This window comes from Helicoverpa zea, chromosome 29, assembly GCF_022581195.2.
Source record: "Helicoverpa zea isolate HzStark_Cry1AcR chromosome 29, ilHelZeax1.1, whole genome shotgun sequence".
In the NCBI taxonomy this organism is placed as follows: domain Eukaryota; kingdom Metazoa; phylum Arthropoda; class Insecta; order Lepidoptera; family Noctuidae; genus Helicoverpa; species Helicoverpa zea.
Genome location: NC_061480.1, coordinates 3,626,295 through 3,748,693, shown reverse-complemented (window position 1 = coordinate 3,748,693; position 122,399 = coordinate 3,626,295). Strand labels below are relative to the sequence as shown.

The following is a 122,399-nucleotide window of genomic DNA, read 5'->3' as shown; positions in this document are numbered from 1 at the left end:
AGTGCGCAAACTTTGTCAACCTATAGTAAAGTAAGTTTTATAGATACGTATATTTTTATTTTGTCGTGTTTTAGTACAAAAAAGAAAAGTTATTGATATCGAAAGATGTTTATTTTGTAACCGATTGTACGGTCACAGTCGTTATAGTAGGCGCGCTGCAAAGCGAAACCGGTTAACTGACGCGAGCGCTGCTCCTAGCGCGTAAGAATAGTTGGTATCCATATTTTGCTGATTTTAGGGCGGACAAAAGAATGAAAAATTTTTTTTTTACTCATGATGCAGATATGTTCTGTTAATGATTCTGGACCACCAGTTTTTTTTTTGCGCACTGCTTAAAATTAATTCCTGTATATGTCCTAAACATTTAGTCACTTTTAGTGATCCAAAACTCAAACATTTTCGGGCTTGCTTCACTTTACAGGTGTTTTTATTTTTCAACAATTTTTTAGTCTTAGCAAAAAGGTAGCGTCGTTTTTAAGTTCTTTTATTAATAAGAAAGTAACTTCTAGTTTCCATGGACTTTCTTATTTACGGTACTACTTTAAGTCCCAAAATGTTAATACACAGGCGCCAACACCAACATAGAGTCAAGTAATTTTTGTTTTGAGTTCTAAAATATTACAAAAAATTTCGCGCTCGCTTCGCTCGCGCAATCAGAAGCCTAATCTACCCATGTTTTTGCATTCACCAACCAGCAATAACTTATGTACGATTGGGCTACATTTTACGTAATTTTTGCTTTGACTTGTTAACTATAAAAAAAAAATTCGCGCTCACTTCGCTCGCGCAATCGGTAACTATACTACGGTACTAACATATGTCTCAGTTTTTCGTATGGGTTTGAGTTGCAGTTGGAGGGCGCCGTGGAAATCTCGCCCAGGGCGCTGGTAGAGTTAAAACCGGCACTGATGTGCTTCCCCTATAATCTACGTTAATCCTCCTAAGTAGAATCCACAGAACAGTTCAGATTATCCCGGGGACTGAACCCGAAACATTTTATGCCGATGTGGCTCTTGCAACCACTAGACCAACGGGGCAGTTGAAACGATATCCATATAAAATAGTAAACATGTTTTAGAAATTGATCGATGCTATATTTCAGTATGATTAGCCTCGCGAGGCAGCGGGTCAGCTACTTACACGCCAAGATAGATGTAATGAAAACAGCATATAACATGATGTAAACATCTCGCGATCTTAAATAGTGTTCCCGCGGGACGCGCCCGACTGCCGAGATATCGCGAGATACGCTCGTCTTACGCTTATATCATATACATGCAAATAAGACTACATAAAATAGTCAAAGTCAAATGTTTTTATTTCAAATAGGCTTTTGCAAGCTCTTATGAAACGTCACACTAGTTGCACGGTTCCAAAAAGTTGGTCTCATGCTGAAGAGCCGATTGATGAACTCGTTCATCGGAGAGTCCGTCTTGTTATGATCTCCCTCCGGTGGTGTCGGATTGCCGTCCCATCGTGATATGAGAGTGAAGTAATCTGTGCACCAAATTGAAGGAATTGTCCAAGCAAATGCTGACCATTATTGTTATACAATATTTGACTCGTAACTTTCCAATATCCGTATCAATAAAAAATAATGACAATATGTTTAGCTGTAAAAATACCTAAAGTTCTTACATAATGTATAAGTTCCACAAGTGGCGTGTGTCGCCATCACGTGACGTTCACGTAAATAAGTTTGATTTGTCTGTGTCGTAACGTACGGCGCACATACGTAGATTTGACCAATTTAGGCGGCCAAAAATATTTTACAATGTATTTCGTTTTTTCTATCTTTATTTTATCATTATTTTATTATTTATTTTATTTAAGCATTGTATTTTGATAATAAGCATGTTTTATTGAAAAAAACCGTAAATATCTTTTTTTAATGTAGAGTATCATATATTTTCATTTTAAAAGTAGTTATGATATTTTTTATTATATCTATTTCAAAATAATATGTAATGTAGTAAAAAAAAATTAATATTTTTTTATTCCTCACTTTCTGCCTCTGATATATCAGACTCTGTGTTTGATTCAGCTGGTAGTAGCATATTTTATTGTTTCAGGGCAAAATAATCTTGTTTTGATGTTTTTTTTTTGTTGGTCACATTTCTTCAGTTTCGTATTTCTTTAGTTTTCCTTCGTTTAGTCCTCTCACTACAATCTTTAAGTGATTTAGATGGCCGCCCCGGTCGATTTCCAACACTTGTCGGGCGTTCAAATGTTCTGCTTAACCAATTCTCATTAGTTTTAAGGATTTTTTTTACAGTTTCAGTTTCTTACTTTCGTAGCTATTTTAAAATATGCAAATCTTTGTTTAAAACTGCTTATATTATCAGGTGTATCACCCTAATAGGTCAAAAGTTAGTTTCCTAGGTAATTTAGTTTTTCTTCCAAATTAGTCAGATCTTGCTATTGTATTTTATTGTAAATATAACGTAGGGTCACTATTTTTACGCCAGAGGTACTCAAAACAAAAAAAAAATGCACTTTGTGACATTTTAAAGAAAAAAGTATTTTATTTTTGTATGAGCTTCAAATCTTAAAAAGCCTGTAAGTCGGACATCCGCAGCTATCCGCAGCCAAAAAATATGTCGTAAGCTAGTTTAATATGTCAAATATCTAAAACTAAAAAAAATGTTACGCGGTCGAACGCGATAATATAACAAAATTGTGTTTAAACAAGAAAATTACTAAAAAAATATTTTCATCCCACCATCTCGGAAAGAGTAGTTTTACCCTTTGATATCTGAGCGCAAAAGTCGTTTTTATCCTCTAGAGCGGCAAAGTGATTTGAATTTAGAACAGTGGTTCTTAACCGGTGGTCCGCGGACCACTGGTGGTCCCTGGAGGCATTCCAAGTGGTCCGCGAAGCTTAGCTTCGCGACGTTGCTATACGTTATCTAACTTAATTTTTATCGACTTATAATTGCGAGCGGGGGTTTTCGCATGGACGTATATCGGGTCTGTCGTACCTAGTCCCCCCATTCATAAAAATGTATGTTTGGGCTACATTTTACGTAATTTTGGTTTTGAGTCTTAAAAAATAATTAAAATTTCGCGCTCGCGTATTCAGAAACTGTATGCCCTTGTTTTTGCATTTGTCAAAAAACAAAAAGTTAAGTACTTTTGGGTTTACATAATATTTGGTTGAAGTCCGATAAAAATTTCGCGCTCGCTTCGCTCGCGTATTCAGAAACTATATTATGGCCCTTATTTTTGCATTAGTCAACAAACAAAACGTTAAGTACGTTTGGGCAAAATTTTACGTAATTTTTGTTTTAAGTCCGAAAAAAATTTCGCGCTCGCTTCGCTCGCGTATTCACGACATGACCTTGTTTTTGCATTTGTCAACAAACAAACACTTACGTACGTTTGGGCTACATTTTACGTAATATTTGGTTTAACTCCATTCAATTAATTAAGAAAACGCATTTGGAAACTACACAGGCAACTTTTTCTTTATTTGCATTTGCTTACCTACACAACTGCCGACATGCGTTTAGCTTTGAGTTTGAGAACTGATCCAAAAATTCAGTTTTTTTTTTTGATAAATAATAAGGAAATGAGTGCTAATTTAGGTAAACCGACGAGGTGGTCCCCGGCAAAGCAAACTTTAGTTAAAGTGGTCCCTCATGTCAAAAAGGTTAAGAACCACTGATTTAGAACATCGTGTATAATCTCCATTTGTGACAATCTTGATAAGACTTTTCAAACAAATACATATTAAGCAAATAAAATACTGCTTAAAAGAATTATTCAATAAATTAAGTATTTTTTATTATTGTTTTTACATCGATTTTTAATCTCGTTTCATTTTTAAACTGAGTTTTCAAATAAATAAACTTTAATAGGTACTACTTCTTTTTAATTTGATACTCTTATGTGCGCGCCATTTTATTTTTTGCATTTAGTAATTTCCTCGATGAGGTGGGATGAAAAGTTACGTGTTGCACTCGAGTGCAAAGATTTTTCACCTTGTGCTCTTTTGATTCCCTCGCTATCGCTCAGGGTTCTAATTATTGAAACACTCGCTACGCTCGTGTTTCAATTTTAGAATCCTTCGCTTGCTCGGTCATCAAAATTGAGCCCGCGGTTAAAAAGCAACTTTGCACTCTTGTATAACAAATAACTATTTGCTTACACACCCTCTTTTAAAATTGAAATAATACTATAAAAAATTAAGTGATCACACTTAAAATATATTAAAATATAATAACTGTTACCTACACAACTCGAATCCATCATAAAAGTTGCTTAATATCAATTAGATAGCACAAAAATAATTTTTCTTTAATACCGTCTACCGAGATCTCTAAAAACGTATAACGTAAAATTTGCACTAAGGTCAAGTTCCAACTCCTGGTGCAAGCGCATATCGCATGTTTGGTAGGTAGATGTGGTAAATTCTTATTGCTGGGGTATTCCTCTTTCCATTTTACCCACAATTTGATGATAACCTTTATTTAAAAAAAAAAAGACTTTTGGCCAGCTAAATTGCTCAAATCTACGTTAGTGCGGCGTCTGCCTCGTTGGTATAGTGGTCGCAAGCGCGGCTGCTGTGCTTGGGTACCGGGTTCGATTCCCGGGTCGGGCCGAAATCGCTTTGTGGGTTTTCTTAAACTTTCACAAAGCAGCTCGCAGTCTGGAAGATACCGCGGCCCTACCTAGCACATAAAAAGGCCTATGACGGAACACGACGGTTTTTAGTCAGTAAGAGTCTGACACTCCCTCACCGCTGCTAACCCACAGCGGGAGGGGTCATTTGATGATATGTGACGTCGTTAAAAAAAAAAAGTCTGGAAGTTGGTGATTGATTCACCCGTACATCGGAGAGCACGTAAATGTCGGTCCTGCGCCTGATCTCTTTCCGGTGGTGTCGGATTGCCGTCCCATCGGGTTATGAGAGTGAAGGAATAGTGAGTGCACCTGTGTCCAAGCAAATGTTTGTGCACCATAACATGTCCTGCGCAGCTGGCTGATCTCCTTAAATGAGAAGAGCCGCCGTGGCCGAAATCGGCCGTGGACGCCATTATAACATAAGTACGGCGTCTCACTGTGCGGCCCGTGACCCTCGCGCACTCTACCTGCTGAGTGTCAAACGACGCACACCACGTGGAGAATCAGAGTGTAGCTTCCTGCCTGTACTATGGATCCTTATTACCTACAAAAATCGAAAAGCCTTAAGCTGTAAACAGAAAGCAAGGTGGTTGGCGCCAATCTACTAGTAGAGCTATTACTAAACAGTTTCATTTACACGTCAAATTTTTTTATAGAATCGACCAACGTCGATGTAGGGGCTGGTGGTAGGTCGGCACCGACTACCAGGTTTCATTTTTTATACGGTCTTAGGACGCATACCTAAGCTGTTTTTGTATAAATCTCCGTAAAAAATTTATGAGCAGGCAGGATTCATATCTTTATAGGTACAGTCTGTGTATGTCTCTCAAAAATATTCTTGATGTACAGGTGTTCAGTTTGCAATACAATTGCTACAATAGGCATCATTTCTGCAGCATTTAGTGAAGTGTCGTGATGAGGCAACACTGACGCCTGCCTACTGGCGAGTGGCGAGGGCCGCGCCCGCTTTCTGATACTTACTAATGTAAAACTAAACTATTAATTGCGATCATTCGTGCGGATGTGTGAGGATGGACCTGAATGCCAAAGGTTGTCAGATTAACTACAAAAATCCCTCACAGAACCTGCTGGGTCCCCTAACTCACACCTTAAGAACAAGATAAACCTATTTTATAAGTTTTTCACACTCACTGATTAAACGAAGAAACTACCTAGTTGTTTTGATCGCAGTTCGGCACGCGGCACGGTAAGTACTTACGTAGTATTCTTCCATAAAGAATTGCATGAATTTCTAATAAGCTTCTTCTCCTTGTGTGGACTTCCCATCCGCTTAAGACCTACATCAGGCGAGACACGCAGCGGACATCAACATTATGCTGAACTGCCTCATTAAGTACAGGTACTACAATCAGTTGATAACTGACACAGAACGTGATTGACCAGTAATTTATTACCTAAACACACGTAACCCTTTACACAAACTGAATTAAACCTTATTGGTGATGATTAAGGCGCAATATGCAGTAGTTTAGCTGTCATTTTGTAGCATTGGTAGTAGTTCTACTTGTGTCTCTATTAATGAGTACTTATCGACAACTTTTAATTAGTAATTACCGTTGTGCTCTATGAGTATAACTCGAGTACGCAATGTGGATTTCATCAGGCTTGTACTGTGTCACGCATACGTTTCCTCATGTAGGCATAATTTTAAATTTTCGTCAAACTCACAGACAGACTGCATTACTTTACAAATCGGTGCAGAAGTATCGAAGTCATTGCGTAGTAACTGTTAAGTAATCCGTGCAATTAAAGTACAAACAAACAATCAGTAAAGGTGGGAAAACTTCAGATTGGTTTTCGTCACTAAATTATTTCTCAGAATAAGAAAAGTATCGTATTTACACCAATGTCTGTCTACTACCAGCTGAGAGCTGTAGGGGCTTACATAGGTAGGTGACAGACAGTTGTCTCTGAGGCGTAGCGCGTGCTACGCTACGATTTGCTACGCGTGCTACGAGCAGATAATTTTTGTCGTAAAAACAGTTCAAACTTTTTTTATTTACTTTCCTAATTATTGCGATTACAAGAATAGCAACATTAATTTGCATTGCATAAAAGTTGTCCCACACTTTGGATAAGAAGTATTAAACATCTGAATCTGCTCAGCCGTCATAGAGAGTGTAAACTCATCGTCACATTAGCAGGATTTGCACATAGATTTTAAATAGGTTCGCGCTCTGCGCTTAGAAGATACGTGGGAGCGAGAAACTATAATCAAGTGCAAATCACCCGAGAGAAAGAGACAGAAAATGAACATTTTCGTGAGTAAGAGGCCATAGCGTCCCGGCGTTTTGTACGTGGCAGTGCAATTTGTGTATTTTTATGCTCATTCTTCGATTGTTATTAAGAATATTACGATTTCCAATTAAGGTCTCGTGTTCTGTACATGGATGCAAAGTTACAAGGCGAAATAATCGGAATCAATACGCTTTTCACTTAAAAATACGATTTTGTCAATTGAATTTTTCGAAACATATTTCGCTTAATTTCGGCCAGTAATTGGCTCAGAATAAGATATTTTCAATATTATTTTATTTCCTTGACTTTAGGCTTAATTCGCGAAAAAAATGTGTAAGAAAGCAAATCATTTCATTACGCTAGTGCTTGACAAAGCTGTGTGGTCATGAGTATCGATAAACACTTGAATCTTTTTAGGGTTCCGTAGCCAAAATGGCAAAAACGGAACCCTTATAGTTTCGTCATGTCCGTCTGTCCGTCTGTCCGTCTGTCACAGCCGATTTACTCGGAAACTATAAGTACTACAGTGATGAAATTTGATGGGAATATGTGTTGTATGAACCGCTACAAAAATATGACACTAAATAGTAAAAAAAAGAATTGGGGGTGGGGCCCCCCATACATGTAACTGAGGGATGAAATTTTTTTTTTCGATGTACATACCCGTGTGGGGTATCAATGGAAAGGTCTTTTAAAATGATATAAAGTTTTCTAAAAAACATTTTTCTTAAAGTGAACGGTTTTTGAGATATCAGCTCTCAAAGTCGTAAAAAGTATGTCCCCCCCCCTCTATTTTTATAACTACGGGGTATAAAATTCTAAAAAAAATAGAGGTGATGCATGCTAATTAACTCTTTCAACGATTTTTGGTTTGATCAAAGTATCTCTTATAGTTTTTGAGATAGGTTGATTTAACTGTAATTTACGGAACCCTTCGTGCACGAGTCCGACTCGCACTTGGCCGGTTTTTTACGTGATAGTATGACATACACTTCTTAAATATTATTGGATGGAGGTATTCTTTGGGGCACTATTTAGGGGGCGTCAAGAGGGTTACTTTATATTTTTTTTTTAATACCTACCCTTAATTTTGGGCCTTTGAAAATTTTTGATGTAATATTTATTGGCATACATTATTAGAAAGTGTCATTCTTGACCAACACGATGCAATAAAAAAATCGGGGACACGATACCTACCTCAAAAAATAAATTTCGTCAGTTTTGCCCACTAAGAAATAATCGATAATAAAAAGTTTTATCGCGGACAACACTATTTTGCACTCACACATAGACATGCACCCACACCTGCACACATAATTTTTTCGACATGTCTCTAAGCCGCCTTTGTGTATCTTGTACATCCTACACTTCTGGACACATCTATTGGCCCACTTTAGAGTTTAGGTTTTGATGGCCCCTACCGAAATATGATTGCTAGATTGAACAAAAACTGATGATGCAGTTTTAAACCTGATACATTTTACCTTCTTTTTGGATCGTATTGTTTTAAATTTGAATTCAGAATACCATACGACATGGAGCTACGCCTAGCAAGTCGGATATGTGCCTCGTTAATGGCAATTGATTTTTGAATAAAAAACATGTTTTATCAAATAAAGGTTTAATTTAATAACGCGTGTTGCCTCCATGGGCATCTACCACAGCTCTCATACGATTAGGCATAGAGTTTATCAACCGCTCTATGAAGTTTTGAGGGATCATCTCCCATTCCTCTTCTATGGCAGTTTTTAACTCCTGCATCGTCTGGGCAACTGGCTGACGAGCCCTAACACGTCTTTTTAGCTCGTCCCACATGTGCTTAATGGGGTTCATGTCTGGGCTTCTGGCTGGCCAGTCCATAACTGTGATATTCACATCCCGAAGATATTCCCTGACGATGCCGGCCGCATGGGCTCTTGCATTATCATGCATAAAAAGGAAATTTGGGCCCACATAGACCGCGTATGGTATCACGTGAGGTCCTAAGCACTTACGAATGTACCTTTCAGCATTTAATGTTGGCAGCCGTGGTCCAGTAACAACCTCAAGTTGAGTTTTACCGCTCGCGGATATACCGCCCCAGACAGTCCTTGAGCCACCGCCATAAGCGGTTGCTTGTTGCTCTCTTCATAGCAGCATTGTGCGAAACGCTCTCCCTTACGTCGGTAGACCTTCTTCCTTCCATCATTGCCATGTAACACAATTTTAGACTCATCAGAAAAGAGTACACGGCTCCAATCTTGCTGCGTCCAATTTAAATGACTGCGTGCGAAATGAAGGCGCGCTGTTCGGTGGGCTCGCGATAGTTTGGGCCCATTAGCTGGCTTGTGTGGTAACATATCGCGTTCTTTTAACCTTCTCCGAACAGTTCGAGCGCTCACAGATACTCCGTGGAAGTCGCGAAGTTGTTTTTGTATCTCAACGGAGGTAAGGTGACGATTTCTCAAGCTGGTCGTCACGATGAATCGATCCTGCCTTTCAGTTGTGACCCGAGATCGTGGCCTTCCTTGGCGACGAACAAAGCCGCCTGTCTCTAGGTACCTCCGATAAACATTTCGGACCGCAGGTCGACTTAAATTAAGTTGAGCACTCACGTTTATTTGGCTGTGTCCGCCCTGAATAAGTGCCACAGCTTGGGCGGCGACTTCTGGTGAAGTATCCATAAATTATTGAGAGAACCTCACCTTAATGTTAAGAATAAGTAATGTTTGTTGCAAAACCAAAGATATCAATCACTTTTTCAAGATTTAAATCCAAGTAAACCAATAAAACTAAGTTTTCTTAGTAATCGATTGTTTGATATCAACAAGCAGGCTCCAAATTGTCTCTTGTTTCTTTAAATTCTGTATTCGAAATTCAAAAAAAGACTATTGAATGAAATTGTGAATGTGCAAGGTTCAAAACTGCATAAAAACCTTTTGCTCGACCTAATATAAAAATTTAGCTAGGACCAAACGAAACTGAAAATACAAGGTGGGCTAATAGATATGTCCAGAAGTGTATATCTATGGATTGGATTTGCATCTGGTTCAAATCTGACTTGTCTGTTATGATGTTTGAGTTAACTTCGAAGGATTCAGTTGTTTCTATTATTCTAAAAGTACAAATAACGTGTTATCATTATAATTTTATTAAAACGGCGTCACCCGTGACAATAGAGCACTTCACTGATGAATATACATCGATTATCTATTATGTAGAACATATTACACGTAATATGGCATTACATACACTTTATTGTTTTAAAAATTCACAAAAAAATTCTACTGCGCAGAGAGCGCATGCGTCGCGTCGCCGACTTCACGGCGGCAGAATTACTTGACGATGTATTACAATGTAATATGCATCGATTCAACAGAGATAGATCACCTCCAATAAGTACACAATACGTATAGTTTAGTTTGACGATATAATTTTATCAGTATATATATGACGTGGTAGTGGTATGTAGTAGTGTTAGGTGCAGGATGCGTCTACCGGCCGCAGCCGCCGCCGCCGCACTTGGACTTCTTGGGCGGCCGGTACGACGACGTCGACGCGCCCGCGCTCAGCGGCATGTAGTCTGAGGAAGAGACAAATAATACAATTTAGTCAGTCTTGTAAATATGACAGAACAGGAAATATGGACTATACAGGGTTATTGGTAACACACTAGCAACCTTGCAGGACTGTATTACTAACGTCATAAACTACAACTTTTGTTCTATGACTTTTATAAAACATAATACATTTGCCAAAAACAAACCTACAAGATTTCATTGTTCTATCTAACACATTTCAACTCTATTTTGCTATAGTGATAAAATTTGCACGCCCCCACCATTTCTTCACCAACTAATGGCCCGATCGAAACCAGTCGAGCGATTAGTCGACCTTACGAGTGTGTGGACGAGTCGAGATTATCACACATTACAATGAATTCGTTTGGCGTAGAGGGTTTGCACTTTTAGAATGAATGCAAGATCTTTACCTACCCACGCCTCCCGCGCACTATTCTCGTACCTAGTCATACTTTTGAATTGGTAACAAGTCAAATAAAAAAAATATCGTCTTCTTCATGTACTGTGTGCCTCGGTGGACAACCACTATCCCTGATGGCATGCCGGAATTGCCCGTAATCTCGTAACCGCTGTGTGGCGGCTAGCATTGTTACTCAGCGAGGTGTAGGGATGTTTGGGAATCGTATGGCGTATTGGCGACAGGCTTCCGAAACATTGTCATCACACCTAGCAAGCATTCGCACCATTTCCGTGTACTCGACATTTGAATATCGATACGCCATACTGTAAAGATAATTTACGTTCGCACAACCGAATTTCGCTACAAGGACACTTATGACGCGGCGCGGGCGCATAAAAACGACTGACGGCCGCTCGTAAATAGGTCAAGTTCAAACGCTCCCCCGCCGTCGCCCGAGCCCCGCTCCCCTCCGCTGTCTTTTGTACTACTGTTTACTAACTAGCGCTTTCTTTTGCTTCCCATAGACTTCGTAAATTTTAGAGCGTACACTTGAAATATTTTAATTAAAATTTTGATGAACTAAAAGGACGATGGGCGTTTTGGTACCCTGTCCAACAGTGTTGATTCTAGTACCATTGAGTAGGTCTTGGCAAGCCAAAAAATGTTTACTATGACGACTAGTCCCAATTCCTTGTCCATTTCGCGTGACATCGACTAATAGAATGTATAATGTTCATAAATCATCAACGTAGATGTAGTTCTTAAATCCAACTGTATTGAATAAAAACTGGTAAAGTAACAAAAAAACAAGAATTTGGCCTTCTTAGAATGTTTGCCTGCACACTGCTTTAAAAAAAGTCTGTGCGCAAACCTTTGCAGTTCACGCAGAATATAGCTTATGTATTTGATGAAAGTCTTTCAGTATTTACAATCAATTAATGTTTAATGATTATCGTGTTTTAATAACAGGTTTTTTTTTAATTTCATATAATGTGTAGGTACATGGAAGCCAGTATGTTTAAAGATAGTATGTAACTAAAATGATTAGTTGTGTTTTCAGAAATGTTTTGAACTTTTGTCAAATCAGATGACGATTGTGTTTCCGTAGTATGACTCCATAGACTATTACAACCTTTAGATTATAATAGAGTGTATCTCAAACAATTTAAGATGTCTATTAACTGAGTTTAAAATTATTATACTGACGACATATGCCTCTTAATGAATTTGCATATATGGATGACATACTTGTTTCTATGTCGATTTAATTTTTATCGTTACTCGGATCGGACAGCTAATTGAGGTAAGCCCCATAGTTTTTATTATTGTTCACGTAAATACCTTTCTAATGATATATCATACGTTACTGTTGGAGCGGGTACCAAATCCCATACAAAGTGCCCATTGTCCTTTGAGAATTATTTAAAGTCGTAGAACAAAAGTTTTAGTTTATGATATTAGTGATACGGTCCCGAGAGGTTGCCAGTGTGTTACCTATAACCCTGTATAGGTATTCTTTTTCGACATTGTAATACAACGGCGGCTCTTGCAGATCACTTTTTAGGGTTCCGTACCCAAAGAGTAAAACGGGAACCTATTGTTTTCGCTCCTCTGTCCGTCCGGCCGTACGTCCGTCCGTCCGTCTGTCACCAGGCTGTATCTTATGAATCGTGATAGTTAGAGACTTGAAATTTTCACAGATGATGTATTTCTGTTGCCGCTATAACAACAAATACTGAGAACTATAATAAAATAAATATTTGGGGGGACTCCCATACAACAAACGTGATTTTTTTTCTTATTTTTGTTCGATATATGTCATGTTAAAGCTCGTTATTTCATTCTTTCTAGCTCGAACGTAGTGTTTTGGACTAGTTAAAATTGTTCAACATTTAAAAGTAATGAAATCTGAGAAAAATGCAAATTCACATACCGTCTCCCTTCTCCCCGAGGCGCTGTCCGGCGCCGCCGTACTTCTGCAGGCGCTCCGCGTTCTCCTGTCGCTTGCGCTCCTCACGCTGCAAGCAAGTTCAAGCAAATGTGTATTAAATTCGTATTCATTCACACATTCTTGATGAAATGTCATATTGATGTAAACTAAAATCGGACCAAACTATCCCTTTATTAATGTTAATTTCATCTTAAATATGCTTACAGTCGACTGAAATTACATCAGGTTCTATCACACCGTCATATAAAAGACGATGAAAGTTATTAGTATTAGTACCTGCTAGTACTAATAACTAGTAGGTAACTAGTAGGTACTATAGTTCGGCCATTCAGAGAATGCGTTCCTGACACGTCGCGATTGAACTTTTTATAGTAGGTAACTAGTAGGTACTAGTACTAATAACTAAAGTCATTCTAAAATTATAATTAGAAGAGGAAACTACTAAAGGATTTTTTAAAAATTATTTCCCTATGGGAAACGTACAGTATTGCCGAATAACATAAGCTATATTATATCCGGGTACAGTCAGTTGAAACGGGTGAAACCACCATAGTCCCCAGGCCGGCGAACAAATTTTTTTTTGATACATATACATTTAAGACTTTGTGAGTGTCTTCCTTACGATGAGTCCGACAAACTTTTCGAATGCGCAAATTTTGGTGCCGCTGCGTTTTTTAATGCTTGACTCCTGGAATTGTCGATATGACGTCACTATGACTCTTCGTACATACAAGTTTCATTTTTTGAGATTCGTTTAATAAAGTTAACTAGAAAATGGTGGTCAACTTGTCCGATAAAGATCGTGCTGCGTTTCGAATGTCCACCATCCTGAAAATGTCGGTATAACGTCACTACGACTCTTCGTACATACAAGTTTCATTTTTTGAGATTTGTTTAATAAAGTTAACTATAAAATTGTGGTCAACTTGTCCGATAAAGATCATGCTGCGTTTGGAGTGTCCACCATCCAAAAAATGTCGATATGACGTCACTGTGGCTCTTCGTGCGTACAAGTTTCATCTTTTGAAATATGTTTAATAAAGTTACTTTCAATATTGTGGTAAGCTTGTCCGACAAAGATCATGCTGCATATGGAGTGTCCACCGTCCGGAAAATATAGATATATTTTAAGATTTGGTATAAAGTACTGACAATTGGTGGGAAGTATGTTAGTAGTAAATGTTGCATTTAGAAAGTCGTTTCGAATGATATATGTATCATTACTACAGGAGGGATTTATTAACTTGAAAACACCTATCGATAAAATAATCTTATATAAGCTCTAGCTTCTGAAATACTAACAATTCGCCGAAGTTTTTTTAATGTGAAATGTTGCATTTAAAAACGTCTTTTGAATTATGTATAGCTCATTACTACAGATGGGATTTATTTAATTGAAAACTTCTATCAATAATTATAATTTTAAATAAGCTCTAGCTTCTAAACTACTAACAATTTGTCGGAAGTATGTTAACACGAAATGTTTCATTGGGAAAGGTTTTTCAAATAATATATAATTTGTTACTAAAGAAGTAATGGATTAGCTTGACAGAACCTACCGATAATATAATCTTAGAAAAGCTCTAGCTTTTAAAGTACTAACAATTTGTCGGAGTTATGCTAATACAACCTTGCGCTTAAAAAGATCTTTTGATTGAAATATGGCTCATAACTTCAAGTGAGATGTTATTCCTTAACACAATGTAAAGTATCAATAATATGCCTTAGGTCAGTTATGTCTTCCAAAATACTAAGAATCGGTAAGTGGTATGCTAAGACGGAATATAGCGCTTAAAAAGATCTTTCGATTGACATATGGTTCATACCTAGAGGTGGGACATTATTCCCTAACATAGTAAAACCTATCGATAATACGCCTTATTTGGGCTATATCTTCTAAAATACTAAGAATTGATAAGTGGTATGTTGAGACAAAATATTGCGCTTAAAAAGACCTTTTGATTGATAGTCCATTAATAGATGTGGGATATTATTCCTTAACATAACGCACGCTTAATCATATACTGACATAACTAAAAAAAGATGTTTTTCAAGAAATCGCTAAAAACGATTTAGCAAACCTGACTTACCTTACAAAATGGCTTATTGCTCAAAGAAAATAACTTTATATAATAAAGTAATGTATTGTAGGGATAGTTGATAAAGTGAGTTATTGTATTTGAATATAATTTTAAAGAAATATAGTTTTTTTTTTACTATAAATTAATCGGTTAAAAAAATTGTTCCTCAAGATGCGTCAGTTTAATATAAAATATATAGTTACATTGATTTAATACTGGTGACACATTTTGAAATGAGTCCGTGTTTTGTTTAATACATAACTAAAGAATATTCATTATTAAGGTATGGGTCCTTATACTATGAAGTATGATTTTGATACTGGTGACATATTTTGAAATGAGTCCGTGTTTTGTTCAATGTATGTTCTTATTATTATGATCCCACCCAAAACAAAAATGTGAAAGACTGCCAAGTTCGATAATATGGGAATGCTTCGCCTATAAAAGAAGTGAGATCTGAATAAGTACCAAGTTCCATACACATACCTCAGTTAAAAATAGTTACTTTTTAATGATGTTACTTGGAAAGTTTTCATACACCTTGTTATAAACCTACTAAACGCAATGAATCAAGTATTTAATTTTCTATTAAAACTTGCCAAGTAACATCATTAAAAAGCAACTATTTTTAACTGAGGTATGTGTATGGAACTTGGTACTTATTCAGATCTCACTTCTTTTATAGGCGAAGCATTCCCATATTATCGAACTTGGCAGTCTTTCACATTTTTGTTTTGGGTGGGATTTCATTTATTTTTGTAAGGTTGTTTATTTTATTTTTTTCTTATGATGAAGTTAGTTAAAGGAATGTCTCATTTATACTATCTTTTAGATTTTTTAATATGCACTATGTTTCTTACAAAGAAATGAACTAGATTAACTAAATGGACTAGATTTACCAACTGACTGACATGACATGTTATCATATATTATGTTCGTGGATCAAAGTTACACATTCGTTATTTTCGAAAGTGATTCACACTTGGCCGTTTTCAGATTTTTATTTTACTTCTAACTACACTATTTTACTTCTAACTAAACTAAATACAAACCATTCGAAGATATATTATATAAATATAGATCAATTTAGTTCGTTTTAGTTCCTTAAGGGTATAAATTTACACCGGGTATAAAACACCTTCATTATTTTGAAACCAACTCACACTTGGCCATTTTCAGATTTTTCCCTTTACCTTGACATAAAGACCTACCTCCACGCCAAATTTCAAGGCAATACGACCATTGGAAGTGGTCTAGGTTTTTGATGAGTGAGTCAGTGAATCAGTCAGTCAGTGAGTGTATAGTAAAAATAGCGATTTTCTGACGTCAATATCTCAAGACCTACAATAGGTATATTAATGAAATTTTGTATTTTAGATAAGTGAGGGGGTCTCAATAGATACTAGAAATTTGATATGCGTAAATAAAATAGATTTTGAGTTACAGGGAGGTCGAATTTGGCCCGAAATGGTTCGTGTAATATAACCCACGGCCGGTGTGTCGCTTTTTTTGCTCGAACTTGGCGGACACACTACCGTGTGTCTAGATAATGAGTCATAAACTGATATCTGTCTCTGTCTCGTAAAAAAGTTTGCCGAAACGATTGAGTTCGAAAAGGACAGATATGGGTCTAACTCCGCCTAGAAAAAAGATATCGAAAAAATTCCGAGATCGGCCGAAAGAAGGCGTTAAAATAAACTTCTTGGTACACTTATTTAAACTTTGATCGAAACACTAATCGGTCAGTATATGATTAAGCGTGCGATAAATTTAAACTATCAAAAATACGTACTACTTAGTACACAGTAGTACTTAGTACAGTACTTAGTCAGGCTACTTTTTTTAAAATAGTAAGAATTGGTAAGTAGTATGCCAATTTAATATACTTAAATAATGCACGTGAATATTTAAGTCAGAAATTGACAAAAATAATAAACTTCTTTCAATTGTAATATTTTTTTCTCATTTTCTTCGTCGAACTGACTATTAAACTCAATGTATTTGTCGGACAAGTCCATATTTGCATTTAGAATAATGTTATCTATCATTGTTATTCTTGTCCGACTTGTATGTATGGGGAGACACAGTGACGTCATATCGACATTTTTTGGATGGTGGACACTCCAAACGCAGCATGATCTTTATCGGACAAGTTGACCACAATTTTATAGTTAACTTTATTAAACAAATCTCAAAAAATGAAACTTGTATGTACGAAGAGTCGTAGTGACGTTATACCGACATTTTCAGGATGGTGGACATTCCAAACGCAGCGGCACCAAAATTTGCGCATTCGAAAAGTTTGTCGGACTCATCGTAAGGAAGGCACTCACAAAGTCTTAAATGTATATGTATCAAAAAAAAATTTGTTCGCCGGCCTGGGGACTACCAGAGTCGGCTAGTAAGCAATAACAGGAACCTAAATTCAAACTTATTTATATTTGACGTTCATAAGTGCTTGTAATAGCTTAAATGAAACAAATGATTTGAGGTTGACAGTACAGCTGGCGTGACTCACCTCCTTCTGCAGCTCTAGCGCCCGCTGCGAGGCCTCGGCGAGGCGCTGCTGTTGCAGCTCTCGAGCGCGCTGCACCGCCTCCATGCGAGCGAGGGCCACGTCCGGGTCTGAGCGGGGGACACGTGGTCTTAGTATGGGAGTATAAACACATATTGCACCATTGGTGCTGTCACTGTCACTTTTGAAAAAAAATGCAAAAATTTGTTAAATATCTAAAAATTATCCTAAAGCATCCTTTACTTGGTGCGATAACATTACTTTAGTAGCAGGTACTCAAAAGTTGTCACTGTAGTTTCCCTCATTATATTCTTTATTCATTATTGTTTGAGAAGTCAAAGTTTTAAATGCTTCTCCTGGAAAACAACATTTTTGCATAAGTGACAATATACATATGAGCAATAAATAATGTATGTCTCTATTGTTATTAGATAAGTGACTTCTAAAGTAAAAATGATATCTCTTATAAGAACAATAGATATCTATTCTATAAAAAAATAAAGTTGTTCATTTCCTTGATGCCCAACTCAGGAACTCGTCTATTCCGATTTGAAAACATATTTTAGTATTACATAGCCTATTTATCAAGAAAGGCTGTGAGTTACTTCTATTTACAAGTGTGGTTCGTTTTTGTAGTAAGGTCAATAATGTTTTAGTGTAGGCAAGTGAAGATAAATAATACTAAAACATATATTTTAGAGCAAAATACAAGATCCATAAGATGTTAGTAAAACAATACTTAACCAAGTGTTAGTTAAAATAACTTAAATTATTGTGCATACGTATCCAATGGGCTAGCATAGGGCTGTCCCATTTATCGCACAATGCATTCAGGATGCTGTGCGAGCTATCGCGTACTCTCCCCATGGTTGAAGCGCATCGCTTGCGGATAATCGCATGAAAGCCATCGACCCTAGCCTCGGCTAACATCCTAGAAGCACTACAAAAACGCCTTGTATGCCCTTTGCGTGTATCTGACCCACAGACTGCACGTGTAAAATGATTGGCAGTATGCTCTGAAAAGAGTTATTTTAACATGTTTGGAACAACGCGCAAATCTGCGGATCAACATATTAGCTCGCCCAGCCAACGCCCTGCGCTCCCTTTCCATATCCAAGTCATCATTAAGATCATCAGTCACCCAATGACGCAGGTACTTAACTTTTGTTACTCGGGCTAACGGAGTATTACCTATAGTTACCTCTGGTACGTTAGTGTAACATTCGGTACCTGCCTTAAAAATCAATAACTCGCATTTTTTTTGCGTTGTACCTGAGTCCGTGTGCTACCGCGTAGTCTTCACAGATTTTAACAAGTCGTCTGAGGGCGCTAATTGATGGACTCAGCAACACCATATCGTCAGCGTAACTGATGCTATTAATGCAGACTCCGTCTATGTGACAGCCGATCTTGGCGTAGCTGAGCTCAACAATCAGGCGATTGACGTAAAGGTTAAAGAGACGAGGCGAGGTAATCCCCCCCTGCCTCACCCCAAACACATACAAACATAAAACAAATACAACACATGTTAGTATTGTACATGAACTCACTCTTATGATAGACAGCATCCTCGCGCGCCTGCTGCCACTTGTCATAGAGAGGGCGCAGCTTGTGCAGCGCGTACAGCAGCACGGCCGCACACCCCACCAGCACCCAGCCGTACGATGCCAGGAACTGCAGCACTGGAACATACATACAGGGGCCTTATTCGCTAACTCCACTGACAGCTCGCAGTTATCATCATTTGGTAAAGTATACATCGGTAAACTGTCAAACCGCTATTTTCTTATTTGCTAACGCCAGTTACCAACTGCGATGACGTCATGAGCACCGACAGCGTCTGATGTCCACCGTAGATCATTTTGACAGCTGTTTCTGTATCGATGAACGTTAAATTGCGATTTCGTAAGCCCAGCGGGCAATGAGTGGACATCAAATTGACAGCCACTGACATTTTTTTAAATACACTACAAATAGCAGTGTTTTATGCCCGATTTTGGTAATCATCACTGGGATGTCTATACTCTATTGTTGCATCAGACATATAAGATTTCTCTAATTTTGCGAATACGATAGAAATATAAACCCTGAGTCGTTCCTTTTTTAATAGTGTTATTTTTAATTGTATTATTTTAATTTGTTTTATCTTTTTTGTGTTACAGAATGTCGCGTGCATTTTTGCTGGCATTTGCGGACGAAGAGAGAAAACGAAGTTTGTCCAGAATCCAGAAACGTCGACTGCGGGATTGCAACAATTCTCTGGATTTACCGGAGAAGGAATTCATGGCAAATTTCCGTGTCAACAAATCAGGGTTTCAGCAAGTTTTGGCAGAGTTACGTCCATTTCTGCAACGTGCTCAACGAAACACTGCTGTTGCAATTGAGCTAAAAGTATGAATTTATAACCTAAAAAGTTGAATAAATACCAATCCTACTTATAAATATGAAAGTTTGTGAGAATGTAAGTATGGATGTATGTTTGTTACTCAATCACGCAAAAACGGTTGGACAGATTTGGTTGAAATTTGGTAAGTATGTAGAAAGCCGCGAGTGGAAGCTAGTATTACGTAAATTAATAATGTTATTCTTAAACACTGAAATGATGATGGAGTAATATTAATAATTATGATGATAAACTTTGTACCTAACATCAAATTTTGTTATGTGTAGATATTGGCAGTCCTAAACTTTTATGCAAATGGATCATACCAACGAAGCTCCTCATTCATTTGCAACATGTCTCAACCTACATTTAGTAGGTGCCTACATGAGGTAACCGATGCTCTCAATGTACGGGACGTGCTACTCAAGTACATAAAGTTTCCTTCCACTCAACAAGAACGGGAATCCACCATGAGAGTGTATGTTAGCTATATATTATTTTAATCATATATGTAATTGTTTTCTACCTTATATGTAATAAACATGAAATAATGTATTTTTCAGGTTTATGGAAAAATTTGGATTCCCAGGAGTTATTGGGTGCATTGATGGAACCCATGTTGCTATAATAAGGCCCACTGACCATGAAGAAGCTTTTTTTAATAGAAAACATTATCATTCATTAAATGTTTTGCTGGTGAGTATTAAACACATTTTTTAATGTTCTATCACAATTTTTTTTCTTACTGTATAATCAATCAATACTTTTTAACATATATGTATAAAAGATTTTTATTTTATTTATTTAGGGACAATTAACAACCACAATATACAATACATACTAATAAATTAACAATAAGGGTGAGTGATAACAATATTGTGGCCCACTGCATTATCCTCATTTTAACAAAAATATTAGGTAATGAGTGCCACCAAATGAGCATTATTAATTCAATAAATACTATACATAGCAATGGTATTAAAACATTACAAATAAATAATTAATTAAAATAGGTACTGCAAAACGAAACAAAATCAAATCACCATCATAATCACAATAATAAACAATAAAATTATACAAAATCCAATTTAACATTAAAACAATACAGCACAAAATCAAGTCATATTAAACATCAAGATCATAATCGTACATATTCAATTCAATATAATGATAATAATATTATAATCAAAGAGTAATATGTAGGTATAAAATAAATAAATTCAATTTAATTCAACTTCCAATAACAGTTTCATTACATCATTCTTAAATTTGGACTTAGAGCATACAAAAATGTCAATATCAATAAATGCTTTATTGTAGGTATCTACCATTCGACGCATAGGGCAGCGTAGACCAGAATTTGTACGACAATTATTTACAAAAAAAGATCAATGATAAAAGATCCATGTCAAGTTGTTTGGTTTTGGCACTTGCGCTGATGGCTGACTGTACAGTATGTTATACCTATCTATTGCAGATTTGTGATGCGAATTTGCAAATACTGCATGTTGATGCATCCTATGGAGGTGCATCACATGATTCATTTGTGTGGAACCAATGCTGCATTAAATCTCACCTAGAAGGATTGGAAAGATCTGGGGAGCATTGTTGGCTATTAGGTATATAAATATTGGATTGTATTTGTCAAGTATTTTCAAATAAAACAGGTATTTTACTTATATTACTGAAATTTCAGGTGATTCTGGATATGCACAACGCCCTTGGATGATGACACCTATATTAGAGGCTGCTGTCGGTTCACCAGAGGAACATTACACCACACTGCATTGCAAAGTTCGCAATACCGTTGAGCGTTGCATAGGTGTATTAAAGAATCGTTGGCGCTGTTTATTAGCACATAGGGTTCTTCACTATGACCCAGTGACTGTGGCTAAAATTGTGAATGCATGTGTTGTACTACACAATATAGCAAACATACACAATGTTCCTCTGCCGGAGCCTGAGAGTGAAGAGTCTGACTATTTGGAACAGAGCCAAATCTCCCAACAGATTAGAGCTGCAGCAAATCTAGATAATTCAAGGACCAGAGATATTCTAGTCCAAAGATTATGGAATACCAGGACTAATTTATAAACTCTTCCTGGCATTATTAATGGTTTAAGAATATTTATCTATTTAGTGAGTAATACTTTAAAATTATTTATTAAATTTTTCAAAACTATATAAGATAAATAGTGTAATTTTAAATGTTTAATCAATGCTTTCTACGCTATTAGTGCAAGTATAGTTTTATATCGATTACCTAAATTTATATATATTTTTATTTTTTTCAGGTACAAATCGCGAGGCGCCCCCAGACCCAGACCCAAAACCCTGAAAATCGGGACATTCGGCAACACTATGTGTAAGAACTAAAGTTTAAATATTTACTTAAAACCATTTTATTTGATTGGGATGACTGTCGTTAAAATAACTCATTTTTTTTTCTTTCTTCACATGTGGCTTCCCCGGCGACCACGGGCATGCGAGGTGCAAGATTCCCAGCACTTCCCCACCAAGGCGAGCTGAACGAGCCGCAGGATGCGGTACCTATTTCAAAACTTGGCTTACCAAGTAACATTATTTGAATTATATAATTTAATTTCCTCTTAACATAGTTGCATTAAAATAGTTTTATATAATTTATTCATTCAATACATTAGCTTCACTTGCATTGTATAACTTTCTCAGGGATAACTAGCACTATATGAAAATTATTGTAAAAAATTGATTTTTTTTAAAAGAGTGTCTATGGAGTTTCTTGCCGGTTCTTCTCCATGAGACCCACTCCTTGGAACCGTGCAACTAGCTTGACATTTCGCAAGAGCTTTTCTACTTGTGAACTTTTATGCGCCTATTTTAAATAAATAAAATATAATTTTAGTTTGAGTTTGAATTACCAATAACCAGTCTTACCAAGGAGTTTTGTTTTAACTGAGTTGATCAGGTAAGATAGGCAGTAGCTCCTAGTAAAATGAATAGGGTAAGTACCTAAAATAAAACTAGTTAAGTCTTATAAACGCTATTTATTCTTAGAATAAAAGGTACAACATTATTTAAAATTTCACTTAATAATAATTATTCTAATTAAAATCTTTTTTAATATAAAAACTAATTAACAATCACAACGTAGGGTGTAGACATCCACTTACAAGGGGTCCTATGGGCATGGGTAAAACCGCTGACGTTTTTAAACATTGGACCCAAAAGATAGAGGGGGGGGCCGCGGAGGATACATTGTTTGCAACATTCGGAACGACAACTAGACCAACGCAGTAGGTAATCATTCCCGGTTTGTTTGCCGGCGGTAGTCGTCCCGAATGTCTCTTAAAACCCCAAGCATCCCCTCCACTGCTTCTGTGAGTCGGGTCTCCACCTCTATTCTCCTCAATTCCAGGTCATAGGCCCAACGAGGTATTGACTCCTCTCTGCGAACTGAAAAAATAATATTTGTGACTATTTTTCTTTTTGGCTTACATGCATATATCGGGTGTGTCGTTCATAATCACATTAAATGAAATGCGTTAATATACTGGTTAATATATGTCGATTAACACAAAGAAAAAAGAAAAATACGTAAAACTAAAAAAATGATTTTTTCAAACAAAGTAAATGGAATAAAAATGTGCAAAACTTAGAACACCATATAAAACAATCATTACAAACAATTGAAATTCTCCCTTGAAACCTGACAGCTGTCAACTGATCAAAACATACGATACTCCTAAATTTATCTCTGCTTTACACATGATGTTGTAAATTATAAAAACGAAAAATGACTCCTGTGGTTAAACCACTGAATGGATTAGGTTATTTTTTTTACAATTCGCCATAGAATATCATAAAGTATATGCGATATGATTTAATGTGATTGTGAACGACACACCCGATATAATAGTAGTATAGTAGTAGTAAAATTATCAAAATTTTTGTTATTGAAATAAAATTATTAACCATTCGCTCGTCGTGGTCGTTGACGCTGGCTCGGGGTTGAACATTGTGGACCATCTCTCTCAGAATTCCCTAGAAAAATATATATAATTACAATGATTTAACTACAGGATAATACACCTTACAATACAATTACTACTACCTAATTACTACTTGCTTATCGCTAGGCCTAGTAAAAATAAAATAAAAAGCTGTTTTTTATTTATTAATTAAGAAGTACTTACTAATAGCAGCCTCACTGGATAGTGTGGGCTCCACAGCCCCTGCAGCAGGCATCTGCTCCACAGCCTCTGCAGCAGGCGTCTGCTCCGCAGCCTCTGCAGCAGGCGTCTGCTCCACAGCCTCTGCAGCAGGCGTCTGCTCCACAGCCTCTGCAGCAGGCATCTGCTCCACAGCCTCTGCAGCAGGCATCTGCTCCACAGGCTGTGTCCCCTCTAGAAGGCTGTCGTCAAGCCATTCAACCTCCATTATCTGCTCATCATAAGTAGAGGTTGAGGGCTTAGGAGGCACCGGAGGCTGTGAGGTGTGTACAGCCACAGCTCCAGACATCGATGGCTGGGAAGTTGGTGGGTCACCAAGTGACAATATCTGAAGAAATAATTTTCTTTTCAATATGCGTAAAGAAACCACATAACATCCTGACAAATAAAGTAGTAGTTTCAATGAAGCGGATGACAATAAAACTTAAATTATATTTATATGAAATTAAACTAACATCAATGGGCAAGCGCACACCAGGCAATCCCTCAACCACAACAGGGCCTAACAAAGCCAGCACCTTTTCCTCTATATAGTTAAGAGGGACCAGCCTGTTAGGGCCTCCACCAGTCGCAGATGTGCTCCTCCGCATGTCTGCAGCTTTTCCTTTTGTTTTTGCTTTGAACTCTATCCAATACTTGACAAAAAAAACAGTTACTGGTTAGTTACACATGCAAACAATGTTACATTCATTCAGTGACAAAAACTTAGAAAAAGCAAAATAAAAAAAAGTTATCAATGAGTTACTATTAAGTTTTACAGATGCAAAGTAAGTATCCAAAATTAAAAGCAAGTGAATATTATGAGATATAGTCGTGCCACCATACAAACATGCTAAAGTGCTGTTTTTTAAATAAAGAAGTAAACGTACTCGGCGCCATTGGTCCGGCGTTTTAGTGGCTCCGCTGCCGACACAGTTAAGTGCCACCGAAATCGACCGCCATGCTTCTCGAGTGTCCCGCACTCCCTGAGGACCTGGCGGAAAGCGGCCCAACGCTATGTCGCGATGGGAATGCGCAAACTCTAGAAGCAGCTCCATTTGCCTCAGTGACACTTTCCTGCGTCCTGGCATTTTAAACCTAAATAATAATAAAATGGTGTATCAATTATTGCTTTGCATGCAAAACAGGAATTTAAGTTGTTTAATTCACAATAACTACAATACTCACAATGTTCTCAGTTAAAATATTGTTCAACCACACGGAACTTTAGACACCAAGTTCACACACAATAGAAAGCAAATACTGAATTTTACCGAGACAGATTGTTTTTAAATGTATAACACGTTGAAAATAAAGCGTTCTCTCAAACGTAGTAATGTAATGCTAATAAGGTATTTCCACCTTAGCAGTATAATAGTCGATAAAAACTAGAGTTGTCAAGAGTACCCCTGCTAGTCACCATAGTTTTTACGTTAAGCACCGTGAAAAGATATCCACTGATGTCCACTTCATGCGATACTAAATACCGATGTTTTGGAATTGTCAGTTGACATCAAAGTTCGGTTGACAACTGAGGCCAGTTGACAGCTGAAAATCCGAAAGTTAGCGAATAAGGGTACAGGAGTCACAGTTGAATTGTTGAAATACTAAACATAAATAGGATTTCCGAACGTTAAATTAGTTCTTAAATTAGCCACTGTGGCGCTGTCAATTGTGTTATCCGACATCTTTTTTTATTCACTTTCTTGTACTTCCGTGCTCTCTGGACATTAAACCGTTCTTACTTAAACTCGGCATCTTTTAATTATTTTCCCTCAGGTTATGGGCCGTCCCATGCCTTTAAATATAATAGTTTGATATTTAATGTCCATAAGTAAAAGTATAGTAAAATATTTCGCGAATTATCTTACTGCACGCACGTGCATCGTTCCGGCAACATGGCTATATCTCACCTACAAACTATTCCACGTGGAGATTTGCTGCAAAATCGTACCTAGAACACGAAGATTTATGGGAATGCATTGATCCCGGCACAAATATTGACAGCAAAAAAGACGTGAAAGCCAAATCTAAGATTAATTTGTTGGTGGAACCGATAAACTTTGTGCACATTGAAAACGCTAAGTCGGCGAAAGAAGCATGGTATAACCTACAAAAAGCTTTCGAAGACTCCAGGCTGTCGAGAAGAGTGGGTTTACTGCGGGATCTCACCAACACGCCCTTAGATAGTTGCGCCAGCGTGGAAGATTACGTGAATAAGATAATGAGTGCTGCATACAAGTTACGAAATATCGGTTTTGAAGTTGGAGATGAATGGTTGGGAACGATTATGCTGACCGGTTTACCAGAACATTATAAACCAATGATTATGGGTCTAGAAAGTTCAGGCGTAAAAATTTCAGCAGATTTCGTCAAGACAAAGCTTTTACAGGAGGTGAAAGTTTCCGAGTCTTCTGCATTCTTCACAAAGAAACAGAACAGCACTAGCAGTACAAAGCCAAAAGGAAAAGGTCCCCGTTGTTACAATTGCAACAAATATGGCCATTTTAAAAGTCAATGCAAGGTAAAAAAAGGTGACCAAAATAATTTTTCTGCAGTTTTTTCAGCTTACAGTACAGTGACTGAAGATGACTGGTATATCGACTCAGGTGCCACAATGCACATGACAAAACGAGATGCCTGGATGTATGATTTTCAACCACCTCCGATATCTACAATAATGGTGGCGAACAATGATGTTGTTTCTGTTCAAAAGATGGGTAAAGTAAACATACAAACCTATGCAGGTAATGATAAACAACAGATCCAGGTGAGAAATGTTTTATATATTCCTGAATTGAGTGCAAACCTGTTGTCGGTCAGTCAATTGACAAAAAATGGCTGTAAAGTTGAGTTCACTGATGTTGGTTGTAATATATTTAACGCCAATAAGATTCTGGTAGCAACTGCGAGACTGACCAATAACATGTATAAACTGAACACTGTTACCGGCAATGCTTATGTAGTTTCAAGTGAAAATAAAACAGATATTTTGACATGGCACAAGAGATTGGGACATTTAAATATGGCAGATGTAAAAAGATTGGAGTTGTGTGCTGAAGGTGTGATTATCACTAATAAAGATATTAACAACATTTGTAAAATATGTTGCGAAGCAAAACAAACAAGGTCACCGTTTCCACAGTCTGGTTCGAGGGCAACTGCATTGCTAGAAATAGTTCATACCGATTTATGTGGTCCGATGGAAACACCTTCTCTTGGAGGTGCAAAATATTTCATAACCTTTACAGATGACTATTCCCGTAAGGTATATGTGTACCCTCTGAAGAACAAGATGGATATTAAATCAGTTTTTGTAAGATTTAAACAGGAAGTGGAAAATGAATTGGATAGAAAAATAAAAATACTAAGAAGCGACAATGGCACAGAATATTGTAATAAAGTGTTCTCTGATTTTTTAGCAGCTTCCGGCATCAAACATCAAACCAGTACTCCCTACACACCAGAACAGAACGGGTTAGCGGAGCGAATGAATAGAACGCTGGTTGAACGAGCAAAATGTATGCTATTTGAAGCAAAGCTGCATAAACATTTTTGGGCAGAGGCAGTTGTCACAGCAGCATATATCATAAACAGATCTCCATCACGAGCTTTGAATGAGGTAACTCCCTATGAAAAGTGGACAGGTAAGAGACCAAACATTTCACATCTGAAGATTTTTGGCTCAAAGGCTATGGTACATATTCCAAAGCAGAACCGTTTGAAATGGGATCAAAAGTCTCGAGAATTGATGTTTATGGGTTACTGTGATAACACTAAAGGCTACAGATTGTATGACTCAGTAACTAAAAAGACAATTACTAGCAGGGATGTGATATTTATTGAGAAAAATACCCATAATGTGACATCACCATCACCACAAAATATACCACATCTAATTAGTATTCCTTCTGATAATACACAGGGTACTGAAACAACATCTGCTGATGCCATCCCACCGAATGAGACACTTGATGCTACATTGTCACCCTCGAGTGCTGACACATCCTTTGACAGTTGTGTGACTACTACAAGGACAGATGATGAGACATATTATCCCAGTACAAATGAAGACAGCGATAGTGAAAATAGTTGTACTATGAACATCACGTTAAGGTCACATCAAAGACAAGGAAATAATTTAATGTGTGCCCATCTATAGTTCGGCCATTCAGAGAATGCGTTCCTGACACGTCGCGATTGAACTGACGACGTAATAACATTCATTGATTATTGATATAATAATGTTGTTTTAATGCTCCTCAATTGTTAAAACGGTAAACAACCAGCAAAAATATTTTTATCGTAACTGCAACGCCATTGCAAAGTTACGTCGTCAGTTCAATCGCGACGTGTCAGGAACGCATTCTCTGAATGGCCGAACTATAATTACAAATCCTGTAACTGTCAAGGAAGCTTTATCAAGCACTGATGCTGAACATTGGAAGGCTGCAATGGATGAGGAGTATCAATCCCTATTAGAAAATAGTACATGGGAACTGACTGCCCTTCCAGCCAATAAACGTCCAATACCATGCAAATGGGTTTTTAAGAAGAAAACAAATGAAAATGGAGAAATAGTAAAGTATAAAGCAAGGCTAGTAATTAAAGGTTGTTCTCAGAAACCTGGAATTGATTACACAGAGGTATATTCGCCAGTTGTGAGGTATGCTTCTCTAAGATATTTGTTTGCATTATCAGTTAAGTATGATTTAGAAATATGTCAGTTAGATGCTGTATCAGCTTTTCTACAAGGCGACATAGAAGAAGAAATTTATATGATGCAGCCACCTCAGTATAGCAATGGTGACCAAGTATGTCGACTAAAAAAATCCTTATATGGGTTAAAGCAAGCAAGCCGACAATGGAACAGAAAATTAAGTTCAAAACTGAAAGGACTAGGTCTAATACAGAACAAATTAGATCCATGTATCTATAGCAAAGTTGTAAGCAATAATGATATGGTTTTTTTAGCTATATATGTTGATGATATAATTTTATTCTCTAATAATAAAGCCTCTACAGATTATATCAAGGAAGAGTTACAAAAACAATTTAAAATAAAGGATCTGGGAGAAATAAAGTACTGTATTGGCATACATGTAGAAAGAAACAGGAAGGAGGGAATTCTATATCTAGACCAGAAGAAGTATATACAAGAAGTTCTACATAAATATGGCATGTCTGATTGCAAAGGTGTTAAAACTCCAATGGATACAAATACTAAGTTTATAAATTCTGAGGAAGACAAAATTCTACATGACATTCCGTATCAAGAGATTATTGGGTGTTTATTGTATATTTCACAAATTACTAGACCAGACATAAGTTTCGTTATAAATATGTTGAGCAAGTACAATAATAAACCTCAAATGTCGCATTGGTTAGCTCTGAAGAGAGTAATGCGTTATCTAAAGAGCACTGAAAACTATAGAATGAGATATAAGCAGAATACAGAGGAGAGTATGGCTCATGGTTACTGTGATGCAGATTGGGCAAGCTCAGACGACGATCGGCGTTCCTGCACTGGATACACATTCTTGTTTCAGGGAGGATCTATCAGCTGGAACTCTAGACGCCAGCCAACTATTGCACTTTCAACAACTGAAGCAGAGTATATGTCGTTGTCATCGTGTGTACAAGAAGCTATGTGGCTTAAACAATTTCAAGAGGAGTTTTGGCCTCAACTGAAGGATGAAGCAATGATAATTTATAGTGATAATCAAAGTTCTATAAAACTTTCAGGTACTGATGGCTATCATTCTAGGACCAAGCACATTGATGTAAGGCACCACTTCGTGCGTGATAAAGTTGCTGAAGGGCTCATTGATGTGAAGTACATGCAGACCAACATGATGGTAGCCGATTCACTCACCAAAGCGTTGCCGCAATCAAAGTTGGAGTACTGCTCATCCAAGATGGGGTTGATTTATGTTTAAGGGAGGATGTTGAAATACTAAACATAAATAGGATTTCCGAACGTTAAATTAGTTCTTAAATTAGCCACTGTGGCGCTGTCAATTGTGTTATCCGACATCTTTTTTTTATTCACTTTCTTGTACTTCCGTGCTCTCTGGACATTAAACCGTTCTTACTTAAACTCGGCATCTTTTAATTATTTTCCCTCATGAATGCATCAAACATGAGAGAAGTGTCATTGTATGTGCTATGCAGCTAATCTTATACATACTACTGCTGTTCATTAGTCTGACTAAGACTCGAGAATGGCTGGACCAGTTTAGCTTATTTTGTTTTTAAAATGTTCATAGAGGTCCAGGAAAGGATTAACAATACGAAGTTCTCAGGAGCAGCTAGTGAATAAATAAATTGATGTTATTTATTATGTATGTTCTATGTAAACTGCCTCGTTGGTCTAGTTGTCGCAAGTGCGGCTGCTGAGCACGAGATCCCGGGTTCGATTCCCGAGTCGGGCCGAAATCGCTTTGTGGGTTTTAGAAGACTATCACAAAGCAGCCAGGAGCCTGGAAGTTGGTGATTGATTCACCTGTGCATCAGAGAGCACCTGGTCCTGGTCCTGGTGCACCAGGTCCTGCGCCTGATCTCTCTCCGGTTGTGTCGGATTGCCGTCCCATCGGGTTATGAGAGTGAAGGAATAGGGAGTGCACCTGTGCGCAAATGCTCGTGCACTATAATATGTCCTGCGCAGTTGGCTGATCTCCTTACATGAGAACAGCCGCCGTAGCCGATAATCGGCTAGGAGGACATCATCATCATCATGTTCTTTGGGATCAAAAATAGAGGAATAAACATTACATATTGCATTTTTAGCAGCTTGGAGTAGTACTATTTGAATGATGTGTTGAAATTATTTTAACTCTGTAGTCAAATGCATACAATCCATGTCAATGATCAAGCTTCGTGCCCCATTGTCATATTTAATGGAAACATCCCTGCACATATTTTCACTTACTATGTTCATTTTAAAGTTTTAATGACTACAATAAAAATTCCTTATTTGATTTTCAGAATGCTATTCTTGTTATCAATGCAAACTGTACATATATACTACAGGTATACGTATATAGTACATGACTCACGCTACATGAAAGGTCAATCAATATTGCTTTAAATGGTCATAACTTGTACACTTTCAAAAAACATCTACTGGCATTGCAGAACTAACTAATCTGAGGAAACAGACAAATGGAACAGTACATACGGTATACAAAACTGTTCTTTTCCTATACTTCTAGTATTATTATGAAGGATATTATTGATGAAAAAATAATAATTTAAAAATAAATTTATCTAAAACTTACGTAATACATTTTAGTCAACGCAAAGAAACTTCACATATGAACATAAGTTATAACAATCAGATAATACAAGAGGTAGATAATACTAGATTTCTCGGGCTAATAATAGATAAAAAACTCAATTGGAAAGCACACATTGAGAAGATTTGCAAAAAAGTAAGTCAATCATCCTACGCACTATATAAACTAGCACCTACAGTAAATACAGAAACCCTAATAATTGCTTATCACGGTTTGGTTGCGTCTGTTCTACGATATGGCATTATTTTCTGGGGGAATTCGGTAGACAAAGAGTTTGCTTTTAAGATACAAAAGCGTTGTATCCGTGCTATGTTTGGTCTACAAGTCACAGATAGCTGCAAACCACTCTTTATAAAACATAATATACTAACATTACCATCTTTGTATATTTTAGAAATTTGTGTTTTCGTCAAAAAGAATCCGCAACTGTTTCCTCTTCAGTCAAGTATATCTCAACGCAATAGGCGTAATAATAATAGACTATGCTTGCACAGCGCCAAAACTACCCTCATGTGGAGAAGTTTGTTCTGTATGGCTCCCAAAATTTATAATAAAGTACCAGATAGATATAAGTTATTAAATATTAACCTATTTAAAAAAAGACTAAAAAAACTTTTATGTAAAAGAGCATACTATAGTATAGGTGACTTCTTAAAAGATAATATTTAATATACTAAGTTTTGTAGTAATATTTGTAGTTTGTATTGTAAAGCAAGTATTTGTAGATTTTAAGTTCAATAAATGTTTGTAAATTTGTTATAGATTCTAGATTTTAAGTTTAATATATGTAAATTTGTACGCCTGACATGGCAAAACATATTGAAACCATAAATACTATTGTAACACCTTTGTAACATATGTTTTAAACAAATAAATTTATCTTTATCTTTATCTTTATCTTTATGAATTATAGTTCGGCCATTCAGAGAATGCGTTCCTGACACGTCGCGATTGAACTGACGACGTAACTTTGCAATGGCGTTGCAGTTACGATAAAAATATTTTTGCTGGTTGTTTACCGTTTTAACAATTGAGGAGCATTAAAACAACATTATTATATCAATAATCAATGAATGTTATAATTTTGTGCCAAACTGAGTGTCAAATAACTTGGTAAACAATATTTTTCTAAATCTATACTGCGCTATTACAAGGTTATGTCAGCGGTTTATATTTTGTAGTGCTGTGCTAAAAATAACAGGCAAGTATCGTAATCTGTTCTTATACAGTTATAATATAAAATAATACGTTTTGATTTTCTTTTTAAGAATTGGAAAATAATGGACTATAAGACTTAATTATAACGTTTATGAAATATAAAAATAAAACTATGACCAAACCGCATTTTTATACTTAGATTAAAAATGGTAACCCCAAATGGCGTTATGGGCCGCCATTTTGTGACGCTAAAACAGTCGTCCGTTGTCGTTTCGTGCGCATAGACCACGTTTTTCAAGTGTTTTCGATCTGTTTTTATTTGATTACCCGGCTTTTGTTAGACCGAGATATCAGGATTGATTCTGTTATTGATAATAATATAATTATACATGTAGGCGAAGATGATGATGAAGACACCACCTCCTCAAGCAAATCGGAGTCTGATTAATATTCTGTTCGCACATTCAATTCAATGTACTTGTAACAAAGAATAAATAAAACAATTTTATTATATGAATATTACCTTTTTTTGGTTTCCACTTAAATAACTAAAATATAAAACAAATGATTCCGCCAATTTAAAACGAAAATAATCTTAAAATAATGCGGCGGTTCATTTTGAAGGAACGGTAACGAACTCAGTGTTATGTTGTGCCCATCACTAGTCGTGACTAACTGATAGGTGTCAGGAACGCATTCTCTGAACGGCCGAAGTATAGTAACAAAAAAGCATGTTGTACCGAAGCTGACGGGGTTGATGACCCACGCGGACGCGGGCTCCTCCTCTGCCATCAACTCTTCCTCATAGTGTGCTTGGAGACCCATGACCACAGCGAAACCTTCCCTATCGCACAACACAGGATATTTCACAACTTTAACACCCACACAATAATAGTCCGTGTAGAACGACAGAGAGCTTTGAACTAACAAATGTATTCAAATATTTGAGATTCAACGTATTACTAATGAAAATGTATACTTTCAGAGTAATTAATTAATTGTTTGTCGAGAAATTCTATTCTATTCTATTCTATTTTTGTTTCTGGCAATCTCTGCCGTCGATGTTGATGTCGACGATTCTGCCACTGACAAGTGATATGAGAAGCAAGTAGGTACGATAACAATTTTAAAAACTGAAAGGAGAAAACTTTGCACTTATTGTAGAACTTGTTGCGTTAGTAGGACGGCACTGAAACAAACACATAAATAAACTTGATATATTGTTAGTACATAGAAGTATAAAACAAAACATATATATACACAGAAATAAAAAATAAAAATACCACAACCACATAGGCAGTGGCCTAAATTGACCAAAGTCTACAATTTAATGTTATTTTGGAGGATAAAGATCAATAGGATATGGATCAGTTCTGGAGAGGAAAATGTTAAAAGGGAAGGGAAGTTGATTGGTACAGGAATCTTTAATTTAATGAGGCGGTTATATAGGTCGAAGGATGATGAGTTTATAGGGCAGCTGAAAAATATGTGCTCCAAGCTACCTTCATCCAATCCACACTCACAGAGAGACGAGTCCTGTACACGAATTTTGCGCAGAAAAACAGGTGTGCAGCAATGTCCTAAACGGATTCTGCTAAAAACCGATATCACGTGCTTAGGGAACTTTTTAAAATGGTAATACCAGGGCTTACTTTGAATTAAGGGTTGTATATTAAAAAAGTATTTACCCTTTTTACTGCTGGAAACGTTCCAATACTCTTGCCATGCAGTCTCAAGATGCGCTTTTGGAAGGTTCAGCAGGTCATACCCTTGAAGGGAGAAGTGCGCAGGATCGGCTGTAACTGATGTGCAAGCATCTTTAGCCAGGGCGTCCACACATTCGTTACCCTTGATACCACAGTGGCTAGGTATCCATACTAAATGGACCTCTTTTTGTTGGATGCTACAAGATAATAGGGACTTTTTAATGCTAAGGATTATTGGGCTTTGGAGTTTACTTTTAAATGGATTTTGGGAAAGGGCTTGTAGGCAGCTCAAGGAATCTGAAAAGATAACCCCTGAGCTGATATCGTGGGATTCAATGAACAGGCAAGCTTCCAATAATGCCACACACTCGCCTGTAAATACAGAGGACTCCTTTGGACATTTAAATTTTAAAATAATTTTAGAATTTTGATAGTAAACCGCAGCACCTGTGTTACTGCTTGATGTTAATTTGGAAGCATCAGTAAAAAACCTCTGAAACCCAAGCCATCGTTCTTCCACCACCGCATTGAAGGCAGAATTAGCCGAAGGGGACTTTTTGGAAATACCGACATTATAATATATTTTGGGAGTAAAACAGAGGACTTCATAAGAAAAGTTGAAGAGAGGTAATCTGGGGTATTGGGATATGGGGCAATTCAAATTTTGCAAATGGCGAAACGTTTTCAAGATGAGTGGTATTTCTTTGTGTTCCCAGTACTTGGAAGATCTGCACAAAGAATCTAACTCTTTAAGTTTAGGGATGAGGGGATGGAAACTTTTGGGATACACACGGCATAGAAATCGGGAAGCTAGATATTGCCTCCTCAGGGCTAAAGGAGGTTCGGCGCATTCTACCTGCAAGGCGTTGACGGGAGAGGATTTCATGCAACCTGAGATGATTCGAAGGCATTGAGACTGGAGCCTATCTAATACTGCCAGAGCACCCCTGTTGCAAGGGATCAATACAAATGAGCCATAATCTAAAATGCTGCGGACTAACGCGTTGTATATCAATTTCATGGTGTAAGGGTGAGCCCCCCACCATACCCCAGAAAGGACTTTTAATATAGATATGACCCTTTCGCACCTTTTCACCAGGTAAGTTAAGTGCTCAGTACTAGTCAATTTAGAATCAAGGTAGACCCCTAAAAATTTAGCCTTCTTAGCAACAGGAACGCCCTGACCTTGGATTTTTATAGAGACCCGAGGGATCAGACGCTTCCGAGAGAAGATTACAACCGAGCTTTTTGGAGCAGATAGTGTTAGACCACGATCTAGAAGCCACTGGTGCAGAGAGTCCAGAGAAAGGCAGAGTGATGAAGCAGCGTCCACAATTGAAGCATTGGTTACATAGAGCGCCAGATCGTCGGCGTATTGCAAAATGCAGCAGTCTCTGTTTAAACAGGAACCAATGTCAATTGTGTACAGGTTGTACAGTAATGGGCTAAGTACAGAGCCTTGGGGAAGACCCTTCCATACGTATCTTTCCTCAAATACCTCACCCTGCACCCTCAGCACCAACGACCGCGACATAAGGAGTCCGCATATGGCTTGTATCATCTTGACCGGGAGACTCAGCTCTTGCAGTTTCTGCCTGAGAATGGGAAGAAGGACACTGTCATATGCGGAGGAAATATCTAGGAAGGCGGCTACAACCGATTCATTTTTGGAAAAGGCTGTACGAACATCAGTAACTAATGTTGCCACGCTGTCCATTGTGCCAAGACCCTTCCTAAAGCCAAATTGATGGCTCGGCAGTAAGTCTCTAGATTCGACCAACCACTCAAGTCTATTTTTAATCAGATGTTCAAATAATTTGACCAAGACCGAGGACAATGCAATTGGTCTAAGGCCATTCGGATCATCAACATTTTTGCCGGGTTTCAGAAGAGGAATAATGATTTGAATTTTCCATTGATCAGGAACCCAACCAGAAGAGTAACAGTAATTTATAATGTTTAAAAAGTATGATTTTGCGTTTGAACTAGCATGAACTATAAATGAATACGGAACGCCATCAATGCCCGGGGCAGAGTCCCGAACATGACGAAGCACCGCATTCAATTCATCCATTGTAAATGGTTCGTCCAGAGGGTCATCCACTACACCCACAGGCGGGTGATCAAATTCTGTAGGCAAAGGGACGTAGGCTGGAGCAATTTTATTAAAAAAGGATTCAGCGGTTTGTCTAGTAATGGGGGAGGATATTGATGGAGAGCACCCACGTCTGAAGCGGTTTATGCTCTTCCATACTGCGGACACTGGAGTGGAGGGAGAAAGAGAGGTGCAAAACTTAACCCAACCACGACGTTTCTTCTTACGAAGAAGCCGTTGGGATCGGGCATAGACTCGTCTGTACTGTAGTAAGTTTTCGTTGTTCATCGCTCCATTGTACCGTTTTTCGGCTTCTTTACGTTCTCGAATCGTGGCTGTGCAATCTGGATCCCACCACGGAGGTGATGGAATTATGCTTTTGGCACCGTTACGCAGGGGGAATGTGGAATCAGCACTGGAGGTTATAGCTGACACGAATGCCTCATAACAGCTCTTAGCATGGTGGTGACCAGAAGAATGAGGGAAAGCAGAAGTTAAATTTGGAAGAAGACTAATTTTCTCCTCCAATAGAGAAGCAAACCTTGACCAATCCGGTTTAGATAGGTTGTACTTCAGAAGTGGAGGAGAACTTTTCTCTAGATAAGTTTTATTTAATAAAGTAACAACAATGGGGTAGTGGTCGCTACCATGCGTAAGAGCAGTACATTCCCAATGGAACGATGCCGCCAACTCTACAGAACAGAATGTGAGATCTACACAACTCTTTTGTTGCCCAGGAAGGGATCTACGGGTAGGACAACCATCATTTAAGATGCACAGGTTTAGGTCATCGAGGATTTCTACTAAACCTTCCCCAAACGCATCACAACGGTTGGAGCCCCACCTAAAGTGGTGGCAGTTGAAATCTCCCATAACTAACATAGGCCCATCTACATTATTGAACACGTTTCTTAGTGAGGCTAAAAAATTTTGACGGGGGTGGGAGATATAAATAGACATTACTGTTATGCCCTCGAATTTAGCTGCAACAATGTTCAACTCACCATCCAGAACCGGAAGGGAGAGGGTCGAGAGTGGTACTCTATTGTTAATGAGGAGAGCCGACCCTCCATATCCATCAGACCTATCACATCTCAAAATATTAAAGTGTGGCATGCGAAAGCTAAGGCTCGGGGTAAGCCAAGTCTCAGCGATGGAACAAGCCAAGGGCTTGTATTTATTGAGAAGGAATATGAGGTCATGCTTCTTATGAAACACGCTCCTCACATTCCACTGTAGGAATACCTGGCGAGGCGCCATTCTTAATATTTAGTAGGAGAGTAACAAGTTGATGGGCGACGTTGGACGGTATTTCAGAATTATTTGAAAGAATAGTTGTAAGTACTTTACTAAGAATTTCAATAATAGGAGATAAATGATTGGAACCAGCGAAGGGGTTATTTAGGGCGCAGCCATTAGGCTGTGAAGGTGGAGGAGAATTTATAATGTTCTGATGAGCAACTTTGTCGTAAGAAGGTGAGAGGGGAGCGTGGGTCTTCGGCTTTAAGAAAACTGTTTTACGGTATGACTGAGATGATGATTTTGCAGCATTTGCATAATTGCGAGAAACAGGTGGGATTGTTTTGCTGACCTCAGCATATGAAAGTGATTTCTCAGCCATGATATTCTTTATAGCTTTCTGTCTACCAAGCTCCGGGCATGACTTGCTATTCGCATAGTGATTTCCAGAGCATAGTACACAGAAGGCCTCGCCCTCAGAAATGTTGCAACCATCACCAGGGTGATCGTGGCCACATTTACTGCAGCGTGGTTTCGAGCGACAAATAGACTCCACGTGACCGAACCTGCAGCACTTGCGGCACTGGATGGTGGGGTAGACATATTGGGAAACTGGAAGAGAAGTATAACAACAGTATATCCTTGTTGGTAGGACTTGGCCATCAAAAGTAATGACACAAGTTTCGGTAGGCTTAAATTCAGCTATACCATCTCTAAAGATTTTCCTGCTAATACGACGAACCTTAAGAATTTGTCCACATCCAGAGGGCACAGTGAGGTAATTCATTGCTTCTTCTTCTGTGAGGTCGGTAGGCACACCAGTAACCACACCCATGCGGGTTATGTTAAATGTGGGAATCATGGCAACATAACTATTTTTTGAAAGAATTCCATTTATTAGAAATGAATTAGCATCCTGAGGGGATGAAAATTCGACAGAAACTCTGTTCCTACCTACTTTCTTGACGCCATCACGAACTATGTTACCAATTCTGTTGTTCACCAAGAACATGCCAAAAGTTACAGGGTGTAATGTGGTACCTGCATTAGGCTGGGACTCCAAGCGTGAGACATGTACGATGAACGGAGCTTTATCGGTGGCAGAGTATCTATTGCGACCTATTTGGTTTCTCTGCTGCTTAGACGGAATGTGATTCGGCGCATTGTTTTCATCTCCAGAACGTTTCCTACCGTTCTGGTGAGATGAGGATTGGGAATCGGAATGGGACGGGATTTGGGAATCCGCGATGCTGCAAACAACATCTGCGAATTGGGAAAGTGGATAGTTAGGGGATGGCGGCGCAAGAGAGATGTCAGGCGGATCAGGGTCAGGCGGTTTATTGCGGTCCATATTAGTAAGACTTACTTAAATTGGCGGAAAAAAAAACGTTCACACACAGAAACACACACAAGGACAACACACAAAAACAAAAACAAGTCACAAAAAGGCACTAAATCACTCAAAATAAACAAAAATTCTAGACACACGTGCTAACCAGAAACACTCTGTGGCGAGAATCCCGAGAAATTCTAGAATGTATTCAACAATTTTGCCTTCGATTGTGATCAAATGACGTGTGTCATTGTTTGTAATATCAGCTGTCAGTGCTGTCACTGTCACGGCGACCGAAGTCACTTGTTTGTACGTGGGATTCTCGCCACAGAGTGTCTTTGGTTAGCACGTGTGCCTAGAATTTTCAGCCGTTTTAAGTGTTTTGGTGAACTTTTGTGACTTAGTTTTGTGTTTGTGTGTTGTCCTTGTGTTTGTCTCCAGTGGTGTACTGTTATTTCGGTAACTTACTAGTTGTTTATAAGCATAATGGATCAAAATAAACCTCCCGATCCCGATCCTCCCGACATCTCTGCATATGCTCCTCTTTCCCCCAACTATCCGCTATCCCAACTCGCTGATGTTGCTTGCAGCATCGCGGACTCCCAGACCCCATCAACCTCGTATACCAGGAAACGCTCCGGAGATGATGCTAACATTAGCGTGTCAACCCCGCCATCCAAACAACAAAGGAACCTAGTTGGCCGCAGCAGGTACTCAGCTACTGATAAGGCACCTTTTATCGTTCATGTCTCTCGATTGGAGCCCCAGCCTAACGCCGGTACCTCTCTACACCCTGTTACTTTCGGAATATTCCTACAAAAACATAATATTACTAACGTTGTCCGTGATGGTGTTAAAAAAGTTGGTAGGAACCGTGTGTCTGTAGAGTTTAAATCCCCTCAGGATGCAAACTCATTTATTATCAACAGCATTTTACATAAGAACTGCTATGTTGCCTCAATCCCCACTTTTAATATAACTAGGATGGGAGTTGTGACTGGTGTTCCCACAGATTTAAATGAAGAGGAAGCCCAAAAATACTTACAGGTCCCTTCAGGTTGTGGTGAAATCCTGAAAGTTCGTCGCATAAGCAGGAAAGTAGTTATAGATGGAGTAACTGAATTCAAGGCAACAGAGACATGTGTACTTACCTTTGATGGCCAAGTATTGCCTCAAAGAGTTTTTTGCTGTTACACTTCCCTTCCAGTTCAGCAATATGTTTATCCCACCATCCAGTGCCGTAAGTGCTGCAGGTTTGGTCATGTGGAACTAGTGTGTCGGTCCAAGCCTCGCTGCAGTAAGTGCGGCCATGATCACCCTGGTGATGGTTGCAGCACTTCTGAGGCGGAGGCATTCTGTGTGCTCTGCTCAGGGAATCATTTTGCAAATAGCAAGTCATGCCCGGAGTTGGGTAGACAGAAGGCCATTAAGACGGTTATGGCTGAGAAGTCCCTTTCATATGCTGAAGCTAGCAAATCTGTCCCACTTGCTTCTCGCAATTATGCGAATGCTGCAAAAGCAGTTCCCGCCCCCACTCAGTCATACCGCAAAACTGTTTTCCTTAAGCCAAGGACCCATGCCCCTCTATCTCCCTCTTATGATAAAGCTGCCCATCAGCAGATTATTAACTCCCCTGCACCTTCACAGCCTGATGGCTGCGCTCTGAATAACCCATTCATTGATAGTAATGTTTCCTCAATAATAGATATACTTATTAAACTTCTATCTACAATCCTATCCACCAATAATACCCAATTACCGTCCAACGTTGCCTACCAATTAACTAACCTTTTATCAAATATTAGAAATGGCGCCTCGCCAAGTATTCCTTCAATGGAATGTGAGGAGCGTGTGGCATAAAAAGCACGACCTCATATTCCTCCTCAACAAATTCAAGCCTCTGGCTTGCTCTGTAGCTGAGACTTGGCTCACCCCGAGTCTCAGTTTTAATATACCACTATTTAATATTCTCAGATGTGACAGATCTGATGGCTATGGAGGGTCGGCTCTCCTTGTTAATAATCGTGTCCCCCTCTCCACCTTGTCCCTTCCGGTTCTGGATGGTGATATGAATATAGTTGCGTGTAGAATCGAGGGTATCACTGTTTTATCGGTGTATATTTCCCATCCTCAGCGTAGGTTTTTAACCACCATTAGGGACATTTTGAATAGCATAGTAGGACCTGTGCTCGTCATGGGTGACTTCAACTGTCACCACTTTAGATGGGGCTCCAATCGTTGTGATTCGTTTGGGGAAGGTTTAGTAGAAATCTTGGATGATTTAGACCTTTGCATCTTAAATGATGGTAGCCCTACTCGTAGATCCCTTCCAGGACAGCAAAAGAGTTGTGTAGACCTCACATTCTGTTCAGTTGAGTTGGCGGCATCAATTCATTGGGAATGTACTACTCTGACGCATGGTAGCGACCATTTCCCCATTGTTGTAACTTTAATTAATAAAACTTATTTAGAGAAAACTTCTCCTCCACTATTGAAGTACAACTTGTCCAAACCTGATTGGTCGAAGTTTGCATCTTTACTGGAGGGGAAAATTAGTACGCTTCCAAATTTAAATTCAAGTTTCCAAGATTCTTCTGGTCACTGCCATGCTAAGAGCTGCTACGATGGCTTTATCTCGGCCATTACCTCAAGCGCAGACTCTACCTTTCCGTTGCGCAACTGTGCCAGAAATAAAATCCCGTCACCCCCGTGGTGGGATCAAGAATGCACATCGGTTATTAAAGAAAGAAAAGAGGCCGAAAAACAGTACAATGATGCGATGAATAGCGTCAATCTTATACGGTACAGACGAGTGTTAGCTCAATCTCGACGGCTTCTTCGCAAGAAGAAACGTCGCGGTTGGGTTAAGTTTTGCACTTCTCTATCCCCTTCCACTCCTATTTCAGCAGTTTGGAAGAGCATTAATCGTTTCAGGCGAGGCTGCTCCCCATCTATCTCTTCCCCTATCTCGAGACAAACTGCTGAATCCTTTTTCGACAAAATTGCTCCAGCCTATGTTCCTTCTTCCTCAGAACTTCTGCTCCCGTCTGTAAATATTTTGGACGATCCTATGAATGAACCATTTTCGTTGGAGGAACTTGATGCGGTGTTACGTCATGTTAGGGATTCCGCCCCAGGCATAGACGGCATACCGTACTCATTTGCAGTTCATTTTGGTTTTGAAGCAAAAAAGTATTTTTTAGGAATATTAAATTATTGTTATCAATTTGGTTGGGTTCCCGAACAGTGGAAAGCTCAGATAGTAATTCCCCTTTTGAAGCCCGGCAAGACTGCTGATGATCCGAATGGCCTTAGACCAATTGCTTTGTCCTCAGTGTTGGCCAAGATATTGGAACATTTAATTAAAAATAGACTTGAGTGGTTGGTGGAGTCTAGGGATTTACTGCCGAGCCATCAGTTTGGCTTTAGAAAGGGGCTTAGCACCATGGACAGTGTGGCAATTTTGGTTACTGATATCCGTACAGCCTTTTCCAAAAATGAATCTGCTGTAGCCACTTTCCTTGACATCTCTTCCGCATACGACAGCGTCCTTCTTCCAGTTCTCAGGCAAAAATTGCAACAGCTGAGGATTCCGGGTAAGATGGTACAATGTATATGCGCACTCCTCATGTCTCGCTCTTTGATGCTCAGAGTGCAGGGGGAGGTATTTGAGGTGAGACAGACGTGGAAGGGCCTTCCCCAAGGCTCAGTTCTGAGCCCACTACTATACAACCTGTATACAGCAGACATTGGCTCCTGCCTTAATTGTGACTGCCACCTTCTACAATACGCGGACGACCTAGTGTTGTATGTAGTAAATTCATCTATTGCGGACGCTGCCTCATCTCTCTGTCTCTCCCTGGACTCTCTGCACACATGGCTTTTGAACCATGGTCTCACGTTATCCGCCCCAAAAAGCTCGGTAGTGATTTTTTCCCGAAAACTACTGATCCCTCAGGTCTCAGTTAACATTCAAGGACAAGATATTCCCATAAATAATAAAACAAAATTTTTAGGCGTTTTCTTAGATTCAAAATTATCCGGGATTCACCACTTTAACTATTTGATCCAAAGATGCGAAAGAGCAATCTCCATCTTAAAAGCTCTCGCTGGTGTCTGGTGGGGGGCCCATCCCTTCACTATGAAACTGGTCTACAATGCCTTAGTCCGCAGTATCCTGGACTATGGGTCACACTTGGTGATTCCAAGCAACAAAGGTGCCTTGGCCGGTTTAGATAGGATTCAATCTCAATGCCTTCGAATCATCTCAGGTTGCATGAAGTCGTCGCCTATTAACGCCTTGCAGGTCGAATGCGCGGAACCTCCTCTAGCCCTGAGACGTCAGTACCTTGCTTCCCGTTTCCTATCCAGGGTTATTCCCAAGTCGTCCCACCCCCTCATCCCAAAACTCAGAGAGCTTGACACTCTTTGTCACAGCTCCAAATATTGGGAACACAAAGAAATCCCCCTATTCCTAAAAGCATACCGGTTTTTTCAAAATTTAGAATCCCCCATTGCTCCATATCCCAGACTTCCTCTATTTAATTACCCCTATGAAGTACTTTGCTTCACCCCTAAAATATTCTATAACATTGGCATATCCAAAAACTCCCCATCGGCAAATTCGGCCTTTAATGCGGTTTTGGGTGAACGATGGATTGGGTTTCAAAAGTTCTTCACGGATGCTTCCAAATCAAATGGTGGCTGTACTGGAGCCGCGGTTTACTATCAGAACTCTAAAATAATTTTGAAATTCAAATGTCCGAAGGAGTCTTCTGTATTTACAGGCGAGTGTGTGGCACTATTGGAAGCTTGTCGTTTTATAGAGTCCCATGAGATTAGCTATGGAGTTATCTTTACTGACTCCCTTAGCTGTCTCCAAGCCCTATCCCAGAATCCCTTTAGAACTAAACTCCATTTTCCTATTGTCCTGGATATTAAAAAGTCCCTTTTCTCCTGCACTAGGCAAGAGAAAGAAGTTCACTTAGTCTGGATTCCTAGCCATTGCGGTATAGCGGGCAATGAATGTGCCGATGCATTGGCCAAAGATGCGTGTTCATCTGAGTCTGCTGACCTTGTACACTTCTCCCTTCAAGGGCATGACCTGCTAAACCTCCCTAAATTGAGTCTTGAGACCTCGTGGCAGGAATGCTGGAACATCTCCAGCAAAAAGAAGGGTAGCTCTTATTTCGCCATTCAACCGGTTGTAAAACCAAAACCGTGGTTTTCAAAATTTAAAAAATACCCTAAAAGGGTAATTTCAGTCCTGTGCAGAATACGGTTAGGTCACTGTTGTACACCGGTCTTTCTGCGCAAAATTCGGGTGCAGGATTCATCCCTCTGCGAGTGTGGACTGGATGAGGGTACCCTGGACCATATATTTTTTGACTGTCCTAACAACTCATCCTTTGATTTATATGGTCGTCTCCAAAAACTTAAAATTCCTCTCCCTACTAATTTCCGTTCCCTCTTATCCCACTCCTGTCCAGAACTGCTCCAGATGCTGTTGATGTTTATACATCAAAACAATATTAAATTATAAACTGTGGCCTATATTTAGGCCTCAGTTTGTATGGTTGTGGTATATGTATGTTATGTGTTACTAACATTTTCTTGTTATTTTTATATATGTAAATGTATTTCTGTTTGTTTCAGTGCCGTCCTACTAACACATTAAGTTACACAAGATCGGCCACAGCTCCGTCTTAAATCAATATATAATTATTATTTTTATTTTTTTTTCATTAAAAGCACTACTTGCTTGTCATCCCACTTGTCATTGGCAGAATCGTCGAATTGACATCGACACGGATTGCCATATCCAAAAATAGAATAGAATAGTTTGTACGTGTCCATCGAGCTTAGAATTATAAGGAGACGCCGTGTTGTTATTGACGTATCTATAGCTATATAAATATGGGCGAAATATGAAACAAACTATGCAACATAGTTCTCTCTCACTCTTTCTAAGCAGATAATTATATTTGAAAACAGGGACAACAATATTTTTGTGGTTGCGTGAAATGGTGACATTTACTTTTGATATCCTCCTGTTTGTAGGTGCGTGCCATATCTGGTACATATGTCATGGTAGTTGTGCTGTCAAATAGGTGCTCTTCGTGACTTATTTTTGCTATTTTATAGAAAATCACTCGTGTTTACTTTTAAGACTTTACTATTTCAATAGTGAATTTATCAAAGAGTATGCCTACGTGTTGTATCGTGAAGTGTGGTGCAAGTAAGCACAAAAATCAAGCTGGATTGTCTTTACACAGGTTAGTAACCAGTTTTTGCTAGATTCTACATAAACTAATTCACATTGGATAAAAAATATGTTACGGAAACTTGAATTGATGGTGAAAGTACTAATATTTAAGTTTATTTCTGTATAAAAAGCTATATTTAGAAATAAATGTTGTTTACAATAACATGTCATATTGGCATAGTGCTGTACAGTTGTCATAACTGTATCGATATAATATCCACTTTTATAATTCAGCTTTTACTAATTTTAACAACAGAAGTTACTGTTCCTAAGACACTGAGCCCTCAGAGTTGTGTATTATGTTGAATAGAACATCTCTATTTTGTTATTTACTTAAGTACTATCTTTTCATCGCGGTATTACTCGCGTTCCGATGGATCTAATTCCGTACCCGAACAGTAATAGCCTATGCCCACCGGGTAAAGTGTAGCTTTCAAATCGGTCAACTTGTTTCGGAGCCTATTCAATCCAAACAAATAATCAAAGTATAGATAAGTTCAAGTTTTGATGTACTTTAATTAAAAAAAACATTTTTTGCAGGTTTCCTATACGAAATGATTTAAGGACAAAATGGTTAGAAGCTATTGGTGAGGAAAATATTAATCCCAGACATAAATATTGGTATGTCTGTTCGCTTCACTTTGAAGATAGTTGTTTTAATAGAACACTGGATATCTTAAGATTACGTGACAACTCTGTTCCCACATTATTTTTGGTAAGTCTTAAGGTAGTTTTTTTTTTGTTAGACAAATCCTATGTAATTACATTATTAGTACAGTATATCTCTCCGTTCAATCGTTATTAAAGGAATATTCTTTTTTTCAGACACCCAAAGAATCCCCCCAGGAGTCGTCGAATAGTTTGAAAACGATTGTAAATTATTGTATTTTTTTTAAGAGAGTATCCACTTATGGCGTTTCTTGCGGATTCTTCTTCATAAGACCGAATCTTTGGCACCCTGCAACTAGTCTGACGTGAAAGAACTTTCATAGGGCTATTTGAAATAATAAATAATTACTTTGCCTGTGTTTTTTTTTTCAAAGGTATCACCCTACTGAAATGACTCCTCCCATTTGGTTGATGTTGTTGAGGTTATTAGTATCAGTGAAGTTAATGTGATAGTTAGTTCTATGACGAAGAAATTATTTATACTCGGTTATTTTTATGCACCCAGTAAGACTCGTACGTACTTCTAACTAGAATACAATATCGATATTTGTTGAATCCGGTAGTGGTACAACCCTAGTAATGGCAGCCATTTTAGTTACTACTGCAGACTGTAGGTGTGCAGGTTTTTTTCGTGACATTTCCTGTCCCTATAGTTATATGTCAATGGTACGTGTCGTGTTGTTTGGATGTCAGCTGTCAGATACAGAGCCTTTCAGTTCGGATTCTTCACGAAACAGTAAGTTCTGTATTCCGTAGGATTCTGAACTGAAATTAACAAGAAACTGAACTTCAGCTCAGTTTGGAGAATACATAACATGACTGGATGGCAAGGTGTCGATCGCCTGACTACACTATCTGCGAGCTATATCACAGGAATAAGTCGCCACATTTAGGTACTTTTGCTAGCCGCGCGGCTGTCGCAAGCCTCCCATATCCGGAGGATAGCTATATGTGATTGGGTAACTAATCATTTCATAAGTGAAGTCAATAAAAAAGCGAAGTATATTTTAAAAATATTCATTTTATTCGGTTTGGTATCAACTCGGCGTATCCGCTCACACATACCTACACAATACGTGTGGCATGGCACGCACACACTCACGCTCGTATATACATACGTACAATGTACACATCGCTTATTGTATTCACTTACACTAACATACCACTCGAACATACTGTCGGTACAAAACACGTTTCCATTGTCCCTAAATTATTATTAAGTTACAAAATTGTCGCTAGAATTCACTACATATTTATACTATTACACATACAGTGATCATATCAACGTTAAGTATTATGGAGGCCTCTACTCCGCCAGTCACACGCAACAACTCTACTCTCGCCAGTCTGTGTCACCTCTCAGGAGAACCGAGACGAGTGTAGCCATTATTTCAAAAATACGATAAAGTCGGCCACACAATGTTGTGCGTATTTGTATTTATTCTGACGTCACACATACTATAAAACTGTCTCACACTAGCGAATTCACCGCTCGGTTTGGCACCCGCGCGCGCGTTACCACGCAATCGCTCAAACCTGTACTCATCTTTGTTTAGCGTTTTAAAATTGACGCGCATAATCGAGCGGATAATCCGCTAGTGTGATACCGCTGAATGAGATAATTAAATAATAATTATTATAATAGACTTGCAACATTTTACAAAAATATTGGCATTAATAAAATTGAGTTCATAAAATAAAATCTTGTGAGCATTGAAGATATATATAAATAATAAACAATATTCAGCAAGAATACATAATATATGAAGCTCATGAAGATATATTACATGATTATTGCTTTGAATACTGAAGCATTACAACAGTTAAGACATTCAGTAAATCAATATTATTCCTGTTCTACTCAAATTAATGTACTGTTTCAGTATTCAGTTATAATGGATTCATGCATAAGGAGGTATCCCAAGTAGCATTCAGGGTTCTATATAAGATGTCTAGTCGTTCACATGTACTCTACAAGCTGTGTATGTCAGCTGTATATGAGCTGTATAGCTTGCTATAATGCTTTTATTGAACCAGTTTGGGCACAAATTAGACAGCCTTAAGTTCACTATGGCTGTACATTAGAAGTATAATAGCATTATAATAAGGCTGACTTACGGCACTATATGGAACGGCTATGAACCATCATCACACAGCCTTCACAGTTAAAATCGGACAAAAGTACTCCAGTAAGCTACCTTAAATTCACTTGTGTCCTAAATTATTTCTACATTTTAATATATTAGTTTGACAAATGTACGGAGTGCGCGGATTCGGGGCAAACTAACTCCGGCGGATTATTATTATAATATACACGCATGGTACCTGTTTTATATACTATATCATGTTAATGCCATGGGAATGCAACTTTATCGTGAAATGTATACGTATTGACAACAAAAATTTTCACGCGCCTCTGTAAAAATGCTTTATTCATTTAGAAATATTTAAAACTGGCTGAGAGGAAAATTTACATTTCCAGTTTTTGATATTTTGTTGGCATTATAATTATACTACGGTAATTAATTTTAACATGAAACCAAAACTTATTCGCTCTATCTGCGTATTTTGTGATAAATCTGCATTAATCTTGTAGTTTTATTTGGTAAACATTTTAGGTTACGTAGAACAAAATGGTGGAAATGAAATACGGCTATGTGAACTGTTATAGTCCTTCTAAGCAGCCTACAGTCCACATGTGAATCATTTAAACACTTCTGTACAGATAGTAAAAAAAGGTTATTTTAAGTATCACAAACAAGTCCTAATACTGGCTGTATAATAGTCTAAAACAAATAAACATAACAGCCTTTGGCTTTATAAAAGACCAGAAGTGTTCTATTAAAATGCTACAAGATCGAACAAGTAGGCCGTTAAACAGCGGTTGCCGTATCTCTACCCTCCTATAATGCTCTTAGTCAGAAAGCTGACTAAAGAATAGTTGTTAGAGTATTATAACACCCATAGTCGTATAAAAGTATTACTCTACACTCCTATAAGTCCCTTAGACAGGTATAGGTGTAATTAATTGCAATAATGCAGCTAATACATCACGAGTGAACAGGCCCGCCGCTAGCTGTTTGTTCGCCCGCGTGCAAAACTGATTATGCCGCCCTACGACTACATACGTTTTGTCAAAAAATATATAAGGGGGGGGGGGCGGATCCAGGGTGTCCGGACCCCCCGCCCATTCATATCCATCTTATTTGTCCAACAGAAAAAAATATGTACATGCACCGCTCTGATTGCAGAAAACCCACCTACTTTTGGATAAATAACTATTGCAATACATAACATACATTACACATAACTTTTTATTTACTTGAAATGTTCAGAGTAACCTAAGCCCTAAGCAGTCCTGGGTTAGCCCATAAGCAAACTAAGCAATTGCTTAGGGCATCAATGCAGTGCAATCATTACCCAAGTGGCCCCTATGTATTGAAAGATTGTGATTAACTTAAACTGACGCACTTAAATATCTATAACAATGTTTAAAGTCAGTAAAATACGTTATTTGGTGGGTTTCCCGTTGAAAAATTATAAGACACATTCCATATGTAAGGAAGCGCGAGCGGAGCGAGCGCGAAATTTTTATTTTTAAAGGACACAAAACAAATAAAAATCACTGTAAATTAACAAAGCAAAGTCAAAAAGTAAGATATGCACAGAAGTGAAGTGCAAGAGCCGCGAGCGAAGCGAGCGCGATTTTTTCCTTAGAGTTTTCATGAAGTAAACATATCATAAAAAGCCATAACGGACGTGCGCGAAAAATGTTTATTCGGAATTGAATGCCTCAACAATTAAACAAAGATAAAATGCGATATCTGATATGGAGCCGCGAGCGCAGCGAGCGCGAATTTTTTTGGGGATGCAAAGGGTGAAACAGTCAAAATTGATAGGAGACGACCAAAGCTAGGGCGGCTTTTTCCGAAATTTTATTGGTTTAATTTTGCCGCCCCCTAAATAGCATTTGCCCCACGCTACGCCACTGGTTGATCTTAAATCGTTTTTAAGAATCTTTAATTTTGAAAATGTCCTTTCAACAGATGTACCTAACTGAAACCGGCAGTATAAGTAATATTCTTAGCGCTATTGCTGAGTTCGGAAATATTGAAATCAAATCATTAGTAAAAAGATATTGTATTTTTTAAATATTACGTGATAACTCGCTAGATTTGCCGCCCCCTAGGACGTGCCGCCCGCGTGCTGTGCACGCGCTGCACGCCCGCTTACGGCGGGCCTGCGAGTGAACTGTAGTAATGCTTTAAGTTCACCTTGGAACTAAATGTGTACTCTTAAATGGAACAAAATGCTACTTGGGATGTACATACTACTGGCCGTAGCTTCGTTGATATCTCATAGTAACTTGTATTGGAAATATAATTTGATGTAATTGCATCATTTCATATTCATAGAGGATGGCATCATAAACCAATTATTTTGGTATCCATCAATTATTATTATTTAAATTGCGTAGTTTTAACAATATGTTGTTTCTTTATGTAGGAACACAGTAATACATATAGAAAGTTTGCAATATTTAATAAACAATGCATACTACAATACATAACCAGTACGAGTATCACGTGATCGTACGCCATGTTGACGACATGTTGATGACGTGTTGAATGAGTGCATCAAACTGTACATTCCACTGCACACTGAATTGCTTGGAGAGTGAATTACACAGAAAACTAACACATACATAAACCCTCCATCATTGATTAAATTATACTGTATGCATTATCTTGTCAGTCACCCTTACCCTAGGTATTGTGAACAGACACACACATACATGATATATGTACAGTTTATATCAGATGTACACAACAGGACAGATTGCAAATATGCCTTCACAAATACACAATATTAAATTCAGCTAATACTTACAAACTAGTTATTAACTGAACACTTGATGTTCGGTACAGAGCACTTGAACAGTTCCATTTTATTAAAATCAACAGAATATACAAAAATAGTATCGAGAAACTCGACACATACACCTTGCAGTACAGTTGCCTTCAAATAACTTTGACACTCTGAAGTTAGCTACCAGTGACTTCAAAACACTGCTTTGCATCAGTTCACTTCATAGGAAGACAGCTGTTTATTGAACTATGGAGCTAAAACATGGTATTTACCATTAACAAACCATTATTTCATGTTTTAAAGAAAATTCACAATTTCTAGTGTAACTAGATACAGCTGTATTATCCGAGCGCCCTGTACCAAATTAGTTCTGTACCTACGTACACCTGTGCGTTAAGTACGGCCCTACATCTATATGTACATATTATTTCACATTGCTTAACTAACTTGTTCTTAGCTACAGCACACTTGCAAGACTTGAGATTGCTCTCGGAACAGCTGGTTACAGCTGACTACAGTATTTATGAAATCTGCGCGAGTGTCATCGTACCGAGCTCAATGCATACATGATGCTCATAGAGCTCACTTCGCTTGTGTTATCTCATTATAAGACTTTGAGCCAAAACTATAGTCATTTAGAAGCAATGACATACATTTAATTGTCAAACATACATGATTTGTATGTTGAATAAACAATATGAAATAGTTAATGATGGCACATTCTATAAAATTATTATCATTAGATCACGGTTGAGAATGAACTCAGGTACAGCCCCTACATTACCTATAGACTTTAGTTTCAGCTCAAAGCCAATAGGTTAGCCCAGTATATTGTATACTACAGTAGAGTAAGTATTAGGCGGCGTGCACACAGCTACACTCGATACACTAATATCACAAGTGCGCCGCTAGTCTATCGATATATCACACGCGTATGTGCCTGGGGTATCAGTCATCAACGTATTTACAACACTATTGACTTCCTACACATGTCTATTATTAAATATTGAGCGGTCATTTCAAATTGTCTGTTAAAACCTACAAATTACTTGAATAAGTGATTGATCAATGTTAACTTGCGGTTTCCACAAATTTGTACACTTATTAATTACTACCACAGTTTTATCCCCATAGTTATTAAATTCGGCATTTTATTATGTTTCGTTGATAACATCACACGTATAGAACACTATGTATAATATCACGAGTTGCATATTTTGTCACTGTTAGTGTACCGCACTGCACTTGTTCACTATTAGTCCACTACGCGTCACATTGGTCACTGTAAGGGCCTGGCACAGCACTGGTCACTGCTGGACACACAGTGCCCCTAGTTGGCGGGAGAGCGGCGCCGCCCTCGCCGGGCTCATTCCCGCAGCAGGCCGCGTGCCTTGGCAGTCAGCTTGCGTACTCGGCCGCGTGACGAGATGGACACAGCACCCGCCTCGCCCGCTGTGCCCGACGTGCCCGACACTCCCGACACGCCGGGCGCGGGGCCGGCCGCGTCCGCCGCGCTGCCTGCAAGTGGTCACGACTCTGTGATATCTCCTACAGTTTGGTACGTTAGCTTATTAGTACAAGTTTCAACTCGACAGTTATGTTATTCTATTCCCTCGTATTCTTATAAACTGATCATCTCCCATATTTCATTGATGACGCAAGAATTGTTAACGAGTTCAGTGGGACGATCGGGAATACACATTTACTAAATGTATTCAATGTATAGGAACATAAAACAAAATGTTCAATTGCAATGTTTTACAACTTACTACATTACATGTTAAAATATCAAAATCAGTATTTCCAAATAAGTTTTTTCTACTTCACTTTTTATAAGTATAACAAATGTGTAATCAAAGTATATATGTACCGTTCCTGCTGTGATGCTCCCGTGGGTGATGCCTGGGCGCATGCGCGTGTCCGTTGTAGTAGTTGTGGTCGCTCGTGTGCGCGCCGCCCTCCGCCGCCAGGCTCTGTGCACAGACAGACAATATTAGCTCGGGGAACGCGGACAATAAATACGGAAAACGTGTAAAAGAGAGAATGTATAATCATATAAAATAACAACAAAAACACAGAAATATAGACAATACTATAACACTGTGTAGAAAATAAGTAAGTAAAACAAGAATGTTACTGCAAGGGTCATGGCGAGTGTGCTTTTTTATGAGAAATCTAGTTAGAAGTTAACAGCGTGAGGGAACGTCAGACTCTTACTGATCTGAACTCATCATGTTAAATCTAGTTAGAAGTTAACAGCGTGAGGGAATGTCAGACTCTTACTGATCTGAACTCATCATGTTAAATCTAGTTAGAAGTTAACAGCGTGAGGGAATGTCAGACTCTTACTGATCTGAACTCATCATGTTAAATCTAGTTAGAAGTTAACAGCGTGAGGGAATGTCAGACTCTTACTGATCTGAACTCATCATGTTAATTCTGGAGCTTTTTATGTACCAGCGCCGCGATAATTCGCGCGAGGTGTCTTTAACTGAGCGGAGTGCGGATTCCCTTGGACCTCACGCTGTGGGTGAGCAGCGGTGAGGGAGTGTCAGACTCAGACTGACTAAACACCGTCGTGTTCCGTCGTAGGCCTTTCAAGTACCAGGGCCGCGGTATCTGTTTCGAACAACCCGCAGCGCGCGCTAGCTTGCACCAGTTCGTGAGCTGCTCACCTGCTCGGCGTGGTGCCGGCGCCGCCGCGCGACGTGCGCGTGGTGCGTGCGCGCGTGGTGGTGGTGCTGCAGGCGCTTGCTGATGGCGGCCACGGAGTCCTCCTCGCTGTCCTCGTTGTAGCGCCGCAGCCCCCGCTAGCTTGCACCAGTTCGTGAGCTGCTCACCTGCTCGGCGTGGTGCCGGCGCCGCCGCGCGACGTGCGCGTGGTGCGTGCGCGCGTGGTGGTGGTGCTGCAGGCGCTTGCTGATGGCGGCCACGGAGTCCTCCTCGCTGTCCTCGTTGTAGCGCCGCAGCCCCCGCTAGCTTGCACCAGTTCGTGAGCTGCTCACCTGCTCGGCGTGGTGCCGGCGCCGCCGCGCGACGTGCGCGTGGTGCGTGCGCGCGTGGTGGTGGTGCTGCAGGCGCTTGCTGATGGCGGCCACGGAGTCCTCCTCGCTGTCCTCGTTGTAGCGCCGCAGCCCCCGCTAGCTTGCACCAGTTCGTGAGCTGCTCACCTGCTCGGCGTGGTGCCGGCGCCGCCGCGCGACGTGCGCGTGGTGCGTGCGCGCGTGGTGGTGGTGCTGCAGGCGCTTGCTGATGGCGGCCACGGAGTCCTCCTCGCTGTCCTCGTTGTAGCGCCGCAGCCCCCGGGCTCGCAGGCTGCCGGCGGCGCGGGCGCGGTACTGCTGCAGCGGCGCGTCCTCGTCGGAGGAGTAGCGCGGGCGGTAGGAGCGGTCGGAGGAGTAGCGCCGCGCGCTGGCCGCGGAGTCGGAGTCGGGCTCGCTGGAGGACGAGCTGGAGGAGAAGCGCTCGCGGTTGCGCTTGGGCGCGGCGGCGGAGGAGTCGGAGTGCGGGCGGGCTCGCTTGCGGCGGGGAGCCGGCCGGTCGCTGTCGTACGTGAGCTCCACCTCGTCGTCGCGCAGCTCCTCCTCCACCACGCGGATGTGCGACTCCGACGACGATGACGACCATGACGACGCGCCGTTACCCTCCACCTCTGCTGGAAGTCACACAAAGGTCAGTAGTGCACTTATCAACATCATCACCCTCCGAGCCTTTTTCCCAATTATGTTGAGAACGGCTTCCAGTCTAACGCTGAATACCAGCGCTTTACAAGGGGCGACTGTCAACCCAGTCTTCCGGGCACCCCAATATTCCTGACAGTAGTGAGTACCACTTATACCAGGTCAAAATACTTTTTGGAAATATTTATCAATTTGGACTAAACGGAAATAAGTTTAAGGACGCTCTCGTTTGAAAACAAATTTTAAGCTGGTGAATAGGAAAATTATTATTTATTTATTTTTATTCGTCGTACGCTACGTGCGTTATCTATGATATACAAATGCAATTTTTATTAACAATAGTAAGAAATAATAGTAAGATCGTTATGCTATAGTTACCGTCGGGCTCTCTGCTGGTGGAGGGCAGCGGCTCAGCACTCGCGCTGCTGCTCTTGCTCTTCTTGCCCACGCCCTTACCTGGAGCAGGCGGGCACGTGTCGTTGTAGAGTATGTTATGTATACATATAACAGTGTTGCAATTGAGTCAATATAAAATATGCGCTTGTGTTGACACATTGACATTTTGACAAATTATTCTAGGCTGTTAATGACGTAAAAAATATGCAAAAACTAATTCACGAAGAATTTTGAAATTTAAATGGTAATTATTAAATCTTTTTTGTTTATCAAATGACACATATATTGTTTTGTAAATTGACACTATTTCAATAAAGCAAAAATTAAGAAAAAATAAAATAATAAGAAAACAAAATCTAAGAAAAAGTATGAAATGAAAATGCACCGTACCTTTCCTATGCACATGCAGCGGCGCGTCACTGTCCCACGAGTCTCTGGGCGCCCGCGTCCTGTCCGCGCGCACCGTCCGCGCGGACCGTGCAGACCGCGCGGACCGCGTAGAGCGCGCGGAGCGAGCCGCGCGGGGCGGCGTGTCGGCGGCGAGGCGCGCGTGCACGCGGCGCGAGGTGGCGGCGAGGGTCTCTGACTCCGAGCTGTTGGACTCGGAGCCTGATGCTGAACGAGATACGCCGTTTGTGGCAGTGCCTGTAATGTTTATTGTATTTATTTGAAGCTTCAAAATAACAAACTATTAGTTCTACTAGCGATCCGCCCCGGTTTTGCACGAATGCAATGCTGATCAACCTTCCTCTTCAATCACTCTTAAAGACACCGCATCAAAATATATGTTGCATAGTTTTAAAGATTTAAGCATACACAGGGATATAGGGACAGAGAAAATGTATTAAAACTGTATTTTACACCATGTGATAAATGTTGTGTTACTTATTTGTTGTATATGTTCACTAATGTATGCAAAAGTAAAACAAAAACTACACTGAATTACTCTAAAATTCGGTGGCAAAATAATATATCATTTAGCAATGCACCATTTAACAAATCATCGACTTCTAGGCAGATACACGCAAAAGTTTTTATATTCCTTTTCTAATTTTTTTTATAAGTCGGTTTTATTTTAGTATTTATGTAATTATTTGAATATTTACCATTGATCTGTTGTCGCTTGTGTCTCCTCGTCCGCCGCGGCGCGGGCGGCGACACGCGCGCCCACAGCGCCTCGAACAGCGCGGACAGGCGGACTGTCATCGAGTAGATCTGTACATAACACAATAATAGTAACTCCTAACAACAAAAATACAATTAATTACAAATTTTAGGTTAAGTCCCTTTTGAGTACAAAATTTACAACACGTCAAAAGCCCCCATTCTTTATCTTTGTGACGACATATCTTTATGTAAATACCAGCGGTTTAACCCACAGCCCGGGGGAACCTCTGCACGAACCCGGATAAAAAGTAGCACCGAAAGCCTTCCTCGATAAATGGGCTATCTAGCACCGAAAGAGAATCGGACCAGTAGTTCCTGAGATTAGCGCGTTCAAACAAACAAACTCTTCAGCTTTATAATATTAGTATAGATTAAATTTTTTGTTGAAACAAAAAATACGTGTCTTATATTTTTTGTGGTACTCTAAAAGACAGACTAATTATTTTGTATTTCTGTCATCACACTTATTATATTGAGCATCTAGGAAGCTCCGAAAGCGAACGTCCGAAGCAGATACTCGCTTTGCATGCTTGTTTCTTCGTCTCAGCCTAGCCGAAGTGCTGTATGAGGCACACTTGTTGTATGCGCGAACTGTTAGTACTAAATCATTAAACGTTGCTACGTTATCAGTGTCGCGGACATATATGTACGTACATAGTGTAGTTGTGAGCGCTACATATCTACAGATAACAATACATTACTGACCCGACTCCTCTTATTAGTATTGTACAGCCTGCTGTTAGCGAACACCCGCCTCACATCGCTAGCGAAGTGCTCGGCCGTGGCGTACTCGCCGGCGAGCAGGCTGGCGCGCACGGTGCCGAGGTCCAGCGGCCGCGCCACCACGCGCCAGTAGTCGGGCGCCTCGCGGGCCTGCACCGGCGAGCGGAACGGCTCCGCGTCCGCTGACGCCAGCAGCTCGGCCAGGACCTGAGGGGAGGGGGAATGTTCATGACATTGTCGATCGACACTGACGTTTGCTAATTTTGACGAACTTAATCTTCATTTAAATTAATGTAACCGTTTTAACATGCAAGTACAAAATTATAATTTAAAACAGTTTTGTCCAAAATAGAGTAAAGATTACATAAACGATCCACGCTTTCTTTATTTTCATTTTTTTACACCATACAGACGACCATCATGTTTGATTTCGGTCATGTTACTATCTAATAGGTTCATATTTTTGACAATAAACCTTTTCATTTGATGTCCATATCGTGAAGATGAATTTCAAACAACCAGTCGGCCATCTAGGGGATGCCGCCATATTGGATTTGTAATCATGTTTTTAGCTACTCATGTATGGTCATTAGAACTCAGCGCGTGTGCGAAACCATCCTAATCGAAGACCGGGGATTGAATAATTTTACTTTTCAAGATCTTACATATATAGTTACAATTGAAGCTAATATAAGCGTGTTAATAATGTACAATATCATGTTGGTACTGACCCTGGCAGCTTGGGGCCTCCATGCTTGGTCGTCGTCGTCGTCGCTGGTGTACTGCGCCTGCAGCGCGCGGTAGGCGGCCAGCACGTCCAGCTGGCGCCAGTCCGCGATGCAGCGCAGCAGCAGCTCCGACACCAGCCGCGCCGCCCGCACGATGCTGCTGTGCGCCTCGTTGAACTGCTCCGCGTTGCTCGCCAGGTACCGCACGTCGAACTGCGCCGCGGCCGCTCGCCGGTAGAACAAGTTGTCGCACCGCGCGCGGATAGTGGCCAGGTCCACCGGGTAGGGCACGACGCGCGCGTAGGCGGGGTACTGCTGCAGGTCCACCGGCGCCACGAACGCCTCCGCCGCCGCCAGCGACATCACCGCGCCGATGTGCTGCGCGATGGCTCTACACGCCGCGGCGCGGTCCCCGTGCGGCGGCCACTCGGCGGGCTCGGCGCGGTACAGCACGGCGTCCAGCTCGTGCGGCAGCACGGGCACGGCGCCGCCGGGCTGCGCGGGCAGGCGCTGCGGGTCGATGGGCTCCAGGTCCCAGGGCGACAGGCGCTCCACCTCGTTGTTGTCCCAGCGCACGCGCAGCGACAGGAACTGCGCCGCCGCCGCCGCCGCCCAGCGCTGGGCCGCCTCGCCCGCCAGCCCCGCCGCCGCGCCCGTGTCGGCGCCCGAGCCCGCCGCGCTCTCCAGCACCTGCCCCGTCCACCAGCAGTCGTCGATCATGCAGCGGAAGCGGTCGCCGGGCCCCCAGCGCCGCGCCACGGCCGCGTCGTACTGCTGCCGCAGCACCAGGAAGTCGATGACGTCGGCCATGTCGTGGTAGCGCACCGTCAGCGTCCGCCCGGTCCCCAGCGCACAGGACAGGCGCAGGCACGCCACGCGCGGCGGCTTGATCACGTACTTGATGCCCACCACGCGCACCAGCTCGCACTCCTGCCGGGACACAGACACGTCACACACACGTCACAGAAACACTCAGTGACACACTCGGTATGACACTCACGTAGACGTGGGTGCGCTCCCAGGGCTTGTCGCGCGCGGTCACCTTGTACACGTCCTTCTCCGCCACCGCCTCGAAGTAGCGCTGGTGTCCCTGCGGGCGAGTACACGCACGGTACAGTATACAGTGAGGGACGACAACACGTGGCGTGAGTAAGATAAACATAGCTATACTCTATCCACGGAAGCAAGAGCTAAAAGGTAAACAAAGAATGATACTTTTTCAAGATGGCGGTATAACCCGACCGATGACAAAACGTCACATTTTTGTGTAAAATGTTCGCAGTATCTGTGATTTTGTCATCGGTCGGGTTATACCGCCATCTTGAAAAAGTGTCATTCTTTGTTTACCTTTTAGCTCTTGCTTCCGTGGATAGAGTATAGTAGCTGTACAATATAAATGTGGATGTTACAGAAATACGAGATCCTTCTTGTACATTCTACCTTAACTTTGGCATGCCAAAAATAAGAACATTTGGGATAGAATTAAATTGGATTGTATAAGATGTATATTTTATCATTTATGAATTCAGAGATTCATAGATTGTCATGTGTTCATTTTTAATACTATCTGGTATTTTGTTAAATATAATCGGGCACATACCTAGAACACTTTTCTTATACAAAGCTGTCTTATTCTCATGAACACACAAGTTGTTGGTATATTCCTTTCTTAGTGGTCTTTTCCTATTTTCTGACAAAAGATGTATATTTGATATTACAAAGACAGCTATTTGGAGACTATGTAGGTGTCCGTGCGTACCAGTCGGAAGTAGAGGCACTCGTCGCCCATCTGCGGGTGGTAGGGCGCCTTGCGCGGCGACACGGCCGTGATCCACTCGCCCGGCCGGTACGCGTCCGGCAGCTCGGCCGCCGCGTCCGCCGCAGCCGAGGCGCCGCCGGCCTCCGCCCCCGCCTCGTCGCCAGCAGCCCCCGCCTCCGCCCCCGTGCCAGCCCCCGCCGCCGCTCTCTCCGCTCGTTTCGTAGTCACCGCGCTTGGCCTACGCAGAAAGTATAAGTGAAACAGTTACGATTCACATTTACACAATTATAATCTCACGTAATGGATAACTATGACATTCAAATCATCAACATTGCTAGCATTTTTGACACTCAACATTTTTAATGGTTAATAGTGGCCTAGTGGGTAAACAACCTGTCATGTATGAGTGACTGGGTTCGACTCCAGGTCAGGCAAGTACCAATGCAACTTTTCTAAGTTTATATGTACTTCCTAAGTATATCTTGGGCACCAATGGCTGATAAAAAGGTGAAGGAAAACATCTCGAAGAAACATGGACTATAAAGTCTGAAATCAGCAACCTGCATTGAGCAAGCGCGGTGAACTGGCGATTAATTTATTTATTTATATTTAAATAGAACGGCCAAAGCCAATTACACTATTTAGCTTATAACTAATTTTAACTTAGTCATGCATCCTTCTCACAAAAATTCAAACATGCTGACATTATCACCTTCCACTCATCCGCAAACACATCAAGATCTGTGTTTGAGTTCAGGAGAGCATTAATGGCGGCTGTCGTTCGAGGAAAAGGCGACTTGGAATGTGCCACAGTACGGGAACTTGGGACATCTAGTAAGCGATGTCTTCTGCCACGACGATAATTGTCCGGGACGAATAGGTTGCATATTTCATTAGATCTAAGAATTTTGACTACTACTGTCATCTGATCGCGCGACCGTCTTACTTCTAGGGAGTTGAAATTTAAGCAGCCCAACAGGAATTTAGTGGGATACAAATGAGGATAAAATCCGTACGAGTGCTTGTAAAGGTACCTGAGGAATGCTTTTTGCACTTTCTCTAGAGCTAATATATACTGCTTCTTAAACGGGTTCCATACGCACGCACTAGACTCAAGCTTGCTTCGGACCAATGCCCCAAAAACGAGCTTGATTACGTGGGGGTTGTAGAAGTCCCGACAGTTCCTTAAGACAAAGCCAAGGCGCCTGTAAGACTCCTTAGCCGTAGATGAGATGTGGTCGTGAAAAGTGAGCTTTCGGTCGAACATAACTCCCAGGTCTTTCATGGAATCAGTTCTTGTGATGACTTCTCCATCCAGTTTGTATAGAAAGTTAACTGGTCGCCGCATTCGCCCGAAAGACATCACGTAGCATTTTGATTTATTGAACTCCATTTTATTTTCTAAACTCCACTTGTGTACGGCATCAATGTCCGATTGCAGGGCTTGGCAATCGACCTCGGATTTTATGTCATCAGCATATGAGAGGGATTTGACATTCGCAAACACATCCGGGAGGTCGTTTATCATCAATATGAAAAGTAGAGGGCCGACTACTGAGCCTTGACTTACACCGGAGCGAGTGTGGTATGGGAGTGACTCGTACGTTAATGCTCAATCCTTCTCCGTGTGTGAGGTGGTCTATACCCAGCAGTGGGACGATAAAAAGGCTGATACGTAAATGACAGAACTGGGTCACAATATAATATGAGCGCTATACTGACCGGTTGGTGGGCAGCGGCCGTCGCCTGGCCCTGGCTGGCGGCGCCAGCTCCGCGCCCGCCTGCCAGTCCGAGTACTGCGACGACGACGACGAGCTGCAGCACATAGTCACGTGAGGAGGCAATAGGGGGGAGTGTACTGTGTCGTGTGATGCTATGTATGTCTTACTGTAAAAACCCGAACTATCGTAAATCCTAAGATTTTCCAGTAAAACCTAAGATTTACCGACATGAGTTGGTAAATGTAAGAATTTATTATAAAGTTACGATTTTTTCGCTAGGTTTTACCTCCACATCTACCTACATCCCCAATACTTTTATTAATAGCACTTCGAAATAAAAATCATTTAAATAGTTAGAAATAAAGTTAAAAAATAAATAATAAATGAATATTCATAAATGTTTAAGTAATTATCGCAAAAGTGACAGTTTTGCACCGGGGGGTGCACAATATTGAAGTTCCTTGACAATAGCGTACAGTATTGTGCACAAATCGAGATGTTGCGCACATTACAAGTACCATGCAGCTTATTAAGTTTATACAATGTTAAAAAGCTTCATGAAATGGAAAATTAACAAGAAATATTTTGTCGAAAGAGGTATTTTGCACAATGCTGAGTTAGTGAGCACAGTGTGTGTATGTGTGCGCGTGTGTGTGTGTGAGTGAACCAACCTGTCGCTCTTACTGGCGGAGTTATGCGAGTTATGCGAGTTATGCGAGCTGCGACAAACCACAACACCATTAGTATTCACACACGATATTATAATAGTACATGCAATGCTGCCCTGCCCGATGCAATAACCGATCCAACCGATGTTTGAAGATTGGAGATCACAATCATTAATTTTGACATAAGCTTGATATAAATTATTAGCCGTTTTCCCGCGAATTCACTCGCGTGTAGCATACACACATAATACAGCCTATAGTTATCGGCACGAATCTTGAGCTCTGACCTACACCTGCGCAGAAGTAATTTATTGGGTCCCTTTTGTGGTATGAAGTGAGGCGCGGGGGCGGGCTAAAGCGGTGATTGGCCCGCAGTGCATCGCGTCATAACCGTCACTCGGGATTGGTTCTTTGCTAATAAATCACTTCTGCGCAGATCAGAGCTCAAAATTCGTGCCGATAACTACATATATATATCTTATTTGGGAAGAGTGTGTTTTCAACAGTTATTTTTTTCTAAACGGTCCTATTTTACTTGGGTAGAGTGTAGCTTTCCAGAAGAGCAATAATTTTTGATCGGTCAATTCGTTTCGGAGCCCATTCATGTCAAACAAATACAATCAAAACTGTAATCGTAAAAGGATGGATAGATCGGGTATTGCAATCCGCAGCAAGAAGGTAACGCTTTATCCATGTCCCATTACCAATAGATGGACAGATATTTTACATGTGAGGAAGCAAATTATTTTTTTTTAGTAATGGCAATGTTATTAATACAGATTTGTTTAGATGTTGCCAGAAATATTTTAAATTATTATAAATGATGTTGTATAAATATAAAGGTAAAGGAATGTTAGTCTGGGTCTGGGTAGAGGAGTGTGGCAGTGTAAGGGCTCAGGATGGTTCAACAGTAACACTTGATAGGAACATAAAGGTAGAGGAGTGTGGCAGTGTAAGGGCTCAGGATGGTTCAACAGTAACACTTGATAGGAACATAAAGGTAGAGGAGTGTGGCAGTGTAAGGGCTCAGGATGGTTCAACAGTAACACTTGATAGGAACATAAAGGTAGAGGAGTGTGGCAGTGTAAGGGCTCAGGATGGTTCAACAGTAACACTTGATAGGAACATAAAGGTAGAGGAGTGTGGCAGTGTAAGGGCTCAGGATGGTTCAACAGTAACACTTGATAGGAACATAAAGGTAGAGGAGTGTGGCAGTGTAAGGGCTCAGGATGGTTCAACAGTAACACTTGATAGGAATATAAAGGTAGAGGAGTGTGGCAGTGTAAGGGCTTAGGATGGTTCAACAGTAACACTTGATAGGAATATAAAGGTAGAGGAGTGTGGCAGTGTAAGGGCTCAGGATGGTTCAACAGTAACACTTGACAGGAATATAAAGGTAGAGGAGTGTGGCAGTGTAAGGGCTCAGGATGGTTCAACAGTAACACTTGATAGGAATATAAAGGTAGAGGAGTGTGGCAGTGTAAGGGCTTAGGATGGTTCAACAGTAACACTTGATAGGAACATAAAGGTAGAGGAGTGTGGCAGTGTAAGGGCTCAGGATGGTTCAACAGTAACACTTGATAGGAATATAAGGGGTTCAGGAGTCATTTGTTTTTATTGAGGTTAAGGCCTTGTCTGCACAGCGATAATTTACCGAAATGTTTTTATTGGAGATTTGTGCCAAAATAAACTGCACCGATCGTCGACTTTATTACCAAAGCTCTTTACTCTTGAAATTATTTTTATTTATTTAACCATTTATGTACACAGAAAACACATGAAAGAAGTAGAAGTAACAGAAAATAGTACAAAGGTACAGGCAGGTACTGCTTATTTCTAATGAAATCTCTTCCAGCAGATCCGAGCAGAGAAATTATTTCGTGCGATTTTGACAGTTAATGCCAGTATTTCCCTACGAGAGAAAAATACTGCTCGGTGATGTATCGCTGTGTGGGCGGACCTTTCATTAGGATGGATCAGGACTGTATACACATAGATATAGTATATACCTGGTGTCTGTGTCGGTGAGGTCGAGCGAGGAGGCGGGCTCGCGGGCGCGGCGCGGGCGGCGCTGCACCCACTCGTCGCTGGTGTCGCTGCAGGAGGCGGAGGGCGGCTCGGGCGGCTCCTCGGGGCGCGGGCGGCGCGCGGGGGCCCGCGCGGGGGCCCGCCGCCGCCCCGCGCGCCGCCGCGGGCCCCCCGCGCCCTCCGCCGCCGTGCTGATCATCAGCGGCCGGCGGCGCATCTCGCGCCGGTACCAGCTCTGTTCGAGGGCGTTCAGTTCCGCGCTGACCATGCAAATGTTACAATTATTGAGTAAATGATGGTCCCGTTGGCTGTTGAATTTTTACATAAACATAAAAAGAACAAAATAACTTATTTATACACCACAACAGTCAAAAATATTAATGATTATCTATACTAATATTATAAAAGGAAAACTTTGTTTGTTTGTTTGGTTGTAATGAATAGGCTCAAAAACTACTGGACCGTTTTTTAAAATTCTTTCACCATTCGAAAGCTACATTATCCACGAGTAACATAGGCTATATTTTATCCCGGTACGGGCAGTAGTTACCACGGGACGCGGGTGAAACCGCGGGAAAACGGCTTGTATGAAAATAAATAGAAAAAGTAGTATTTTTTTTATTATAATTAAGGTTAGTTATGTATATGTTTTCAATTTCTCAAATACTCAAGTTCTTTATTAGTTAATATTACAAGGTGTTGCATTTTATAAAATAATCACAATATGGATCTAATGGTGCACAGTTTCAGGATAGAGAGTTATGCAGTTATAGGAGTATAATAATAAGTTCTGACCATGCTTTGTGTATGTGGTCGCAGGCGGCGGGCGCGAGCGGCGGCACGAGCGGGCGCGTGCAGCTGGGCACGTCGCGCGGGTCGCCGCGCTGCCAGCTGCCCGCCGTGTAGCGCACGCCCTCCCCGCGCCACACGCCGCGCGGCGAGCGGCCCCCGGCCACCGCCAGCGCCTCGATCATCGCGTCGATGCGCGAGCGCGGCGCCTCGGCCGCCGGGATCAGCTGCGCCAGCGCGAGGTTCTCGCGGCCCGGCACGAGGCGCTGGTACTCGGGCGCGTGCGGGGCGCCCTCCACGTCCACGAGGAAGGGCGGCGGCAGCAGGTGCGGCGGCGTGTCCGTCTGCTCGTCGTGCGCGCCGCCCAGCGCGTCCACCACCACCGGCCGGTAGTCCGTGTGGAAGAACAGCTCCGGCGGCAGCTGCGCGAACAGCCGGTGTCCTCGCCCCAGCCCGAGCAGGAGGAGGTGGCCGTGCGAGTCGGTGGCCGCCACGCTGGCGCCGCCGCCCCACTTGGCGTCGAAGATGGCGCCGTCGCCGTGGCCGTCGATGCGGTTGTGGAAGGCGGCGAGCGGCTCGGGCGCCCGGGCGTCCCACACGAGCAGCTGTCCGTCGTGTCCGGCCGACAGGAACACGCCGGCGAGGAAGGGGTGCGCCTCCAGCACGTAGGCCTCGTCGCGGTGCGCGCGGAGGATCCGCACCGCCGCGCCCGTCCGCGCGCACCACACGCGGATCGTGTTGTCCGACGCGGCCGTCAGCACGAACGCGTCGCTGCAGTCCCAGCACACCATCGTCATCTGCAACGAGCACGTGTGTATATTGACTCGCTCTCGTCTGCTTGCGCTACATGTCACACACACACACTCGCGCTCACCTTGAGGCGCTTGCCGTCCTGCGTGGTGGACTTGGGCTGCAGCAGCACGTGGCGCCACTGGGTGGCGTGCAGCGTCCAGAGGGCGGCGCTGCCGTCCTTGCTGCCCGACACGAAGCGCAGGCCGCGGTGCGCCCAGGCGATGCTGTCCACGGCGTCGTCGTGCACCGGCGTCTCCAGCACGCGCTTGGGCCCGCCCGGCTCGTGCTCCACCGTGTAGATGCGCACGTGGTGGTCGGCGCTGCCGGCCGCCAGGAAGGCGCCGCCCGCCGACCACGCGGCGCAGATCATGTGGCACACGCCGGGCCGCATGCGCTCCACGTACTGCACCGGCTGCGACAGGAAGTGGCCCTCGGGCGAGCACGTCCAGAAGGCCACGGAGCAGTCGGTGCTGGTGCTGGCCAGCCAGCGCACGTCGCGGCGCGCGGGCGGCGCCCAGTGCACCGACGTGATGGTGCCCGCGTGCGCCGCCAGCACGGCGCGCGGCTCGCCCGACGCCAGGCACCACACGCGCACCAGCCGGTCCACCGAGCCCGCCGCCAGCAGCGCGCCGTCCGCCGACACGCACACGTCCGTCACCTCCGCGCCCACGCCGCGCAGCGTGGCCAGCAGCCGCCCGTCCGCCGCGCTCCACACCTTCACCAGCATGTCGTCCGCGCCCGTCATCACGTAGCGGCCCGAGCAGTCGAACACCACGCAGTACACGGCGGACAGGTGGCCCAGCGTGCGGCGCTGCAGCTGCAGGCCGGCCAGCATGCGCGCGGGGAACAGCGCGGGGCCGCCGCGGCCGCCGGCGCGCGCCGCCGCGCCCGCGCCCAGCTCGCGCGCCACCAGGCGGCGCACGAGCGAGTGGTCGGGCTTGTGCGAGGCGTAGAGCGGGCGCGGGCGCACCAGCGACTCGGACAGCAGCGACAGCCGCGCCGCCAGCCGCTCCGGCAGCTCGTCGGGCGCGCGCTGCGCCAGCGCCAGCGCCCGCGCGCACACCGTCGCCAGCCGCCGCCACCCCACGTCCGCGTGCTGCGCCGCCTGCGACCACACACTCGCCCAGTCACGCTCACATACTCTAATACCACAATATTATTGTAATATATTGCAAAAGTTTATGAAGAAGCTATTGATTTTCTGTATGAATAAATATACAAACTTCAGACACACTAGATAATTAGCCTTTCTTCCTACCTGCTCACGCTATTGGAAACCATTGAAATAATAATCACTGTAGTTTTCCTTAAATAAACGTTAATGTAATGATATTGTGTGTCATGTTTAAAATATAATTAGTTTTGTCGTATATGCATTCAGCCATTACTCTGAAAAATTGTTGTAAAACTGTTCTTCCCAAATCATTGCTAACATTTCAACAATTTTAAAATTGGTTTTGAAAATCTATATGTAGTATCATACAATCATGATGGTTTATCAAACAGCTATCCTCCGAGCCTTTTTCCCAACTATGTTGGGGTTGGGTTGTTGGGTATGTTGGGGTGGGCAAGTAATTATGAATATCTAAATAAACTACCAACAACTTTCCCCAACTTGTTTTATTTCATGTACACATATTACATCAATTAACTAATGGAAATGTGTTGTAGGTATGTGACTTTGTGTCACACACGCAGAAGTACGTAAAAATAACATGATTGAAGTGTATCTTGAATCATTAATTTGTGTTGATAATAAACATAGTTTCTGTCATCAATCAACTAACGCGATGCATTACGATAACGAGTCGTACGAATACATCAAAATATGGCGCCATCGTGCGTCACACGCGACTCGGGCATGATCGGCTGCTGTCGGCAGCGCGCCGGCCAATCACAGCCCGCGACTGCTGCAGTCGAGCGTCGAAACGAGACGGCACATGCGTACAAACCGCTATACCATGTGAAGAAAAGAGATAGAAACACTACTAATTACGACACGGCTCCTTCTCGAAAGTGCATGATATAACAATTTTTTCGCAAATTAGCTAAAAACATTAATTTTATCACTGAAACACCACAAAAATATTTTTCACGATATTCCACCGTATTTTCACGGTCATTTTGGTACATATTACAATTTAGGAAATTTTGTCGTTTTATCACAAATTCGTGTATTCCTATTCGATAAAGTGTCTACAAAACGTAAATAAACAAAGTTTGAGCGCAATATTCCGCTAAACTCACCAGTTCATCGTAAGACTGGGCGTGCTCGCGTCCCTCCCAGTCGAGTCGCCGGGGCAGCACCTGCAAGTGCCGCGAACATTACTAAAACTTTTCAGCCAAGTTTCAGCGGTTTGACAGCCGCAGCCACGTGCGTTCGCGACCAAAACAACAATATAAGCTCAAACCCGGCACTAGGAAAAGCTCAAACCTACCTCTATACTCTCGAGCTCTTTTAGCAGAGTCTGCAACAGAAACGACCACAATTACTTGGCTAATCGGTACAGGATAAACATTTGGACATATTCCGAGTCAATTTACCTTTGCAGTCTCCTTCAGGGGTCCGCCCGACAGGAATTTCGCTATCAGAAAGTAGAGTTCTGAAATCGGGAAAGCTAACATTACACGACCTCGCACAATAGACACTCACATTTTCGACTATTAATTTCTAAGCACCACACGTACCGGGAATGACCCTGTGCTCCTCGTTGGACTCCTCCATAACCCTAGTTTTTATTTCAAGGGTTAAATCTTAACTTCACATTACATTCACTATAAAATTCGAGCAAACATTTCACTTTACATTGTTGACGAACAGATAATGCAACCTTCTGTAATAATAGCAAAATGGCGTTTTGACTGTCAGTCAAGCAGTTCGTAGTGAATCTGTGTGTCGGTCCAACAGGTTCCAGAGTGTTTATGCAAAATGTTACTAGATGGCGCTACCAGTAAGAAGCATTTTTTTACTATTTATTTAATAACATGTGGCTTTAGGCAGCAAGAATTGTATTTCAAATCAATCAAAATGATTGTTCTTTGTAAAAATACCACGAATTAAAATTTATCTGAAGAAAAGGGCGTGACCTTTAACGTGGCCTCAATTAAAAGTCCTTGACCCCGGGTCGTCCAGGGACTGACCCAATTTAAATATTTTTGCTGGCAATTTTAAAGTGCCAAACGTCAAAGTGGACTGATACGCGAGTGTTGTTAAAAATCGTAGTAAAATGCATAAAATCGTAATTACAAACGATGGGGTTTGGTGTTGAGGCATGTTTTGTGTGTGAAACATTAAGTGTAAACAGTTGTGCAAGTGAACAAGTAGAGCGGTGGAGGACTTTCCCGCTGGTGAGCCGGGGCGGTGTCGGTGCCGAGGCTGAGGCCCGAGCAGCGCGCACAGGCGGCGGGCGGCCACGGTGCCCTAGCATGTGTCTCCGGTCATCGTGCTGGCCGCTCTCAACAATAATATGTAGGTGTTACCGCCTCTGTAGTATGTAGGTCACCGGTGTTTAATTGTGCGTGTTATGGTCAGTGCGTATCGATTGTTGGCTATAAATACGCGAGTCCTGGCGTCCTGCTCACTGTGGCGCACTAATCGCTCGCTGTCCGGCGTAGCACCCGTGTTACTGAATGCTCACACCAAGGGTACTGGTGGGCAATCAGTTAGAAAACATACTCTATGTAGAGTGTTAGGCAGTGTGCAGAGTTCTAAGTCTGCTGCACAGAATTGCTCAAGTTCTAATGTTTCATAGTCATTGAACTTTACTGTATTACTGCTAACAACATAAGACTGTCTAATTTCGCTGTATCTACACAAATATTCCGTTTCTTCAGTCTTCCTTCTGGAATTTTCTATGGTATCTCAATATCACATATTGCTACAACTTTCTAGAAAAGACAGCCGGCTGTGCACCCGATGCACTCTGTTTGATAATTCCAGTTGATTAACATAGTATATAAGACTGTTTTGGAGTCAAAACCACAAAAACTGACAATCTGTAGGTAAATGCGATCACTGTGGGATTATAGTTCATACTTGTGCTAATATGTGGTTGATTCTAGTTGCCCATTCCAAAAGTAGCTTCCTATGGAGAAGAACGAGCAAGAAACTCCATGGTTACTCTTTTTAAAACATAGTGGGTATTACATTTGGTATGTATAAATGTGTCAAGATTAATTCAAATGTATTTCAAATGAGTAAGTGTCAAGGAACATCAAATAACACATTTAATGACATATGAGTAGTCTTCCACTAATAATAAAACCCTAAAAACTATAAAAATAATCCCTCAATTATTCCCCTCCAGGGGCAGGCGCTGTTGTGCACTAGAAAAAAGTGCCATATAACCATTTCCTGATTCTAAAGTAATTAACAAATATGGTTTCAAAAACATCCGTAGTCCATTAATTCAGGCATATTACTCAAGAAGTCATCAGTTAGGATAGTGAGGAACCTGGCACACTTGTAGTTGTCCATTCAGCTGCAAACAAGCCACCTGTTGATTGTAAATTGTTGTTCATGTAGAACGTGAATCTTCAACAATACCCACAGTTTGCCCGTGGTTTCGCTTGCATCCCGATAACTAACTTCTTGCCATACCTTGTAGCCTATGTTGCTCGGGAATAGTGTAGCTCTACAACAGTGAAAACATTTATCAAATCAGTTCAGTAGTATTGGAGGGGAAACTTTTATTTTTGTTTAATGAGGAAACTGCACTAGGCTAAAACTGCACTAGGCTAAAACTTTTATTATATTACAGACACTTTGCTAAAACATACTAAATGTGTTGTTTTTATTAACCTTATAATATACCTATCAAGAAAGTGTGAAATATTTTCACTATCAACTAAATTGGAAATGAAATAATATATTTTGGTAGTAAACAGGAAATGATTTAGCACAAGGTAGAAATGACTTGTCACGTTTATATTTAGCGTGTAATGCATTCCACTGGCGTGGTAGTGTAGAGTGTATGTATGACGCGCGTGTCCTGCGCAGAGAGGCGAGCATGTCGGGCTCGGCGGCGGGCGGCAGCGCGGCGGCGGGCGGGCTGGGCGGCGCGCTGGGCGGCCTGGGCGGCTCGCTGGAGGACAAGGACTGCGACCTGCTGTGCCCCGTGTGCTTCGAGCTCATCGACGAGGCCTACGTCACGCGCTGCGGACACTCCTTCTGCTATGCCTGCATCAGCAAGGCGGTGGAGCTGCACCGGCGCTGCCCCAAGTGCGGCGCGGCGCTGGCGTCCCGCGAGCACATCTTCCCCAACTTCCTGCTGAACGAGCTGGTGGCGCGGCGGCGCGTGCGGGCCCGCGCCTCGCCCGCGCCGGCGCCCCGCGCCTGCGTGCGGGCGCTGGTGGCGGCCGAGGCGCGGCGCCTGCCGCTGGCCGACGTGGACGCCATGCTGGAGCTGCTGACGCGGCGCAAGCGACTGCTGGAGGCGGAGTGCGCGGCCTCGCACCACCGCCTGCTGTACGAGTTCCTGGCGGCGCTGCACCGCAACCGCGCGCATCAGCTCGAGAGCATCGCGCGCGAGGCCGCGCTCGTGCGCCGCGACATGGAGCACGTGGCCGCCGTGCTGGCCGACCTGCGCCGCGGCGCCGCCGGCCTGGCGCGGCTGCCTCCCGCGGACACCGCCGGCGACCAGGTGGAGGCAGGCGACGCGCCCGACGCCGTGCAGGCGCTGCGCCGCGAGCTCGCAGACCTGGCCGGCAGCGTGGGCGACACCGCGGCCACCACCGACGGAGGATCATTAGGTAAGACAACCTTTCAAATGTTACATGTACATAAGGAAGAGTATCTTTGACTCTTCCGGTACTATACTCATCCGGTCACCTTCACTATTTAGCAGTTATCATACACAGGGTATTATGTAGGTATATACTGGTATTCAGCTGCATCCGGTTGGACTGGAAGTTGACCCCAACATAATTGGGAAAAAGGCTCGGAAGATGATGACTTTACAATCTTTAAATCTCTGTCGTCTTTACAATTAGATCAGCTTCACTGTCTAGTAGTCATCAAACATCCCCCACATGTGTGCCTGCAATGCGTTTCAGTGGACGTGGGCGGCGGGTCGGGCGAGGAGGAGAGCTTCGCGGGCGGCGCGGCGGCGGGCGGCGACGCGCTGGCCGCGCGCTGGCGCCGGCTGCACGCGCACTTCGACGACTTCGTGCAGGTGACACTACTACATACCTGTACATACTCACCGGATCAAACTGGTTTCACTCCTGTTCATTTGTGTTACCCTATTTGATCACCCTAATGTATAAAAAAATATGATTATACATAATAATAATAATAAATAAGCCCCGCAGGGCATCTCAGGCGGATGACGGGGAGTAGCGACCCCGCGGGGCTATATATCCGAGTGCTCCAGGGAGAGTATACTGTCCCCCATCTCCGGCCTGCCGGAGTGAAGCATGACGGGGGATAGGTCTCCCGCCTCTTGGCTTGCCTTCATCGGCCGGTCAGAGTGGAGTCGCTAGAGCAGGGTTAACAGCCCACTCGGAGGGTAGGTGCCTCGTGGTAAGTGGCGAGTGGGCCGGTGATGCTGGACCCACAGGGAGCGCGTGATCTGCGTTTAAAGTCCGCCGAGGTATCCTCACCCTTCAGCCGCTCATGTACCTGTTGCCCCCTTGTTGCGATTTAGCGACTGATTCCCGGGGGCCCAGTAAGTGAGTTGGCGAGTCTCCACCTGCCATTTTTACGTGTATTTATTACATTGTTATCGGCAGGTGCCATAGTTCCCGTAGTTTCCCCATTCCTAGTCCACTAGCATCCCATCACAATAGCCCAAGTAGTTTTCATCCATAGTTAGCAATAGTTTAGCACAGAACCGGGGATTGTCCTTGGGTACATTTCTATAGTGTATACAGGGATAATCGTCGGTTTTGTGTCACCATTTCATTAAAGTTGTCTCAAAAGGGCTTCAGCGTGTTGGCTTCGGCCCCACGTTCGCCTCCCAAAAATCCGGGACTCTATAGTCCCGAGGTCTGGTAGAGACATACAATAATAATAAATAATAAATCTTTATTAGGCATTCCAGAGTATACAGTAATAATTTACAATGACAACCGCACTAGGCAAAGCCTGTACCGCGGCTATCAACAATACAGTTTCCTTAAGGACTAGTGAGATCAAAATACAAGTACAAGACTAAAAGTAATTATAACAAACAGACAATGTGTGTGTTTGTGTGCGAGGTGTGTAAGTTTGAGGGTGTGTGTGTGTGTGTATAATGTGCAAAAAATTTACATCCTCTTACCGTGTGGGTTTTAGTAGCTGTTCTACTTCGTTATATGTTAAATCATTTAAATATTTTGTAACCTTTGATTGAATTACGCGCGCCGTGTCGTCTTTAAATTTACAGATTTTACAGATTTTGTTGTATAAATAGGGAAACAAAAAATTTGAGAATCTTTGTGCAAAGGAAGTATTAACTGTGGGTACCGGGATTCTAAATATTCTATTTGTCAGCAGTTTGTTGTAAGATTCAGATTTTAATATTTGTTTATGTGTAAGACAGATAGCAGCTTTTATGTAAAGGCGGCGAATACTTAATAAGTTCGTTTCATTGTAAATAAGTGCTGTGGAATACCTTAAAGGCTTTTTTAACATAACCTTTAGCACGGACCGCTGAGCTCTTTCCAATGAGATTAAGTGTGACGCAGCAACACCCCCCCAGGTATTAATACAATACGTTACAATCGATTGGCAAAGAGCAATATAAATATATTTTGCAAGATCTGGGTTTGCTACGTCTCTTATTTGTTTCATAACATATATCAACTTTCTGACCCTAGCTGATAGAGCTGCTGTGTGATCACTAAATGTAAGTTTTTCGTCGATATTGACGCCTAAATATTTGATGGTATGAGTTCGTTGAATGAAGTTACAATTACAGGAGTTAACATTAGGTGGATTATTACAAGTACGCTCATGAATCTTGATATCAGTTGTGACCAAGGGAGATGAAACCGCGGTTTTATGAAAACATACGTATTTCGTTTTCGCAGTGTTTAACGTCAGTAGATTATCAGAGAGCCACTCAAAGACTTTTGTCATTCCGTATTCCGCGCTTCTAAAACATTCACTCCAATTAGCTTCATGGAATATTATAGCGGTATCATCGGCATAGCAAATAATTTCAGCATTTCGCAATGTTAACGAGGCAAGATTGTTCAAATAAATTAAAAATAAAGTAGGACCAAGAACACTGCCCTGCGGAACACCAAAGGACAGTCCTCTGGAGGAACTAACCCATGAATCTACTTTTAAACATTGCTGTCTTCCAGTGAGATAGCTTTGGAACCAATCAAGAGCAATACCTCTGACACCGATGCTTTCCAGTCGTCGCAGTAGGATTGGAATTGACACGGTGTCAAAGGCTTTTGCAAGGTCTAGGAAAACACCAATGCATGCCCTGCCATTGTCTAGATTATGCACAATATTATGGGTGAGTAACTTTACTGCATCCTCGGTTGAGCGTTTTGACCTGAATCCAAATTGATTTGGTGATAAAATATTATTGGATTCAAGATACTTCACTAAACGTTTATTGACCACTCTTTCTAATATCTTTGAAAATACTGGCAATAAAGAAATTGGTCTAAAGTTATTGGGACTATTAGTTTCACCACCTTTATGAATCGGTACAACTGCTGCTGATTTCCAGGCATCTGGGACTGTACCAGTAGTTAAACTATTATTTATAATAGCAGCAAGGGGACTAGTAACGTGATCCTTAATAGCTTTTATGTACTGAACTGATAAGCCATCGAGACCCGGTGCAGTATTAGATTTTAGACTGAGAATGATGCTGTTGATCTCGTCACTGTCAGTTGGTTCAAAAAAGAAAGAGGAAGAAGGAGAATTACAAGTATCTATTTTATGAGCAAGTTCAATTTGTGTGGTATCTAATTCCAATAATATTTTATTAGCAAATGATTCACCTACCGAAGCAAAAAAGTCATTACATATATTAACTGATTCATTGGGACAGCTCTTAATGGTTGTTAGTTCAAGGTTATGGGACTTTGTGGAGGCTTTCCGGTGTGTGATGTCGTTGATAGTATTCCAAAGTTCACGAGGATTGTCTTTGTGTTTTTCAAGTAGGTTAGATTGATACTGAATCCTAACTTTCCGTATTAAAGTAGTGTAAAAATTCCGATATCTAGTATAAATTATAGATTTAATATCATTTAAGGGATATTTTTTAGTTTCCAGGTGAAGTTTGTCTTTTACTAGAGAACATTTTAGTAAACCTTGTGTCATCCAGGGCTTTAATATGATCCTTGATCTAGACAGACGCATACTTTGGGAGTTTTTGTCTAATACACCCTTTACAACACCAATAAAAATGTCCACTTGTTCATTAACATTGGAAACATTATTTAAAGATGACCAATCAATATTATTCAGTTCATCTGAAATAGAGTTGTAATCAATACGTAATCTATACCTAGGTCGGGGGACCGGTTTTACGATTGATCCAGACATGCCAGTAATAATTAAATTATGATCAGTTATGGTTGAAGAACAAATTATAGTTTCCACATCTACTTCACCAGCATAGAAGACGTGATCAATACAAGAACCCCCTCTCGTTGGGAGGTTTACAGCTGGTTTTAGACCTAGTTCAGCAAGCGTACAGAGATAAGTTGAGACATCATTAGAGGTCGCGTTATTGATGTTAATATTTATATCGCCTGTAAAAATGGTGCAAGGTTTTATTTTAAGTGTGGTTATTATTCTTTGTAAAGAGTTAATAAAATTGTCAGTACTCTTAAAAGACGGAGATCTGTAAACACCCATGATGTTAATGACCTTTGGAATGCTCAGAAAAATACAGTCAGCATCGTCAATTAAAGGTTCATGGACCAGAGGGGACCAAATATTCAAAACATAGACCACTACCCCACCAGCTTTGTTCCCGTGATTAGTTGTATGGAAAGAATTATAGCCCTGGATATGTGGAACTGTTGGAGAATTTTCTAGCCAGCACTCTGTCAGAATTATAGCGTCAAAGTCTACATTAAGTCTGTTTAAAACTAGTAAGAAGGAGTTAAAATTGCGATTTAAACTTCGAATATTTAGTGTTAAAGTTTTAAATGTATGATTTTGTATGATGTCATGGCACTCCTCTGCTAAGTTTATAGAATGACATTTTATAGGTAGCGAATTATCTATACATAGCATGAGTTACACACACATAATATAGTATTTCTAACATAATATAATTCACATATTCAGTTGTCGAGTTCCCTCGCCCTTCTCTGGTCTCCATCATCGGATCAGCTCCAAACCTTCACTGTTGTAAAGTTCTATTCAATACAAATAATACAAGCCCAAACACGAGGTAGTTTACATATTCAGTTGTCGAGTTCCCTCGACCTTCTTTCGTTTCCATCATCAGGTCAGCTCCAAATCTTCACTGTTGCATATTGTTATAAGACATACACCTTATAGTCAAGTTTTTATTCTGCGCATGCCTACAACTTTCAAAAGTTGCCCTGAATTTCTCAGGGTTTCCATCATCAGATCCTGACCTGATGATTATGGGACCACCTGTGAGGTATACTCTATCAAACAAAAAACAATTTAATAAAATAGTCCATTAGTAGTTCTATGAACGACGTTTTCATAACAGCGCCTGAACAATTTTTAAAGCATTTTTTTCGTATGAAGGTGTAAAAAAAATGAATTAGAGAGTATGCCATTGTACAGTCTTCAACTGTACATGTACGTCATGCGTTTGCTGATGCAGCAGATGCGTCACGTTCTTTTATTTCATAACAATAATTATAACTGTTTATTATAAATAACTTAGTGCAATTTTAGCAACGATAGAGTAAGGAGTCGCCAACTATAAACTTTGTGTATTTTTATATTTACGTAATAAACTAACTTCAGTGATTTCTTCTCTTTGCACTCAACCAACTTAACAACAACCATCAACCATTCTACAATCAGCAAATTGTACCTAACCGTACATTTTTTGGTCCTTCGAGCCGGATGTCTCTTAATACGGTAGCGAATCGGTGCAGCTGGCCTCTCAGAAGCGAGAATCCCCAGTTGTATTGAGAAGGCGCATATACTGTAGAGAGAGCACTAGAGCACAGAGACTGTGGACACACTACGCAGTCAACTTGTAACTGCTTTGGACAACTGAAAACAACTCAGTGTTCTTCGTAGTTCAACAACTACCGGACGCAGTAAACTACGTGCTGAGACCGGTCAACTTCAACAACAACTTTAACTATTGGAAGTGTGAAGATGGACAAACTAGAGCTCCAGTCAACATGCTTCGACAATATCAAAACCTTGTGTGTTAACTATCGCAAGGATGCCTCAACTAGGAAAACGGTAGATTACCTCAACAAAAGACTATCTTCGCTAGACAATCAATGGACGGATTTCGATAGCAGACATGCTATGTTGGTGCTAGAACTAGAAGATAAGAACATCAACTACTTCAACGACGATGTTTACAACAGAACGAAAGAGATGTATTTGGCAACTAAGACGGACATAACTAACAGGTTAGTGGAATTGCAGGAACAAAAACAGAGGGTTCAGTTTGACTTAACAGGCACCTCTGATGACCTATCTGTGGAGGAGGCAGATAACAAATTACAACTTTTACTGAACAAACAAGAATGTAATTTCAACGCCATACACCGTACCATAACCAAAACTAACAAGGTGTCTATTTCAGAACAATGGGAATTAAATGACCATTTAAGTACTTTGAAATCAAAGTGGGAACCAATCGATAAACTTCACTGGGAGATAGACTTTCTATTGAAAGGATCGAATGAACAGTACTACAAGATGTTTGCGGACGTTGAACAGAAGTACGATGAACTCAAGAACAAACTAAATTCGAAAATTTGGTCGACGGCTCACTATCAGAAGTCAGCACCAAAGATCGAGCTACCAGAATTCTCAGGTAACTATGTTCAATGGATTTCTTTCAAGGATTTGTTCTTAGAAACCATACATAAGAATCCAGTGATCAACAACGCGCAGAAAATGCAACATCTCAAAACCAAACTTCGGGGTGAAGCGGAACGCTTGGTGCAGCATCTTACCATCAGCGCCGAGAACTACAAGTCCTGCTGGGAAATATTGACTCAGCGTTACGACAATCGCCGCTTGCAATTTACTGCTTACATGAACACTATGTTGAATCTTCCTGTCATACAACAACCAGATGCATTCAACATGAAAAAGATGCACGATGTCATCACAGAGTGTTTGAACGGCATCTCTAACATTGGCATTGATACATCTTCCTGGGATCCGATCATTGTGCACATCATGACTCAGAAACTGGACTCGAGAACCATGAGTGACTACATGAAGGAGCTGCAAGACCATAGGGAACTTCAGAATTTGCAGGATTTTCTGTATTTCATCGAAACCCAATTTATGGCTTATGAAACAATGAAGTCCGCAAAAAAGGGAAACTCAACAGGTCCGGAAAAACCCTCAACATTTGTTAACAAGCAAACCCCGATGAAGAATACTAATTATCGATTTGCTAGATCAAGCAACTTTCATGCGTCATTCGGAAAGTGCCCACATTGCAAAGGAAGTCACGTGCTGAGGAATTGCGATAAATTTCTTGAGTTGGAAGTGCCTAAACGGAATGACACCGTTTCAAAATTGCAACTCTGCAAGAACTGTTTATACAGTCACGGCGATCAAGAATGCAAATCAACGAAAACTTGTAGGGAATGCAATTTGAAACACCACACGTTATTGCACAATTTTGAAAGAAAACCAACAACTTTACCTAAGATTAGCAAAGGACAATATCCGTCAACATCAACTCAATCACAAACATCCAACCACTTATCCAACAGCGATACGGAAGTTTTATTAACCACAGTCCAACTGCACATACGGGCAAGTGACGGCACTTACGTCACACTGAGAGCCCTACTTGATCAAGGGTCTCAAGTTAACCTGATCACAGAGAACGCCGCACAAATATTGCGCCTTCCACGCAAAAGGATCAACGTAAGCGTCACAGGCGTTGGAACTGTTTCCGGAGATTGCAGAGGAGAACTTCATCTGAACTGTAAATCCATTCACTCCAATTACACTTTCGAAACTCAAGCCCTTATTATGAAGAAATTGACAAACAACTTACCAACTACAACTTTCAAGAAAACTGTATGGCCGCATCTAGAAAACTTAAAACTAGCAGATCCGGAATACAACGTCTCACGTCAAATCGATCTCATATTAGGGGCTGAAGTCTACTCAAATATCATCTTAGATGGTGTACTGAAAGGAAGCGAACAAGCTCCTGTTGCGCAACAAACGCACATAGGTTGGATTCTATGTGGTAAGATGAAGACTTTGAGTTGTCACGCTGCTGTTATCAACTTAAAAGAGATTACAAAATTTTGGGAAACTGAAGACATTCCCACCAGTCAGGATACATCCACGGACGACCACTGTGAACAGTTTTACAGAGACACTGTTGAACGTGCCGAAGATGGAAAATATATTGTGAAAATGCCGCTCACTCCCGATTATGAAAGTAAATTGGGTTGTTCAAAATCGATAGCCATATCACAATATTTACAGCTAGAAAAGCGCTTAAACAAAAACAGTAAACTGCAAGCTATGTATAAACAATTTATCAATGAATGTACGGACGAACGTACATTTATTTTATATACATAATTTAATCTTGATGACATCGCATAGCATTGTTCATGCGCGACCTACATTTTATATTACTTTATTTTATGTTAATTTTGTATGATCAGTGAATTAAAGACACTCGCTAATAAAGGTCGTTTCCTCTTGACAACAACCACCTCTGATTAGCTGACATCATCTCATCGCGAGATTGACATCTTATGTATCGCGGTCACACAACCCGTACATTTTGGTCCTTCGAGCCGGATCAAAATGTACGGGTTGTGTGACCACGATACATAAGATGTCAATCTCGCGATGAGATGATGTCAGCTAATCAGAGGTGGTTGTTGTCAAGAGGAAACGACCTTTATTAGCGAGTGTCTTTAATTCACTGATCATACAAAATTAACATAAAATAAAGTAATATAAAATGTAGGTCGCGCATGAACAATGCTATGCGATGTCATCAAGATTAAATTATGTATATAAAATAAATGTACGTTCGTCCGTACATACTGCCAACACAAAAGAGAACCAACTTAATTTCAAAGTACAACTATGTCTAACACTACATAAGAATTAAGTATAAAAGCAACAACACATGTATTTATGTAAGTAAAGTGCATTGATGAATATTGGTGCTATTGTTACTATTATTAGTTATCATTAACTACACTGAAGCTAACTGTTCTGTTCATAGTTGGCGATGTAGCCTTATTCACACTTGTCACACTATATGCTTTGCGCATCACTGGTGAGAACGTCTCACTATTGTTTGAGTTGTTCTTTTGCCCCGGAGATGAGATCGGCTGATCTCTGGTCACCCTGATATTCACATCACTCTCCTGTCTTGTCATCGATGCTGCTACTCCGACCCCAGGCTCAGGAACTGATATGGTGTCACCTGAAGGTTTCCGTGTCTGTGTATTGATTCGCCATTGGTTCACTTTGTACCCCATGACAATAAGAACGATCAGAAGTACAGTACCCAAGATGCCGTAAATTATATAGTAATGCGGAGTATCATCTAGTGGGCTTTCTTCCAATTTTTGTTTCTTCAAATTGGAAATCTGTCGCTTTATTTCATGGAATTCTGCCGTGTGGTTGGTAATCTGAATGATGTCTTGTGGAGTTACAGATGTATTCAAAATGTTGTTTAATTGAGATATGTTCGGAAGTCTTTCCACAGTGGGTTGAATGAACATCTGATTCATATAGTTATGATGACTATGTATTGTAAACATATCACCTTTCAAAACACAACCTTGCCCGATGGTAATGACCCCACTACCAATTAATTGTTTAGTCACTAGGCCGTCTGGGCATAAAATGCGGACTGAGCATTCCTCGCAACACGAGAATAGCCACGAGTCTCGGGTGTGTAATTTGATCCAGTTGTATGTGCATTCCTTGATTTCAGTATGACAGTACTTATTGTCACTATTTTGTGTATATTTGATTTTACAAATGGATTCTCCCATTTTTAATGTGTAAATGGGATGATTTAATGAACAGATAAATTCATTTTCAGCACGCATGGCGCACGATTGTACGTCTTGTTCTGTCATGGGTATAACTGTATCCTTATTAACATTGACTGCGATGTATTTTGATTCAGTTTGAGTATACACAGTACTGGTTCCTTTTTGCAGTGGAATAGTGATGATTCTGTCAAGTTCAAATTTATCATGGTTCAAGAGAGGAATTCTGATTTCCATTAGCAAAAGTTTGCTTGTCACCCTCGCTTTGATTTGCATTAGTCCATATAACTCTTTGCTGTTAGTCCCTGGTATTTTGAGTTCGCCGTGTATTTGACTGGCGATTATGGTGAGTTGTTGCTGAATCTGATCCGGAGACAGTAAATGTGAATTTATTCTGCCATGGTAAATGTCAGTTACGGTATCTATTAAGTCATCCTGTAAACGTTGTATGTGGGAAATTATAATATTAGCCGACATGAGTGCTGTCAACAAGGAAACTTTTTGTACCGTGGTTTGAATCTCGTTTCGAAACTGGTGCATGTCAGATGTGATACGTTGCATATGTTCAGTGATAGCGATAAAGTTTTTATTCATTACAGCTTCATTTCTTTTTATGATGTTGTTTTCTGCTTCCATTATTGACGTCTGATTTTTGAATAACGAAAATAAATGATCTTCTCTAATTTGTATAAGTTTGATGTCTTTTTCATACCTTTTGGCAAATCTTTCATCCAAGACTCCAAATAAACTATTTGCAACATACCCAACTCCATTAATCAGACCTCTTTTCTTCCTCGACGTTTGTATGTTCGTCAATAAATTGTTACGATGTGTTATTTCTTCCAACTGATGGTACAACTGTGCTGCAATAGATGTGAGCATAGGTTCCTCTCTACACGATTTGTTTATTTGCCGAAGGAAAGACTCTATGTCGACAATGCTCTGCCAATAGGAGGTCATATTATAGAAAACCACCATTTTCCATTGGTCTTGTACAATATTTATGTCAGCAATTTTGTCAAAATACAGAGAGTTCGAATTGTGCAATGACGTCACGTGTACTGTTTGTTGGAGAGAGGGAGTTACGAATGTGAGCAGTAATAGAAGAGTGGTTGCGAGAAAGTTCCGCTTGATTCTTCTCGCAGCTCTTGGTTTTATTTTGTCAGATTCTTGAGTGTTGTCAGATTCTTGAGTGTTGTCAGATTTACATATCGTCTCGTCTTCCTGTACGGGAAGAGGTGATAATTTAATAATTGGCCTTTTCACTGTGCCTGATTTTGTTTTTACAGTCACCACTCGCACATAACCATCTTTTCCGGGATGCAATTCCATTATTCGCCCGAGAACCCATTTTGAAGGTGGCAAGTTGTCTTCTTTTATGAGCACTATATCATTGATGCAAGGGGCCTTCTTAGGAATATTCCATTTGTATCTTGATTGCAATTGTTGTAAATAGTCTGAAGACCATTTTTTCCAGAATTGTTGATGCATATGTTCTGTTAATTGCCATCTTGTTTTTATTCCGCATGCATCATAAACTGTCAGGGGTGAAGACAAAATGTTTCCACCAGTTAAAAAATGTCCTGGTGTAAGATATTCATCTTCTGGATTTTCTGTCATAGCGTAGAGAGGTCTCGAATTTAAACAAGCTTCGATCTGAGTCAAAAGTGTCGAAAATTCCTCATACGTCAATTTTTGTTCTCCTAGAACTCTTTTAAGGTGATGCTTCATACTTTTTACGGCAGCTTCCCACAACCCACCTGCACTAGGCCACGCAGGTGAGTTGAAGTGCCAAGTTATGTTCATGTCAGCTATGTCATTTAAAAAGTGTTCATTGATCATCTGTAAGGCTTCTTGATATTCTTTCTTGATGACACGGGAAGCTCCAACAAAATTCGTCCCATTGTCACTATAAACATGTTTAGGAACGCCTCTTCTAGAACACATCCTCTTAAAGGCGGCGAGGAATGTTGGAGTGCTCAAGTCAGATACGAGCTCCAAATGTACAGCTTTGGTTGCAAAGCACACAAACACTGCGATGTATCCTTTTGTCATTTTTATCCCTCTGCCTTTATTCGCTTTCACATCCACGTGTCCAGTGAAGTCAACACCCGTGTGAGTAAACGGACGTGAAGGTGTCACTCGAGGTTCTGGTAGATTCGCCATCAATTGATTTTTTTGTACGTTACTAAATCTACAACACGTTATACAACGACGAATATGTTTTTTGACTGTTACATATCCGCTTATAATCCAAAACTTCTGTCGTAAATACATCAAGGTAAGTCTAGGACCTCCATGAAGTGTCGTTTTATGTGCCTGGTTAATAAGTAATTCTGTCAGTCTTGATGTTTTCGGAAGTATGATGGGATGTTTGGTGTCGTTTGTCAAGTTTGAATATTCCAGTCTCCCACCAACTCTCAAAATACCTTTCTTATCCAAAAACGGACTCAGTTTAAGTAGACTACTACTGCTTTTTACCGATCCTGTTCGTTGTATTTGTGCAATGTCATCATGGTACTCTTTAACTTGTGTCATCCGAATAAGTATGTTATATGCATTTTCTATTTCAGACGATGTCAGGTAATTATTGTCGTTAATTGTTGGTGACTCATACCTTGCCTTTTTAGTTATACGATACCGAGTATTTGTTATGAAACGCGATACCCAAGACAAGACACGTGCCGCATGAGTAATAGAACTGTATTTTTCTAATATGTTTTCAATAACTTCATATTTTAATTGTGTAGTCATTACTTGGGGATTTCTTTTGATTTCAATCTCCGGGTCTTCTATATTTAGAGTATTTTCTTTAACGTCATCCTTTAGCCACGTAGGTCCCTTCCACCACAATGAGTGCTCTCTCAGCTGGGAAGGGGTAAGGCCTCTAGTTGCACAGTCTGCTGCATTGTCAGATGATTTTGTATGTCTCCATTGTACTGCGGGAATAACGGCTGTAATTTGTTGTGTACGATTTGCCACGAACACATTCCAACGTGACGGATTCCCATGCAACCATCCAATCACCACCATGGAATCTGTCCAAGCATAAGTCTGTGCATGAATTTTATTGATTGCAAAAGTTTGTAAGACCTTTGCAACAAGTTTTGTCAATAGTAGGGCTCCACAAAGTTCTAGCCGTGGTAATGTCAGTTTCTTCTTGGCAGGCGCTAATTTTGTTTTAGCTGCTATAAGTTGTATTGTTGTCTGTTGAAACTCATGTCGGGTTTTGGCATAAATAACACATGCGTATGCCTTTTCTGAAGCATCACAAAATCCATGTATTTCGATGTCAGTTTCTGTTGTACCAATCCATCTCGGTATCTCAAGGTAGTTGATATTGTCCAAGTCATCCCTCAGTAACTTCCACTCTTCCTGGATTTCTTGAGGAACTGTATCATTCCAGCCTATTTCGGTGGACCACACGCGTTGAAATATGAGCTTTGCTTTCAATGTGACAGGCGATAACCAACCAAGTGGGTCAAAAATCTTCGATATATCAGATAACATAGTACGTTTAGTGTATGTCTCGGTTGCGCGATCTATTTTGTTTTGATATGTAAATGTGTCGGTAACCGGATTCCATCTAAGTCCAAGTGTTTTAGTAGAGTCAGCGTTCTTGAAGTCCAATACCGATGGATTTAATTGGTGTTCTGTCAAATGCATTAGTAACTCCGGCGTGTTACTCGACCATTTTCTTAAGTTAAATCCTGCTCCTTTCAACATGTCAATTACTTCCGCTTGTATATTTTTAGCCTGCTCTATGGTATGAGCGCCACTAACTAGGTCATCAACAAATAGGTCATTTTCCAAAATTTTGCCTGCAAGGGGATATTTCTGTGCGTCATCACTTGCTAACTGTTTTATCGTCCTCATTGCTAAATATGGCGCTGCTTTTGTACCATAGGTTACTGTACACAGTTGATATTCTTCCAGCGGTTTCATTAGTTGGTCCCGCCAGACAATTTTTTGCAGATGCTGCTGGTCTTCTTGAAGCATCACCATACGATACATTTTTTCGCAGTCTGCCGTGAATGCAATTTTATATATTCGCCATCTCAGAAGAAGAGACAGGATATCTTGTTGGAGCTTCGGACCACATTCCATCAGATCATTCAGACTGAACCCTGATGTAGTTTTGCTCGACCCATTAAATACAACTCTAAGCTTCGTTGTAGTAGAGTCATTTTTAATCACTCCATGATGTGGAAGTATGCAGCTTACTTTTGTCTTAGTAACACACTTCTTCATGTGACCCATATTAATATACTCGTCGATAAATCGTTTATAATTGTCATATAAAGTGTCATCGTTTTGGAACCTCTTTTCCTGCTGTTTGAACTGAGCCACTGCTTGTGGTTTGCTATCTCCCAGCTTACTTTCAAACCCTTCCTTCATTGGCAACCTTACTTCATATCTTCCACTAGGTAAACGTCGTGTTGTTGTCATGAATAAATTTTCGCAGAATTGATCTTGCTGCGTAAGATTTTTCACTTCAGTGTCAGATGGAATGTCTTCTATCTCCCAATAATTGGCAATGTCTTCTATGTTATTAATGACAACATGACAATTAAATGATGGTGTAATATTTCCCGATAGAATCCACCCCATTTTTGTCTGCTGTGCAATGGGTTCTTGTGGAGAACCTTTTACGAGTCCATTCATTATTATTTCTGAATATATTTTTGCATCTAATAAAACGTCAATCGGCTTCGATATGTTAAATTCCGGATCTGCAAGTGGAAGGTTATTGATATGCTTGTAATGAGCAGTATCAAATGAATTGTTCGGCAAATGATTAATCATTTTTGGCATAATCAGAACATCAGTATTAAATGTATAATCGTCATGAATCGATTTGCACTGAAGGTTAATTTTCCCTTTACATTTGTTTGATAAAGTACCGACGCCAGAGATCGTACCGTCAAAGTGACGTCTGGGTAATCCTAGTCTTTGTGCCGCATTCTCTGTAATCAAGGATATTTGTGAACCCTGGTCGAGAAGCGCTGTCAATTTAATATATTGTCCGTCTTTGCATAACACATGCATTTGAACCGATGGGAGTAATATCTCGTTACTGATGTCCGCTAAGTGATGAACAGTTTGCTGACGCATCTGTTGCTGTTTTCTTGGTGTGAATAGCTTGGTAGAATTTGAGGTCACATCGGGGTTGACGCATGCTTCATGCAATAATGTATTGTGTGCTGCGTTGCATTCTTTACAGCGTTTTGTGGAATTGCAGATATTTTTTTCGTGCACAAATAAACAATTTTTGCACACATTATATTTCGAAACTGTGGAAATGATTATATATGCGGATAACTAACAACTTCTGTCGTAAATACATCAAGGTAAGTCTAGGACCTCCATGAAGTGTCGTTTTATGTGCCTGGTTAATAAGTAATTCTGTCAGTCTTGATGTTTTCGGAAGTATGATGGGATGTTTGGTGTCGTTTGTCAAGTTTGAATATTCCAGTCTCCCACCAACTCTCAAAATACCTTTCTTATCCAAAAACGGACTCAGTTTAAGTAGACTACTACTGCTTTTTACCGATCCTGTTCGTTGTATTTGTGCAATGTCATCATGGTACTCTTTAACTTGTGTCATCCGAATAAGTATGTTATATGCATTTTCTATTTCAGACGATGTCAGGTAATTATTGTCGTTAATTGTTGGTGACTCATACCTTGCCTTTTTAGTTATACGATACCGAGTATTTGTTATGAAACGCGATACCCAAGACAAGACACGTGCCGCATGAGTAATAGAACTGTATTTTTCTAATATGTTTTCAATAACTTCATATTTTAATTGTGTAGTCATTACTTGGGGATTTCTTTTGATTTCAATCTCCGGGTCTTCTATATTTAGAGTATTTTCTTTAACGTCATCCTTTAGCCACGTAGGTCCCTTCCACCACAATGAGTGCTCTCTCAGCTGGGAAGGGGTAAGGCCTCTAGTTGCACAGTCTGCTGCATTGTCAGATGATTTTGTATGTCTCCATTGTACTGCGGGAATAACGGCTGTAATTTGTTGTGTACGATTTGCCACGAACACATTCCAACGTGACGGATTCCCATGCAACCATCCAATCACCACCATGGAATCTGTCCAAGCATAAGTCTGTGCATGAATTTTATTGATTGCAAAAGTTTGTAAGACCTTTGCAACAAGTTTTGTCAATAGTAGGGCTCCACAAAGTTCTAGCCGTGGTAATGTCAGTTTCTTCTTGGCAGGCGCTAATTTTGTTTTAGCTGCTATAAGTTGTATTGTTGTCTGTTGAAACTCATGTCGGGTTTTGGCATAAATAACACATGCGTATGCCTTTTCTGAAGCATCACAAAATCCATGTATTTCGATGTCAGTTTCTGTTGTACCAATCCATCTCGGTATCTCAAGGTAGTTGATATTGTCCAAGTCATCCCTCAGTAACTTCCACTCTTCCTGGATTTCTTGAGGAACTGTATCATTCCAGCCTATTTCGGTGGACCACACGCGTTGAAATATGAGCTTTGCTTTCAATGTGACAGGCGATAACCAACCAAGTGGGTCAAAAATCTTCGATATATCAGATAACATAGTACGTTTAGTGTATGTCTCGGTTGCGCGATCTATTTTGTTTTGATATGTAAATGTGTCGGTAACCGGATTCCATCTAAGTCCAAGTGTTTTAGTAGAGTCAGCGTTCTTGAAGTCCAATACCGATGGATTTAATTGGTGTTCTGTCAAATGCATTAGTAACTCCGGCGTGTTACTCGACCATTTTCTTAAGTTAAATCCTGCTCCTTTCAACATGTCAATTACTTCCGCTTGTATATTTTTAGCCTGCTCTATGGTATGAGCGCCACTAACTAGGTCATCAACAAATAGGTCATTTTCCAAAATTTTGCCTGCAAGGGGATATTTCTGTGCGTCATCACTTGCTAACTGTTTTATCGTCCTCATTGCTAAATATGGCGCTGCTTTTGTACCATAGGTTACTGTACACAGTTGATATTCTTCCAGCGGTTTCATTAGTTGGTCCCGCCAGACAATTTTTTGCAGATGCTGCTGGTCTTCTTGAAGCATCACCATACGATACATTTTTTCGCAGTCTGCCGTGAATGCAATTTTATATATTCGCCATCTCAGAAGAAGAGACAGGATATCTTGTTGGAGCTTCGGACCACATTCCATCAGATCATTCAGACTGAACCCTGATGTAGTTTTGCTCGACCCATTAAATACAACTCTAAGCTTCGTTGTAGTAGAGTCATTTTTAATCACTCCATGATGTGGAAGTATGCAGCTTACTTTTGTCTTAGTAACACACTTCTTCATGTGACCCATATTAATATACTCGTCGATAAATCGTTTATAATTGTCATATAAAGTGTCATCGTTTTGGAACCTCTTTTCCTGCTGTTTGAACTGAGCCACTGCTTGTGGTTTGCTATCTCCCAGCTTACTTTCAAACCCTTCCTTCATTGGCAACCTTACTTCATATCTTCCACTAGGTAAACGTCGTGTTGTTGTCATGAATAAATTTTCGCAGAATTGATCTTGCTGCGTAAGATTTTTCACTTCAGTGTCAGATGGAATGTCTTCTATCTCCCAATAATTGGCAATGTCTTCTATGTTATTAATGACAACATGACAATTAAATGATGGTGTAATATTTCCCGATAGAATCCACCCCATTTTTGTCTGCTGTGCAATGGGTTCTTGTGGAGAACCTTTTACGAGTCCATTCATTATTATTTCTGAATATATTTTTGCATCTAATAAAACGTCAATCGGCTTCGATATGTTAAATTCCGGATCTGCAAGTGGAAGGTTATTGATATGCTTGTAATGAGCAGTATCAAATGAATTGTTCGGCAAATGATTAATCATTTTTGGCATAATCAGAACATCAGTATTAAATGTATAATCGTCATGAATCGATTTGCACTGAAGGTTAATTTTCCCTTTACATTTGTTTGATAAAGTACCGACGCCAGAGATCGTACCGTCAAAGTGACGTCTGGGTAATCCTAGTCTTTGTGCCGCATTCTCTGTAATCAAGGATATTTGTGAACCCTGGTCGAGAAGCGCTGTCAATTTAATATATTGTCCGTCTTTGCATAACACATGCATTTGAACCGATGGGAGTAATATCTCGTTACTGATGTCCGCTAAGTGATGAACAGTTTGCTGACGCATCTGTTGCTGTTTTCTTGGTGTGAATAGCTTGGTAGAATTTGAGGTCACATCGGGGTTGACGCATGCTTCATGCAATAATGTATTGTGTGCTGCGTTGCATTCTTTACAGCGTTTTGTGGAATTGCAGATATTTTTTTCGTGCACAAATAAACAATTTTTGCACACATTATATTTCGAAACTGTTGCCAATTTAACTTCTGGTGACATAGATTCAAATTTGCTGCATTGGTATAACGCATGGTTGGTATTGCACAATACACAATGAAATACGCTAGATGTTCTAGTAAATGCTGTTTTCTTCCCAGGCACATATGATGATTTTTCCTTGTAAGCAAATGATTTAGAATAACCTGGGTTATTCATTGTTGATGTGTTCTTGTCATGTTTCTTTACAGGTTCCAAGGCTGTAAATTTAGCCTCTAAGAATGCAATAGCTTCCTCAAATACTGGTAATTTACGAGGTTCTTTCCTACCTTCCATGTAATCGCTGTATGTGTGCATGTCAAACTTTTTTATCAGCAGATGAACCAGGATAGGATCCCACGTCGTGGTGTCAATTCCTAAATTATGGATGGCGTGAATGCATTCCATAGTAGTATCATGTAATCTTCTCAACTCGTAAGAATTTTGTTTCTGTATATTAGGTTGATTAAGAAATATTTCAATTTGTTTGGTGAATAAAATTTGCTGATTGTTATATCTGTGGTTGAGAATTTCCCAAGCGGTGTCATAATTTTCGGCTGATACATGTAGATGTTGCACTAAACGTTCAGCTTCTCCCTTTAGTTTACCCTTAAGATGTTGCATCTTCTGAGCCTTTGTTAGTAGCTTATTGTCATGTATACCACCTTTAAACAGGTCGAGAAAGGTAGGCCATTGATTGTAATTTCCCGTGAAGACAGGTACCTCCAACTGTGGGGTAGAATGTTGCAGATGTATAGCGGACGACAGCTTGTTGCTTAATTCCCGTTTACTCTTTTTAAATTTGGTTTCGTACTCAGTATATTCCTTTTCATAGAACATATCTGACCCTTCAACTATGTTGTCAATTTTCCAATGCAGAGTGTCAATGTTATTCCATCTCAATTGCAGGTTACGTAATTCATCTTCTATTTCCCATTTGTTACTCAACTGCTCCATCTCAAGGTTTTGGATATACCGCTTGAACGCCTTAAAATTCGTTTTCTGTTCAATGATTAAAGCATTGAGCTTTTCATCTGGTTGCGTACCTTTGTTTTCCTGTCCGCGGTACGAAGTCAACAAGTGAAGTACTTCTTCATACGTACGCTTGGTGTCATCATAGATGTTCTTGACGAAATATTCACTCGTAATATCATCATATTCGACAAGTTTCTGATGATTCATTTCAAATTCACCCCAAAGATTGTGTAGGGTATTCACTCTCGAGGTTATATACTCTGGAGACTTCCTGCCCGCACCATCTTTTTTAAAGTTGATTTTTATAGTCTGGATTGTGGAAATAATATCCTTTTGACGAGTATAAAGAGTTTGCGCTTCCATCTCGATTGTCAGGAAAACTTGTCAAATACCGAAGTAAGAAAAACTTGTCAAATACCGAAGTACAAAAAATAAATGGAACGATCTTACTTGAGATTGTCCAGATGAGAAGGAGATACTTATGGCTGAGATGCTCGATCACTCTTCACACCAGCTGGTGCCAGGCCTGAAGTTGCTGTCAGAAATCACCGTTCACAGATGTGAGCTGCGTCAGTCAATAAGAGTCTGCTGTTGACTCAATATGAATGTCACGGCACTGTACTTTAATGTCACGGCACTGCACTTTTACTGTCACTCTCCTGATTTAAATGTCATTTGCCAGGAGCCACGATGTCACTTGTCAATGTTCGTCAAAAACGCGGTTCGCGATGTCTCGAAGGACCAAAATGTACGGGTTGTGTGACCACGATACATAAGATGTCAATCTCGCGATGAGATGATGTCAGCTAATCAGAGGTGGTTGTTGTCAAGAGGAAACGACCTTTATTAGCGAGTGTCTTTAATTCACTGATCATACAAAATTAACATAAAATAAAGTAATATAAAATGTAGGTCGCGCATGAACAATGCTATGCGATGTCATCAAGATTAAATTATGTATATAAAATAAATGTACGTTCGTCCGTACATATGCGGATCTCGGTCATATGAAACCTGCGCCGAGTGTGTCATCGGAAACATACTACTTACCTCATCACGGTGTCCTTAGAGAAAACGCATTAACAACAAAATTGAGAGTTGTTTTCAACGCTTCGCAGAAGACTTCTAGCGGCTACAGCTTGAACAACTTAATGGAAAAGGGCGCAAACCTACAAAAGGACATCCAAAGTCTCATCCTTAAGTGGCGAACATATAGATATGCTTTTACCACGGATGTTGAGAAGATGTTCCGTTGTCTTTGGCTTTCCGAGGATCAGCAGCACTTGCAGAGGATAATCTGGCGAGACTCACCTACGGAAAATCTGCAAGAATATCAACTATGCACAGTGACGTATGGTACCAAGGCTGCGCCATGGCTTGCTATGCGTACGCTACAACAACTCGCTAGTGACGATGGCTACAAATATCCTGAGGCAGCTCGAACACTTACTACATCCTGTTACATGGATGACGTCATCGCAGGCCACAACAACATCCTAGAGGCACAACACTTGCAACAAACGCTGATTCAACTACTGAAAGGAGCAGGCATGAACTTGCGAAAATGGACAGCCAATGACCCAAAATTACTCGAGAACCTGAGTGAAGAGCAAATTTCGAGCAAACAAACTTTTGATTTCAAAAACGACGAACCTTCCAAAACATTAGGTCTCACCTGGAATCCGAACAGTGATACTTTTCACTTTAGTTGGCCAGTGACATACCACAAGCGTCAAACGAAAAGATCTTTGCTCTCCGATATCTCAAAGTTTTATGATCCGCTGGGTTGGCTGTCACCTGTAACAGTAACAGCAAAATTACTCTTCCAAAGGGTCTGGATGAGCAAACTAGCGTGGGATGATGAAGTTCCCTGTGACATTGCAGCCGAATGGAAGAAACTTAGGACAGATCTATCTACTATTCAAAACATGTCACTAAACAGATGGATTCGCAGTACGCAAAACCGAGTTGAACTTCTTGGCTTTTGTGATGCAAGCGAGAAAGCTTACGCCTGTGTAATTTACAGTCGAGTGCTGAACGAACACAACCTCCCCGTCATAACATTACTAACAGCCAAGACAAGGGTTGCACCCATGTCACAAAAACTTACCCTGCCTCGTCTTGAACTCTGTGCTGCGCAACTATTGGCAAATCTGATGGCGAAAACCAAGGAAGCATTTGTGGAATATGATATCTCCGTCCAAGCCTGGTCAGACTCGCAAGTTGTATTGGCATGGATTCAGGGCGACGCTACAAGATGGGAAGCGTATGTCACGAATCGAGTCACGAAGATCAAGCGCATAATTCCTGCAAACGAATGGCATTATGTTAGATCGGAACAGAATCCAGCAGACTGTGCTTCAAGAGGGCTCTTGCCAACTAAACTACTCAACTTCAACTTATGGTGGCAAGGACCTGACTTTTTGACTGAACAACAAAACTCAAAAGACAGTCTCTGCGTATATACAACCAATATAGGATGTACCTATTGCACCAAAACAGCTATTTCAACGCATCAAAATGAACATTTAATAACTACATTATTGAATAAATGTAGTTCATTGACACGAATAACTCGAGTCATCGCGTGGATTCAACGCTTTATTACAAACATGCGCAACAAGACGAAATCCGACACCGCGCACTTAACAACAAGCGAAATAAACGCAGCGACTAGAAGTATAGTCCTGCATGTGCAGCGAGTGGAGTTCGAATCTGAACAAAAACAAATTACGCAAGGTGAAACTGTATCCAAGAGTAGTACCATTTATAAACTGAATCCATATTTAGATGCTACAGGAATTATTCGTGTAGGAGGCCGTCTGAAGAACTCTATTTTACCGCCAGAGATGAAGAATCCTATTATCATACCATATAAAGGACGCTTCACTCAACTTTTGATAGCACAAGCCCACACCAATACGTTACATGGTGGACCTCGCCTAACGTTGATGTACATCAGGCAGCGATATTGGATTGTCAGTGGGAATCGAGCTGTGAAAGCGGAACTACGAAAATGCATACGTTGCCATCGCTTTAACAAGGCCGAAAACCATCAGGTGATGGGTGACTTACCGCAATACAGAATAACACCTTGTCGACCTTTTACTCATACAGGGGTCGACTTTACAGGACACGTTGACGTCAAGCTTAGTAAAGGCAGAGGTGTCCGAACAACAAAAGGCTACATTGCCATTTTTATTTGTATGGCTACGAAAGCCGTACATATTGAACTTGTTTCGGATCTTAGCACTGAAACTTTTCTTGCCGCGTTTCAAAGATTTTGCGCGAGACGGGGTACCCCCAAGCACATGTACTCAGACTGCGGTACCAATTTTGTTGGCGCTGCACAGGTGCTTAGGCAGGAATTTGTTAACTTCAAACAACTGCTTATGACATCGGACGTGCTGCACAAGCTTGTCGACCTGGAAGTTGAATGGCATTTCAACGCACCAGCTTGGCCAAGTGCTGGTGGACTGTGGGAAGCTGCTGTCAAGTCGATGAAACACCATCTGCGGCGGGTGTTGGGAGAACAAAAATTGACCTACGAAGAGTTTACAACGCTCTTGGCAAAGATAGAAGCTTGCCTGAATTCGCGGCCACTTTGCCCTCTTACTGAAGACCCGGAGGAGTTCAACCACTGCCTGACTCCAGGTCATTTTCTCACAGGAAGCCCAACGATGTCATTGCCCTTATCAGATTACAACAACGTAAACCACATCGACCTCCGTCGTAGATGGCAACTGATAGAGCACATGTTCCACCAATACTGGAAAAATTGGTCAAATGAATATCTTACAACATTGCAATCCCGAAGCAAGTGGAACAAACCGACGACAAACATCAAACAAGGCGACATTGTACTGGTGAAGGACAACAATCTTCCGCCAGCCAAGTGGGCTTTGGGACGAGTTTTAGAGACTCATCCTGGAGCTGACGGCTATGTTCGCGTCACAACCATAAAAACACAGTCTGGAATCATTAAACGTCCTGTGGTGAAATTGTCACCCCTGCCACTAGCGACAGAAATTGAACCAGAAACCCAACATGATTCTCAAACCGCATCTAAAATAGCTTCAGAGAGCAAAGGTCGGAAGAAAGGACAGAAATGTATCTCAACGTTATTAATTACAATGATATCGTTGTTTACATTTATGTCGGGATCATATTGCGCCATTGACGGCACGCGCCGAGTGCCGGGCGCTCACATAACAAACTTAGAAACTGAGCGGCCCGTATATTATGATGAGATCGGCAGAATGCAGACAATGCAAGGCGAGTGGATTCTCATTATGTATTACAATTTAACAAACTACTGGGAAGGAAATCGTCGTATTGAATCTTACTTTAACCATTTGAAAGATGTTTGCCAACAGACAAAGTTGTATCTTTGTGGAACAACCATAGAACAGCTAGAACATGAAATGGAGATTCTCAACTATTACAACTACATATAGAAGATAAACCCACATAAACACCTAAGCCAGAGGATGAAACGAGGCTTAGTAGATGGAGTCGGCTACTTGGCTAACAGTTTATTCGGAATACTGGACCAACGCTTTGCCGAAAAATACGAAAATGACATTCAGTCTCTCCAGAACAACGAAGACTACTTATTGGAATTAATAAAAAATCAGACAAGTATTGTCAAACTTGAGAATGATGTTTTGAAGAAAAGCGAGGAGAATATACAGCGCCAGTTCAAGTTGATTGACAGCTTTGTGAATCAAACAAACTTGAACTTAGCCTCGATTGAGTCTGAGATACAAATACTCTCAGCCACTTCATACATAAACTCTGCTGCATTCACAACATATCTCCTTATCAACAACTTAAGAACCTTTCAAGAAATGTTGTTCAACACTTTAACCAACATCTACCAAGGTCATCTGGATGTGCATTTGATTACTCCAGTTCACCTCATCGAGCACCTTAATGAGATATCCGGAAGTCTTCCCAAAACTGTTTCATTGCCAGTTAAGAATTATAAGGACAATATTAAGGATTTTTACAAACTAATAAACGTGAAAGCTAGAGTGACAGACACGTATTTTATCTTTGAAGCTCACATACCGCTCGTCTCCAATGCTGACTTCACAATATACAAAGCCATAGCCTTACCTATGAAAACCAATACAACGGTTTATGTCCGGTTATCGTCAGACTACATTGCTGTGAATCTTAAAACTAATACTTTTATCTCCTTAACAGAAGATGATTTGAAGCAATGTTTGCAACAAAATCCAAACAGCTATTTGTGTAAGAATGTTCCGTCCTACAATCTGCATAGTAGGCACGCACCATGTGAAGCCAAACTGCTATCGCAGCACAACATTGCGCCGTGTGACATCGAGCGCGCGGAGTGTAAGGACGAGTGGATCCAGTTACACACATCGAACAGCTGGTTGGCAACTTGCTGTGACGTATGTGCATTACGTACGCTTTGCGATAGTGACATCACATCGTACACCATAACAACTACAAGTATAGTCGCAATCACTGAAGACTGTCTGCTGCAGGCCAAGGATTTGACTATTTATGCTCACCGTCAGTACAGCAGCTCCGTGAAGATGGATTATGAGCTACCAGTCTCAATTCTAGACACTTCAATAAACAAGGTTGTCAACTTAACTTACCGCTATGTTGGACCACTCCAAGATACATCAACGAGCAAAGATGTGAAGAGAGTCGCTGACAAGATTGAAACTCTGATAGAACAGGAGAATCAAAAACCAACAACAATTTCCAGTCATGATGTCCATCAATATGCTATCAGCTATCTACTAGTGGCATTTGCTTTGGTGACTCTGTTTGTGGTGTTTGGGAGAAAACGTTGCCGCCGGAATAAAACACAGCCACAAAATTTGCCTAATGGACAACATCATGATGACATTGAACTACAGATTATCCGCAAATGTCAGGACAACTGTCAGAAGGAAAATGCTGCAACAGAATCAACGAGCCATCACCTTTCATCGGAACCTCAACCTGGATCTTCTCGCGGAACGTACAGAACGGGAACAAGAAACGTTGCGTTCAACTTTGATTAATTTCTTGCTTTGTGATGGCTTCTCCTTCTCTCTTCTTTTCTCTTGTATTTTTATTATCTTTTTGGGGTGGCAAGATGTACAGTCTTCAACTGTACATGTACGTCATGCGTTTGCTGATGCAGCAGATGCGTCACGTTCTTTTATTTCATAACAATAATTATAACTGTTTATTATAAATAACTTAGTGCAATTTTAGCAACGATAGAGTAAGGAGTCGCCAACTATAAACTTTGTGTATTTTTATATTTACGTAATAAACTAACTTCAGTGATTTCTTCTCTTTGCACTCAACCAACTTAACAACAACCATCAACCATTCTACAATCAGCAAATTGTACCTAACCGTACAGCCATATTTTTTTAAACATTTTTATCTTTTTTTTGAGATACGTCACATTGTTATAGGACGTGGGGCAATTTTGATCCATCTTCTTTTTCATCAAAATAGTCATTATATGAAACATTATAACAGTTAAAGTGGGGTCTACCCCAAGGAAGTGTTTTTGGTCCAACCTTGTTTTGTGGTTTCAGTGTTACTTCGCTCACCGGGCGGATGAGCTGTACTTCCCCGGCTCGTCGTCCGCCACACCCGCGCCCCCCGCCTTCCCCACCCCCGAGAGCACGGGGCCAGGCAGCGCAGGGCCCGCAAGTGCTGCAGGCGGCAGCCCACTGGGCCCCGCCGCGCCCGACGCCGACCACGTGCCGCAGGGGCCCGAGCCGCGCGCCTCGCAGCACGGCGGCGACCAGCGCGCGCCCGACGACGCGCCGCCCGGGACGCAGGGCCCGGCGGCGCAGGGGCCGAGCGCGGGGCCGCAGGGGCCCGAGGCGGAGGGCGCGCGGGCGGCGCTGCGGCCGCGGGGGCTGGACGCGTTCCGCGAGGACCTGCTGGCCTTCACGCGGTACCGCGCGCTGCGCCCGCTCGCCACGCTGTCGTACTGCAGCGACGCCATCAACTACTCCACCATCGTGTCCACCATCGAGTTCGACAAGGACGACGAGTTCTTCGCCATCGCCGGCGTCACCAAGCGCATCAAGGTGTTCGAGTACGAGAGCGTGGTGCGCGACTGCGTCGACGTGCACTACCCCTGCGCAGAGATGCAGTGCAGCCACAAGATCTCCTGCGTGTCGTGGAACGCCTACCACAAGAACGTGCTGGCGTCGGCCGACTACGAGGGCACGGTGGCGGTGTGGGACGCGGGCACAGGACAGAGGACACGCGCCCTGCACGAGCACGACAAGCGCTGCTGGTCCGTGCACTTCAACCGCGCCGACGTGCGGCTGCTGGCGAGCGGCTCGGACGACGCGCGCGTCAAGCTGTGGGCGCTGAACGCCGAGCGGTCCGTGGCCACGCTGGAGGCCAAGTTCAACGTGTGCTGCGTGCGCTTCAACCCGCGCTCGTCGTGCCACCTGGCCTTCGGCTCGGCCGACCACTGCGTGCACTACTACGACCTGCGGGCGCCGCGCGAGCCGCTGGCCGTGTTCCGCGACCACCGCAAGGCCGTCTCCTACGTCAAGTTCCTGGACGCGCGGACGCTGGTGTCGGCCAGCACCGACTCCGCGCTCAAGCTGTGGCGCGTGGAGTCGCCGCGCTGCGTGCGCAGCTTCACGGGCCACGCCAACGAGAAGAACTTCGTGGGGCTGGCGACGGACGGGCGCTACGTGGCGTGCGGCTCCGAGAACAACGCGCTGTACGTGTACTACGCGGGGCTGTCGCGGCCGCTGCTGGCCTACCGCTTCGACGCCGTGCGCGGCTTCCTGGAGCGCGAGCGGCGCGACGAGGAGCCCTCCGAGTTCGTGTCGGCCGTCTGCTGGCGCCGCGACGCCGCCTCGCGCGTGCTGCTGGCCGCCAACTCGCAGGGCACCATCAAGGTGCTGGAGCTCGTCTAGCTCGGCCGCCCCGTGCTGTCACTCCCACTTCAAATCCTCTATATTTTTAATAAGACTTTTATTCTGTCTGCGATAGTACTGTAAGTAGCGATGTGGCGGGCAGTGTACGCTACGTGTATGTGTAGCAGTGTCGGACTCGTGCCAAACTGTAGCATAGTGTATATGTGTCGCGCAGTAAAGTGTCCCTTACCACTCCCACACAGAGTTTCAATTATACCCAACACCCTCCAATCCACGCAACAATTTTATAAAGCTGTTTGCTTGAATGCGTTAAACTCAGGATCTAATGGCTGGTAAAATAAATATTTAGTAACTTTTCATCCCACCTCATCGAAAAAATTACTAAATGCAAAAAAAGAAAATGGCGCGCACATATTATGAGTATCAAAATGCAAAAGAAGTACCTATTAAATTTTACTAATTTGAAAACTCAGTTTAAAAATAAAAACAACGATAAAAATCTATCTAAAAACCTATAATAAAAATTGCGTACTCAGCTGAATCCGGTTAGACTGGAAGCCGACCCCAACATGATTGGGAAAAAGGCTCGAAAGATGATGAATTAGTTGAATGATTATTTTAAGCAGTTGTCTATTTGTTTAAAAATTCTCATCAAGATTGTGACAAATGGAGTATTACCATAGTTTTACACACGATGTTCTAACTAAATTCAAATCACTTTGCCGCTCTAGCTAGAGGATAAAAGCGGATTTTGCACTCAGATATCAAACTGTAAAACTACACTCTCCGAGATGGTGGAATGAAAAATGATTTCAGTGTTAGATAGCCCATTTATCACGGGAGACCTACTTCTTGTCTGGGTACATAAATAGTTCCCATTGGCCGCAGTTATGTACAACGGAACAACGGGAAACAGCCAATATTGTACGCAACCACGCGTACCACTATAGTTTCGTCTTCACACAACAACTACAAAAATAGTGTATACTCGTATGCATTTGAATACAATGAGGCTTCTTTCATTTTGGACGATATGAGTAAACAACAGAAATGGCAGTATTTCTATATGGCCATTCTATCATCTAGGGGGGGGGGGGAGGCGTAAGTAGTTCGACGCCTCCCCCCATCTATTCTCTCTCACCTATTGCCGTCCGTCACCCCGTGACGCGAGTCATTGAAAAATAACCACGAAATAAAACAGCAGGTATACAATAAACGATTTATTAGAAAATATCTTCATAATCTTTGAACAAGTCTCAACTTAACGTACTTAATACAATCAGTGTGCTTACAACAGACGAGTGGTGAAGTACATCAGTGCCAGAGCATTGCGCCAGTCCTTCACGCAGTGTGACAGCAGGCCACAGTGCTAGATAACACACTTAAACATAACATATTGACTACAAGTTAGAGGCTTGCTCGAGTCTTACCACCGTTCGAAAGGGAGGAGTCTGTGTCACTGACTACAAAACATATGCAAACACTTGGAAGATTTACACATTTACTTATAGACCTTAGTTCCTTGAAGCTACATACAGATACACGAAAAACAGATCAATAAATACAAATTAAAATAAAGGTAATGACTTACATGTGACAGTCGTACAGTCAACGTCAGGTCAGTGGTAACAGTTTTATAGGAAAATCGTACTTATTACTATTGAGTTAAGGTGCATGACAGTTACCACTGATGTGCGGTCTACAGTACCTACGCAGCAGACAATAAACATATCTTTATCTATGTAGATGTAGTAGACAATAGGTATCCAGCTCACTCATACACGGCTGTTCACTATTCACTGATTTTGGCACACAGGCTTATTTAAATGAAACTTAGCACACCAGAAGTGTTCTAAGTTGATATGCAACTGATCTATATAATGCACTGTTCATATTGAGTATGACGAGATATATTTATACATGAATGTCGTACAACACTGCTCACTTACAAACGTTACATTACTCTGACGTATCACTCACTTATAAAAAAATAGTATTTACAGTTCTCGCCAAATAACTTTGCCGCTCCGGAGTTGCCTACTACTGACTTCACGTAACTCAAAATGTAGGAACAAAACACTTGGCTAGCTTCGGAGCGTCAGTTATCTGCCGAGGGCCGAGTATTAGCATCCACTTGTTATTCAGTCACGGTACTGGTTACAAGACATTCCTCAGTTTGTGTCACCTCAAGCACTTCAACACCTTTCTCCCAATAACTTAGTTTATAGCACTGTTGTCGGAACAGCGCGGCGTCTACAACATGATATGTGTGCAGTCAGCTGCGTCAGACGTTCCGGTTGGGGTTGAACAGGCGCCGCGATCGCCCCCCGCGCGGGGAGGGGGTGGTGCCACCAGGAGAGGGGGATGGCGCGGGGGAGGAGTCCGTGCTGGAGGCGGCGCGGGGGGCGTGGCGTGCTGCGAACTGACGCGTCATCTCCGAGTAGCGCGGCGAGCGACGCAGCGTGCGGGACTCTGAACAAACGGACATGTTATTACACAAGATTGACATTAGAAGATACTGACAAGAATAGGAAAATCTTTATTTTTGTATTGTTCTACTCAGCAAATTCAAAAATGTTTAAAAACAAGCAAACATACGACTAAATGTTTAAGAGAACAGTAACAGCGACATACCAGTCTGTACTTCTTTCTTAATAGTAGTAACCGCCGCAGGCGCAGCTTGCGCCTTGCTGGGGGCGGCAGCGGCGGCGGGGGCGACGGGTGTGGGCGGCGAGGGGGGCGGGCGGGGGCGGACGCTGGACGCGCCGCGCTCCGCCTCCTTGAATATGGAGTTCCTACGCTTCTCCGCCTTGCTGCTCTTGGTGACGCCGGTGGCGGCGGCGGCGCGCAGCCGGCTCTCGTGCGCGGGCGGCAGGCGCAGCGCGGCGAGCGCGGGCAGGATGTAGCGCAGGTAGCGGTTGCGCAGCGAGTGCCACGTGCGCGGCCGCCCGGCGAGGCGCGGGAACTGCGCCTGCAGGTCGCGCCACAGCGCGTTGCCGTTCACCAGCGACGCGCGCGCGCCCACCGACACCCACGACACGATGGCGTGGTCCTCCAGGTTTGAGTACTCCGCCCGCTTCGAGCCGCACGGCCGCTTGCTGATCACGTGTGTGCGCGGCGCGGGCGTCACCTTGCTGCCGTCCCGCCACTCGTCGCTGTCGCTCGACGCGGCGCCGTTGAGCTTGGGTTGGACGGTGACGTCACCAGCCCCGCGGACGGACTTGCTAGGTGAGTGCTTGGCGCCGTTAAGCTTGGGCGCGGTGACGTCACCGGCGCCGTGCGTTGCCTTACTGGGCGAGTGCTTGGCGCCGGTGCTGCTGCGCGTGAGCCGCGCGTCGTCCGCGGGGGGGCTGCGCGGCGGGAGGGGGCGGGGGACGCGCTTGGCAGACGCGCTCGCTTCTGTCTTGGTAGTACGGACGGGGGGGCTGCCGAGTGGGGCGCGGGAGGGGCGGGCTGTTTGCTTAGCGGGAGAGCTCGCTTCATTCTTACTGCTACGTTCAGTTCGGGCTTTCTTTGGAGAAGGAAGCTGTTCCTTGTTTTCCTACAAGTTGAAAAATATTATTTAAAAAATGATTTTGCAATTGTTTTTTTCTGAAATATTTAGTCGACGATTGGTTACCTTGTCGGCGTCGGTGGAGTCGCTGGGGTGGCGGCGGCGGCGCGCGGGTCCCGGCTCGGCGGGCGAGGCAGCAGGCTCGGCGGGCGCGAGGCCGAGGCGCGCGGCGAAGTGCGGCAGCGCGGCGTCGCGGCGCTCCTGCAGCAGGCGCTCGAGGCGGGCGCAGCGCCGCAGCTCCACCAGCGGGTTGATGGCGTAGAACAGCGCGCACTTGTAGGCCGCGTCCGCGTCGAAGCGCGCCAGCGCCGACGGCCGCGAGCGCGCCACGAACCCGCGCAGCGCCGCCACGTCGCCGTCCGAGATCACCAGCTCCTTCACCGCGCCCCCTCCACCCGCGCCGCTCGCGTACTGCGCCAGCGGCCGCTCGTCCGACAGGCTCGAGTCGGTGACGGGCGCGGGGCGGGGCGCGGGCGGCGCGGGGGCGAGCAGCGCGGTCACCTCGGACATGGTGTTGCGGAGCGCGCGGCGCGGGGGGGGCGGGCTCGGCTCCTCGGAGCTGGAGGGCGGCGCGGGGGCGGGCGGCATGTTGATGTTGAGGCTGCGCTCGGTGGTAGCGCACTGCGTGGCCGCCTCGCGCCGCCCGGGCGCCGCGGGCAAGGGGGGCTCCACACAACTGCAATATGGAGTGACTCTAACTACTAAGACTTATGCCTATCGCATCATTTATGTTTGTAACTAATTACATTTGAAAAGATCAATAACTTGTGCTTGTCTCATTTTTATAATAGTATACACAAGAATATCAAACTGAGAGTAAATAATGTCTACAACTCACAAATTGTGAATATTTTCCATGCTCGCTTATGAATACCAATACAAGTAAATTAAAATATACAAGGCTGTCCTAATAGCTGCTATTTACTTGAATTACTTGATTGTGCATTACAGTAGTAAAATATTGTATTATTCATATTCAAACAGCAATTAGAACTGCTTAGTGTAGGGTAGGTAGGTAATCACAATACATTCACTTTAGAAACTAATATATTGCCAGGACATCAATATAACAAATACACATGTAAGCACAGCACAGTAATGTCCATCATCCAGTGAACCTCCGGTCACACTGGTGGCATAGTTACCCGTTGTGGTGCATGGAGCAGTGACAGTGCGGCACCGGCCCTCGCCTCGCACGCGGCCTCAGCTTGATGCCACTCACGGGGGACATCCTGCCGGCACGAGCATAGCATTACATTCATACTGTCTGTGCACTACATCAGACACTTATCATTATAATAATAAGTATTAGAAACATGAAATGTTTGTCATTATGATACTTGTTGACCTGAAGCTTTACACAGACCAGCATAGGTAGAGATAAACAACACAGTGATTAGTTGCAGTAAGATTATAAGCACAGCTTGTTCTCATAGGAGCGACCTGCTTTACACATCACATGCTACACAATACTGTATTACTCTGTATATCATCAACTAGATTGTTGTATGTAATGCTACAAGGCAATAACTACAACATGTTATCTTTATAGCTGCGAGCACAGATATCACACTGATGTGGCAAACCGTCACACAAAGCATTCTCAGCAATGTGGACTGAGCTCCTGTGTGACATGTCAAGTGAGCCGCAGTTCACCTAGTAGACATCCGCACACAGATTATACACAACAGGTGCTGCTTACTAACACACATGATGTGACCGGGCCCTCTCATAATGCAATACAATCACTACAAAACCAGTCGCGATCACTTGTGTGGAGAAACCAATCTAGACGCTCATTCAACATTTTGGGCGGGAAAACTGATAGGTGGGGTTTGTTTACCTGAGCTGTGAGAGGCGCGGGCCGTCGGCGGCGGCGCCGGGGCGGCCGGCCGCCAGCGCCGCCAGCGCGCGCAGCACGGCGCGGCGCCGCGCGACCTGCAGCCGCCCGCGCCGCACGAACACGAAGCGCGCGCGCCGCCGCCAGCCCGCCACGCAGCCCGCCGCCACGTCCAGTTCGCGCCACGACCCCGCGCCCCACACGTAGTACCGGGCCGCCATCTCACCGCCCAGGCACACTCACCATCACTTGATCACTTCACTACAAACACACAACGCACAAACACTTTCCACTACAATCCACATCCAATCCGAAACATACGATGCCGCACGCTGACAGCAGAGAGTTTGACGTTGACAGAAAGACATCAAATGTCAAATAAACAACAGATTATCAAAAGATTAAAGATTATTGAAAGAAACACAACGAGTAAACAAACTTAATACGACTTTTTGCACAAAAATATTAAGGAACAAAACGACTGCCTAAAATTATGATTTAATTGAACAAGTAAGTAACTATTATTATTGTATTTAGATTATTTTCACGACTGATATTTCATAATAATCTCTTTTCTCTAGGTAATATTATCAGATACCTGCTAGAAAACATTAACTTGAGGTGGTTTACAAATAACTTTTTACAATATCTTATCTTAATAATAAATATAGATACAACATAAAACTAACTAATACAAGCTGTTGATTTGCATCCGTGCCATATTCAAGGAGGTAATTATGCTAATGATTCTCGACCCAAATCAATAAAAAAATTGGTACGTAATTTTTTTTCTTTAATTTTTTTTCGGAATTCCGTAAATGTCATCTAGCCTTATTTAAACTTGGCGCGTTTGTTACTGGCGTTAAAACCGTGCTGCACCCTCACACAAACGCAAACACAAAGCATACGCAACGATCACTCATAAATTTCATTCATAAAATTGGATTACTTCGGAAATACCATGACATTACAATGACAAAAAAACCGGCCAAGTGCGAGTCGGACTCGTGCACGAAGGGTTCCGTAAATTACAGTTAAATCAACCTATCTCAAAAACTATAAGAGATACTTTGATCAAACCAAAAATCGTTGAAAAAGTTAATTAGCATGCATCACCTCTATTTTTTTTAGAATTTTATACCCCGTAGTTATAAAAATAGAGGGGGGGGGGACATACTTTTTACGACTTTGAGAGCTGATATCTCAAAAACCGTTCACTTTAAGAAAAATGTTTTTTAGAAAACTTTATATCATTTTAAAAGACCTTTCCATTGATACCCCACACGGGTATGTACATCGAAAAAAAAATTTCATCCCTCAGTTACATGTATGGGGGGCCCCACCCCCAATTCTTTTTTTTACTATTTAGTGTCATATTTTTGTAGCGGTTCATACAACACATATTCCCATCAAATTTCATCACTGTAGTACTTATAGTTTCCGAGTAAATCGGCTGTGACAGACGGACAGACGGACAGACGGACAGACGGACAGACGGACATGACGAAACTATAAGGGTTCCGTTTTTGCCATTTTGGCTACGGAACCCTAAAAAGCAGTGCATATTAGTTATTTCCCATCTACTGTAATTCCAATCGATTATTTACGTATTGTATGTCCTCCTCCTGAACTATGGCACGAATGCAAATCAACACCTTGTATATGTTACCGTAAGATTACAAACATCGTTAGATTACAATCTATCTCGAGAGATTGCAAACTGTCGAATTATTGTGAACCGTAACATCTGATTGCAATTTAACGCATTATTTTTCGCTATATTATAATCTATCGATGAGAAATTGTCAAATTGTCAACTGTCCGAAAGCTCTCTCTGATTGGTCAGTCTTTTTGTAAGATCGACCAATCACGACCAGCCGTTCTGTTCCCATGGAGTTCCCGTAGAGTTAGGAATGAAATAGAGGTGTCAGTTAAATAAAATAAATGCTCTTCAAAAATTCTTCAAGTATTAAATTTATATAAAAATAACTCTTATAAAAATACAGTTAGGTATTTTGTCTTCAAATACAAACTAATATTTAAAAATAAAATAAAAGGGGTGCTAATTAAACAGGCTTCTTTTTAATATCATTATTCGCCCCCAAAAATGTATGTTGCCTTCTAAATTACTAAGTCAGCCACAATTAATAAAGCGTCGAGCATCTAAATAATACTATCTTAGCCACGAGTTATCTTCCACTCTAAATACAACTCAGCATGGTGGTTATTTTTTTGCATCTAAATTTGTAGCATGCATTCTAAAAGTAAACTTCTTAAATACTATTAAATGACATCATAAAAATATTTATTTACCTTCTAATTTTTTTACTCGTACCTACTGAGTTTTTTGTTTAAAAAAAAATCGGTAAAAAAACTTTTAAGTTAAACGGTTTTATCTTATCTGCACTGAAAACTAGAAAATAAAAAAATAGTTACTTACCTGTCAACCTACGTAGGTGGTCCCGGTCATATTAAACTAAAATAAAAACGTGGGGCCCATTAACTATTGCTGTAGTACTTTCTTCTAGAGGTATAATAGGTGTGGATTGCATCGACTTACTATAATCGTAACTGGAGATTTTGACAATCAATAATCAGCCGTAGCGGCTTCACCAGCGAACGCCGAGCTCATAATCTACCAAAGTATAAAGATATGCTTTGCCATAGGTAGGATTTCACAGGGGCCCCACGTTTTTATTTTAGTTTAATATGACCGGGACCACCTACGTAGGTTGACAGGTAAGTAACTATTTTTTTATTTTCTAGTTTTCAGTGCAGATAAGATAAAACCGTTTAACTTAAAAGTTTTTTACCGATTTTTTATTTTCTAGTTTTTAGTATTTAATGAAAATGCGTACCGAATATTCCTCATTCTATCTAATTCATTTAGTGTATCATTATTACACGGTCTCTTACCTGACAATTTATTACAATCTAATTCCTCAATACATAGCCCTTCCAGATACTTTTTTTTTAACAACCCCAAAAATCATCACATGACCTCTCCTGCTGTGGGTCAGCAGCGGTGAGGGAGTGTCAGACTCTTGACTAAAAACCGTTTTGTTCCGTCGTAGGCCTTTTATGTACCAGGGCCGCGGTAACTCTTTCGAACAATCTCGCAGCCCAGGCAGGCCTTGGCCCTGTTGGGCCCCGCTGGAGTTACTGACAGTTTTCTACTTGTGAAGCCCTTTCATTTGATACCCGTATTGGTGGGATTGATAAAAAATTGTTATCAGCCATTTGGTAGCGGCGGCCATCTTAGATTTCAATTTTGCATAGTAAATTGTATTCTACTTGTTGAGACCTTTCATTTGATACCCATGTTGATGGGATTGATAAAACCTACGTTATCCGCCATTTTGTAGCGGCCGCCATCTTGGATTTAATTTTTTATAGTATATTGTATTCTGTTTGTTGAGCCCTTTCATTTGATACCCATATTGATGGGATTGATAAAACCTACGTTATCCGCCATCTTAGATTTCAATTTTGCATAGTAAATTGTATTCTACTTGTTGAGACCTATCATTTGATACCCATGTTGATGGGATTTATAAAACTTAAGTTATCCGCCATTTTGTAGAGGCCGCCATCTTGGATTTTAATTTTATATAGTACATTGTATTCTACTGGTTGAGAACTTTCATTTGATACCCATATTGATGGGATTGATAAAACCTACGTTATCCGCCATTTTGTAGCGGCCGCCATCTTGGATTTCATTTTTTATAGTAAATTGTATTCTACTTGTTGAGTCCTTTCATTTGATACCCATGTTGATGGGATTTATAAAACCTAAGTTATCCGCCATTTTGTAGAGGCCGCCATCTTGGATTTTAATTTTATATAGTAATTGTATTCTACTGGTTGAGAACTTTCATTTGATACCCATATTGATGGGATTGATAAAACCTATGTTATCCGCCATTTTGTAGCGGCCGCCATCTTGGATTTCAATTTTTTATAGTATATTGTATTCTGCTTGTTGAGCCCTTTCATTTGATACCCATATTGATGGGATTGATAAAATCTACGTTATCCGCCATTTTGTGCCGGCGGCCATATTGGATTTACAATGTTATTGATATTACTATATTGTATTGTCATCGGAATTAAAGGTATATACAAAATTTCAGATTAATCGGTTGACAGGAAGAGGGTGAAATTTGAATTACTAAATTTGACCCAAGAATGAATAAATAATAAATAAAACAAACGGGGTAAGCTAAATAAAACCGTTTAAATATAACACATCCCATATTAATTGACCCAGCATGGAAGTAAGCATGCAACATGCAGCAAGCATAACTTCTGTCACGGCTCCGGCGCTGTGGGGCTCCGGCGGTCCCATGCGAGCTTATCGTCGCAGATGGTTTTCACGCTCACCACCGCAGCTTCGGCTTGCTGGCCGGCTCCGCCGGCCAGCCTCAGCCGCGGCGGCGAGCGCTGAAACTACCTGCGCCTCAGCTCGCAGGCCGCCTCGCCCCTCCGCGCCTACGCGGTTTTGAATTGCACTCTAGGGGTAGGGCAGACAAGACTACGTGGAGTCGGTTTTGCAGCGATTCGTTTTCGTCACTAACTTCAATTTTTAATACAATTTTTAATTGTGTGTAATTTGAGTCTTAAAAATTAAGTACAATTTTTGATTTTATAAAAAATTAAACCGTCACTTATTTTTGCACGTCAAAGAGCTGTGACACCGGGAGTAGCAAAGAACATTGTCTTTTTTGACGTTCTACCAATCAGCGCGCAAGATGCATTCCGTTCTACGCCAGTTGACAATTTGACCGCTCTACATCGCTCTCGATCTTACAAAAAGACTGACCAATCAGGGAGAGCTTTCGGACAGTTGACAATTTGACAATTTCTCATCGATAGATTATAATATAGCGAAAAATAATGCGTTAAATTGCAATCAGATGTTACGGTTTACAATAATTCGACAGTTTACAATCTCTCGAGATAGATTGTAATCTAACGATGTTTGTAATCTTACGGTGACATATACACTAAAAACAATTATAAAATGGCATCAAAAAACTCCTCATCTCTGCCCACCGGGAGTGTAACCAAGAGGCTGGCAGCATTGCCACGTTGGATGGCAATGCTGAATTTTTGACCAAAATAAAAACCAGCCTTTGGGTCACTTGAAGTGTCAGCAAGTCGCTTTAACAGATCTTTCAAAAGCAGATGAGCACTTGGACCCCACGGCCCGAGGGTTTCAACCCCAAACGGCTGAAAAGTATAGTTACCAACCAGGGTGCTTTATTTGCGCCGTTTGAGGTTCTCTGCAGCCGCAGCAGCGGAACCAGCACATTGCGCCGAGCTAGGAAGGTGGGATGGTGCAAGAGTATCGACACAAGTCGCGTCCCATACTAAAGACCTACCCATCTTCCACGGAAATAACGACATACCGTCTGGTCTCTTGCCATCGTCGCGTGCCAGCCCACTGGGTTCTAGTATGGCTGGAACGCCTACGGCAACAAGAGCGCGACGGATTATGTCATTGATATTCGCATGTCGTGCAAAACGTCCCGCGCTGCGACTGCACGACAAGCCGTGGTGTCCAAGGCTGTGTGGTGCTGACAGCTTTACCACAGTGGCAGCGGTGAGGAGAGCAACACGGAGCACCCAAACGCAAGCAAACAGCAAGCCGCAAAGTGGTGTCGTCAAACAAGGTGCCTATGTTTGACGACGGAAGTGCCAGAAGCCATAGACCCGACTCCCATTCGCCCACAGCCAGAAGGCGCGCTCGCTCCGCAGAAGAAATTGACGTATTTATCAGATTATTCCGTATAACTCTGCAGAGCGGCTCATCCCACTGTCTCTGGGAGGACGGGTTGACGGGTGGATCAGCATTCGGGCAAGTGATTTTCCAAGCCTCTACAGCCTCAGTCAGACATGGTACCTCGCAATTGGCCAGTGTAAGAGGAAGAATTTTCCTGGTCAATTTCTCAGTACCATGGACGGAGGATATAAAGGCCGGTAGGCTAATACTTGAAATTTTGCGGACGCCAAGCCCTCCCATGCGAACGGGAAGAGTAGCCTGAATCCAGGCTCGGTCGTCCAAGGCCACATTTAAAATTGATGTTAATGTGTGTCTAATAATTTTGTCAAGTTTTTCCAAAAGATTTGTGTGCTTCCATAGACTGGAAGCACGTAAATAGTACGTTAATTTTGGGCCAAAACAACAATATCTGATGATTGTGATGGCTGAGTGCATATTGATTTGGAGTAGCCTGTCCGAAATATGATTGAAATTTTGTATTTTATCATGAATAAAATTCGAGAATGAATTTTCAAATATTGGGGAACCAAGGAGACAAAGAGAACTCTTGTCAATTAATTTAATGTCCGGGGCTATTGCTCAGAATTTTGAAAATATGTCTTGTCTGTCTGTATTGTCCGTTACAAAGAGTTCACATTTGGAATAATTTAGATTAAGTCCTATTGCTTGGAATTTATTTTGAAGAAAGGATAGGTCTTTGAGAACAGTATCTACTTTGCCCCCCAAGGTTCCGTCATCAAGGTACCAAACATTAAATTCAGAATTTAGAGGCCCCAATTATTGGGTTTATGGCTAAACTGAAAATCAGGGGCCCGAGTGGGTCACCCTGCTGACAGCCAACAGAGGATTCTAAAAGGTTGTCTCGAAAAGTAATTTAGAAGGGTGCCTGTAGCATTGGTAAAGAAAACTATAAATTTGGGGTAGCTCTTTTTTAGTTTCTGCCAGTAGGGTGTCCCTGTTAACTGAGTTGAATGCATTCTTTATGTCAACCTTCATTATGACCTCTCCTTTGCCATAATTTAGATAGGTCGACAACGCGTGTACAGCAGCCTCGCAGCCCCCTCTTGAGCCGTAACCCAGCTGAAGGGGCTGAAATTTTTCCGAACAACCCTCGTTATAAAATTTACAGCAAATCTTGGCTGCCATACGACGATAAGTAGTGCCTACGGCAATTGGACGAATGCCGCCATCCCTCTTGCGTAGAGCGCAGAGGTTTGCTCCATACAATACGTCGATGATGGCCTCGTCCACCTTGCCGGAGAGAATAAGGTTGACCAGAGCTGTAAGCTCCTTCAAGAGTGACACACCAGTTTCCCGGCGCTTGGGCAGGTAAGATCCTTGAGATGTTGCGGACTCAAGCCGTCGAGGCCGCCTGCGGAACCGCTCCTGAAGGAGCCTATTGCCGTGATCAAGTGTCGACCTGTAACGATGAGGGTATGTATATCCGCATCAGGGGGGTCGGGAAAAGAAAGGTCATCGGATGGGGCAGGGTGTTTGCTCTCCAAAGCGGAAAGTGTTTGTGGAGAACACGGTGCCACCACATCACTGCTGAAGAGGATCCTCGCTTTCACGACTCGGTACAGATTGCATCTGCTTCAGTCGTTGGGAGAAAAGAGACATCTCCTCTAGAGAAGAACGCGGCTCCTGTGATCCCATTCACAGTACCTACAATATTTTAGTTTGAAACGTAACCTTTTGACACTTAAGGCTGTATAGTACAGTAGGCAAGCGGCCTTTCTAAGTGAGCCGCAAACTGGACACTGAGTTAGCTGCTAATCCGTTTTCAGCGAGTAGGTCACAGTCGGCGCACGTAAACTGGACACTGAGTTAGCTGCTAATCCGTTTTCAGCGAGTAGGTCACAGTCGGCGCACGTAAACTGGACACTGAGTTAGCTGCTAATCCGTTTTCAGCGAGTAGGTCACAGTCGGCGCACGTAAACTGGACACTGAGTTAGCTGCTAATCCGTTTTCAGCTAGTAGGTCACAGTCGGTGCACGTAAACTGGACACTGAGTTAGCTGCTAATCCGTTTTCAGCGAGTAGGTCACAGTCGGCGCACGTAAACTGGACACTGAGTTAGCTGCTAATCCGTTTTCAGCGAGTAGGTCACAGTCGGCGCACGTAAACTGGACACTGAGTTAGCTGCTAATCCGTTTTCAGCGAGTAGGTCACAGTCGGCGCACGCAAACTTACGCTACACATTGCGCAAAGTATTTGGAAACTACTCAGGCAAGTTTTTCTTTCTTTGCATTTGCTTATCTAAACAACTGCCGACATGCGTTTAGCTTTGAGTAGTACTGTACCAAAAAATCGGAGGGCCCCCGGGGGATAGGTTGACTGCTGCCCCACCCTGAGCCCAAAGCTGGCTAAGCCCATGGCGACGCCCCCCATGTCTGCTGCGGGCGGGGAGAGGGGTAGTAGTTTCTCTCTCCCTTACCGCCGTCTCCTTAAAAACCATCACATCCTCACAAAAGGAGGTGACGGCGTTCCACCCTTCTTCGCTGCCGACCATGCAGGACACGACACCCAGCAGCGACAGGTTTCCCTCAGCATCTACCACCGCCGCTAGATCACGGCTCTGCGTTGCCCATGCTGGGCACTCCACCAACGTGTGCAGCGCCGAGTCCTCGCTGCAGATGCGGCTCCCGGCCTGTGAGACGCAGGAACTTTCCGAAACGCCCATGTCCGGTAAGAACCTGTGTCAGGCGGAAGCTCAGAGCGCCGTGGCTTCTCTCCAGCCACTCCTTCATAACGAGGCCCCTCGCCCACGGCTACTCACTTACTTAAGGGTTGACTGTACTGTAGCGATAATCAACTGTAACACCGCTGATGACGAGATGAATGTGTGTGTGTGTGTATATTTAGGAAATATGTATCTAGAATAAATCAGAGAGCAATAATTTAATTTAAAGAAATGTCTTTTTTTGTATATATGTCTTATATTTACAATACAAATTAAAACTATAACTACCTATATGTTTTTTTTTAAACAAACAAATGGTTATTTGTTCTACTTATTTTTGAATAGGGAAAAGTAGGTATCCACTTAGTTCTACACAAGTATAAAATAATCATTTTTCTTTATAAATGTCTACTGTTGAACAACTTCATAGGTCCGCGGTTCAGGTAATGGTGCATAAAACTAACATTTACTATTTGTCGCGTCGACATATCGAAAAGTTAATATCAAAACACTGGCATTGACACTCCCTGGTACGACTATGAGGGTTTTGTTAGAACAAAAGATGTTTGTGCGGGCAACTACAAGCCATTTCGAGAAAAATTTCATTGAAAACGCGATAATCACAATATGACCTTGAGACAAAGTTTACCTGCTCTGTACACACCGGGTGGGTGGGCGTTGCATTTTTTGACGTTTCGTAAAAGATATAGCAACGTGAGTGTTGTCAAAAGAAGCGTCTCGGCGAGAGCTACTCAGTGGTATATGTATTATAGGAAAGTATAGCAAAATTTAAAAGTTTTGATCGAAAAACCTAAAAGTGTCAAAAATACACACAGAATAACGTTTGGTTTGAAGAAATTGGTTCAAAAAAGTGGCCCTCCATAGGCCCGATAAGAAAGCACATGTTTTGTCACATATGTCTATAACAAATTAACTATCAGAGTAAAAATAACTCAATTTTATAACTCATAAGCTTTCAAAAGCAAGATGAAGTTAAACATACTGTTAATTACACAACTGCAATATGCGGTTCTCTAGAGTTACAAAATAATGACATCTAAAACCTGACCTTCTCCTACTGGAACCACAAAAAGTAAGACCTAACATCCTGAAACCAAACAAAACGCAAAGTTATGGACTTCCAGCAATCCAATTTTGTGCAACGTGCAAAATTCGAACACAACTTTGAACAACTTAAAGTAGGGAAAACTACCTTAGAGCAGGCCAACGTACCAAAACCTAACTATGAGTAACTAAACGTAGAGAAACCTAACTTTTAGTCACCCAACGTGAAAAAAACCTAAGTTTGAGTATCCTAACCTAGTGAAACCTAACTTTGAGCAAGCCAACGAAGTGAAACCTAACTTTGAGCAAGCCAACGTAGCAAAACCTAACTTTGAGCAAGCCAACGAAGTGAAACCTAACTTTGAGCAAGCCAACGTAGCGAAACCTAACTTTGAGTAACCCAACGTAGCGAAACCTAACTTTGAGAAACATAACTTAGTGAAACCTAACTAAGGGTAACCCAACGTAGCGAAACCTAACTTTGAGAAACCTAAGTGAAAAGTGAAACCTAACTTTGAGCAAGCCAACGTAGCGAAACCTAACTTTAAGAAACCTAACTAAGTGAGACCTAACTTTGAGCAAGCAAACAGCCAAACCTAACTTTGAGCAAGCCAACGTAGCGAACCTAACTTTGAGAAACCTAACCTAGTGAAACCTAACTTTGAACAAGCCAAGGTAGCGAAACTTTACTTTGAGTAACTAAACGTAGCGAAAACTAACTTTGAGTCACTAAACGTAGCGAAACCTAACTTTGAGTAACACAACGTAGCGAAACGTATCTTTGAGTAACACAACATAGCGAAATCTAACTTAGTGAAACCTAATTTAGAGCAACCCAACGTAGCGAGACGTCACTTTGAGAAAACCAACGTAGCGAAACTTGACTTAGTGAAATCTAACTTAGGGTAACCCAACGTAGAGAAACCTAACTTAGTGAAACCTACCGTGAAAAGTTAGGTTTCGCTACGTTGGGTTGCTCAAAGTTAGGTTTAGCTGTTGGCTTGCTCAAAGTTAGGTTAGGTTAGGTTAGGTTTGGGCCTGGAGGTGGCCCTCAACAAGTCGGAGGCCATGGTGTTTCATGGCCCCCGACGCGCGCCGCCGTCGGGATCACACATCGTGGTCGGTGGAGCCCGGATAGCTGTCGAGTCCACCATGAAGTATCTGGGATTGGTGCTCGACAGCCGATGGGAATTCGGCCCCCACTTCCGGCGGCTGGTGCCCAAGCTGATGGGTGCAGCGGGCGCGCTGTCAACGTTGCTTCCTAACATGGGGGGCCCGAGCGCCGCCTGTAGGCGGTTGTACGTGGGAATCGTGCGGTCCATGGCCCTATATGGGGCCCCTGTGTGGGCGATGGACCTGGCGGCCAGCACTCTAGCCATTCTGCGCAGACCGCAGAGGGCGATGGCCGTCAGAGTCGTCCGCGGGTATCGCACGATTTCCTACGAGGCGGCTTGCGTCCTGGCCGGATCCCCGCCCTGGGACCTAGAGGCTAAAGTACTCGCGTCGCTGTATCGGTGGCGCGAGGAAGAGCGGGCACGGGACTCGAGGCCGGTGCAGCGGCAGATAGCGCAGCGCCGAGCAGAGCTCCGTCAGGTCTTGGTGGCGGAATGGCGGCAGAGGCTTCTGCGCCCTACCGCCGGCCTCGCCACCGTCGAGGCGATCCGGCCAGTGCTCGACGACTGGCTCGGGAGAAGGCACGGCTCCCTGTCGTTCAGGGTGACGCAGGTGCTGTCGGGGCACGGCTGCTTCGGCAAGTACCTGTGTCGCATAGGCAGGGAGCCGGACGCTCGGTGCCACCACTGCGTCCATGGCGGGGAGGACACGGCGCAACACACGTTCGTTCAGTGTGTTGCTTGGGAGGAGCAGCGCCGTGTCCTCACAAATGAAGTAGGAGGCGATCTGTCGCTGCCGGCCGTGGTACGGAAGATGGTCGGCAGCGCAGAGTCGTGGGACGCAGTGGTGTCCTTCTGCGAGGACGTGATGTCGCAGAAGGAAGCTGCGGAACGGGAGAGGGAGATTTCAACTGCCGATCCCGCCCGCAGCAGGCGCTCCGGGCGCCGGAGGAGGGCAGACAACGCCCTCTTCCGCCCCCCATGAACGGGTCCAGGGGCGAAGGACTTGGGGAAGTCCCCGCCCCCTATTCAACGGACCCGAGGCGGAGGCGCGCGCGGGTGTCGACGCGCGCCTCTGAGGCGTTGCACGGGGGAGTTTAACACCTCACTCCCCCGTGCCCGAGGCGAGGCCCGCAAGGCGGGCCAGCACCAGTGCGGGGCTGCGGAAGAATTTGGATTCCCGCGGCCCCGCGCCCACGTGTAAGGAGGACACAGGGGGGTTTTAGCCGGTAAGAGTCCGGCACACCCCTCCGCCTCTCCCCAGGCGGAGGAAGTCCATGAGGATTTCCCCCCGAGAAAAAAAAAAAAAAAAAAAAAAAAAGGTTAGGTTAGGTTAGGTTAGGTTAGGTTAGGTTTTTTTTTTTTTTTTTTTTTTTTTTTTTTTTTTTTTTTTTTTTTTTTTGTGGCAGGAGTGGGAAATCCTCATGGACACCCCGAGGGGTAGTGCCGGACTCTTACCGGCTAAAACCCACTCCTGCCGTCCCTTGTTCCCCTGACGTGGTCAGAGACCTGTTTAGACTTGTTTGTTTTGTTATAACTTGATTAATTTTTTGATGATACGTGGAATCTTAGATCGTTTTAAAATATATATTTGTATATAATAAATATTCGTATATATTTAAATGGTTGTATATATTTTATATTTTTCAAAGTAGTTCATGTGTTTTCTATATCATATAATCTCAGTAATTATACCTAATAAGATCTGTTTTGTATATAATACATTGTCATTTTTGTGTATAGTTTTATATGGTACAGTATTATTATTTGTATATATTTAATTATAAATATTTGTATATAGTTGTATAAATTAAATTATAGGTATTTGTGTATAATTGTAAAAATTTAATATTTGTGTATAGTTGTAGAAATTGAATTATAAATATTTGTGTATAGTTGTAAAAATTTAAATTATAAATATTTGTGTATAATTGTATAAAATAAATGTTAAATATTTTTGTGTATATATATATGTAATAAATTGACGATCTTTTGTGTATACCCCATGCTTACCAGGCCATATTATTTCTAATAAGGTGGAAGCATGGGTCAGGCTTCTTTATTCCTACGTATTATTTTATTTGCAACTGTTTCGGCATACTCTAGGAATTTTTCTCTTGCTTTTCGTTTGTGCATTATGTGGCTAATGTTTTGCAGGCTCAGCTCTATGTCTAACTCCTGTTCTAGTGTCCACCGTTCTCGCGAGAAGATAGGGCATTCTAGGATGATATGGGGGACAGACTCGATCGCACTGGGGTCGCAGATGCACGATGGGTTCTCCTTACACTTAAAGCGGTGCAAGTATTCGGAGAACCCGCCGTGCCCCGTCAGCACTTGTGTTATTACCCCACGTGGTAGAATTTTTCTGACGATCCTGTACGCGTCCGCAGCGTCGGGCAGAAAGATCTTCGTGACCCCTGCTGTCGCTCCGTTCCCGTATCTCCGATTCCATTCGCCCAGCGACTCCAATCGGAGGTTAGGTTAGGTTAGGTTAGGTTAGGTTAGGTTAGGTTAGGTTAGGTTAGGTTAGGTTAGGTTAGGTTAGGTTAGGTTAGGTTAGGTTTTTTTTTTTTTTTTTTTTTTTTTTTTTGTGTGGCAGGAGTGGGAAATCCTCATGGACACCCCGAGGGGTAGTGCCGGACTCTTACCGGCTAAAACCCACTCCTGCCGTCAGGTGTACCTCTGACATGATCAGAGACATTTTATGTCTTATCGATTTGTGTCTCTTTTATAGTTTTGGGGAGGGAAACGCTCGGATTTAGTCCGATGCGTTCCTTTCCACTACAGTCCTACATATGGCTTCCGCATATTCCATAAATTCGGCTCTTGTTCTTTTGCTTGCGACGAGCCCGTAGGCTTCGCCGATCGTCACATTGTTTCCTATTTTTTGGGCGAGGTTAAAGCGTTTAGCCCCAAACACTGGACACTCAAATAAAATGTGCTGGACAGACTCTTCAACCGCAGGGTCGCAGACGCATGACGGGCTCTCCCGACACTTGAAGCGGTGCAAGTATTGGGAGAACCCCCCATGGCCCGTAAAGATGCCAGTAACGATGCCCTGCGGCTGTATTTTGCGCACCAAGCGATATGCCTCCCTCGCATCCGGAAAGAACACTTTCGTGACGGAGGCCGTCACGCCCGTTTTATACCTCCTGTTCCATTCGTCAAGAGAGTCGCTTCGAAGATCCCCCTTGACGAATGAGATCGGGCACCGGTCATAGTCAGGCTTCCTCCGACTCGAAAGTGCTGCTTCTTTTGCAAGCTCGTCGGCGCGCTCGTTGCCATCGATGCCGGCGTGGGCCTTGATCCAGAACAAGGTCACAGCTTTGCCACGGGTCAAGGCCACGCTGAGGTTTCGGCGCGCCTCGATTGCGAGGGAGTGCATAGACCCGGGATTGGTCACTGTCTGCAAAGCAGCCCGTGAGTCACTGTATATTCCGCAGCTCTCTGCTCCGCTGTTCAGGGCTTCGCTAGTGGCCTTGCATATGGCCAGGAGTTCAGCCTGGTAGACTGTGCAGTACGCTGGCAAGCTCAATTTTTGGCTCCGCAGTTCGGTCTGGTCGTCCCATATGGACAGCGCAGCACCGACTTTGCCCTGGAGCTTGCTGCCGTCTGTAAATATTCTGAGCGACTGCACGTTGTGTTGGTCTACCAGGCTTCGGTCGTCTAGACTTCTGAAGGTCAGGCCCATACGCAAGGCGGGATGTGGCAGCTCCGCAAATCCTACCACCCGCTCGACCTCCCGGTCTCCTAGCACTAGCCGGGTCGACCCCTTGCGAGCCTCGTATAGCCCGGCTGCTTCCTTTACACGCAGGTCCAAGGGTAGTAACCCGGCCAGTAGTAGGGCCGAGTTTAGGGAGACGGTGCGGTAGGACTTGCAGATTTTTTGTGCGAAGCCCCTCTGGACGGTATTGAGGAGCTTGCGGACACAGATCTTTTCGGCTGCGGGCGACCATGCGGCCGCGGCGTATAAGATGACGGGTTCCACTGCTGCCGTGTATATGGTACGGATGACATCGGGGTGCAGTCCCCAGCTGATTTTTGCAGCTCGTTGCAGCTGCTTCGCTATGTTTAGGGCCTTCCTACAGACGTTGGCGACGTGGGTGTTAAAAGTCAGCTTGTCGTCTATAGTCAGGCCCAAGATTTTTATATCCCGAGACATGCCAATGTCGACCCCGCCCATGCGCAGGAGTGGGGTGTCATACCTAAGTTTGTTAGTCAGCAGCATTGCGCAGGTCTTATGTGGCGCAAACTTGAGTTTATTTCTGACCCCCCACTCCTGAACAAATTCGAGGGCGGCATTGGCATGTCGCTGCACCTCCAGCGCAGTATGTCCGGCAAACAGCAGAACCACGTCATCGGCGAACGCCTGGCACACAACCCCGCGGTCCTGCAGGCTCTTGAGGAGAGGATCCAGGAGGACATTCCAGAGCATCGGCCCGCTAATCGAGCCTTGGACGCAACCCTTATATGTGTTTCTAAAGTGTTCGACTCCGGCATACCTTAGTCGCACACATCTGTCGCCAAGGTAGCTGTCGAGTAGCCGCCTAATGTTGACCGGACACTTTTCCTCCGCCAGTCTCACCTTTATAGCTGGCCACCAGGCGCTGTCAAAGGCGCCCTCTATATCCAGTGAGACGATGGTGACCAACTTTTTGTTCTTGATTTCGACCTTAATTTGGTTCACTAGATTATAGAGGGCGTCCTCAGTGCTTCTCTGGGGCATAAAGCCGTACTGGCGGGTACTCAGCCTCGGTACTAGGTGCCACTGGAGCCTCGTGACAACCATCTTCTCCAGGACCTTTCCTAACACAGGCAGAAGCCCGATTGGCCTGTATGATTTGGCGCTTGTGTAGTTGTCCTTGCCCGGCTTCCTCAGTACCACGACTGTGGCTTCTTTCCACTTCTTAGGGAAGTGGCCCAGACTGAGGCATTTGTTGGCCAGGGCAAGGAACGCCTCGGGGTCCTGGAGGATTACTTGGTGACAGATGTCCGCGGTGAGACCGTCCGCACCTGGCGCCTTCTTTGGGGTTAGGTTAGGTTAGGTTAGGTTAGGTTAGGTTAGGTTAGGTTAGGTTAGGTTAGGTTAGGTTAGGTTAGGTTAGGTTAGGTTAGGTTAGGTTAGGTTAGGTTAGGTTAGGTTTTTTTTTTTTTTTTTTTTAATTTGCACCCGCCATCTTGGGTACTGCCATGTACCTCTGACGTAATCAGAGACCTTGTATGTCGTTTTGTGTTTTTTATTTTGTTTGTTGTGGAGAAAGACGCTCCGGATTAATCCGAAGCGTTTCTCTCCACGACAATTTTACAAATTTGTTCAGCATACAGAAGGAAATCATTTCTTAATTTTTTATTTGCGATGAGCTCGTAGGCTCCACTGACTGCCACGTCTGTTTCGAGTCTTTGAGCGAGGTCAAAGCGTTTTGCTTCGAACATCGGGCACTGGAACAGCAGATGCTGGACAGATTCTTCAACCGCAGGGTCGCAGACACATGACGGGCTCTCCCGACACTTGAAGCGGTGCAAAAATTGGGAGAACCCCCCATGGCCCGTAAAGATGCTGGTGAGAGTTCCCTGCGGTTGTATTTTGCGCACCAAGCGATATGCCTCCCTCGCATCCGGGAAGAACACTTTCGTGACGGAGGCCGTCTCGCCAGTTTTGTATCTCCGGTTCCATTCGTCAAGAGAGTCTCCGCGAAGTTCACTCCTGACGAACGAGACCGGGCACCGGTCATAGTCAGGCTTCCTCCGGCACGAGAGTGCTGCTTCTTTTGCTAGCTCGTCGGCGCGCTCGTTGCCATCGATGCCGGCGTGGGCCTTGATCCAGAACAAGGTCACAGCTTTGCCACGGGTCAAGGCCACGCTGAGGTTTCGGCGCGCCTCGATTGCGAGGGAGTGCATAGACCCGGGATTGGTTACAGTCTGCAAGGCCGCCCGTGAGTCACTATAAATGCCGCAGCTCTCCGCTCCGCTGTTCAGGGCTTCGCTAGTGGCCCTGCATATGGCCAGAAGTTCAGCCTGGTAGACTGTGCAGTACGCTGGCAAGCTCAGTTTTCGGCTCCGCAGTTCGGTCTGGTTGTCCCATATGGACAACGCAGCACCGACTTTGCCCTGGAACTTGCTGCCGTCTGTGAAAATTCTGAGCGACTGCACGTTGTGTTGGTCTACCAGGCTTCGGTCATCAAGACACCTGAAGTTCAGGTCCATACGCAAGGCGGGGTGTGGTAGCTCTGCAAATCCAACCACCCGCTCAACCTCCCGGTCTCCCAGCACTAGCCGGGTTGACCCTTTGCGAGCCTCATATAGGCCGGCTGCTTCCTTGACGCGTAGGTCCAAAGGTAGTAACCCGGCGAGTAGTAGGGCCGAGTTTAGGGAGACGGTGCGGTAGGATTTGCAGATCTTCTGTGCGAAGCCCCGCTGGACGGTGTTTAGGAGCTTGCGGACACAAATTTTTTGAGCGGCGGGCGACCATGCGGCCGCAGCATAAAGAATGACGGGCTCCACTGTTGCCGTATAGATTGTGCGGATGACGTCGGGGTGCAGTCCCCAGCTTATTTTTGCAGCTCGTTGGAGTTGCTTCGCGATATTTAGGGCCTTCCTACAGACGTTGGCGACGTGGGTGTTAAAGGTCAGCTTATCGTCTATAGTCAGGCCCAAGATCTTTATTTCGCGAGACATGCCAATGTCGACCCCGCCCATGCGCAGAAGTGGGGTGTCATGCTTTAGCTTGTTTGTCAGCAGCATTGCGCAAGTCTTGTGTGGCGCGAACTTGAGTTTGTTTCTGACACCCCACTCCCGAACGAATTCGAGGGCGGCATTGGCATGTCGCTGCACCTCCAGCGCAGTATCCCCGGCAAACAGCAGAACCACGTCATCTGCGAACGCCTGGCACACAACCCCGCGGTCATGTAGGTTCTTGAGAAGGGGATCTAGGAGGACATTCCACAGTATCGGCCCGCTGATCGAGCCTTGGACGCAACCCTTTTGTGTGTTTCTAAAATGTTCGACTCCGGCATACCTTAGTCGCACACATCTGTCGCCAAGGTAGCTGTCAAGTAGCCGCCTAATGTTGACCGGACACTTTTCCTCCGCCAGTCTGACCTTTATGGCTGGCCACCAGGCGCTGTCGAAGGCGCCCTCTATATCTAGCGAGACGATGGTGACCAACTTTTTGTTTTTTATTTCAACCTTTATTTGGTTCACTAGATTATAGAGGGCGTCCTCGGTGCTCCTCTGGGGCATGAAGCCGTACTGGCGGGTACTCAGCCTCGGTACTAGGTGCCACTGGAGCCTCGTGACAGCCATCTTCTCCAGGACCTTTCCTAACACGGGCAGGAGCCCGATCGGCCTATACGATTTGGCGTTTGTATAGTTGTCCTTGCCCGGCTTCCTCAGAACCACAACTGTGGCTTCTTTCCACTTCTTGGGGAAGTGTCCCAGACTGAGGCATTTGTTGGCCAGGGCAAGGAACGCCCCGGGGTCCTGGAGAATTGCCTGGCGACAGATGTCCGCGGTGAGACCGTCCGCGCCTGGCGCCTTTTTGGGGTTAAAGGAGGACACTGCTGTTATGAGCTCATGCGGAGTAAAAGGCGGGTCATGTTCTTCATCATGATCCGGGTCGTTTACCCGCATGGCTAAACGTCGGATGTCCTTTTGTTCTTCAGTGTCCTCTTCTTCCAGGTCCTGCGGATAAAAGGTCTCAGCCAGGTGCGATGCGGATTCTGCCGGAGTCAGATGTACACCACTTCTAATTAGGGTTGCGTCTTCGTGCCGTGTTGCGGTACGCCCTATCACCCTGTAAATGCCCTCCCACATCCCCTCCCTATCCTGCTTTGTGCAGAACTCCGTCCAGCTCCTCGTTTGGGCTATCATGGCTTCTGTTTCATATTTATCTTTGTGTTGCAGGTACTCTTCGACGACGATCTGCCTTCGGACTGGAGCGGCGCAGCGGACTCTTCTCTTCCTGGTGGTGACCTCCTTCTTCAGGCTTTCGAGCTCCTGGGACCACCACGGCAAGGTAATTTTTTCCGAGTTTTTCTTTTTCGGTATAGTTTCCTGACATGACTTTTCTATTAGTTCTAAATATTTATTTATGGTTATTTCTAAATTTTGACTATTTTCAATTTCTTCAAATTTTGACTGATTTATATTTTCTTCTATTTTAAGCTGGGCCAGTTTCTCACGAAACTGGACCCAGTTTGCTTTTTTGGTATTAAACGTCCTAGTAGTTGATTTTATTGCTGTGCCTAAAGATTTTTGCAAGTTTATCCAAAATTTTATGCCGTTATGGTCCGAGCTCGTCAGTCCCTCGTCTACCTCCCAGCCTTCAACCAGGCAGAGAAGATCCGCCGAGCATGCCGTCACGTCGACGTGACTGCAGTATCTCCTGCCCCCTCGGATGGTGTCAAAAGTGGGCAGAGTGCCGCTGTTGAGTACCTGCAACTCCAGCTCGTCCAGTGTGGAGCATAGCTCCTCCCCCCTGCTGTCCTCCGTAAGGCTCCCCCACCATGAGCTTTTCGCGTTAAAGTCGCCTCCGATGAGAAGGTGGCGACTTCCCAGCTTCCGCCTGACCGCTCTGAGGTGCTCCAGGTACGAGTCCATGGGCTTGTCCGGTTCGAAGTACACCGATGCTGCTGCGATTTCCCAGGCTTGGGTCCGGATCCTCACCACGACGATGTTATGGGTGGTGAGTTCTGGGCACTGTATGACGTCGAGGTCGTGGTCGAACACTACAATGGCAGCTTTTACAGTGCCCTCTCCCTCCTCCGAAGCCTGGTAGATCCGCGCCCCCCGGTAGCTCCGCATTCTTCGGACAGAGCCCACGTAAGGCTCTTGGATGAGAGCGAAAGACGCCTTCGACCGTGAAGCGGCCTCAAGCAGCTCGGCGGTCGCCAGCTGCTTTCTCTGAAGGTTGGCCTGCAGAACTTTGTAT

At 42.7% G+C, this 122,399-nt stretch overlaps 7 protein-coding genes across 13 annotated transcripts; 2 read left to right on the top strand and 5 right to left on the bottom strand.

Annotated features, from left to right (window-relative positions):
* Nucleotides 1–9,999: 9,999 nt before the first annotated feature.
* On the bottom strand, nt 10,000–39,101 carry LOC124644333. Of its 2 annotated transcripts, none has more exons than XM_047183638.1 (6): nt 38,995–39,101; nt 33,162–33,439; nt 18,943–19,074; nt 17,396–17,502; nt 12,779–12,863; nt 10,000–10,447 (listed from the first exon to the last, which is right to left on the bottom strand). In XM_047183638.1, exons 2-6 carry the CDS (start codon nt 33,244–33,246, stop codon nt 10,359–10,361), a joined length of 498 nt encoding a protein of 165 aa, XP_047039594.1. In that variant the 5' UTR covers nt 33,247–33,439; nt 38,995–39,101; the 3' UTR covers nt 10,000–10,358. The 2 variants fall into 2 exon arrangements, with proteins under 2 accessions (XP_047039594.1, XP_047039595.1); XM_047183639.1 differs by lacking the exons at nt 33,162–33,439; nt 38,995–39,101 and adding exons at nt 25,549–25,562; nt 30,099–30,191 and having other exon boundaries at nt 18,943–19,092.
* Nucleotides 19,447–22,658, top strand: LOC124644330 (putative nuclease HARBI1). Its single transcript, XM_047183631.1, has 6 exons — nt 19,447–19,783; nt 20,063–20,253; nt 20,339–20,471; nt 21,253–21,394; nt 21,472–21,914; nt 22,070–22,658. Exons 1-5 carry the CDS (start codon nt 19,556–19,558, stop codon nt 21,867–21,869), a joined length of 1,092 nt encoding a protein of 363 aa, XP_047039587.1. The 5' UTR covers nt 19,447–19,555; the 3' UTR covers nt 21,870–21,914; nt 22,070–22,658.
* On the bottom strand, nt 22,787–25,545 carry LOC124644331. Of its 5 annotated transcripts, XM_047183633.1 has the most exons (6): nt 25,154–25,545; nt 24,856–25,063; nt 24,442–24,621; nt 23,951–24,314; nt 23,730–23,798; nt 22,787–23,210 (listed from the first exon to the last, which is right to left on the bottom strand). In XM_047183633.1, the coding sequence occupies exons 2-6, from the start codon at nt 25,054–25,056 to the stop codon at nt 23,059–23,061; spliced, it is 966 nt and encodes a 321-aa protein (XP_047039589.1). In that variant the 5' UTR covers nt 25,057–25,063; nt 25,154–25,545; the 3' UTR covers nt 22,787–23,058. The 5 variants fall into 5 exon arrangements, with proteins under 5 accessions (XP_047039589.1, XP_047039588.1, XP_047039590.1 ...); XM_047183632.1 differs by having other exon boundaries at nt 24,856–25,545; XM_047183634.1 differs by having other exon boundaries at nt 24,505–24,621; nt 24,856–25,545.
* LOC124644334 lies at nt 33,355–38,821 on the bottom strand. Of its 2 annotated transcripts, XM_047183640.1 has the most exons (3): nt 38,503–38,821; nt 34,110–34,223; nt 33,355–33,610 (listed from the first exon to the last, which is right to left on the bottom strand). In XM_047183640.1, the coding sequence occupies exons 1-3, from the start codon at nt 38,810–38,812 to the stop codon at nt 33,597–33,599; spliced, it is 438 nt and encodes a 145-aa protein (XP_047039596.1). In that variant the 5' UTR covers nt 38,813–38,821; the 3' UTR covers nt 33,355–33,596. The 2 variants fall into 2 exon arrangements, with proteins under 2 accessions (XP_047039596.1, XP_047039597.1); XM_047183641.1 differs by lacking the exon at nt 34,110–34,223.
* An 11,154-nt stretch (nt 39,102–50,255) lies between the features above and the next one.
* Nucleotides 50,256–67,903, bottom strand: LOC124643917 (bromodomain and WD repeat-containing protein 3). The gene is made up of 19 exons (XM_047183042.1): nt 67,737–67,903; nt 67,593–67,651; nt 67,487–67,516; nt 67,296–67,355; nt 65,131–66,153; nt 64,263–65,053; nt 63,449–63,727; nt 61,443–61,658; nt 60,773–60,865; nt 59,051–59,288; nt 58,292–58,381; nt 57,295–58,221; nt 56,546–56,770; nt 55,780–55,888; nt 55,064–55,318; nt 54,656–54,733; nt 53,768–54,252; nt 52,468–52,570; nt 50,256–52,115 (listed from the first exon to the last, which is right to left on the bottom strand). The coding sequence occupies exons 1-19, from the start codon at nt 67,771–67,773 to the stop codon at nt 51,964–51,966; spliced, it is 5,250 nt and encodes a 1,749-aa protein (XP_047038998.1). The 5' UTR covers nt 67,774–67,903; the 3' UTR covers nt 50,256–51,963.
* A 165-nt stretch (nt 67,904–68,068) lies between these two features.
* On the top strand, nt 68,069–97,667 carry LOC124644327 (E3 ubiquitin-protein ligase COP1-like). Its single transcript, XM_047183628.1, has 4 exons — nt 68,069–68,517; nt 70,048–70,799; nt 71,103–71,221; nt 96,114–97,667. The coding sequence occupies exons 2-4, from the start codon at nt 70,058–70,060 to the stop codon at nt 97,467–97,469; spliced, it is 2,217 nt and encodes a 738-aa protein (XP_047039584.1). The 5' UTR covers nt 68,069–68,517; nt 70,048–70,057; the 3' UTR covers nt 97,470–97,667.
* Nucleotides 97,668–98,635: 968 nt separating this feature from the next.
* Nucleotides 98,636–103,180, bottom strand: LOC124644213 (serine/arginine repetitive matrix protein 1-like). Its single transcript, XM_047183462.1, has 5 exons — nt 102,827–103,180; nt 102,129–102,215; nt 101,050–101,659; nt 100,065–100,971; nt 98,636–99,902 (listed from the first exon to the last, which is right to left on the bottom strand). The coding sequence occupies exons 1-5, from the start codon at nt 103,042–103,044 to the stop codon at nt 99,715–99,717; spliced, it is 2,010 nt and encodes a 669-aa protein (XP_047039418.1). The 5' UTR covers nt 103,045–103,180; the 3' UTR covers nt 98,636–99,714.
* Between the last annotated feature and the right edge of the window lie 19,219 nt (nt 103,181–122,399).

Coding starts and splice junctions, on each gene's coding strand:
- LOC124644330 (XM_047183631.1), top strand. CDS start 19,556: ATGTCGCGTGCATTTTTGCTGGCATTTGCGGACGAAGAGAGAAAACGA. Junction 19,784..20,062: donor CTGTTGCAATTGAGCTAAAA/GTATGAATTTAT, acceptor TGTTATGTGTAG/ATATTGGCAGTCCTAAACTT. Junction 20,254..20,338: donor CGGGAATCCACCATGAGAGT/GTATGTTAGCTA, acceptor TGTATTTTTCAG/GTTTATGGAAAAATTTGGAT.
- LOC124644331 (XM_047183632.1), bottom strand. CDS start 25,056: ATGCCAGGACGCAGGAAAGTGTCACTGAGGCAAATGGAGCTGCTTCTA. Junction 24,315..24,441: donor GTGTGCGCTTGCCCATTGAT/GTTAGTTTAATT, acceptor TTATTTCTTCAG/ATATTGTCACTTGGTGACCC. Junction 23,211..23,729: donor ACGACCACGACGAGCGAATG/GTTAATAATTTT, acceptor TTATTTTTTCAG/TTCGCAGAGAGGAGTCAATA.
- LOC124644333 (XM_047183638.1), bottom strand. CDS start 33,246: ATGGGTCTCCAAGCACACTATGAGGAAGAGTTGATGGCAGAGGAGGAG. Junction 19,075..33,161: donor CATCAACCCCGTCAGCTTCG/GTACAACATGCT, acceptor TGTATGTTCCAG/TGCTGCAGTTCCTGGCATCG. Junction 10,448..12,778: donor CCTCGGGGAGAAGGGAGACG/GTATGTGAATTT, acceptor TCTCTTCCTCAG/ACTACATGCCGCTGAGCGCG.
- LOC124644334 (XM_047183640.1), bottom strand. CDS start 38,812: ATGGACCGCAATAAACCGCCTGACCCTGATCCGCCTGACATCTCTCTT. Junction 34,224..38,502: donor GGAGTCCCAGCCTAATGCAG/GTACCACATTAC, acceptor CTTGCACATCAG/TTACAGCCGATCCTGCGCAC.
- LOC124643917 (XM_047183042.1), bottom strand. CDS start 67,773: ATGGAGGAGTCCAACGAGGAGCACAGGGTCATTCCCG. Junction 65,054..65,130: donor AGGACGGCAAGCGCCTCAAG/GTGAGCGCGAGT, acceptor TGCTCGTTGCAG/ATGACGATGGTGTGCTGGGA. Junction 54,253..54,655: donor CACCAGCAGAGAGCCCGACG/GTAACTATAGCA, acceptor TGTGACTTCCAG/CAGAGGTGGAGGGTAACGGC.
- LOC124644327 (XM_047183628.1), top strand. CDS start 70,058: ATGTCGGGCTCGGCGGCGGGCGGCAGCGCGGCGGCGGGCGGGCTGGGC. Junction 70,800..71,102: donor CACCGACGGAGGATCATTAG/GTAAGACAACCT, acceptor AATGCGTTTCAG/TGGACGTGGGCGGCGGGTCG. Junction 71,222..96,113: donor ACTTCGACGACTTCGTGCAG/GTGACACTACTA, acceptor TTGTGGTTTCAG/TGTTACTTCGCTCACCGGGC.
- LOC124644213 (XM_047183462.1), bottom strand. CDS start 103,044: ATGGCGGCCCGGTACTACGTGTGGGGCGCGGGGTCGTGGCGCGAACTG. Junction 100,972..101,049: donor ACTCCACCGACGCCGACAAG/GTAACCAATCGT, acceptor TTCAACTTGTAG/GAAAACAAGGAACAGCTTCC. Junction 99,903..100,064: donor TAAGAAAGAAGTACAGACTG/GTATGTCGCTGT, acceptor CCGTTTGTTCAG/AGTCCCGCACGCTGCGTCGC.